Source organism: Pelmatolapia mariae, linkage group LG8, assembly GCF_036321145.2.
Source record: "Pelmatolapia mariae isolate MD_Pm_ZW linkage group LG8, Pm_UMD_F_2, whole genome shotgun sequence".
In the NCBI taxonomy this organism is placed as follows: domain Eukaryota; kingdom Metazoa; phylum Chordata; class Actinopteri; order Cichliformes; family Cichlidae; genus Pelmatolapia; species Pelmatolapia mariae.
The window spans coordinates 189002-322141 of record NC_086234.1 but is presented as its reverse complement, the minus strand read 5'-3'; the positions used below and the strand labels follow the sequence as shown (position 1 = coordinate 322141).

Below are 133140 nucleotides of genomic sequence, written 5' to 3'. Positions count from 1 at the left end.
AAAAAAAAGACAAATTGATCAATAAAACAATCTGATCATCTCTGTATTGTTTCCATGATCCAGCTGATACTCTGACATCACTTCCTGTTGCTGAGCACTCAGAGCTCTTTTCACGGCTTGTTTAACCCTGAAGATTGCCGAGGTCACGACCGCGACCTGCCTCCAACCATCAGCTGTTTCAAAGGCTCCACAGAAAGATTTGAACTTGAATTTAAAGAGCGTACAGCTGCAGCTGGTCTGAGACCAGCTGGGCGGTCGTTCCAGAGGTGCAGACACGGGGAAGGCACAGCGCCATTTCAGATGACCTTTAACTGCAGGATGGTCAGGAATGTGTGGACGCAGCAGACACGCTTCGTTCTGTAGTCACCGGGAGTCGGCGCATCGCAGCAGTCATGTGACCTCTCTTTTTTGGTACCAGTCTGCAGCTTTTTAGACTCATTGTAAGAGAGATGAGCGTGCGATGTGTTACAGGAGTCCAGCCTCGAGGCATCAGAAGCAAGTCTGATGGTTTTTATAATGTGCTGATTTATCTGTCAAATTTCAGATTATCCCAAAGTGTGAATCAAAGCAGCGATCCTTCAGCAGACATAAGAAACTGGTTCGATCATAAATAAACCTCTTCCTCCTCAGTGTGTCTGTGAAGCCCGAACCTCAGAAACTTCAGACTCTAGCTTTCTTTTTATTCACTGTGAACTGAATGATTGATTATAAATTGTTACTGAAATGTCTGCATGACACCAAATCATGTGTATCTTTCTTACATGGAGAGAATCAGATTCGATTAATTGTTTGATTGATTTTGTGATGATCAGTGAAGAGAAACAAAGAGCTCATCAGGAAGTGAAACACAAAGAGGAGGAACTCTGAAACGTATCAGACAGGAGGAAGAGGAGATGATGAGGCAGCAAGCTGCAGGTCTGCTAAAAGTTTTTGTTCTTTTTAAAGCTAAAACAATCAAACTTGCTCAGTGACGCTTTAATAGAAACAGCTGAGCCTGCCTCTGTGCTGTCGGTCAGTCCAGCCATGTTCTCTATCTGTGGGGGTACACACTGTGCAGGGGCCTGTCCTCCACGATGGTTCTCCTTGCTCCTCTTTCTCAGGTTTCTCCTGCCTGATGTATTCACTAATCACATAGTCAGTTGTATAGATACATCTCATACAATGTAAATCTCTAATAATCAGCTATGTACCACAGGCCTTCAAGCTGGCTGTAGTTAAACCTCTACTCAAAAAGCATCTCTAGACCCAGCTGTCTTAGCTAATTATAGGCCAATCTCCAACCTTCCTTTCATATCAAACATCCTTGAAAGAGTAGTTGTCAAACAGCTAACAGATCATCTGCAGAGGAATGGCTTATTTGAAGAGTTTCAGTCAGGTTTCAGAGCTCATCACAGCACAGAAACAGCTTTAGTGAAGGTTACAAATGATCTTCTTATGGCCTCTGACAGTGGACTCATCTCTGTGCTTGTCCTGCTAGACCTCAGTGCAGCGTTCCATACTGTCGATCATAATATCCTATTAGAGCGATTAGAACATGCTGTTTTATTGGATGTATTTGTTTGTTTGTTTGTCCCACATTAAAATGTTTCTCCATCACCTGTTCAGCTCTGATGATTCAGTAAGGACATCTCCTGGTTTCATCTTCATGTTTCCCTCTCACCACATATCCAAACCGACATCATGACCAGCAGCTTTACAGCTGTGGCTCCAGCAAACATCAGCTGATACTAGAAATTAATATTAAATAAATGCTAACAACAGCTGATCAAGCTTAAACGTGCTGCTGTTGTTTAGCGCGACATCCGCTGGTTTCCTCTTTCTGGCGCAAAGTGGGCGATAAACAAGCAAGAGAGAAAAGCCGATCAGCTGATCATTGATCAGTTTCATGACTGAAGTAGCAACAGGAGAGGGAGGGGGAGACAATGAGAGAAGAGCTGCTGCAGCGTAAAGACAGAATAACTCCAGCTTTGTGTTTTTGTTAAATTCTAGCTGAAGTTCGGGACAAATCGCTTCCTTTTCACCTCAGTGCCATTTTCTTCTATTTGTCTGTGATAAGATTGTTTTCAGAGGGAGGGCGCATCCGACCTCCTCGGCTGTAATTGGTCCAGCCCAGAGTCGATCATGACCAATTGGCCAATCCATCACTTTTCATTTTTAATACCATTACAAACAAACAAACAAAAACCCATCGGCCCATAAAAACAAAAAATCATCCAGCTGTGGACACAGATGCCCTGTCTGAAATAGACAGAAAGCTCAGTGTAGGAGCCATATGTGAATTTGTCCTTTTTTGGGTTAGAGGATATGGAACTCCAAAGTGTTCAAAATTAAATAAATAAATAGGACATGATGAAATAAATAACTATGTGAATAAATAAGACACAGATATGTAATGCGAGAATGATATTGTGAAATAATGGAACACATTTTGAAAAAAAAGCTCGTTATTGTGAAATATATTGCATTCTGCTATATAAATTTACTTATTATTGTGAAATATTATTTCATGGTCATTATTTTTCACAATAACAGAGATTATTCCTGAGGCATTTTATTTATTTCCAGCCGTTTTTAATCCAAAATGGCCTTTTTTCAAAGTCTGTCTTTATTTCAAAATCCCGTTTTTCCCAATGGCCTATTTATTTCATAATGCGACTTTTCAGCAGAATGACTTTGTCTGTCAATCAAGAAAGACAGGGCGGAGCCAGTTGTGTGATTGGTTGCTCCTTTACTCAGACATAAGTAATAGCACATGAAGTGTCGATTTAGGTTTAATGGTGCAATGCGTCTCCTACGCAGACGGCGGCAGTATGCAGCTCGAAATAAAGTTAAGGCACCGACAAATGTAAAACACTGGGCGCGAATAACGTTACAGGTGCTTGTGAAGGGCATGGCTGCAGGAGACAAGTCCGTTTCTGAGTTACTCAGAGAAGTTGCTAACCGCTTAGATTGTACGTCTTCACCTCAGTCTGAGAGAGTGTTGCAGCAGCGTACTGGAGATGAAGCGGTCCCTGGTCCAAGTTCTCATCAAAACAGCACAGTGTTAACGTTAGCAAATGCTAACGCTATCACAGCTAGCTCCACTCCACGAAACGCTGTTCAGGGTAAGTAACGATATGTAATTACTGCTTTGTTATTCTGTCTGTCTGCCAAAAATGAGCTTTTTAATCAGTTCAATCACATATTTTTTATACTGTTTTTATCATAGCAAAGAAATCAATAAATTAGGTAAGAGAAGATAATCGTCTTCTGGGTTAATGTCTGTATCACTATTTACATTGTTGTAGGTAATAGTTAATCATGACTGTTTTAAAGTGTCTTATCTTCTCTGCTAATACGGAAGTCAAGTAATCTATGTGAACGAAAAGAAAGCAATTCTAGTTCAATGTAGTGATTTTGTAAGCGGGTAAAATGCTTGCAAATTAAATAGCAATTAATCTAAGCTTTTAGAATTTTTTTTTTAATATTGTTTTTCCCTTTTTAAAGCTGAAGTCGCAAGACTGTTTGCCCCTTACAGAGCGAGGCCTTCCTCAGCACCACTTTCACCTCTGACCCCGCAATCTTCCAAGAAAGCATGCCGCTCCATTTACACACACACCTTCTTCTGTTTACATGATCATATGTCAGACACAGTGCCAGCTAAAGCAGTCAAATCTGACCTAGCAGCAGCTGGACTTGGAGAGAAACGGATTTCATTCCAAGGTGATGCTACATGTCATTTGTTAATATTTCAAGATTTAGTTTAACTACCTTTTTACTCTTATATGTACCATTTTTGTTGTAATGTACAGTAAGTAATGTGTTTTACAGGAAGGGATGATGACCCAGAAGTGGTCAAGGCAAAGATTGAGGATACCTTCCCTCAGCTAAAAGACACAGGAGGGTTTGAACTGCTGATAATCTCGGGTACAACACGAAGTCGTAATCTGTGCACAAGCCCAGACACTGGATATACAGTGCGATATCTCCGCAGTCCATTGAGTGGAATTGGACAAGCTTTGATCTATATAAGGCCACTGCAGAAAAGTATTGATTTCGAAGACGTGAGTAATGACTAGGGTCAGAATATGTTATTTGCATGTATTAATAAACTAGTTCAAATGGCTAGCTAAGCTCAACTATGTGTCAAATCACTTTAGCTGTCAGCTGGTTAGAAACATGACTGCATATGAGTAATAATGGTTCTGAATGTGTATGTAAGCAATTGTTAGAAAAGGTTTAGAAGGAGATGTGTCATTTTGTGTTTACAATTTGTTTCTGCTGCTCACATGTTGACAAATGCAATTGCAGAACTGTCAAAATATGTTTATCACAGCATGCACCAAATGTATATATATTTTTTTCCTCCATATTGTCTGTAGAGCCTGACAACCCTCCAGCAACAAGGACCCCGCACAAAATGCCTGAATTGTGACATTAACATTCCTTTAAATAAAATGAAAAACCACATCACTAAATGCACAAGGTAAGGAACATCTTTGATTTTCTGTATATTTTAGTATACAGTGTGGAAACTAAGTAAATCCACTTTATATATTGGTGATGGATGCTGAAATCTCTGCCAATCCCTCTCACAGTTCATTGAGTGGTGCTGAACCTCAGTCTGTTACTGAAAGTCAGGCTAGGCAGACTCGTAGTACAACAGCAAGGTCAGAGGTCCCATCCTGTAGCAACAGTGATGCCTGGAATCTGTCCTGCGGGGTAGAGGAACCAGATGGTATCATCTTGGACTCCACCATAAATTCAGCAAGAGCAGAGCAATCATCAGGTGATATGGTAGTGCAGGAAAATGCATCTCATCAAGATGAGGAAAAGTCACTTCTAGGGGAAAAACCAGGTAGTGACAGGAATTAAGTTAGGAACATACCAGACAAATGGCAAAAATTACATATATTTTATTTCTTTTGATTGATCCATACAAATGTGTACCTTTCAGAGTGGAAATGTGAACAAGATGCAACCAGAGCAGCCTGGCTCTACAAGTCCGAGTTACTTTCAAAGTATGAGACCAGAAAGGCAGTAGTCCTGCAAATGGACTTGCGGGAAAGTATTGTGGATCAACAGAGGTCACTTATCTCCCTCTACAAAGCCCCAAAGGTAGAGTGGGTGGGCCCTGTCAGCTGCAAACTGGAAGGTATTGTTTCTGTATTGGGAAAACATTAAAAATCCAGTGACTGACTAATCCGAAACTTCACAAGTTTTGTTTTTTGTTTTTTTTCTTCTTCCTTTAGGGGATGTTGCTGTTGGAGAAGGGGTGAAGAGATTCTTCTTCTCAAAGGCAGTTTCTCTAGTACAGTCTGGTTTGCATTTGAATTTTGGTATGTATGAAATAGACTGGCCACATGTATAGTGGATTAAATAAGAGAATATTTCATCATGTAAAGAAAATGTGTTTGTTATGTAAATGAGTTAATTGTGTTAAAATTACTGCCTGGATTTCTCATACGCGACATAACCTAGCTGTACTCTTTCAGGGAACACAGATCTTACAAGACTGTTTGACGGTGAGCCAGAACACTTGACTCCATCCACTTCTCAGACCTTGCTTGAGAGTGACATGTTTTTGGTGGCAGGTAAGAAAGTTATGCACAGAAATAAGAGGAGGAGTAATTTAAAATAATACATGTGCAGCACTTAAGGAAACAGCATTACTTGTGTTACATTATCCTAACTGTAACCATAAAGATGAAAAATAGATTGAATACAGTTACAAAACTGTTTGTTTTTACCCCCGTGCAATGTTAGGCTAAGTGAATTTATTATGTTTGATCTTAGGAAGAATAATGGGACATTCATTCATTCATGGTGGACCGTGTGTGTCTGGTATAAGTCCTGCAATCATCCATGTCCTTTTTGGTGGCTCACCTGAAACAGCTACAGATCAGATTGAGGATTGCCCTGATATTGATATCCGCAGCACTATTCAGCTGGTTTGCATTTTTGTACCATTATTTTAAAGAATTACTATTTCACTAAATATTGAATTTAGAGACATGATTGAATAGCCATCAGTACCTACTACTGACTACTAATTTTTTTCCTCTGTCCTAGCTTGATGGCACTGCTGAATTAACAGAACTGGAACGAAGAAATGTTCTCGAGCTAGCCCTGGCTTGGGACCTGCCAGGTGTCACACAAACCAATAGAAAGTGGCTGTATGAACGTCTGCTATTCCACGCTGTGAGTACGGACTTACTCTCCCCAATAAATTTACATTTTAAATAGAAAAGCACATCAAACCTTCGGATGTGAATAAGTACATTTTTCATATACAATTAAAAAAAATCTCTTTGGAGGCCATTTGAAATGCTTTTACCAGTACAGTGGATGTTCTTTAAGTATTTAACATTTAAAGTGTGTCTCAATTTACGGACTCCAACTTCAGTTTTGGTTTGGTCTCACCATTGTAGGTCATAACATGAACAAGCCATCAAGTCAAGCAGCTGAGGAAAGGGCTTAAGGAGACAATCGTATGGCCGCTTCTGACAGAAAGATCAGACATCATTCCTCTTTTCTTACCAAGGGAATCAGAGACTGCTCCCTGTTGTGAGGTAAAGTCAGGTCACATCTTTTAACATCTGAACAGTAAAGGTATTTGGTTAATTTATGAAGGATGCACATTAATTGTTGACACAAAACATCAATACACTATTTTGTATGCTTGGGCTAGTCGAACAGCTGGGTTACATTTAATAAAAATACACCTAATGTTGCTGACGCTCTTAAGACTACAAGATAAGTAAAGCTATAAAAATGACAAATTCAGCTAATTTTATCTAGTAGCATTTAAGAGAAACATTTATCCAAGGTGAGCTGTTTTATACAGTCTATTCTAGAAAGGATAGTGTGGCCTGCCACAGAAGATGAAGCTGAGGAGGAAGAGGAATGCTCTCTTGAGGATAAATGCAGAGTGGCAGGTTACCTTCGGTCCTTCATTGAAAATGGTAAGTCTGCTGCGTTAGGTATTTTGCTATTGGTTTTCTCTGATTATACTTTGGTAAATTACATACAGTCCAGTGATCTCAGTTTATTAACAAAGTACACTATAGTATAATTTTTTGTTATTTGCTCCATACTGCCTCCATGCAATACATTAAAAAACAGAGTGGTGGCATTTTCAGTTGCACTATAATTGTATGTAGACTTACTTTTAGCTTTGTTACCATAAAAATATCTATAACAGCTACAACAGCAATTTGAGTGGGGCAAAAATGTCTTGTGCTCTGTATGTAAGTGTTCATCTTTTATGGTATTTCTCCATAAAATATTCAAAATAATGAATATAGGATGTCATTATAGCTCAAAAGAATGTTCCATTGCAGCGTCTTGTGCACAACGAAAAGCCCTCATCAAGTTTTGGACAGGATGGGAAGTCTTGCTGAGAGAAATGACTGTGGAAGTGGTCAACAGCACTCTTCCAAAGTCTTCCACCTGTTTTGAAGTTCTACGTCTTCCTGCACACTACTGTACCTATGAGTCATTTCTGATGGGCATTGAGGTGTGTCTCAACTCTGACTCAGGTTTTGGTCTGGTTTAGGATTGATTCCATAACCACTTGGTAAGATAAGACAATTTTTTCTGTCTTGCATTAGATTACTGTACTCAGTGTTCAAAGAAAGTGACAATTTACTGAGTTCTAGTTCCTTTAATACACTTTAAAGTGGAAAAAAATAGTACAGGTGAGCATTTATGGCTTTTTTTTTTTTTTTAAATATAAACTGACAAAAAGTTCAGAAAACAAAATCAGTTGTTCACTGTACATTATAAATTACACAGTATGTTTAGTTTATACTCGCTACTGGTACAAAAAAATTTGTAGGAAAAATTATTTGCATTAAGATGTTACACTACTGTTCTGTGTGCATTTTATTAAATCTGCTCAGAGTTGATATGTACTGTACATCCAAGACATGAACATCATTAAAGTGACATCTGTGTAAAAAAAATAAAAAACTGTTTTATAGCCACTCACTGTTTTGTTTTGTTGAAAATGAAATTGGTCATGCTGTTTTGAGTCAGTATTAGCTACAAAGCCATAGATGTAGAAACATAAAAAAAAATCCTCCTGACATAGAAACTGATTAAATGTGATAGCGTCTTTCTACAAGTGATTTTGAAGTATGTTTATGCAAGAAAAAGGATGTGAACATATTGCACCTGCTTACTTTGAAGAGTTAAGGTGTGGTATCAAACATAAGTTTGAGTGACTGAACAGTTTCACAGTAGGCATCCAAAGCTTGACTGAGTGAAACGTTGTTGTTTGGTAGCACAGCAAGCTCTCGTTCATTCAGTGCACGTGGGTGCTGAATCTCAGGAATGGTGATCTCATTTGATGGGCGGTGATTATGTGGTCCTGTCCAGTCCACACCATAATCCTCATCAACCTGAAAGAGCATGCACATGTTTAAAATCTAAACTGAAGAGGTGTTTCCTGCAGCTGTTCCTAGATGGACTTATTGAGTCTGTCTATGTGAGTTTCTTAGGCATTGGCGACCAACTAATTATTCATTCACCCATTCTAGGTCAGGATTGGTTCTCTTCAGGTATAACAAATTTAACTTTCTTTAAAGTATTGCCATCTATACCTGACATGGGATAAAAGGAGAGAATGGCTTGGGAGACACTTCTAATTACAGGAGAAATATTTGGTACGCCAACTTGAACAGTAGAAATAAACTCATCTCCACTACAGATAGCAGAGTTTTACATACAAGAACAAATACGAATCAAATAGTCATGTACCTGTGACAAATCTTGTCCCTCTTTCCTGTGCAGCAGCCAGAGTTGCAGAGGTGAATGGTTGTTTGCTGTTCTGAGTCCGTGCTGATTCCATGCTTCCTGGAATGACATAAGATGATGTTGAATGTGATGCAAAAAGCATCTGTGCAGTGCAAACAAGTCAATTTCTTCACCAGGGTTGAGCAGTCCTTGAATCTCCAGCTGGGTGAAGATTGTGTAGAAAAGGTCAAGGACGTTTTCATATACATCCCTCCACAGGCGCTCAATGCTGTAAGACACAGTGAGGGAAACTGTTCATTTATGGTTTTTCAGGTATTTCAACGTCAACAGCCTTCTAAGTCAATTATTAGTGTAGTGTTAATGTGCTGTAAAACCAGTCAATTATGCTCGGAAACCATTTGTTTTATTACAATTGCATGTGTGAAAAAAATGTAAGACAGGCCATCAATTTACTTGTCCTTACCGCTGGTTGTGAACACTTCTGCCTGTAATGTGAGAGTTCCTGTTCTCCCCCATTGTCTGCACCATGAAATGTGCAACCTTCACATTTTCCCCCCCTTTGTCTGACCTGGAAAAAAAGTAGAGAAGTTTTGATCCGAGTCAGTGAGAGTAACAATCTGAATATAACTACTGTCCAATACAGAGTTTTTTGGCATACTGTATTTGTTAAACACCTCTTACCGGACTCGTGACGGTATGCCATACTGTCTGATTGCTGACAAGAAACCATCAAAAACTGTTGTAGCTTTGTTGTTGGTGGCAGCTTTAAGGTAGACAATTAACCTAGAAAAACCATCTATCCCACCATGGACAACAAATCTCCATCTGACAAGGCAGAATTAAAAAAAAACAAAAACATTGTTATGTCCCCAGTTACATTTTTACAGAAGAATACTACCTGTAAAGGAAAATGTAAGACCAATGTTTAAATATGTAAAGCCTCAGACATGACTATAGCTCATCCTGTAAATTACCTTGTATGACAGTACATTTAAGATTTACAAACTCAAGGCTTCATTTTACAATTTTATACATGCATCCTGTTACTTAAATGGAATAGGGAAAAGTGATGCAAGTACTGACCGAATTAGTTTATGATTTCCATCGATATGCCAAAGGTGATTTGGTGCTGGTACACTGTACTGACGACGCCTTGCAGTCTGAATAGATAACCGTCGCATCATGACCCCTTCTGGATTGACTCGCCTCATTGAATTCATCAGTCGAAATCCTGATTAACAAACAGATCATGTCTTAGTACTACCAACTACAAAAAGACTGTATTGTAAACACTGTAATGCATATGGGACAGATCTTCATTGCTTCAGGTAAGTATCCAGGTGCTGTACAGATTTACTGAGGAGAGAGAATCGTGTACAAACTGGTTCAAAAAGGAACATAACTGCATAACAGTGATGAGAACATGCCTATTCATTTTTGATGGAAACATTAAAATATCACATCATGGCCACACTGACACATGTTTTCCTGGTGTTTGGATATTCAAACAATATGAGCTTACTTTGAATGTGTATGCCTCTGGATCGTAGATGTCCCATCATCATTCTGCAGCCGGCATTTGGGTGATGACGCTGAATGTCCAGCACTTTTGCATCCAAGTCTTCATCTCCAATAGAAGAATACCTATCAGATTTTCTGCACATAAATTTTTTTTTTAGTTTAACAGCAAATCTCAACACAAAGTTTTCCAATTAATAATGAAAGAACTAAGGACGTAAATGTATTCTTGTTTTAGCTTTACTGAAGACACCAGCGAAATCATGATATTTATAACGCTGCTGAAATAGACAAAACCATTTCAATAAACTCGCTATTTAACATCAACTTTGTTATGTGTTATCAGAGAACAATCAGCTGCAAACAGCAATGAAACATTCAACTATGTACTATTTAAAGCACTAATGACCCTGCTTTCTACCAAGATGCGATAAGTAAGTAGCCTATGGAAAGGTGGTGGGTCTACTCTCTGTGTAAAAGGTTCCTACAGGCTCCACTGGCTAAACGTGTCTCAACGCCGAGATGGCGCCGATAGCTTTAGCCGTAGCTACCCCACTAGGTTTAGACAGTCACAATAAAAAAAAGCGATAATATTTCAATGTCAAACGTCATAATTAAGGTCAACATCTAAATAATGCTGTGTACAGACTCACACAGGTGTTAAATTACAGCGTAAACTTACCTTAGACCTTCCTCCGTCATTCTCCTCCTAATTGTGCTCGGAGACACAGAAAACATATCGGCAATTACCCCGATGGTTATCCCGGACAGCACTAAAGTCCTGAGTGCTGCAGCCGGGATTTCAAGACGTGGACGACCAACATTTGAAGACAGTTCTTCCTCGGCGTATTCCAAACGAACACGGTGCTGAATTGATCTTAAACTTTCCACAGTGTTGTCATCGATGCTAACATCTTGAAGAGCAATTATCATCCCAAGCATTTCAGAAACATCATCTAAACGACTCAAAACAGTATCTACAGGTAAATGATCCCTCTCTATCTGATCTGCTAAAATGAGCAGAATTGACTGAAGTTCACACCAGTCCGCCATCCTCCGTGACTTTTGACCTAGCACGTTTTTGCTAGCTGTGGCAGCCGTCCGCGGAGCAGGTATCCAGGAAAACTAGTCGATGGTAAACGATCAGCCAATAGGAGCAAAGGTCCAACCCACTCACACTGATTGACAGACAAAGTCATTCTGCTGAAAAGTCGCATTATGAAATAAATAGGCCATTGGGAAAAACGGGATTTTGAAATAAAGACAGACTTTGAAAAAAGGCCATTTTGGATTAAAAACGGCTGGAAATAAATAAAATGCCTCAGGAATAATCTCTGTTATTGTGAAAAATAATGACCATGAAATAATATTTCACAATAATAAGTAAATTTATATAGCAGAATGCAATATATTTCACAATAACGAGCTTTTTTTTCAAAATGTGTTCCATTATTTCACAATATCATTCTCACATTACATATCTGTGTCTTATTTATTCACATAGTTATTTATTTCATCATGTCCTATTTATTTATTTAATTTTGAACACTTTGGAGTTCCATAAGAGGGCTGGTTTAGTCCACACCAGGGGCGATTTTAGCCCATTTTGAATCAAAGCACCCCCAAAGATTTCTTACTTTTTTTGACAATATTTGCTGTCTGTGTGACACACTGCTAAAAATATAAAAACCATACAGTACTTGGTTGAGACATAACATTTTAACAACAAAAGTATAGATACCCCCCCCCCCTCTCCCAAAATGGTTTGTTCCGGCTCGCCTCTCCGCTGCTCTGGCTGTAGCTCCGTTGCTGCCAGAGAGATGGTGGCTGAGACGCAGCGGAGCCGAGGTGGAAGTGCCCGGCTTAAAACAGGACATATTAGCTGCAATTAACCTTCAGTTACTCTTATATCGTTAGGTAGGAGTCATAACATGTTTCTTTTTAGCTGAAAAACATTACACCAGGTAACCTGGTGTGTTGAAAACATGTTTTCCTACGATGTTTGCTACCCTACAATCCGTCCTGCTCTGTAGTAAAATCAGCGACATTTGACCGTCCTGTTGCTCCCATTGAAATGTATACAGCCTATTTAAAATCTAAAACTTAAAATTGTCCGTAGCCTGCTGCTGTTACCACTGTCCTGTTTGAAATGGATACTAACTAGCTAACTGACTGGATGCCCATTAACCTTATAACTCCTGTTGTGTGTGTGTGTGTGTGTGTGTGTGTGTGTGTGTGTGTGTTTGTATACAGAGAGTCAGGTTCATAAGGGATATAAGGACGTTTTTTCCAAAAAAAGGAGCCACATTCAGGTAAAAGTGTAAAATCAAATGATCCGTCAATCAAGAATAATGTTGGATCAGTGTTTCAATATTTATATCTTTTATTAGATGTTCATGTGGTTTGGTTATTTGCCTTTTGGTTGAAAGTAGACTGAGAGAGGACTTTTTGTTAGTGATCTTAATAGTATTTTTTCATATTAATGTAATTTTTCATCTAATTGAATACAATCTATTTTTGTATGATTGTCAGTCCAAAGAGGGAGAGAGGAAAGAGGGGAACGTGAGGAGAAAGTACAAGGTCAGGAAGAACCAGGTAAGAAAACAGACAGGGAACAGTGACAGGCAGAACAGAAACTATTAAACTGACAAAGAGAAAAAACCTGATTTTACTCATACAGTCTGGAAGTTGTGTCCTCCCTATATTAAAGCTGCTATACAGAATCTGCAAAACAAACTGGGTTGAAACATTTTTGACCCTCTTTAACAACATTCCAATATAACATTATAATTGATTGGGGAGATTAAAATTAATGATATATTTTTATGTGGTTCAGCCACAACTCTACTAAAACCTCAGCCAGTAATAGGTAGGCCAACTTTTGGACCGTCCAGTTGTCTGTATGACTGCCACAGTACAGTATCAGAAAGTGCCAAACAGCCCTGGTGGAGTGAGGAGCTGTAAAGAGAAGCAGATGCTCCGTTTATATTCTAAAAGTGTTTTAAGCTTGTTTCAAAGATTCTGTACAGCAGCTTTAAATGTTTTCCAAAAGCACACATACACTTATCAGTGTTTCTCAAACTTTTTACAGTGTGTGCCACCTGATAAAAATGTCAAGCTCTCCCAAGTACCAAGCATGAAACTCATAAATCTTACAACACAAAATTAGTATTATTAAATTAGTAAAATTAGTATCTGCAGTAAAGATTTTTATTTGTAATAATTTATTCTGTTTTGGGAGTGTTTTTTATGTATCTGTATTATATTATACACACACATTAAAAGTGAATCTCTGTCCAAATGCACTCAGTTTACTTCTTACTCACTATGAGCATCATTCATTATTCTCCCCCAGTAATTAAGATTAGGATATGTATTTTTTTTTTTTATTCCAATCCATTCTTCTTTAGCAGTATTTAAATAACCTTTATCAGATTTGATGGTTTTGTTACAGACTTTTCAAAAAAAGTGTTTTGCTTTTCTTTCTCAAATGTGGGGATTGTGTTAAAATGTACAAAGTCAAAGTCAAAGTCAGTTTTATTTGTCAATTTCTTCAGATGTACTTGCCATACAAAGGAATTGAAATTACGTTTCACACTGTCCCATGCGTAGACATAGACAACAATAAAGTGCAGATGCACAACATTTAGGTAACATACAGGATATAACAAGACAGGACCTACACATAACATATAACATATAATAAAGTGTTCCACAGTGCGCCCTGGAAAGTAGTGTACTAGTTCACTTGACGTAGTCCCAGGTTGTGATTGGTAAGTGTTTTTGTTTTAATGCAGCATAAGACTGTAGCAGCAGTAATAGTAATATAAATAATATAAATAGTGCTAAAGAAAATACTAAAGATACAAAAAATATAAGGCAGCAGGTGTGTGCAGTTGTAATGCAGAGGTAGTCGTGTGTGTGTGTGGGGGGGGGGGGGGGGGGGGGTAGGGTCCAGTCTGTCTTCCTATACTCCTGTCTGGTGTTTCTGCTGGCTGGGAGCCGGGAGGGGAGAGAGTTCAGCAGTCTCACAGCCTGGTGGATGAAGCTGTTGGTGAGCCTGGTAGTGCGGGAGCGGAGACTTCTGTATCTTTTTCCAGAGGGCAGGAGGCTGAACAGACAGTGAGCGGGGTGGGTTGCATCGTTGACAATTGTGATGGCTTTTCGGGTAAGGCGGGTGGTATGCGCTGTAGAGCTTTCCTGTTATAGTCAGTGCAGCTACCGCCCCACACAGTGATGCAGCTGGAAAGGATGCTTTCAATGGTTCCTCTGTAGAATGTGGTCAGGATGGGTGGTGGAGCACTTGCTCGCTTGAGTTTGCGCAGGAAGTAGAGGCGCTGTTGTGCTTTCTTGGCCAGTGATGTCATGTTTTGTGACGAGGACCCAGGCACAGAGAGACTTGATGAATTTAAGAATCTTATGATTTAATAAAGAAATTTGCAGACTTGCACAGAGAGGGTAAAATTATGATGACTGATAACGGAGACGAAGACAACAGACGATGAGGACAGGGAGGTACAGGGGTTTAAATGCACCAAGGAGACAGTCAGAGGGAACTTGGGACAACTGGAGACATTTAAGGATGCAGGGACTGACAGAGACGGGGAAGAAGTCTCATTGTGACGAGTAAAGTTTATCTTGCCTGGCTGGGCAGCTCTCTGGGTGCTCAGCACCCCCAAAGCTCTGATCCTAGAATCGCCCCTGGTCCACACGCTGTATTGGTGCACGTTGTGGGGCGTGACTCCTGGGTGTGTATTAGATGATAAATAATGGCACTCACCTGTTCGCGCACCTGCTGTTTGATGAGCAGAAAGGTAGGTGAGCATGGGGTGAAGCTTTCTGTTGACCCGCAGCTTAATAAGATAAGATAACCTTTATTAGTCCCACACGTGGGAAATTTGTTTTGTCACAGCAGGAAGTGGACAGTGCAAAAGTTATATAGCAAAAATTAGAATACAATAAGAATAATATACTGTACACAACTGTACAGAATAGAATAGAATGAAATAAAATACTATATACAGTAGAATAAAATAGAATAAAACGTACAATAGGATAAAAATAGAATGCAAATTCTATATACAACTGAGTAAAAATACAACTTTGTCAGAAGTTTGTACAGTTTGATACACTATTTGATGCCGTAGGCTGATTCTGCGAGTGAACATCGCAATGTGGCGTGATAACTGGTGTGACACTTTGTGAGTCGCAGGCATGTTTGTCTGCGCAGTCGGAGCACTAAAAGTGCGAAGGCCCTATTGTATCTGCTCCGTTTCTTCTTATTGTTATTCAGGTAAAACAAGGGCCTTTTTGAGGGCTTTAAAATGCTCAAAAACTCGTGAAATTTTGCACACGTGTCAGGTCTGGTGAAAAATTTCGTATTTTAATGGTTTTACATATGAGCACTGGGAAATGGCTCTAGAGCGCCACCTATGCGTTGTTAAATGCAGCCCTACGAACACATCGTTTGAGCTACATGTATGAAATTTGGCTCACACGTGTATCATGCTGAGACGAACAAAAAAGTCAGTGGGACCACTGATGCAAACCCAACAAGAAGTCCGCCATTTTGGATTGAAGGTGACATTTTGGCTCTGATTTTTCCGTTTCCAGGCCTCGTACTTTTGCGAACTCCTCCTTGGGATTTGATCGTATAAACTTCATATTTGGTCAGTGTCCACTACACACCTGGGCCATATTAAATTGCGGAGCTTTTGAGTTTTCAGGACACGGTGTGATCGTGGCGCCATGGCGAATTTTGATCATTCGCCATGAAAAACTTATTGCCTCTCATTCTGTCATACATTGTCCGACGTGGACCAAAGAGCACACATACGATAAGGCTCCACCCCTGAACAAATTTCAACTGCCACATTTGACCTCAGGGACAGCGCCACCTAGTGGGAACAGGAAATGTCATGTTTTACACTTCAGGGTACAGTATAGTGATGGGTGACATCTGCAGCCTCAAATTTCTCCAGGAAAGCCTTAAGGAGTTGTTCTTGGGTTACAGTGAAAACTGTGACTTTTCGCGAAAGGGTGTGACCCCAGCAGCATGGCGAACTTTGATGTCTCGCCATGAAGAAACAAATTAGTGTAACTCAATGAAATCCAGTCTGATCAGTACCAGACTTTACAGACATGATGTCAGACCCGCCCTGAACAGATTGATGTGCCCATTGTCAGGAATATGCAGAGTGCCACCTAGTGGGAACAGGAAATGTCATGTCTTTCACTTTGATATACTGATTTTCACAGGTTCATCATGGCCACCTCAAAAGTGGGAAATATTAACATCAATCCCCTCGTGATGCTTCAGTGAGAAAATTGTGAGTTTAAACTGAACGGCGCACCCTGGTGGCAACGCGGTTCACCATGAAAGATGAAGTGGCTTTTGAGGGGCTTGGAAAGTGCAGAAACTCTTGGAGTTTGCCCCACACCTCCAGTGTGATGAAGGCTTTCTTGTTATGTGATCATTTTCATGGAATATTGTGAAATGGCTCCACAGCGCCCCCTACAAAATTTCAAAACATCAGCCCTGCTCTGTGTTTCATCTAGGAGTCTGAAACCTGGTAAGCTTATGTAAGATATCAAGATGTACAAAAAAGTCTCTTGGAGCAATATCCCAAATCCAACAGGAAGTCAGCCATTTTAAAATTAATGTGTAATTTTGGCAACATTTTCCCCTCTTTTCAGGCCTCATACTTTGACAAACTCCTCGTGATTTCATCAAAATGACGTGATCTCCGGTGCATGGAGTCTATAGACCTTTGTGATAATAAATTGCGAAGCTTTTTATGTTTGGCAAAACGGGGTGGTCATGGCGCCACGTGGAGTTTCACTCACTCGCCAAAAAGCAGTAAGCTGCTGTCACTCAAAAGCACAATGTCCAATCTCTCCCAAACGTGGCAGGCATGAGTCGAGAGTCGAGCTGGTAAATGTTCGACACACACACACATGTGTATATTCATTTATTTTATTTTATTTTTATATATTTCGCCCTCCTTCACTGGGAGTCGAGGAGGATGTCCCGGCAGTCCCGGCAGAAGCGCAGGTCCTGAAGAATGGCCGTCATGTCCTTAAACATGACGGCCATTCTGTGGACATTAGAGGAGCCCACTCCCAAGGAGCTTCCTATAGAAGTGAGCAAACAGGACAGAGAAGAGGGAAAAAACACTGCATGAGTGGAAGTAAGCATCAGTGGCTTTCAAACAAACCCTATAAATACTAACCCCTTCCTCTTTCAAAAGAGTCCAAAATTACTGCGAGACATTCCCATTTATTTGGCCCAAATTCCCTGCCAAAAGCTCCTCTAATCCCACGGCCCATCTCTAACAATGCAAGAGATGAAACCAACCAGACATCCAGCAAAATGTGAAACTGTTCTGGAGTGCTGAGTAGGTAGCCAAGACGTCCTTACCATTCATTCTGCCCATCCTTGAAGACGTTAACACAGGTGGCAGCAGTGGACTGACCTCTATTTGAGACTGCTCCAGCAGCTATGTGATAGTCAGCAGATCGCTACAAATTGAAGATCATATGCAAGTTTTGCAAATTAAATTATGAATATTAACTTTCCTTTAAAACACAAAAATTTTAACTCACTCACTAATTGACACACCTGAGTCACTCACTTTCTTAAATCCACTCACTCTCACAAGCTCGACTCAATCACTGGCTGTTTGTTATATTAGCCACACTTATACACACTGTATATAACTACAAACTCTCTTCAGCCATGTTGATGTATTACCTATATTGGCTGGAAATGTTCATTTCCAGAGAACATACACAGGCAGACTCTGCTAACAGGACGTGATGTTACAACACTGGTGAAATATTCATGTGTAAAATATTTGTTCAAGACATTTCTTTGTTATGGGAAACATTTTGAAATCATCATGAGCAACAGGAGTGGTGATTTCTATAACTGCCACAAGTTAATCTGTAGTGGTTCTGGTATCAAAGTGATAGGAAGTAAATACGGGCCAGTATCGCCGATACCGATACTTTTCAATTAATAAGGTGGATGTGTCATTGAATTGCTAAATGTGAATTAATTTTCATGACCTTGAGTGTTTTTTGTGTGTTTCCTTTTTTATCATTAAATAGTTAAAACCCAGGAAATAATTAGGACAGAGTTTATAATTAGAAAATGCTTTATTGTGGCGGGGCATGGCCTGCGATGTCATGCAGGTGAGATGGACTCACCTGCACGACATCTACAATCCCGCCCCGCCGGCTTAAAACCTGTGCTCTGCTTGTGTTGTTGTTGTAGGTGGTGAGATTAATTATCCTGAGATTAATGAATACGACCCTTGCTACAGGCTGTGTCCCATCATGCTTTAAACAAGCTGTAGTTCAGCCTCTTCTTAAAAAACACAATCTGGACCCAACTGTTCTGTCCAATTACAGGCCAATCTCAAAGCTTCCTTTTCTGTCTAAAGTTTTGGAGAAAGTGGTCTATTTACAGTTACAGGCCCACCTTGATTTTAACAAAATCTCTGAAAAATTTCAATCTGGTTTTAAATCACTACATAGCACTGAGATGGCACTTAAAAGAATATCATTAAAAACCCTTAACTCGGGACTCTGGCAGCCCTGCTGCCCTTTTATTGTTGCACTTGTCAGCAACTTTTAACACGGTCGACCACAACATCCTGTTATCACGACTAGAATTTCACGGCTGCCCTAAAAGGATGTGCTCTTGTTTGCAATGCTGTGGTTTCGGCAAAGACGAAACAGCCGGGTCGCCGGACTCGCCGCTCCTGTGTCAGTGCAGGCACACTGTGCTCCCCCTCCCCCCCTCTTGTGTTTAGATGTTGCGTTGTCATGTGACGTGACTTAGACGCTTTGGGGGTTGTTCTTTACATATTATTTATATTTCCACCAGTTGTTTTTGTTGAGAGTTTTAATTCAAGTTTTTGTATTATAGTTTCTCAAACCTACTTGTTTGTTTTAATTTGTTTACTGGTTTGCGTGCACTTTCTAAAAAAAAATTCTTAAAAAAAAGAAAAAGAATTGATAACTATAAACCACCACGGCAGACCCGATGGCATTTTCATGCTTCGCAGCATCATTTATTATTACAATAATCACACGGTTGCTGTAACAGTACGTTCAATGGCTGCAGCTCTCCCGCTGCCAGCCGTACACACCAACGGCAACACAAGCAGAGCGCAGGTTTTAAGCAGCGAGGTGTGATTGTAGATGCCGTGCAGGTGACTCCATCTCACCTGCACGGCATCAGACCATGCCCCGCCACAGTAATAAAGGATTTTCTATTTAATTATAAACTTTGTCCAAATTATATCCTGGGTTTCAACTATTTAATAATAAAAAAGGAAAAGTCACAAAAAACACTCAAGGTCATGAAAATTAATATAGCAATTCAATAACACATTCAACTTATTTATTGAAAAGTATCAGTGTCGGTGATACTGGCATTTATTTACTTGGTGTCAGATCGATACCAAAATACTGTATGCAGTATCGCTCACCACTAATTACTGTTGGCCACATGTCGGCAAAGTTATGTGACATTAGTGATGTTTGTACTAACTTGGTTTTAAAGCCTTTCAAATATACGCCGTTCAATAGTCGACCTTAATCTTACAGAGAATGTGATGATTTTATGGATAATTAAAGTCAGTCATATATCCACAAACACAACAAGCTGAAAGTCAGTGATGCTGCTCGGTTTGCAGTCCTGAATATCACGGCACAAGCAGGATTCACTGCACTGTTAATGTTAGCTATGTTATATTGCTGCCTCTGTTCGGTGGTGTCGAGCCAAACGGACTTTAACGTGTGTTTGAACGAGCTGACGGTTCACTCGTTAAGCTGAAAGAAAGATGCTTTAATCACAGGAGTCACACATGTGTCCACTGGACCATCTGGGAACTCTTCTTGTTTAGCACTCGTAATAACACAAACACTAAATCCTCCTTCTCTTGTGCTGTTTTGTAGCAGTGTGTACACCTGAGACTGTCACCTGTCTGTCTGTCCTGCACTCTCTCTCTGTTTCTTTCTCTCTGATTGTGGAATAAAAGTATGAACATGTATTTATAAGTTACACTTGTGTTTGAATCCTGCAGCTTATCACACATTTGATTTCCATGTGTGACAACTGCAAGTGTCCAGAGTGAGGACAGACTGAGGGACCCACTGCTGCACATCATCTGTGAGGCTTTGCACCCCTGATGATCCACCAGGACAAAGTCAGCAGTGTGTGAGGAAGAGGAGGAGGAAGAGCCAGCAGCAGCTGACAGATGGAGAGAATAGACAGACTGTTCCCTGTTTGTGAAGGACTGCTAGGAAAGTTTAACATAACTAATTATCTGTCCTGAATCAGTCTTATTAGGTAATGTTCAAATAATGTTATCATTCCAGTGTTTTCAGTGTGGGAGAAAGTACTCAGGGCCTTCAAGTTACACACTATGAAAGGCAGCAACAAGTTTAATATTCAGAAACCTAAAGTATGTATCAGCAGCAGAATGGAGCTAAAAATAAATGTTTGTTTCAGTTCTATGAAGCTTTGAGTATTTTGGATTAGTAGCACTGCTGTGTTTGTTGCATCATATTGCTGTAATTGTTTATATGCTTTATATATTCTGAGCTAAGTTGATCTATAGTGTTACATCATATTCTATAAGGATGTTATGTGTTTGTTTACTTTCTGCCCAGTTTGACCCATTTAGCAGAAGTCAGCCTGTTTAAGGCTCTGATATCTATTCTGTATGACTTAAAGCAGTTATGACATGGTCTGATTTTCTCACCCAATAAAGGAATATTTCATATATCAGTCTACTCTTTATTCTATCAGAAACAGTTTTCACAGCTCGTACATTTTCTTTTTACACATATATGTAAGCATTGAGCCAAATTTAGTAATGCCAACATATTAAACGGACAATATTTGTCTCTTATATATAATACATCTATATATGCACTGTCAAAGATACTTGTCTTTGAGTGAAGATTTAAGGTGATAGGAAATATAAATAACTGCAACTTGAATCTTTACTGAAGCTCAGTATTTGACACAGAGTTCAAGTTCACTGCTGTAATAACTAATAATGATAAATATAATACTAACTTTAATATTGTCCATATTATATTTACATTACCAAAGTGAGATGACTTTAGTCTCATGAACAACATTAGCTAATTGTTATTTACTAGCTAATCTTAAATGACTGTTCAGTACAGAAATGAAGCCCAACAATCATGTTTTACAGTCCCGTGTTCTCAGCCTCAGAAGCTTATCAAATCACACAAAGCTCATATAAAACAAACAGATGAACAAAAAAGTATTTCTTTGTGCCCCCTTTACCTGTTCATGCCCTACCTGCCCCCCTGGCAAAACCTTGCTAGATCCGCCCCTGCACAGTTACCAGCCGTCAGCTACGTAGAAAAGGATCCTGGTGTAGAAAGTAATATTCAGTAAATTCTATCAACAGCTTATCAAGCGTAAACGTTCTGCTGTTTATCCGGTGGTTTCCTCTTCTTTGCGCAAAGTGGGCGATAAACAAACAAGAGAGACGAGACTCGCGACAGAAAAGCCGATCAGCTGATCATTGATCAGTTTCATGACTGAAGTAGCAACAGGAGATTCTCACAGATGCTGTCTTTACAAAAGATAAAAATAAAAACTAGGCCATTGTTTATTGGCAGAACAAGACTGTGATGATAAAAGGCTTGATTGTTGACAGTGTTTTTAATGATGACATTTCTGGCATGTGACGTTCTTGTTTATTTGCTGAACATATCTCCAAAAATGCACGTCATTGTGGAGAAACTGCACAGCGCAGCACAGTGGTGTTGTATGCGTGAGATCGGATCCACGATCCAAGACCGCGACAGAAAAGCCGATCAGCTGATCATTGATCAGTTTCATGACTGAAGTAGCAACAGGAGAGGGAGGGGGAGAGGAGAAGAGGCTCCATATATCAGTGGTTAAGCTTAACGTGGGAATGCTTTACAAACATTCAGAGATGAACTGTATCGGTATCGGTCCAATCCAGTAATTTAGGTCAGTATCGGACCGATACGTAATATTGGATCGGTCCATCTCTACGCTGAACTCAACCCAGAGCCAATGTCTTTGTATTGATCATCCTCCGGAAATTAAAAACACAGTTCTCCACGTCATCTGTGGAGGACGAGAATATGACTATAACGTCTCAAAGGTCAAAGGGTATTCTCCTTTAACAAGCGAAAACTCGGTAATGACCAACATATTAGGCACATTCTGCCCTCTTCTGCTTGTGTGACTGAGGATGCAGTTCAGACATTTCACCACTAGATGGAGGCATTGTCAAACGAATGTCAAAATGGAACTTGAGCCTCACTGGGCTGTGATTCACATTACAGGGCAAGACAAACATAGAAACACACACAAGATAGTAATTTTAAGAAGTGAAAAAAACAACAATGTCCTTCCTGCAATGCATTATGGGTCCTCATAATGGCACCCTTTTTCAGTCATAACTCAGCTTCTATACCTCCTACATCTAGCATATGCTATATTGCCCCATGGCATTAATTATCCATAAATCTCTGTAAGAATAAAATGAAGTTTTGAACAGTGTTCATATTTAAGTACAGGGTTTAAAAGTAAGTGGAACCTGAACCACATTAAGTGCTAACATCACTAATGTCACATAACTTTACTGACATGTGGCCAAAAGTCATGTTTTCATGTTCTTTCATATTGGAACATTTGCATCGTTACATATATGAGTGACATAAAACTCTTACTTACTGTTAAAGGTTTACTCTTTTTTTTATTATTATTATTATTATCCACCTTATAAACAGTACCTCACATGGTTGTTGATCAATGGTATTGACAATTTGCATATAATTGATGAAGGAACTGACCTCACAGTCCACTGTTCCCTCCGTGGTGCTACTTTCAGTCATTATGCAAATGTCCTGTTTATAAGGTTGAAACCTGCAGTCACCTGATGATGATGAAACGTTTCTCCCACTGAAAACGTCCAGATGAACAGAATCAACTGTTTGGGTTGACTGACCTGGATGATTGAGCATCCAGCAAGACAGAAAAGAAATAACCATTACTTTCTTCAAAGCCATGATCTCAAACTCATCTTCAAATAGAAGTTTTTCTCCCCATCTGCTTTTATACTTTTTAAAAATAGCTCACCAGTAGATTAATTCTAAGGTACATTGTGGTTTTTCTCCTTTCCTTCCTTTTTTAGAATAGAATAGAATAGAATAGAATAGAATAATCCTTTAATTGTCCCACAAGGGGAAATTTGGTTGTAACAGAAGCCAGAAAGACACATATAGAACAAACAGTACACAGGACACAGAACAGAAACATACACAATTTTCTTTTTACATTAAGGACAATGGTTACTATAAACAGAGTACTGTACAGTTATTAAATTAAATAAAATTAACTACAGATAGGAGGCAAACCAGGTTGTAGTGCTGGTTTTGTGTTGTGTATTTCTCCCATTGTTAGTTTTATTGTTTTAAGTTCGTTTTTTTAGTTTTACCTCGCCAAATGGACTTATAATAAATGGATAAATAATGATTAATCTTAGTTTGACCATATAATGATAATCCCTTCATTTGTGTCTATTCTTTGATAAATCATATAATAACTAATTGGCCTCTTAAATCCTCCCTGTTTTTTGTCTTCGTCCCCTTTCTGTTTAGGAAGGAGGGTTAGCTTCATAACGTGGACCCTCGTGGACCCTTGTGACATGGGGGTGGGGGACACCCCTGTTTGCTAATGCACTAGACCCACAAACAGTGGCAATATAAGACCTAGTTTCCCTACCTAACCCTTTATTATGAATAAAAAACAACCAAACTGGACAGTTGGGGCAATGAGCTACCGAAACCTTTTCTGTAATTTTACACATTTATTTTTTACAGTTTAAGTCCAAAGACTCATGCTGACAGATTTCTTTCTTTGTCACACCACTTTTTTCTTTATCATGTAGAAAAACAGTTAAATATGTAACTTCTTTACACTCACATAAAGGGGAGTTTCACTGGTCCAGCCCACTCAAGATTAAAGTAGTCTGTATGAAGCCTATCTTATAACTCTGCATAGTCACATTTTTGCAACAGGGGGTTCCACACGCTAACTCACTCACGCTCCGAAAGGCAGGTTAGGTAACAAGGCCGGGGAAACTGTTCACAGAAGAGGGAAGCTCACAATGAGGAAACAAACTCAAGAAGAAAATGCTTAAGCGATTTCACAAAAGCTAGAATCTTAGCACTAACGTGTCTAGCACAATCATCCAGCAACGAGAGAATCTGAGCCCCGGCCTTAAATGGCACAGGAACACAACGGCAGAGTAATCGGAGATGTTTAGCCAGCAATGTGGCTAAACATGTCATGCAGTGGGGGGCTACAGTACCTCAGATGCACTGGCCATAGAGGCCTGGCTAGCTACGACTTTTCAATGCCAGGGTCTCCAATTCAGCCATCCTGGTCTCCAGAGATGCAAACAGGCTACATTTATTACAAGTATAGTTAAATATAGTAATTAGTAGGCGATCTGGATAAAGCAGGTACAGATTACACTATGAAATAAGATGTTATCGCAAAGTTTTTATTATATAAGTTATATAAGCAAGTTTAAAGGCTTTTGGCTTGCTGGCACTGTAAATCTGATGCTTCTTCAGTCTGAGCTGTGAGGAAATAAAAATGTTAAAGACAAACAATAACAGGAACTTAGAGTCCAACTCTGAACTCTGGAGAGGAGAAAAGTTTGACAGTCAAAGATAAAATCTTATTGATTTCAGTTTCAAAGTTTGTCTGCAGCCATGCTTGTGTTGTACTGTCACACACAAACGCTAAGTTTGGATTTTCATTTGAAGCTGCTGCAAACATGTCTGCTTTAGCTTCTGTGTCTGTTTTCAGGTGATAAGGCTGCTCTGAAGTCATTTCCTCCTCTGGGACAAAACAGCACTGATTGGCTGCACAGTTCCAGATGAGACACACACAATGGGCAATCCTTCTGCGTTTGTTTTTCTACTGCTGGATGTGGGGTGTAACCATGGTGACAAGGAGTTGCCATGGGGATTCTACATCCCTCTCATGTTTTCAGTCAATGACATCATTGAGCTTAAGTCCCACCTCCAGCTACAATCATAAATCACAGCGGACACCTGTGTGTGTTACACTGTATGTTACTATGTTACCATGTATATGTCTATATGTTACTGTGTGTTGTGCTTGCTGTGTGAGATACACTGTGTATGTGTTACAGTGTGTGTTTTATAGTGTGTGTGTGTTTCCATATGTGTCTCTTATAGTTTGCATGTGTGTTTTACCATGTGTATATAACTGTGTGTGTCTGTGTTTATGTGCGTGTTATAACTATGTCTACGTCTGTGTTACAACTGGCTCACAGGTGGTAACATAGAATGGTGTCAATTGAATGGGAATTACCAAAAGTTTATTTAATTTAATAACAATCACACGAGACTCTATCAGTGCTGTAAAGCAGTGCATAAATGAGATGGCAAGCGTGTGAGAAATAGATAGGCAGAACTTTATTAATCCCTCGGGTAGGTTCCTCCAAGAAATTCGGACATCACGTCTGACCACAGTGTCAGACGTGATGTCCCTCAGCCTGACGTACTGTGGTCTGTCAGTGAGGTAGATTGAGATCCAGGCAACCAGGCAGGGGTCCACCCGCTTCCTGTTCAGTGTTTCCTGGAGCAGACGGGGCTGGATTGTGTTAAAGTCACTAGAGGTACAGAATAGCATCCTCCACACTGACATCTGCCTTGTAGGCAGTGTTGGGAAGGTTACACCATCATGTGGAACTGCACATGATTATTAGCAGCGATCAGGTTGTTAATGCAACCCATCACGTCTAAAAACAGCTTGTTAATACGTGGAGATCCTGAAGGCTGCTGCAAAAATGATCAGATTATATTTTAAATATTTGTTCAATTCAAATCAGTTCAAATTAAATTTTTTTGAAGAAATGTACTACATCATGTATATATATGTTTTATAATAATAATAATAATAATAATACATTTTATTTGAGGGCGCCTTTCTAAACCCAAGGTCACCTTACAAAGAACAACATTATTAAAAGAAGCAATAGTCATAAAATACAAAAAATAAGTTAAAATTGCAAAGCAGAGCTTGACAACAGGTAAAATCAGCACTAAAGCGAATAAGCCAGTTTAAACAGATGTGTTTTGAGCTGTGACTTAAATACGGAAAGAGAGTCAATATTTTAAAATTTATCCTGGCTTCTATGGGCGACCAGTGAAGCTGCTGAAGAACTGGGGTAATATGAGCTCTTGACGGAGTACGAGTTATGACCCGAGCTGCAGAGTTTTGAAGAAGTTGGAGTTTATGAAGGGACCTTTTAGGGAGACCAAATAGGAGGGAATTACAGTAATCAATACGGGACGTAATAAGACTATGGACAAGGATGGCAGCAGCATGGGGAGGAAGGAAGGGACGGAGTCGGTTAATATTACGTAAGTAGAAGTAAGCTGACCGGGTTATGTAATTAATGTGAGACTGGAATGAAAGAGTATTATCAAGTATGACACCCAAACTCTTAACCTGAGGGGAGGGAAGGGTGGGAGAATTTTCAATGTTAATGGAAAAGCTGTGGGATTTGGTTAGATAGAGGCTGTGCCAACAAGTAAAACCTTTGTTTTATTACTGTTAAGTTTGAGAAAATTGGAGGAGAACCAGGATCTAATCTCAATAAGAGAGTTTGAGAGGGAGGTAGGTGGGAGGGATGAATTGGGTTTAGAAGAAAGGTAGAGCTGGGAGTCATCGGCATAACAGGGAAAGTTTATATTATATTTTCAGAATATATGACCAAGAGGGAGCATGTAAATAATGAATAAAAGGAGGCCCTAATACTGAACCCTGGGGCACACCAGCAGAAACAGGACAGAGACTTGAAGAATGGGATTTAAATTGGATAAACTGAGTGCGGTCTGAGAGATAGGAGGTGAACCAGGCAAGGGGGGTGTGACTAATGCCAATGGATGCTAACTGGTTCAGGAGAATATTGTGAGAAATGGTATCAAACGCCGCACTAAGATCAAGAAGGATGAGGATGGATAGGAGACCAGAATCAGCTGCCATCAGAAGGTCATTGGTAATCCTTAACAGAGCAGTTTCTGTGCTGTGATTGGGGCGGAAACCAGACTGAAATTGTTCGTAGAGATTATGGTTATTGAGGTGCAAATGAAGCTGGGAGGCGACAACTTTTTATTGGGGTCTGCACCAGGCTTTTTGAGAGTTGGAATAACAGAAGCCTTTTTCAGAGATGAAGGAACGATTCCAGTGTTAATGAGGGAAGACAGGCTTTAACTAACACAGTGGGGAGAGGGTCAAGGTGACAGCTGGATGATTTGGATTTTTTAATAAGATTAGATACGTCAGTTATGGAGGGAAGAGTAAAGCTTGAAAATAAGTGACAGGAAGACAGTGGGGGAAACAGGAAGTCTACTTCAGAGTTGGAAGCTCCTGCAGAGTTAAGTTGATGGTGAATATCTGAGATTTTGCAAGTGAAAAAAGAGATAAGAGAATTGCAATATCAGCAGAATACATGTGGGAGGGGAATGTGTCTGTAGGTTTTGTAATTTTACTGAACAATGAATAGAGGGACCTGGAGCTACCTTCAATAGAACTGATTAAACCAGAGTAGTAAGCAGATTTGGCTGAGGCAATGCAGTCCTTATAAAACAAAACATGATCGTTGTACATTTCTTTATGTACAGTAAGTCCAGTTTTGTTGAATAGACGTTCGAGTTGGCGTCCTTTAGCTTTAAGGTGACGCAGGTTGGGGGTAAACCACGGAGCTGAACGGGAAAATGAGACAGTTCAATATTTAAGGGGAGCAAATATGTTAAGAAGGTTATGAAGGTTGACATTATAATGAGAAACGAGTTCATGAGGTGTTGAGGAGCTGTGGATAGATGGAAGGTCATGGACGGCAGATGAAAAAACAGATGGGTTGATATTACTAATTTTCCTAAAAGTCATATTACGAGAGATACAGGTTTTGGAAGCGGCTCTGTTTGCATCAAAAGAAATAAACATATGATCAGACTGGAGAAACAATGTGGCTTTATAATGGGTGGGGGTAATGCCAGAACAACAGACCAAATCCAGGATATGACCTTTAGAATGGGTAGGGGATTTTATGTACTGTAGAAGCCCAAAACCTTCCAGGCAGGAGGTAAAATCTCTGGAAAGAGGGATTTTGTCATTGTCCATATGAATATTGAAGTCACCAGCAATGATCAGATTTGGAGAAAGTACAGAGAAATGAGTGAGAAGAGCAGAAAATTCAGTTAAAAACTACTTATTTGGCTTAGGTGGTCGATAAACAGTACATATGATGGTGGGGGTAGATCCAGGGAGCTGTAGTGCGATGTATTCAAATGAATGGGAGGGAGGGGCAGAGACAGGGAGAACTTTCCAGTGCTTCCAGTGAATTATCGCGAGACCTCCGCCCCTCCCTGAGATGCGAGGTTGACAGGTGTAAACAAACTCAGATGGAGTGGAGTCACTGAGAGAAACAAAGTCTTTGGGCTGTTGCCACGTTTCAGTCAGGCAAAGAAAGTCCAACTTACAATCACAGAGGAGATCATGTACGAGATGTCCCTTACCAGTGAGAGAGCGGATGTTTAATAGACCAAACTTGATGCTGGAGTTAACATGCCTGACAGTAGGCTTAGTTGATCTAGCCAGGTGGGCCAGCACACTGTGGTCAACAGCCTGGTCAGTCTTGTGGGGAGGACGACGAGTTTTTGACCAGATGCACAATATTGAGTTAGTGTCACTGATGTTGAAATTCCGCCGAAGCCCTCGGTGGATGTACCTGCGGCGGGGATTGAAGGCGATGTCTGGGTAGAAGTATAGAGCCACAGGTGGAGACACAGCCAGGCAAGAACAGAGCCGCAAAAGATCCGTAGCAGAGTACTGGAGAAGAGCTGTCGTCGGGTGATAAACGATGGATAAAAAAACCCAGGTGAGCACGAGCCACACCAACACCCTGTGGATCCACATCCTAATCAGGGACGAGCACTGAACACAAACGAGGGACCGAACAACCAGCTGACAGCTGCAGCGCAAGCAATAAAAGCCCGCAAATATTGCGAAAACAAGTCAAAACAGGGTTGCGCCTCAAGATACTCGATTCAAATTGTCGTCAGCAACTGAAAAAAATGATAATAAAAATAGTAATAATAACCGGTGAGCAGAGGCAGCCAGGTGCGGCAGCGTTCACTTAACCGGAAACACCATGTCATGTGTAATTTCTATTGCAAATATTAATCACAGTTACATTTAGAAGGGATGACAGTAAAAAATGTGATGTCATCACACGCTGCGTTCTCGACACCGGACTCCCGTGTGAACTTAGGAAGTCCGGACTAGCGAAAACGCGACTACGTACTTGAGTATTGAGAAACGGCCTAACAGTCTGCAGTCTATGAACTAACCTCAGCTAACGCCAGCTAACAATGTTAGCTCGGTGGCAAGTCGCCTTCATTAATAGTAATAAAAATCACACAGCAATAGTAGATCGAAGACACTGAAGTTTCACCCATCCCATTTCCAAGTCAGAACTGCATTCCTGCCCATGCACTGCCGGCTCTGCTGTCTGGCTGACACCACCAACAATAACAGGACGCTGACATTAGAGCCTTTTGTGTCTTTTGTTTGGGTTTCCAGCAATCAAAATCAGAGAACCTGTATTAATCCCAGATGGAAATTAAGTTAAAAAAAAAAAATAACAAAAGAACTGCGAGTCGTACTCGAACCGGCCGCACTCAGCCACGTGATTTATGGCTACATGCTCATCCAACTGAGTTAAATCTGCGCCCGACTGCGTTTAATCACCAAAACTGAAGAAGGCATAGAGAGCGCATAGCCTCACATATGAAACCGGAAATGACCGTCATGTATTCTGTTTATTTCAGCAAAGTAACTGTATTCTGATTACCACCTATTTAAACGGTAACTTTAACTGAATACAGTTACTCATATTTTGTATTTTAAATTTACTGCCCCTGCAACAAAAATAATGGCAGATCAGAATGAATGTTGGTGGCAATCTTTGGCCCATCTAAAGGCCTAATTAGAATAACAATGAAATATTACATCAAATGTATTTTATGGAAAATATTTAAGTTTTTTGTTTTTTTCGGCTAAAAAAACAGTGCGCTCATGTAAAGTAACTGGGATTTAAAGGGTTAAAACAACAAAAATATAATTAAAACTTGATATGAATATTTTAGAAGTAGAAGGCAGAAGTAGTTTTAAAAGACTGACTCATTTAAATTGGAAAAAAAATATTAATATATAACATTTTTATAGCACTTTTTGGGGCGTGGACATTTTTTGCCCTTAGGATCAAAGGTGGATGTCTTTTTAAGGACCCTCCAACGCTACATACACAACGCTGATACATGTACTCCATTACTCCCCAACACTGCTTGTAGTTGAACTGTAGTGGGTGCATGTGAAAATCAAATGAAGATTGATAAGGTATGTGCAGCGGATTGGAGTGGAACAGCAGCAGGAACTGGGAAGGCCTCGAGAGGCAGGGTTTTACGTACTGTGTGTATGCTGTTGTGTTACCCTACATGTGTGCGTTTGTGTTGCCTGAGCCCTCCCTGGGACAGTTTCTCTAATTATAACAAAGCCTTGGGTTACCTTATATCATCACAGCGCCGTTCAGAGTAATAGGAAGTTTCAAAATAAAATATAGATTTATGGCTGACCTAATGTTGAATGAGTGATTTTTGTTCAAGTGTTTGATTGTCGTTACTCTGTCACTGTTTAAATTTGACTAATTCCCTGAGATGATGATGATGATGATGATGATGACGATGAACTGACTGTAGTTCATATAACTAAACTGCTTCTTGATGACTTCCTGTGTCATGCTCTCGACGATGTTTCTGCTTGACGTCTTTCAAACGTATTTTTCGTTGATTTCTTAATCCCAAAGCTCCCCATGGTCGATCAGCACCGTCTTTGTGCTTCTGCAGCAGATCTTTGACAGCACATCTGGAAACAGCTGCATGCTATAAAATGTCTGCTGACCCCGCTGAGGCACTGTGTGTCTCTTTGCTGTATTCACTGAAAGCTTTTCAGACCCTCAGTCTTCTCCTTTTAGACTCACTCTGATTGTTATTCACCTGCACAGCTGCAGCTTTTCCACTTCATGACTTCAGTTTAAGAGAAAATGTTGTTGGTGAACAGTGATTTGCTATAGTTTGTTCACACATCACATTTATTTTCTGTGGTTCTTTAATCTGGAACGTTTTTGAAAATGAATGTTTTTAACCTCTTTACCAGCACACGCTCATGGGGAAAATGAACCTTATATCTTATGATATAACATCTCCTGCTCACACATTGTTCACTGCAAAATAAATACAAAAAAGCCCAACGTCAAACATAATGAGCGTATTTTTCTGATGAAAGAGTTTCACACACACCTCAACCCTTCAGTTCTATTCTGAAGCTGCTCTGGGGACCATTATTTCACCTCGCTGCCCGATTTCTTTCTGGTTTGATGGAAAATTATTCTTCAGGGCTGAATTACTCATTAAGATCTTTTTTTGTTTCAAAGCAACAGATATTTTATTGAAATGTAATTTCAGATGGAGGCTCTCTGCTTGTCGTTGATTGGTTAATGAGGGTCTGAAAGCTTAACGAAGCATCATACTCATTAACGACTGTGATTCTGAGCCAAAAAAATCATCGTTACTCCTCTTTGTATGACTGGATCTGCTTATTCTTTTTTCATAAGCTCAGCCACGTCCCTGAAGATCAAAATCTCTTCTTCGAGAGAAGACTGCTCTAAAAGTACATTACAAAATTGATGAATTGAAATATAATAAACTGAGATGCAGAGAAAAGTAAAGGACATCAAAATTACATTTCTAAAGACGCAAAATAGGAATTTCAGCTTAAGAATATCACTGGTACTTTTCACCCATGCATTTCTTTGTGAGCTTCAGAATGGTTTTACACTTCAAACTTACTTTATCATATAAACCTGTGTTTGAAAGTCTCTTTTATCCATCCATCTTCTTCCGCTTATCCGGGGCCGGGTCGCGGGGGCAGCAGTCCAAGCAGAGAAGCCCAGACCTCCCTCTTCCCAGCCTCCTCCTCCAGCTTATCCAGGGGAACACCAAGGCGTTCCCAGGCCAGCTGATCTCTCCAGCGTGTCCTGGGTCTGCCCCAGGGCCTCCTCCTGGTGGGACATGCCCGGAACACCTCACCCAGGAGGCGCCCAGGAGGCATCCTTGTCAGATGCCCGAACCACCTCAGCTGGCTCCTTTCGATGTGGAGGAGCAGCGGCTCTACTCTGAGCCCCTCCCGGATGGCTGAACTTCTCCCCTTATCTCTAAGGGAGAGGCCAGCTACCCTTCGGAGGAAGCTCATTTCTGCCGCCTGTATTTGCGATCTCGTTCTTTCGGTCACTACCCACAGCTCGTGGCCATAGGTGACAGTAGGGATGTAGATCGAACGGTAAATTGAGAGCTTCGCTTTTACACTCAGCTCTCTTTTCACCACGATGGACCAGTACACCAATCTGTCTGTCGATCTCCCGCTCCCTTCTCCTGTTACTCATGAACAAATCCCCGGGATACTTAAACTCCTCCACTTAGGTAAGAACTTGTCCCTGACCCAGAGTGGGCACTCCACCCTTTTCCGGACCATGGCCTCAGATTTGGAGGTGCTGATTCTCATTCCCACCGCTTCACAGTCAGCTGCGAACCGTTACAGTTCGAGCTTTTAATCAAATTCCATTATTTGCATGTTTACATTTGAAATATTCTTTACCATTAAACACTTGAGAGAGAAAATATAGCGATTATAACAGAGCCAACAGCCGATTGTCAATGAGTGTTACAACAAGCGAGATCATTAAAAAGTAGATATTTTAAAGCTCATAGAATGAAAACCAAAAATAGTTTACAAATGAGAACGGGTTACACTAAGAGACATCTTCAGCAGCGTTAGCTAATCCTCCTGTCTACATTTTCTTTTGCTCTTTACCTGATTTATATCCAGTGTAACTGTTAATGACTGTAAAGCTGATTCATAGAGTACAACATCAGTACAAGCACAGCTGTGTGACTGTGATGAGAAACATGATTAATGTGAGGGAAATCAAAAGGGCTGAAATGGGAGCTCGATGGGCCCCGGTGGTTATGGGACAACTTTGGTTTTTTATTATACTTTCACATATTTTGTCCATGTTTCATTTTGTTTCCTTATATTGAAACAGGTTTTAATCAGCTTGGTGCAGCTGTTCTTGTGTTAGGACATCTTAGTTCCACTGCAACAAATAAGTCCAACTTTAGCTATGAGCACCGGCTCACAGTCACAGTAGCCGTCCATTTGACCTAAATCCTTAACTCTCTACTTAATTACGTCTATTTTCCTACCACATTAATTTCACCTTCCTCTGTCTCTTCGTCACGTCTAACCCTAAAAAACAGCAGCCTCTTATTACTGTGAGCCCTGGCTAGCAGTTTGTTGCTCGTACTGTTGATAGTGCAGCAGCCAACAGCTAGCATGTTAGTTAATCTGACAAGTTTAGCTTTCTCTCTTAGATTTCAGCTCCACTTCTTCCACACTAAACTCTGTTCTGCAATGTGTATGAACACAGCGATGGTAGGGTAAGGGGCCGACTGCGTTAAGAGATTTGATTGGGCAATACAGTGACATTAATGTCATTGAACAATTGTGTTTCTGTCCACTGCGCGGCAGTCCTTTGATTGACACATCAGGCCCAAAGTGCATCAGCTGACTGGGAAAATGCCCGGTGTGCTAGATCAGCGGTCCCCAACCTTTTTTGCGCCACGGACCGGTTTGTGCCCAACAATATTTTCACAGACCGGCCTTTAAGGTGTCGCGGATAAATACAACAAAATAAAACTAGTACCCGTACCGAAAAAAAGAAGATTTATTCATAACACACGTGAAAAGACCCAAGAAAACCGAGTTAACGAAAAAAACGATAACAAAATAACGCTAAAACCCCTCAACTCTCGCGGCCCGGTACCAAATGACTCACGGACCGGTACTGGTGCTAGATTATCAGTTCAGGCCTGCTACCTACACTTCTGTAATTGAGGCATGGTTGGTTAGATGCTTGCTGGCTTCAATGGAAGAACCTTCCAGTGGGTTTCTGTTCAGGACAGTTCGAGTGGTTTTGTGTGGTTTGTCTGTCTGTGGTTGTTGGTTTTAAGCTCTGAGTTTGTGTTTAAATGACCAGGAAAACAGCAAGTGGCTTTTTGGCCTGAATAAATTCATCTGTACACAGATCTCCACGTGTAAACACCAATCCTGCTCATAAATTAGGATGATACATCACAATGGTGACAGCTGGTGAAACTACAACATGCTGTTTCCATGGAGACCATAAAGGAGAGGAAGAAAAGAGGATAATTGTGTTTTAGGAAACACTTTAACTAATCAGCTCTAGCTGACAGTCGGGGTAATGGGTGTGTTTTGTGTTGTCATGCCGACTGCAGCTATTTAAACAGCTTTCATCATCACAACATGACAACAGAGTGAGCGTGGGACAGATGGACAGACGAGAGATGGAGATAATAGAGGAAAATAGGAGGTTTGAAAATGCTTCAGTGTAATAGCTGAGCCTCTCTCATGCTCTCTCTCTCTATTATTCTTTAGTTTCAGTCTCCAGACTGAAACAACTCAATTTCACCCCTCACTAACACTGTGTGTATGTATCTGCTAGTGTGTGTTGCAGTGTGTATGACCAGCAGTCATTTAAAACAATGACAAACTGCCAAACTCAGAGAGGAGAAGGAACAAAGAAAAAGGATTTTTACACATTTCAGAGTTTCTGTTTCTGTGTGAAATATTATCACGAAACACTTTTGAAAGCTGCTCATGTTCATGGGCTGGAGGTCGGAGGACTCAGCCTGCTCTCAGTCAAAAGGTAAACAAAAGCATCATTAACTCTATGCTCATTATCCTCTGAAGCAGCTCCCAAACAGCTGCAGTGCAAAACACATCCAGACTGTCGTGTGCATGGCTCCTGTCTAACAGTGTCAAACACTATATATTTATAAATGTGTGTCACAGGTTTGGACACGCCCTCTCATTTAACGTTTTTTGACATGTTTTTAGGAAATCTGTAGAGGGAGCTGAAGGTTCGAGTTGCCAAACGTCAGCCACAAAACTTCAATGACTTGCAGAGGAGCTGCATCGAGGACTGGGACAAAATCCCCCCGACATGTGAAACTGACCTCTGTGATTGCAACAAAGGTTTTGCCACCAAGCACCAAAGCATCATATATTTGTTTCATTCATGAAAATGTGAATTAATTTGACTTTTTTCAAATGCCTTTTTCTGGATTTGTTGGTTATTGTTCTGTCTCCCACTGTTCAAATAAAGCTACCATAGAAATGATAGGCTGATCATTTCTTTGTGGGCAAACTTACAAAATCATTTTTCCCTGACTGTATATGCTGATGATGTCAAGTCTATTTCCCTTTAAAACATAGCGGTTCTGTTCACTGCCATCAGGGAGTGGATAGCACTGAATTTTATCTTAATAATTATCTTTAATCTTAATTTTAATGAAAAGTGACTGAGGTGATGCTTTTTAAATCCAGTGGCTCCAGCTGTCCCACATGAAAAAAACAGCATTTACTCATTTAGGTGTGAAAGTGGACCTGCTTCACCCTTACATGCCATCACGTACTCTTAGATCTGCTAACCAGGAGCTTTGACTGTCCCGAAGACATTTTTATAAATCCACAGGAGACACAGCCTTTGCACTTTTGGCTCCTAACATGTAAAAGGAGCTGCCTCTGGAGGTCAGGCAGGCTCCGTCTCTTGCTGTTTTTACCGTGCTTTTAAAAACACATCTTTTCTCTTTGGCCTTTAACCCAGTGTGAGTTGTCATGTGTGTTAAACTTTTGTATGTCCCTATACTGATTTATTCTTTTATTCTTCTTCTCTCATTAATACAAACTGGGCATCACAGCGAACACGTCCCCACAGATACAGCGGCCAGGGAAGCACAAGTCAAGACAATTCTAGTGGCAACCATGGTCAGTGTTACAGTACACAGCAAGACAACGCTCCTCCGACATTCCTACATATGGCAGACAATCAACACAGGGCTACATAATGTGAGAGACAAGTGTGCAAAAACTGCAAAAAGCCCTCCAGAATGACACAAACACAACAGTGCAATAGAAAAGTGCAACAGTGGCAGTGAGTTTTGCAAACAGTGGTTAGTTGATTTATGAAGGTGTGTTCATCCAGTCACTGAGTGTTCAGGAGTCTGACGGCCTGGGGGGAGAAACTGTTCCTCAGTCTGGCACTGAGGGCCCGGATGCTCCGGTACCTCTTTCCAGAAGCCAGCAGGGTGAAGGGTGTGTGAGGGGTGTGTGGGGTCCTCCACGATGCTGGTTGCTCTGCGGTCGGAGCGGGTGTGATAGGTGTCCGTGATGGAGGGGAGACAGGCTCCAATGATCTTCTCAGCTGTTCTTACTATCCGTTGTAGGGTGTTGCGCTCCGATAGAGTGCAGTTACAGAACCGCGGTCGTTGATCAATGCCCATGAGAATTTGCATATTTAATGATGGAGGACCTGACCTCCCAGCCCATGGTTCCTTCAGTGGGCTGGTGTCAGTCACTGTGTAAAGGTGCTGTTTATAAGAAACCTGCAGTCAGCTGAGACTGAAGAATGTGACGAAACGTTTCTCCCACTGAAAACATCCAGACGAACAGAATCAACTGTTTGGCATTTACCATCGCAGCGACAGGGCAACAATACGAGAGCAGGGGTCTGTCACACGAAGCGCTCCTGACATCAACCCCTCAGAGCTGATCAAGACAATAATCCAGAAATGCCGATGAGGTGGAGGGCCCAAAATGTCTGTTGACTGACGTTCATCAGCAGGAAATGTTGAATGAAGTTTGCTGTTGCTCGAGGAGCTGCTTGATTGTTTTTTCACCTGATTAAAAGACGTTACTCCAAGTGATCAATAAACACGTGAAGTGTTAGTATGGAGGACTTCTCTGCATTTCCCAGGACATGATTTTTGTTTATCCTCTTCTGCACTGATCTGTCCTAGTTCCTATAAATATTTGTTCTGTGACTTTGTTTCACTGCCTCATGTGAAGTTTATTTTAATACTCATGCCTTCAGCTGGAGTGAGGTTTTTTATGAATGCAAAGCCTCATTTACACCTCCACCAGGGATTAGCAGTTTTACATGAAACGGGTTAAATGTTCTCTGATATCCTCGGCTAATTTGAATTAATTAAATCAGTGGTGAAGCTCCACTCTGCTGCCAACCAGGGAAAATCATTTATTCATTTCTGAAGTCTGCCAGTCATTACGCTTCAGGCTGAGTTTCAGTCTGTGCAGATTTGTCTCAGAAAATCAGATCATGTACTGAAAACAGGTTTCTGTAAACTTCATTTTATCCACAGAGATCAGTTTGTCCCTTAAAATAGTGATGAGTTCAGATTTCAGTTTCTATCACAGAAAACGGGAACAAAATAGACACAATTTAGCACCTGATCCCCGAAGTTTTATGTCCTCAGTCATACTCCATTTGAGATTTAATCTGTGACATCACTATAAAATACTGCCGTACTCATTCATCAGACCTGTGTGTGCATGTGTGTCGATCACAAGCAAACACCCATTAGTGCGATAATGACGACAGTTTATTCTGTACGTGTGAGTTTTTTCTGAGCACACACACAATTTAATCCGACATATTCCGGTGACGAGTGTGTTTATTTTACCTGATATCAGTAATTGTTTCTGAGTCGAGCGGCTCTGCTGTAATCTCTGCAAACACACACTGATATTGACAGACGGATTAACTGTCGACCTTTCAGAGGAGATGCTCGCCGCTATGATCTACCGCATCATACGACATTTTTTTCGATGACTGACACATGGAAAAAAGACGCACACTGAACCAAGAATCTGTGAATGTTGGCAGATTATTTTAAAGAAACCAAAAAGTTTGGGTTAGATCGGGGGTCTCCAACTCCAGGCCTCGAGGGCCGGTGTCCTGCAGGGTTTAGACGTGTCCTTGATCCAACACAGCTGATTAAAATGGTTAAATGACCTCCTCAACATGTCTCGAAGTTCTCCAGAAGCCTGTTAATGACCTAATCATATGATTCAGGTGTGCTTACACAGGGTCAAATTTAAAACCCGCAGGACACCGGCCCTCGAGGCCTGCAGTTGCCCAGGACTGGGTTAGATTCTGTTTTCTGTCTTAAAGCTTCATTGATTGGGTCATTTTTTTATTATCTTTATACATGAAAAACAACAATGAATGAGTGGAGGATGTAAACATTCACAGATACCTGAAAAAATATCACATGTGGAGAATTTTTCCTTTTCTTTTAAAAGGTCAGTGGTAGTGGCTCTTCCTGTTCTCTGGTGGTAACCTGGTTCTTGTATATCGCTTTTCTACTCTGAGCACTCAAAACGTTTCACACGAGAACTTTTTTCTTTCTCTCTAACATTCACCCTGCGATGGGTGCATCAGAGAACAACATGGGGTTAGCATCTTGCCCAGGGATATTTGGCATGCAGACTGGAGCAAACAAGGGTCAAACCACCAACCTTCCAGTTGGTGGGTGACCTGCTCTACCAGCTGAGCTACAGCCACCCAATCCAAACTATGAGGCGAGGTCAGCATACCCAAAGCACAGCGCCGCTCTCTGAGTTCACCAGGGGTGGTTTTAGATCTCACGCTGGGTCAACACACCTGAATCACATGATTAGTTCCTTACCAGGCCTCTGGAGAACTTCATGTTGAGGAGGTCATTTAGACATGTGAAGCAGCTGTGATGGATCAGGGACACCGGCCCATGAGGCCTGAGTTCCCCCACCCCAGACTAACACCAACATCAGAAATCAGAATCAAAGGGGCAAGTCTGGCAGCATCCGACCAATCACAGTTTTAGATAACCACTGGCAGGAGATCCTGACCCTGCTCCTAGCCCCGCCCATTTCAGTGAACATGCAGGTTAAACTGTTGGCCAACTTAGGAAGTGCTGGGAAGGAGCCCAGGTGAAAGGCGATCAGTACCGGAGGGGGGAGGCAGGAAGCAAAACTTAAACAGTCTTTCAAAGTAAAACAGAGCACAGGAGAACGAAACACAACACTAACGACAAACAGACAATGGAAGCGGAAACAAGGTGAGCAAAACAAACAGGTGGGAGGAGACCGAAGACACGAGCACACAAACGAGACTCAAGAAAAGATGTGAGTAAAACTGATCAGGAGGACAAAGGGAACCACAAACTCACAATAACCGCGAATAACTCAAACCTCCTGATTTTTACGGATTATTGATTATTACACGCACACGCGCGTGAAGGGGAGCGGCTCTTTGATCTGAGAGAAGCTGAGCTCAAATCCGTTTGTACCGGACAGAGGGGGGAGGGGGCAGACTCCGTGACGACGCGGAGCTGCACGCGGGCTCCGGTGTTTTTCAACCATCAGGCATCGCAGTGACACGCGCGGCGTGTCCGTCGGGTCTGTCTGCGTCTGTCTGTCGGTATTTTCACGTCATGCCGCGCGCGTGCTTTCACCTTTACCGTATTGGAGGCTGATCTGCGGACCTCCGCGAGGGTCCGCGAGCTGCAGCCCGAAGAACGTGACCGGAGAGCAGAGGCTCGGTCCCGCCGGTGCGAGGAGCAGTTTACCGGATAGACGCCGGAGGAGCTCCGCGGGTCGGTAGGTGACTCTTACCGGATTTGCCGTGATGTTCCGGTCAGCTGCAGGTCTGCATGATCATCATCATCCTCCTCATCATCATCCTCAGCAGCAGCTGTTCACAGCTGGACTCTGAGACTCCAGCTGTTGAAAGACTTTAATAAACAGACACATACAAACTCTGTCATTAATATGTGTGTGTGTGTGTGTGTGTGTGTGTGTGTGTGTGTGTGTGAGGACACCATGTTCACCGTCATGTTAAATATAAAATAATATTAAGTGATTATTTTTCAGTTGAATGTTACTATTCAGAAAAGATTCGACAGCCACATTCATGCCTAACACAGCACCAACTTCACGGTTCCTAATTCTAATATGATATTTATAGTGATTACTGATCAATACCTGAGTCCAAACAATAATCTGTAATCCAAGTGTGAGAAACCTCAGGCTTACTTTAAGAACTTTACAATATACAATGTGAAAAACCATCCAAGAGTAAAAATCATTAGTGAAATAATAAATGATAACAGAACAGAGATGACTGAAATAAAAATGGATTCATTTAATCCAATATGACGGCTTGGAGCTCAGTGTGAGTCTTTGCTACTACAGAAAATTTCATTTTCTTTTTATAATAAAATTCATTTGTTAATAACAACAATCGTGTATTGATTTATAATCATAAAATGTGGCTGATGATCGATCAATTAAAATTATAATAAAAATGATCAGTGAAGGAAAATGTTTGAATCTGTAGTTGATCGTGTGACCTAAACTGCTGCTGCCGACAGTGTCCGTGGTGAAGATGTAGGAGGACAGAGAGGAACCTGTGAGGAACATCAGTGGGAAACACGTTGTGACTGTTTGTGGTTGGACGGATTCAGCAGAAAGAAACTTCAGCTGATCCTGATTGTAGAGGCTACGCTTGAAGCCTCTGAGGTGTTCGTTGGCGGGGTGACGCGATGCCACTGTTATGAATGAAACCTGTTACAGTCCAACAGCCGTACTTATCTTCTCCATTTAACATCTTTATCCCATTTCCATCAGTTGCATTTGTTGTTAACAGTTCTCTTCATCCAACACCATTTATCAGAACAGCACAGCGGTCACAAACTGTTTGCTCCTTCCCAACAACAACACACCCGCCGCTAATTACGTGCGCTACCTTAAATACGTTCACATAGACACACCATATCGTAAAACACAAAAGGTGACCCCTAGCGGCACACATAAGGTAACAACCCATAAAAATGGCTCCTGCTCCGATCAATAAATCGATAAAGGTTTATCAGTGTTTCAAAGAACAGGAAATGCTCGTGGTTCTCTTTCCTGCTGAGCTGAAATGGTTTTTATGGTTTATGTTTCAGAACAAACGTTTCCCCATCAAAATGAAATTACACTCACGACTCTGACAGATGTGATGATGATTTTGAGGTGATCCGTATGATTGGATTGATGATCAGTTGGATCAGTAATGGTTTCCATGAAGAGAGTATACTAAATGTAACAGTAGAAACAGTAGAATTATATTCTATTATTAAAGTGGAATTCAAACACCAGTCTGAGACTTCAGTTTAACATTTTGTTCTTTAATAACTTTTAAATATTTATTGGTGTGGCAGTGATACGTGATGTGTCTGGACTGATTTTAGATGAAGATGCAGTGTTTCTGTGGAAGTGTCACTGTGAGTCTGCACTGATGAAGCTGATGTCACGTGTTGATGAGTTACTCCTGTTGAAAGCATGTGCTCACATTTTCATTCTGAACTCGGGTTTGACTCGTTTATGTTTTCTTTTTGTGTATTTTTTATTTGCAGATTGCTAACCTCAGCATTAACTTTTGTTTTCATTTCTTTTAGCGTACAGTTTGACCCATGTGATCATACTGCTCAGCCCTAATTCGCCCGTTTGCCACTCAGATGGTGATGTCATCATGATGCTGCCAGTCACCAGGTTTAAAGGTCAGCCGGCTGGCATGGTAACCACCACCACACCCTGGCTGTCTGTAAGCACTGACCCCTCCCCCCAGTGGCTGTGGTTGTCCAGCTGGTCAGCTGCAACATACCAGGCCATGCCTCCTTTGGTGTTCTACCCCCCAGCTGTGTGGATACCTGAGCACGCACAACTGATGCAGGTAACGTGACACACCTGAACTGATCACCGGTGCTGTCAGATCTTTGTCAGCTGATTCATTGTGTGTAGGCGGGATTTATTTGAATTCTGCTGCTGATTGGGTAACGTGGTAAAATGTAGCAAAACATTACCAACGTGCAGGGAACACCGCAGCTACTTTGGTGTGAGTTATCTTTTAAAACAGTGACATCTCTGAGAGTTCGATATTATTTTTACTGCCGGCCTTGTTGCATACGTATTTATTGTGAGGGGAGAACAGTCACCTGATACTAGGACACATACAGGCAGTAAAGATATTTTTTTGCAGACATAATAAAACCCACAGAGATCATCGGAGCCTCGTTTTTAATCTGCAGCCACAGAGTTCTACAGTATCACATTATTCTGTCAGTCTCCAGCTATTGTACGTATCACATACTTATTCAATGTCAAAATGCAGATGCTGATTGAACTACAGCAGATCTGAAGTTAGATTGTTGTCTGAATCTTACAATAATGTCTTGCATTGAATTAAGTTGGGATTTAACAAAAGATGTCCTAATTGTGCCCACAGGTGACTGTGTGTCAGGTTCTTTCCTTTGACCTTAATAAATGCCTGCAACCTCACACAGGAGCAGAAACAAGAAGCACTTTCTAAAAATCAAAAGTTCTCCCATGTTGAAATTGTACTAACGTGTGGAGGATATGTCTGTAAATATTGTTTTGTGTCTGTCTGCACATCCTGCTGTTACACACCTTTCAGTTTCCTACCACAGGCTGCTAATAGAGTAGCTCTTTGTTGAACGAATCCTCCAAAGCTGTCCCAAGACTCTACACCACAGGTGTCGAACTCCAGGCCTCGAGGGCCGGTGTCCTGCAGGGTTTAGATGTGTCCTTGATCCAACACAGCTGCTTTAAATGGCTACATGACCTCCTCAACCTGTCTTGAAGTTCTCCAGAAGCCTGTTAAGGAACTAATCATGTGATTCAGGTGTGTTGACCCAGGGTGAGATCTAAACCGTGACACCGGCAGGACACCGGCCCTCGAGGCCTGGAATTGGACACCCCTGCCCTACACCATCCTCATCATGGACTAGTGGAAGATTTTCTTTTAATATCAAACAATGGCTGCCTTTCCATCTTCTCTGTTTGAACCTGTTCTGTGTAATCATTGTTAGTGTTGCCCGTTCACTCATATCTGGCACTGTTCTTGGTAGATCGGGTGATTGGTGCTGATGTGCTCAAAGTTCACTAGAAAATAATCGAATAAACAAACCTGACAGTTTCTTCTCTTGTTTATGGGAGATCGTCATAATCAAATAATAATAATTATCAAAGAAAGAAAAGTGAGAACTTCCCAGAATTCTCAGGTAGTCCCGCACATCCTCATACAGCAGAAGTGCAGAGCGCAGAAAGCCTCAGCAGGAAGTGACAGAAAGCTTTTCACAGCTGGAAACGTTTTACTCTACAGAGTCACGCTGGAGTCTCCTGTGAATTAACGACATTATTGATGAATTAACAGCGCTGAAGGCCCCCTGCCCTGCTGTAGAAGAGTCAGGTCACACGGAGCAATGCAGAAGGATTTGACTGGCTTAAAACAAGGAAACCAATCAAAAACGTTGTCTGGAATTTAGGTTGCTGAATGAACGAGGCGTGTCCAGACGTAGAGACGGCTTCATTGTGTTACATGCAAATCAGTCCAACACTTTTTCTTATACTTTATCTGATGCTATATATTCAGCATACACTATTTTAGTGATGCAAATGTGTTCGAGCGTATCCCCTCTCATGTCAGCATTTGGATGGAATTTAATTAGCTCAAAGTGATTACATTTCTGTTGTAATGTAATTACATTACAACAGTGAATGAGCTGAATCATGAGCAGCGCTGACTGATTACAAGACCTTCGTTTATTTTAATGTCTCATGTTTCATCTTGTCCCTGAAAGTGATTGATTTATATGTGAAGTGAAAGGGTTAAGGACATTATTTCCTCACATCACTTCTTCAGTTTGATCTAAAGTGTCTTTAAGTGAGTTCGGCCTCCTCTGCAGTCTGGAGATAAGATGAAACTTTAATGATCCCTGAGGGCAAAGTGAATAATTGTCTGTTAATTATCGGTGTCGTGTTAATTATCTCGTGCTGCTCTTCTTTAATTCTTTCTGCATAAACTCCAGTGACAGAATTTAACATCTTATCAGCAGACCTTCTGAAGTAATTTTTCTTTTCAAAGCATGTTTGTGTCGAACAAAGAAAACTGTCTGAAATCCTGCACAGTGGCATTAAATGGTGGCAAGAAAGGAAGGAGCTGCAGAGAGTTCTGAGGTTCTGCGCCTGGACTGAAAAGCCCGCTGACAGATCTGGACCTCTGTGCTCTGACTCGCCTCTTTTCACACGTGGACGATGGATGAAGGAGTTTTAGTTTTTATAGTGATAATGGATCTCTGAGAGCTCCTTCACCTTGATGAAAAATCCTTTTTCAATAAGAGGATGATGAGTTCAGGTCCTCATTTTATTCTGTCAGCAGCTTCATCTGAAAGTCCTCCAGTTATTTCTGCACACAGCACAAAGGTCAGGCAGGGCCAGGAGGACTCTAATTGGACAAATTCTCCGACAGAAGGTTGCACCAGCACCTGTCTACCTGTCTTTGTGTCTGTCTGTGTTGGTGGAACAGGAAGTTCATCCTAATTTTTTGTGGTTTCAGTGGGAGCGTCCAGCAGTTGAAGTTGTTCCTCTCGTCCAGCCGTTTTATCAGTCTTCACCTCTTCACCATCATTGTCCTCATCGTTTCCCAAAGGTACACACACACACACACACACACACACACACACACACACGTCTGGTGTTGCTATCCTCGTGGGGACGTAATGCTTTCCCTAGCCGCTTACCCTAACCATCAAAAATGAATTCCTAACCCTGACCCTAAACCTAACCATAACCCAATTGTAACCCTGACACTAAAACCACATTTTGAGTGTGAAAAATCCCTTCAACCTCGTGGGGACCTGGATTTTGGTCCCCACCAGTATAGGAAGAATCAGAACACACACACACACACACACACACAGGCAAATGCTAATGTTGCTAATGTAGTTGCAGATCACTGATACCTGGTTCTCACCAGAGGAAGTGGGAGTGTTTCCAAGGAGACAGAAGCGCCTCCTGTTAACCAATCGGATAATCCCGAGATCACGTAGACAAACCTCTACGGCCAACCTGCTGCTGTTCCCTCCTCAGCTCTCAGGTAAGACAACATCTGCTGCAGGTGTTGTGTTCGTGCTGGCCATCTTTTACAGTTTCATCTGGTGAGGATGCAGAAACGTGACAAGGCAGGTGTCATATGACATTTCTGTTCACTGAGTCATGTGACCTCTCAGTTCTTTACCTGCGATCAGTACAGTTGGAGTCAGGTGTGTTTCCTCCATGAATCCACCTGATTATTCTGATCTGTTTGTTTAAACCAGCCCAGAGAGTTTAAGATTACACGCAGTTCATCCAATCAGATCAGGGATCTTCACGTCGAGGCGGGGCTTCTCATCTGGTCCTGTGCATTTAATCTGAAAGGCTCTCTGTAAAGACTCATCTGGAATCGAACCAACAACCACTGGAGGTTGGACGTGTTTCAGGGATGCTGGATTCTCATTTGCCATGTTGCCATGACAACACGGCTCATTTCTGAGAGCTGAGTGGCTGTAGCTCGCTGCTCCGAGGTGAATGTGTTTTTACTCACTCTCTCACACAAACACACACACACACACACACACACACACACACGTACTGCTGTCAGTGTAATGGGAAGATGATTGGTCCATTTGAAATCACCCAGTGAAGCATGATGGGAAATGTGTGCTATTCAGCCCTGAGACCGCAGGCATGTGTATTGATGAGCAGAAAAACCGTGACCGAAATATGAACGAACGGGGTGGCGGTCTTATTTAAAGGTGGTGTTATTAGAGCAAATGATGGTAGGCCTATGTGAATGTGAATCGGTTCTGTTCTGACTCAGGTGTTGTCTGTGCTTTGGAATCAGCCTCACAGGGTGGGGTGGCTGTAAACAGTGAAATGTTTAAATGTCGGTTAAACATCAGCCTGCTGATCTTCTCCTTACATGAAGGAGGGTCAGAAGCTCTTATCAACTTCACACTGATATTCACACTGTTATTGCCCCTTGAAGTGGGATCAGCTATTCAGGAGACAAAAGTGAGTGTATACGCTCTTAAATTTCTCCGGCAGCATGGCCTCGCCCAGGCAGGTTTGCCCCTGAATTGCCTCCTACATTCCTGATTTTGTTGGTCTTCAATCCTCATGTCCTCAGTTGTCTATACTATTGTGGGAGGTTAAGAAAAAAATATTATTTTACTTGTACTTTTCACTCCACTGCACTGTTTGACAAATTTACTGTACTTTGCCCTAATACATGATTGAGGCTTTTTTTTCCTTTCCAATCCAAGATGGCAGCATGCTCTTTGTTCGTTACGTGTCTGTCTGTAATTAGTTGTTCTTAAAAGATTTTTTCGTATATTTTTTCTTGCATTTTTTAACGTATTTCTTAATTATTTTTTAACGTATCTCTTAACCTGACAGTTAATATTGCATGGATTGTTGGAAAATGTGTGGTTGGTAGATGCCTTGGAATTTGATGGATGCATCTTCCTGGAGCTAACAGGCCTAGCCTGGCCCTGTACCGTTCTCCTGGAGTTAACTGGCCGAGACCTGGCTCTACACCATCTTCCAGGAGCTAACTGGCTAAGGTCTGGCCCTGCACCATCCTCCTGGAGTTAACTGGCCTAGACCCGGCTCTACACCATCTTCCAGGAGTTAACTGGCTAAGGTCTGGCCCTGCACCATCCTCCAGGAGCTAAGTGGCTTAGGCCTGGCCCTGTGCCATCCTTGTGGAGCTAACAGGCTTAGGACTGGCCTCGCATTATCCTTGTGGAGCTAACTGGCTTAGGTCCGGCCTTGTACCATCTCCCATGAGTTATCTGGCTTAGGCCTGACCCTGCACCGTCCTTCAGGAGCTAATTGGCTTAGGCCCGGTCCAGCATCTTTCCACAGGAGCAAACTGGCCAAGATCTGGCCCTGCACTGTCCTCCAGGAGTTAACCGGCTCAGGCCTGGCCAAGCGCTATCCTTTTGGAGTTAACTTGCTTAGGTCTGGCCCTGTGCCATTTTCCTGGAGCTAACTGGTTTGCTTCACCCACAGGTCTGTACTGTTTACTTTTGTTAAGTACTAAAATTGTGGATGATGGCAGTATTTGCTATTCTTATATTCCTCTTGGCCTTTTTGGACCCTCGGTTAAGCAATTGCATATGGACACATAGCAGGGGAATCTCTGAAAATGATCTTTATCTGCAAGAGAATTCTGAAAAAGGCACATGCTCTATAATGTTGCAAAAAATAGAGCAGTTACCAGCTCAGTTGGATCATGACATTAGTTTCATGCCTGTTTTGCCCAGAGACTTCCCTAAACTTCAGTCTACTCTGGTCTTGCATACTTATTTCATTTGCCCATTTAATGGAGGCTTCAGCTCGGGTTCAACATATCAAAGTTTTGAACCCAAATCAAAGGTGAAACAGAGGTTGTTGATTGTCTTGCTTTTATTTTTGTCAGGAAATGTGCAACCAAATCCTGGCCCTGAACTGCAATATTCCCAGACTCCTTCTGATTTTAAAATAATGTCTGGTGTCAAATATATTCATCTTAATGTGCGCAGCCTACTACCGAAGATGGACATGGTCAAAATTTGGGTTAAATCTACAGATGCAGATGTTTTTATAATCTCTGAAACTTGGTTAACTAAATCTATTACTAATGAAGACATTAATATATATGGGTACAATATATATCGTACTGATAGGCCAAAAAAAGGAGGCGGTGTAGCTATTTATGTCAAATCAAGATTTAATGCCTCGATTGTTCTGTCCCAATCGATATGTAAACAAATGGAGTTTTTGGCTTTGAATGTAGATATTGCTAATACTCTTTCGATAACCATTGTTGGGTGTTACAGGCCCCCATCTGCTTCAAAAGAGGCATTATCTTCACTAAAGCATCTTTTGGCTAAATTAAATTACACTGAACTACTAATGGCTGGAGATTTGAATTGGGACTGGCTAAATGCAACTTCTGGTGAATTTAAAGAATTTTGCGATTCAATTAATCTCACCCAGCTAGTCTATCTTCCTACCAGGCCAAATCTTAAATGCCCTGAAAAGTCCACATTAATTGATTTGGTTTTAACAAATGTACCTCATAAATTCTCTTCGCTTGGTGTCTTCTGTAATGACCTAAGTGATCACTGTGTTGTTGCTGTTTGTAGAAATGCTAAAATCCCAAAATGTAAGCCGCGCATAGTGTGTAAAAGGAATCTTAAACAATTCAATGAACAGGCTTTTCATCATGATTTGTCAGTAGTTAATTGGGAAAAAATCGGATTATTACCAGATGTAGAGTTAGCCTGGACATATTTTAAGGAAAGCTTTATGGAAATTGTTAATAAACATGCCCCCTTACGGAAAGTTAGAATTAAAGGCCGAGAAAATCCCTGGTTTTCGCAGACACTCGCAGATAACATACACAAGCGTAATAGAGCATGGGACAAGGCGAGGCAAACAGATACTACCACTGATTGGTCTGCTTTCAAACAGCTTAGAAATAAATGCACTTCTCTTATTAAAAAGGCCAAATCCGAATACTTTTTGTCTGTCACCACTGAGAATCTCAACGATCCACAGAAATTTTGGAAAGTAATCAAGTCCCTTTCTGTCAATAAAATGACTCAAACCTTTCCTAAATTTGTTGTAAAAGATTCAGTCTCAATTAATGATAAAACTGAAATTTTGAATTGCTTGAATGAACACTTTTTATCAGTGGGTTCCTTGTTTGATTCTGCAGAAACTTTTTTAACAAATTCTTGCCCAGAATTCTCTATGTTTTCTGGAGACCGTTTTAACTTTGTACCTTTTAGTGTTTATGAAGTGCATAAAGCTTTAAAGGCTTTGGATCACAGAAAACCTCCTGGTCCAGACTTGATGGAACCTTATTTTTTGAAGCTGGCAGCGGATTATATTGCAGAACCACTTTCAATTCTATTTAATTTTTCAATTAAAACCAAAGAAATTCCATCGGTTTGGAAATCAGCTTTTGTCCTGCCTTTGTTGAAAGGAGGTGATCCATCGGTGTTGACTAATTATAGGCCAATATCAAATTTGTGTGTTTTATCCAAAATCATGGAATCGCTAGTTTGTGACCAGTTGAAGGAGTTTTTGTACTCTAATGATATTGTCTCTAAATTTCAGTCAGGCTTCAGGAAAAAACACAGTACTAACACTGCCACTATGAAAGTGATAAATGATATTATTATGGCACTTGATAAGAAATTGTACTGTGCGTCACTCTTTATTGACCTCTCAAAAGCTTTTGACACTGTTGATCATGCTGTCCTAAAAAACAGACTGCTCAGCCTTGGACTGTCAGAACATGCAATAGCGTGGTTCTCAAATTATCTGAATAATAGAACCCAGTGCATTAAACTTGAAGGTCTTTGTTCTGAATTTGTTGCTGTCCACAAGGGGGTGCCACAGGGCTCAGTTTTGGGTCCCCTTCTGTTTCTTTTATATATCAATGACTTGGGTCAAAATGTCTCAGACACAAATTTGCATTTTTATGCTGACGATACAGTTATTTACTGTTATGGATCATCTCTTACTCAGGCCATTGAAACCTTACAGAAAGCCTTTGTTGCTTTCCAGCATTCACTTATCCAGCTAAAATTAGTTCTCAATGCTGACAAGACTAAGCTAATGTTGTTTTCTAAGTCAAAGAAGGTCCCAGAGCCTATTCCAGTGGTGTCCACCCTTGAAGGAAATGTCATAGAGATAGTTCATGAATATAAATACCTTGGTGTCTGGATAGATGACTCCTTTACCTTTAAACCACATATAGAGAGACTTGTAAAGAAACTGAGGCTGAAACTTCGTTTTTTTTTTCCGTAATAAACAGTGTTTTTCTTTTGCAGTAAAAAAACGTCTTGTCACTGCAACCTTTTTATCTGTGTTAGATTATGGTGACATTCTGTATATGAACGCTTCTTCTTCATGCCTTCTAATGTTGGATACGATGTATCATGCTTCCTTGAGGTTTATCACCAATTGTAGATATTTGACCCATCATTGTGACTTGTACTTAAGAGTAAATTGGCCTTCTTTGGCCATTAGAAGACAGGGGCATTGGTACACTTTTATTTACAAAGCTATTCTTGGATTGTTGCCTCCTTATATTTGTACTTTGGTCACAAGGACAAATAGTGGTTCTTACTCCTTGCGTTCAAATGATCAGCTGCTGCTGTCTGTTCCCCTTGTCCGCACAGAGTTGGGTAAGAAAGCCTTTGTCCACTCTGCGCCTTTTTCATGGAACCTGTTACAGAAAGACTGGAAACTGACTGAATTGTTGTCTTTAAATGTTTTTAAAACTAAACTCAAAGGCCTACAGACTGCCTGAATAATGTGTAATTGTTTTGTGTAATTTTTAATCTTGTTTGTTTGTATGTATTTGTTTGGAAATGTGCTGCCTCTTGGCCAGGACTCCCTTGAAAAAGAGGTTTTTAATCTCAATGGGACATTCCTGGTTAAATAAAGGTTAAATAAAAAAAATAAAAAATGAGCATGGGCTGGGCCAGAAGTAACTGACCAGATGATCGTAAAGAACTGCTGGGAGTATAGAGACTGAGGAGGTTGGTGAGATGGTCAGGGGCGAGGTTGTTTAGGCATTTGAAAGTAGGCAGCAGAACTTTACAATCAATACGAAATTTAATAGGCAGCCAGTGTAAGTCAGAGAGCACTGGAGTAATACAGGCAAACTTTCTAGTTCCGGTTAAGAGACGAGCCGCAGCATTCTGAACGAGCTGTAATCATTGGAGGTGAGCGAGTTACAATAATCTAATCTGGAGGTCACAAAGGCATGTATCAGTTTTTCAAGATCTTTGTACGGTATTAAACGTTTGACCTTGGAAATTTGGCGCAATTGGAAGAAGCCAGATTTAACCACAGAGGAAACCTGTTTATCCAGCTTAAATGAACTATCCAGGCAAACACCTGGATTACTTACAGTATCTGTAAGACAGCAAGCAAAGGGACCAAATCGGGCAGCTAGCTGGTCTCGAGGAGTGTGACTATCAAACACCATAATCTCAGTTTTCTTCTCATTTAAAATGAGAGAATTGGCTGACAGCCACTCTGTGACCTCTTTCAAGCAGTCAGACAAACGATTGAATGAAGCTGGCAGGTCATCAGACAACTGGAAATAGACTTGAATGTCGTCAGTATAACAGTGGTAGGAGATCTGATATTTGTCAAAGATAGAACCCAGGGGTAGCATGTGCAAGGCAAACAGTAGAGGGCCCAGCACAGACCCCTGTGGTACTCCACAGCAAACAGGGCAGCGGCGGATGAGTAGCAACCCATCATGAAAGAAAAAGTCCTACACAAGAGGTAGGATCTAAACCAAAGTGCAGAATCCTTGATGCCTATAACATGTTCCAGTCTCTCTAGAAGAATTTTATGGTCTACCATATCAAAAGCAGCGGACAGATCCAATAAAATTAAAACAGCAGGGCGACCTGAGTCGGTAATTAAAAGAAGATCATTGAAAACTCTTAGCAGTGCCATTTAGTGCTGTGGTGAGGTTTAAAACCAGACTGAAATTTGTCACTAATGTTATTTGCATTTAAGTAGGCCTGTAGTTGCAAAAGGACAGTTCTCTCTAATATTTTAGATAATGCAGATGGGACATGGCCCGCAAGTAATGATAAATTAATCATTGATAAGAAATGAGGCCCAATTAAATGGTAAATGGCCTGTATTTGTATAGGGCTTTACTTAGTCCCTAAGGACCCCAAAGCGCTGTACACTACATTCAGTCATCCACCCATTCACACACACATTCACACACTGGTTCAATTACATCAAACCCATCCTTTAAAATCCGTGATTGGAGGAAATCATGAGCTGAGTTTGAACTTCTCAATTGATCAATTATGCCTTAAGAGTAGAAAGTGAGATTGGTTCAAATTTGTAGAGGTTGGACGGAGATCCTCCAGGAGGAAGAGGATTCGCCACAGGAAGATGAGGGAGAGAGGTTTTTAGAAGTGAGGTTTTCCTCGTAAAATAATTTAAAAATTGCTCACAGAGAACTGGGGAGGCAAAGTCTAGTTTATCAGGGCAAGGATCGATCGCAGAATTGAAAATTTTAAACAGGACCTGGGGGTTATGGGTATTAGTCACGATGATGTCGGACAAAAAAGCCGCTTTAGAAGTCTTAACAGGGTCCTGATATATAGTGTGGCTGCTACTTATAAGGGATACCTGAAGCTTATCTTTTTTCCACCTCCTCTCAGATTGACAACAGATACGGCGTAAAGTCTCGTATAGAGTCATTTAACTGGAGTTGAGGGGAGGATCTAGGACGCTTCATCTTCACGGGGCCACTAGGTCCAAGGTGGTGGAGCATGCGGATAACATAGCATTCATAACTTCATCAGCCGAGGGGGGAGTACAACACTTGGGGTCCATCATATCAGGATCAAGGCGGACAGAGTTTAGAAAGACAGCAGTGAAATTAGCCACAATCTCAGAGTTGATTACACATACAGGGCGACAGAGATCAGCAGTGCTCATATGTGTTACACCTAAGTCGGCATTAAGCGTAACCAGAAAATGATCAGAGATGCCAACATTATCAATGTCCTTAATGCTAATATCCATGCAAAATGAGAAGACCAGATCCAGCATATGGCCTTTTACATGGTCGGTGCACTCACCCATTGTGTAAGGTTAAAACCAGAAGAAAACCTCAGCAATCAAACTGCCGTCTAAAAACAGCACTTTGCAATGGTGAGAAAGAAAAACTCCCTCTTAACAGGAACAAACCACCAACAAAACCAAGCTCAGAGAGAGGCAGCCATCTGCCATGACCAGTTGGGGATGAGGCGAAAAGAAGAGATAAAATGGAGATAAGACAATACACGGACTGAGTGAAAAGACAAAAATGCAGATATGACCAAAATCTCATATCCCGATATAAGACATTTCTTATCCCAATAACGATATATATTACAAAATAGTGCGTTTTCTGTAAATCCTGTGAATCTCAGGCAACTTGACTTGGACCTGGAGTCGAGTGTTTTGACCGATGCATGAAACGATACATTTTTAGACATAAGTTGTAACGGCCAGTGTTGGTCAAGTTACTTGAAAAAAGTAATCAGTAACTAATTACTGATTACTTCCCCCATAAAGTAATCCCGTTACTTTACTGATTACTTATTTTCAAAAGTAATTAATTACTTAGTTACTTAGTTACTTAGTTACTTTTTAAAAATACGATTTACAACCTGAATAGGTGATAAAGTGATAGATTTTTCAGCCCAATTCTACTTTTTCTGCATAATCCATCATACAAAATGTAATCAAATGGAAACGTCTCTTTTTAAAACTTTAAACTTTAAATCTTTTAACTTTATGCATCAAGCAAAAATTAAATTATATTCAACATTCTCTGACTGGAAGAAATTTGTTTAACATTTAAACCTATTTTCTGCACATTCCAGCACAAATAGAATAAAAAAATAGTTTTTTGTGTTTACACTCACTCTTTCAAATAGATGAAAGTAAAACACAGCAGAAAATAAATAAAATCAAAGACTCAGCGGTCCTGTTGCTCTATTTTCACCTGTAAAGCAGGAGTGGGGCAGGCGGAGGTTTGCCCTGGTGCAGGTGAGCCGCAGCGGTCAGTTGAAGAATCCGCGAGCTTCTCTGTGAATTTCCCATTACGTCGTACTCGGTGCTTGCTTGGCAGTTTAGGGTTTTTTTCGCTGTAAAAAGAAGTTTTCTTCCCACGCACAACGGACACTAATGTTTTTGTCACTTTTTACAGAATCAAACTCAAAGTGAGGTCAGTACTTCCACGCTTTAAACGCTGCACGCTCATACTCTCTCCGCACTCGATATATTATCCATTGTTGATCTGCACACAGCTGTTGTCACGAACGTCGCACTCGCTTATGTCACTGTCATGAGACACTCTCGCAAAAAAATCACGGTTTTAGTAACGCAGTAACGCAGCGTTCCTACAGGAAAGTAACGGTAATCTAATTACCGTTTTTGCAATAGTAATCCCTTACTTTACTCGTTACTTGAAAAAAGTAATCGGATTACAGTAACGCGTTACTGCCCATCTCTGGTAATGGCCGCCATTTTCTTTGTATTTATTACACGGCGTGCTGCGGGGAAGAACCTGTTCTAATGTTTGAGTCTCAGGTGTATTTGGAGCACTGACGGCTCTTTCTTTGCTTCTCATCTGTAAACTCTCTCCACACTCTGTCACGTGATTCTTGCGTAGGTGGTTGACGAGGTTTGTCGTGTTCGAGTTTGCGGTGGGGTTTGCAACATAATTTGCATAGCACAGTTTTCTGGTCCGTGTCAGAGTTATTCATACCTGACTTCTGACATACCTCATCTTCACTAGCCATGCTGGTATTGTCAGGGTCCTGTGTTTTTGACTGAAGTGTTTTGAGTTTGCTGTGTTTTTTGTCACTTTGTATTGTGAATTATGTTCTCATTGTTGGTCTTTAGTTACTCCCTTACGTCTAGTTTCGTGTATTCCGTGCCTGGTATTTCCCTCTGTGTAATATTTATCATCTCTAGCCTTTTGGTTCTTTGAGTTCTCTGCCTTATGGTTTATGTCTGTGTTTCTTAGTTGCTCTGTCTCCACCGTGTCTAGTCTGTGTCTCAGTATTATACTTCCTGTTTTACTTTGAAGGTCTGTGTCTCATGTGAGTGTATCCTGCTTTGCTTCCTTGTCTCGTCAGTTCTGATTTCCCCCAGCTGTGCTCTCCTCCTGTGTCTCATTCTGCTCGTTATTTCCCAGTGTATTTAAGCCCTGTGTTTCTCTGAGTCAGTGTCACGTCGTCCCTCATTGCTGTGTGTTACTCTCCCTGTGTTTCTTCACAAATTTAGATTTCCCAGTGTGGTTCTGTATGCTTTTCCCCTGCTGGCAAATAAAGCTGAGTTTTTGGAGTTTAAACCTTGTGTCTGAGAGCCTGCATTTTGGGTCCAACTCCTGCCTGCCACACAGCGCTTCTTAACAGGTATTCTCTGTGCCTGCATCCACGTGGTGACTTTAAGCGCCTTTTATAGTTACTTCCTGTTTTTGAGGTCACTTGTTTGATGCATATTCTGAAATTTGATGTTTTAGAATAATGTATGTCATTTAAGTTTATTTTGAAAAGTCTTGATATTTATTGTGAAAGGTTTATGTGGAAAATAAACAAACAGACGACAGAGCCATACAATAGGTTTACTGTCGTTGTTGCTAGGGACAACGGATAAAAAGTCGCTTGTCCGTCCGTAGTGTGGTTATTTTAAATTTTAAGAGAAAGAACTTTAAGAAATTAATATAGCCACTACAGTGACCATCAAAACCATGAAAAAATAGTGCCATAAACAGTTTATTTTGCAACACCACAAAACAAACAATAGCATATGGTATGAAATGATAGATGTTTTCATATCGTCGTATTGAACAGCCCTAGACTTGCTGCAGATGTGAGAAATAAAGACGAAATTCTCAGTGCATCATGGGAAGTCCCCAGCAGCCTAGATCTATTGCAGCATAACTCAGGGGGGGTTTAAATCTGCTCTCTCTTTCTAGTCCCTATCAGGACTCTTGCTGCAGCATTTTGGATTAACTGAAGGCTTTTCAGGGAGTTTTTAGGACTTCCTGATAATAATGAATTACAGTAGTTAGTAGGTTGTAGCTAAGCAGCTTACAGCAAATGGTAAATGGCCTGTATTTGTATAGCGCTTTACTAGTCCCTAAGGACCCCAAAGCTGGTGATGGCAAGCTACATTGTAGCCACAGCCACCCTGGGGCGCACTGACAGAGGCAAGTCTGCTGAACACTGGCGCCACCGGGCCCTCTGACCACCACCAGTAGGCAACGGGTGAAGTGTCTTGCCCAAGGACACAAACATAATATTCTTAACAAAATTCAGTCTGGCTTTCGTAGAACCCATCCTATTGAAACACGCCCTTCTTAGGTTCTCCAGTGATATTTTTTTGTGGCAGTTTATCTATACAGGTCATCTTCCCTGTCCTATGGTGTGCCACAAGGCTCTGTGCTGGGGACTTTATTGTTTTTAATATATCAACTTCCCCTCCAGCGTATTTTGAGCCCCTTTGAGGACATTTGCAACCACTGCTATGGAGACGATATCCAGTTATACATTTCTTTTAAGCCCCAAGATGTTTCTAAGCTATAGATTTTGAATGAGTGATCTGTGGGCTCAGTAGCTTGTTTCAAAAAACAACCAAAACACATCTTTGCATTTTGTTAACTGTTGTCTGTTTTGTTTTATGCTTTGTTATCCTTGTGAAGCACTTTGTGATCTTTTATCTAGAAAGGTGCTATATAAATAAAGTTTGACTTACTTAATAGTCCAGCCTGGAAGTAATAAATGCATGAACTAGTTTTTCAGCATCACTCTGAGACAGGATATTTCTAACTTTAGAGATGTTGCACAAATGGAAGAAAGCAGTCTTACACATTTGTTTAATATGTGCGTTGAAGGACATGTCCTGGTCAAAAATGACTCCAAGGATCCTCACAGTGTTACTGGAGGCCAAGGTAATGCCATCCAGAGTAAGAATCTGGTTAGATACCATATTTCTAAGATTTTCAGGGCCGAGTACAATAACCTCAGTTTGATCTGAATTAAGAAGCAGAAAGTTAGCGGCCATCCAGGTCTTTATGTCTTTAAGACATTCCTGCAGTTTAACTCATTGGTGTGTGTTACCTGGCTTCATGGACAGATAGAGCTGGGTGTCATCAGCATAGCAGTGTAAATGTATGCTATGTCTTCTAATGATGCTGCCTAAGGGAAGCATGTATAATGTAAACAGAATTGGTCCTAGCACTGAACCCTGTGGAACTCCATAATTAACCTCAGTGTGTGAAGAGGACTCTCCATTTACATGAACAAACTGGAGTCTATTAGATAGATATGATACAAACCACTGCAGTGCAGTACCTGTAATACCTACAGCATGTTCAAATCGCTCTAATAGGATATTATGGTCGACAGTATGGAACGCTGCACTGAGGTCTAGCAGGACAAGCACAGAGATGAGTCCACTGTCAGAGGCCATAAGAAGATCATTTGTAACCTTCACTAAAGCTGTTTCTGTGCTGTGATGAGCTCTGAAACCTGACTGAAACTCTTCAAATAAGCCATTCCTCTGCAGATGATCTGTTAGCTGTTTGACAGCTACTCTTTCAAGGATGTTTGATATGAAAGGAAGGTTGGAGATTGGCCTATAATTAGCTAAGACAGCTGGGTCTAGAGATGCTTTTTAAGTAAAGGTTTAACTACAGCCAGCTTGAAGGCCTGTGGTACATAGCTGATTATTAGAGATAGGTTGATCATATTTAAGATTGAAGCATTAATTAATGGCAGGACTTCTTTGAGCAGTTTTGTAGGAATGGGGTCTAAAAGACTCGTTGATGGTTTGGAGGAAGTAATTATTGAAGTTAACTCAGAAAGATCAATTGGAGAAAAAGAGTCTAAATGAACACCAATGGTACTGAAAGTAGCTGTAGATAATATTACATCTGTGGGATGATTATTGGTAATTTTTTCTCTAATGATTAAAATGTTATTTGTGAAGAAGTTCATGAAGTCATTACTAGTTAACGTTAAAGGGATGGTTGGCTCGATGGAGCTCTGACTGTTTGTCAGCCTGGCTACAGTGCTGAAGAGAAACCTGGGGTTGTTCTTATTTTCTTCAATCAGTGATGAATAGTAAGATGTTCTGGCTTTGTGGAGGGCTTTCTTATAAAGCAACAAACTATTTCTCCAGGCTAAATGATGATCCTCTAAATGAGTAATGTCATGAACCATGGAAGTTTGTTTGGTCTTGTTGTATTCTTTTCCTTTTTCTCTGTTTTCTTTTTTGTTTTGTTTTTTTCCTTTTAGCAGTTTCTGGTTGGTTTATTTATGTTGATAGTCCAAGGTCTTCTTAGTATTGGTATAGCTTTTGGATTCTGCTCATGTTAAAGTTTATATTTAAGTACCTGAGTTTTTGATTTAGTGTACCTCAGCTCCCCTGTGTTATTTTTATCCAATTATCAAGTTTGTATGTTAGAATGTGCCGTTTTCTGTTTCTTTATTTCTTACTTTACTTTGGGTTAGTCTCTGTTGGTATTTATCTCACCTGTGTTTCCTCTCTGCCACAAGTTGGTGCAGTTGTTTTAGGTCACACTCGAGAGCGCATATTGTGTTTGCATCTGCACAAAAGAATCATATACAGGGTGAACCAGAGTACGATGAATGAATGAACCAGAAAGGAACCAGAGTGTTATGGACTGAACACCCTAAGATTGAGGCTTTGAAGTAAAACTGTGTCGGTCTTTGGCTAATTAATAAGCTGGAGTGAAAGATTCACTCAGCCTTCACTCAGCCTGTACTTTTTGTTAAATCATTTACTAACAGGACTTAGAAGAGAGAGGTCTAATGTCTGATAGTCTACATTTAACTGTCCTGGTACAGTTGAAAACGGCTTTGTTTTCTTGTTTAGGTGGTGTGGGACCAGACACAGTCTCTTGGTGGTTTGAGTTGGGTGTTTATTGCCACAATTCAGCCAGAATAAGTAAAGCCTCTATTAAAATGAGTCGCTGAATTTGCAGGTCCATGCCTATTGTAAGTGGGTTATGGTTTGAGAATGGCTTGGACACATACAGCTGGACCAGTCACCCAAAGGATTAGTGCTCCATTGTGATTGATCAGTCAATATAACCCTTGTTATATATAACCCAGAGTGCTATAAACCAGCAGTCCCCAACCCCCGGGCCACGGACCAGTACCAGTCCGTGAGTCGTTTGGTACCGGGGTGTGAGAGTTGAGGCTTGGGTGTGAAATTCATATTTTCAGGGTTTTTATCAGTTTTTAGCATTTTTTTTTTAATTTATCATTTTTATTGTTAACTCAGTTTCCATGAGTCTTTTCCTGTGTGTTATGAATACATCTTTTTTTTTTTTGGTACCAGTACTGCTTTTATTTCTTTGCAGTTATCCGCAACACCTTAAAGGCCGGTCCGTGAAAATATTGTCGGACATAAACCGGTCTGTGGCGCAAAAAAGGTTGGGGACCGCTGCTGTAAACCATAAGATATGTTTGCCATCAACATGCAGGAACCAACTTGGTTATGTTACCATACCATCCATATACCATCCCTCCAGTATAGCCCTCTGTGCTCCAGAAGCAAGTTAGTGTTATTTATAATAGCCACCTTGTAGTCTCTACAGACTGATGACAGCCAGGCTGTGCAGGTGGACGAAACCAACCCCCTCTGACTTTTGATATCAGATATCATTTGTCCCCAAATGGACTGGTTCAACTTGTGTTGGTTCTTTATAACCTCTGGGATTTTACCGGCTACTTCAGAAACCCCAGCACCAGGAAAACAGTGGTTATCATCGTTATTTAGCAAAAGTTTAGTAAAAAAGAAAGGCCAGGAAACTTTTTAAGCCTGACACAGCTCATTTCACCAAGAGAACAGAATTCATAAATATTCTGAATGAAGTAATATCAAAATTGTACAACTTCCACCTGTGGCACAGTTTTTTACGTTATTGCATTGCACTTTTCAAATTAATACTGAGTTGTTATTGTCCCCTCTTTTATTGTATAATGTGGCATTATGTTTCTACATCATCTCCTGCTGAAATATCTTCTTGCAACTTGTAGCATCATCATCTGCAGATGGTTTGTTGCATTGACATTTTAAGAGGTCTTTGTTGTGTGTCTTTATATTTTTATCTGCTGTTTGTGAGGAGTTCCCTGCGAGCAGCTGCTGCCTTAAAGAATAAACTCAGGGGTGCAGGAACAGGTTATTGACAGACTATATAATGACTGACTGCAGCCTGAGTCTCCATCACTGAAATAGACACAGATGTTTTTTCTCTCGTCTAAAGCCTCTGAGTTAATTTGTTTGAGACGATGTTCAGATGCAGTCAGAGGCTTTTGGAAGCCAACAAATGCAGATTAAATTTGCTTTTATTTAGTCAAACGTGGGTGTGTGTTCGTGTTGTCGATGTTTTCTGGCAGGAGCTCGGTTTCTCTTCAGTTTATAGTTTGTCAAGATTGATTTGTCTCAGATTGACACAACATGCTCACAGATGGAAACCTCCGCAGGAAATTCTGCTCTGCTGAATGTGGAGAGGAAATAAAAAACAGCTGAAAATTAAAACATGTAATGTCTGCAACAGTGAGCATGTGTTGTCAAAATAATTTCTAACCTTATCATTCATTGGACTGTAAATGGACTGGTTCTTATCTAGCGCTTTTCTACTCTGAGCACTCACCATTCACCCATTCACACCAGCACTTTTTTGTCTATGCTGTTTCTAAGTGCTTACTATCTAACATTCACACACATTCATACTCCGGTGGATGCAACATGGGGGTTAGTATCTTGCGAGCATCGTGCTGCATCAAATATCCTTACACAGATGTTTTATTGTCGCTGCAATGATGCTGCCGTCAACAGATTTAGGTCAGCGTTTTCCTGAAAGGAGCGCAAACTTGTGGAGGCGGGCTGATCTGCTGAAATACAACTATGCCACAAGCACACAGATCTTCATTAAAAGTGTACCTACATGAAACTTCAGTTAAGCCACAATGATATCAGCCACTTATAATGGCTGATTGTGGAGGTTTCCATCTGGAGCCTCAGTGATGACAGATTTCTCTCTAATTATTTCCATGATTGTTTACTTCATTGAAGCCTGTAGAAGTATTATTGTAGGGTCTACCTTATGATATAAAGGCGACTGTTGTTTTATTAGGCGCTGTATAAATTGAATAGGATTTTCCTATTTCAGCACAATGAAATGTTTGATTTGTAGTGATTACTAATTTTTAATTTGAATTTGTAATGGTGGTCCGTGCAGCTGGTCAACAGCCAGACACCAGTGTGTTTGGCTGTTGCTGTTGCTTATTCTAAATGTCGGACTTAGAAGTTCCATCCAGGTTTGGTAGAGACCAGCTGTTACAGAGTATTTGAGCATCAGTTTGTGAGGCTGGTCCTAAGGAGCCATCTTTACCACATCATTGCCCCGACCTGTGAAGATCAAAGAGTCTCATCTTATTTCTGTTTTTCATCTGATGATTGTTGAAGTTTGATTTTCACAGAAGTGTGTAATCTGACCCGGAGTGGGTTTCAGCTGGAAAAGGGTGGAGTGCCCACTCCGGGTCGGGGATGAGTTCCTGCCCCAAGTGGAGGAGTTCAAGTATCTCGGGGTCTTGTTCGCGAGTGATGGGAGAAGGGAGCCGGAGATCGACAGACGGATTGGTGCTGCGGCCGCAGTGATGCGGACGCTGCACCGGTCCGTGGTGAAGAGAGAGCTGAGTGTAAAAGCAAAGCTCTCAATTTACCGGTCAATCTACGTCCCTACCCTCACCTATGGCCACGAGCTGTGGGTAGTGACCGAAAGAATGAGACTGTGGATACAAGCAGCAGAAATGAGCTTCCTCCGAAGGGTGGCTGGCCTCTCCCTTAGAGATAGAGATAGGGTGAGGAGTTCAGCCATCCGGGAGGGGCTCAGAGTAGAGCCGCTGCTCCTCCACATCGAAAGTAGCCAGCTGAGGTGGTTCGGGCATCTGACAAGGATGCCTCCTGGGCGCCTCCTGGGTGAGGTGTTCTGGGCATGTCCCACCGGGAGGAGGCCCTGGGGCAGACCCAGGACACGCTGGAGAGATTATATCTCTCGGCTGGCCTGGTAACGCCTTGGTGTTCCCCCGATAAGCTGGAGGAGGTGGCTGGGGAGAGGGAGGTCTGGGCTTCTCTGCTTAGGCTGCTGCCCCCGCGACCCGGCCCCGGATAAAGCGGAAGAAGATGGATGGATGTTTAATCTGAAGTGACTGCTCACACCCTCACTGTCAACCCTCTTTTTTTATTCATTGGAAATCAGTTCAGTATTTGAACTCATACATACAGCTGTTCCTGTTGAGCTTGAATAAAATCTATTTTTACTAAGCAGAAAGAGCAGAAGACATGTGGACACTCAGTTTTTAAGCTTCGTGAAATATTCTTCAGTACACTGATGAAGATCAGAAGCATCCATTTCTTATTCTGTGTGCAGATCACATCAGGAGAGACAACACAAAGACAAGAGATGCTGAACCTGAAGACTCTTCTTCCTCCTCGCTCCCACTACACCTCCTGTCTTTGTCTCCTCTCCCTCTCCCCACAGCTCCTCCTCCATCGGGTGAGTCTGATTCGATCCTCATTGTGTATTTAGTGTGTTGGTGGAGTCACAATTGCTGCTTTCGCTAATTTCATAAGCTGTATGTGGATCACGTGGTAAAGCCACTTCCTGTTTACAATGCTGTGTGTTTCCTGTCTGCAGTCAGAATAAATTAAATAAGATAATCGTATAATCTATTGATAACAGGTTCTGGTTGTGATACCATAGCAAGTTCAGGTTCTGGTTCCATGCTGTGATTCTGATTGTGCAGTAGGGCTGTCATATCCCTATATAAGACATGTATCGTCCTGACAACGATATACATCACAAAAATGTTACATTTTCTGCTAATTCACTGAATCTTGGCCAGTTCGACTCATGTGAAGTGTTTTCAGCGTGGTGTCGTTTACCTGGAGTCGAGTGGGTTTTTTCTTTCATAGGTGGTGCAAGAGGTTTGTCATGTTTGAGTCTGAGGTTTGCACCATAGTTTGCATAGCTCAGTTTTCTGGTCCATGTCAGACTTTTCATAAAAAAACCATATCCATGCTACAGAGGCAGCCCCTCGTTTAGGAATAAGGTCCTCGATTTATTTTGACTGGTCCTTCTGTTTGTCATCATTTCAGTTTATTTTGAAAAATCTTAACAGAATCTTGAGCTTTATTGTGAAAGGTTTATGTGGAAAATAAACATGAGGACGGTGGAGCCACACAATGGTTTTACCGTCGTTGTTGCTAACGACAACGCATAAAAACAGTCGCTTGTCCATCCGTAGTGTGGTTATATTAAATATAAGAGAAAGAGAGAACTTTAATATAGCCACTACAGTGACCATCAAGACCATGAAAAAATAGCGTATAATTTTATAAAATATAAAATACGCGATAGCGTATAATATGAAATGATAGATGTTTTCATATCATCATCCGATATATATTGTCATATCGAACAGCCTTATTGTGCAGATCTGTGCAGGTGTGGTGATATTGAACAGCTTTATGAACAGCTTGTTATGTGTCTCTTCCTCTGGCTGCATTCATCTGTTTTTCAGCTGCTCATCACTGCTGGTGTGTATTTTTCATTTTGCTTATTAAAATCCAGCCGTACTCGATTTGACGCTGTGTATCTGTTCTGGTTTTTTGCAGCAGCGAAACAAATCTGCAGCTCAGCGTGTCATTACTGAAAATAAAGTGACTAACAGCCTCACAGACTCAAAACAGATAATAAACAGCAGTGGGGAGTCTATCGTCCACTGAGGAGTATGAAAACAAAATTTTTTCCACAGTTTCTGTCTGACATCAGGTAGCTGCAGTGTGTGACTGATTTTATTAGCATCTGCTGCTGATCACAGTCTTCTTGTTTTGACTGCATCAAGAAAAAAGAAAATCATATAATAATTCGAAAAAGTTTAGGAAAGTTAAATGTGCACCAGTGTTAGCAGTGTTAGTCAGTCTCAGATGTTTCACTGTGTTTCTGCTGCTGTGTGCAAAATAACAGATTCATCAGCTTTTATAAAATGTAAAGCAGCTCATTACAGTGCCGCGTCTTTCAGCTGTGTTTGATTAGCCTGAAACTCTGTGTGAGTGTGTGTGTGAGTGTGTGTGTGTCTGTGTGTGTGTGTGTGAGAGAGAGAGAGAGAGAGAGAGAGAGAGAGAGACTGAGAAGATTTCTCAAAGGCATTAGTTAATTTTCTTCCCACAATCCCTTGCTCCTCTGAGCCAGTCGTGTGTGCAGCTGTTACGTTTTTGCTACGATGCGTAGGGTTGGCTTCCAGGCCCCTCTTCTGTGGACAGCCTCTCTTCTTTTAAGATTAGGCTTCATTTTTGCTAAAGCATATAATTAGGGTTGGATCAGGTGACCCTGGCCCTCTCGTAGTTATGCTGCAATAGGCTCAGGCTGAAAGACTTTCCATTATGCACTGAGAGTTTCTTCTTCACTCTTCTTTTTTCTCTCCCCAGGTGATCCTTTATCTTCTCTCTGTGACAAAATCATTTTTTAAAGATTTCTTAAAGAAGTCATTCACATTTTTTTAGATGCCAGTCTGAGTTTGGACCACAGTGTTTTAGACCATCAGAGAGCAGAAGTGGATACTGAGCTCTCAATTTGTATATTCTTGGGCTATTGCAGTGGTTCCCAAACTTTTTTTGCTGGGCCCCCCTTTGTTTATAGGAAAAATGTTCGCGCCCCCCCCCCCCCTCCCCTCGCGCGCGCATGCGCACACGCACGCACGCGCACATCCATTTAGAAAGGCAGAGGCGTCACAGTGTGATTATTTTACATGTAGTTGTTTTTTTTCCTGTGTAATAATATTCAACATTGCTATCAATACATTTTTCAATCCCTCTGCAAAATGGGTTCAAAAACATAAACAACTGTTGGATGCTGTTTGTCCGTGATTTGAACCGGGGGAACGAATCGTGGCAGGATCAGCCTGATGTTATGTGTCCCACTGTAACTTTACTGTATAAAGAGCTAACATCTCCAAAATGTCAGGAGTAGTTAGTCATTACAACAAGTGTTTGTGAACTAAAAATCAAGAATGTGGGATACTGTTTGTCTGTGATTTGAACAGCCCAGCGCTGCTCCCGCCGAAGGGAAAACCAGTTGTCGCGCCCCCCCTGCAATGGCTTTGCGCCCACCCTAGGGGGCGGGCCCCACACTTTGGGAAGGGCTGGGCTATTGAATCACTGGTCACTGCATCCTGTTAAACAGACTGAGGCAGCTGATGTGGCTGTGCGTTAGTCCTATGGAGAGCATCTACATGTTGTAACTGTGTGCTATCACCCAGGGGAATTCTAAATGTAAGGAAGCATCAGTAATGTTCACTTCTGTTATTTGTGCTTCTTGCTTTTTCTTTGTAGTGGAGTGAAACCAATCAGACCAGGAGTGACATGTTTAGCCGCATGTTCTCCTTAAATTGCTGGCTGTCTGAGTGGTGTCCCAGAAACCTCGAAGCACAGGCCGAGGGGGCGGTGTGGCAGCAATCTTTCACACCAGCCTATTAATCAACCAAAGACCCAGACAGACTTTAATTCATTTGAAAGCCTGATGCTTAGCCTTGTCCACCCCAGCTGTAAAACTCAGAAACCAGTCTTACTTGTTATCATCTATCGTCCACCTGGGCCTTACACAGAGTTTCTCTCTGATTTCTCAGACTTTTTATCTGATTTAGTGCTCAGCTCAGATAAAATAATTATTGTGGGTGATTTTAACATCCATGTAGATGCTAAAAATGACAGCCTCAACATGGCATTTAATCTGTTATTAGACTCAATTGGGTCACGGGGGGTGCTGGAGCCTATCCCAGCTGTCATAGGGCGAGAGGCGGGGTACACCCTGGACAGGTCGCCATTCTGTCGCAGGGCTAACACACAGAGACAGACACCAGTTCACGCTCACATTCACTCCCGCATTCACACCTATGGGCAATTTGGATTAATCAATTAACCTAATCCCACTAACTGCATGTCTTTGGACGGTGAGAGGAAGCCGGAGTACCCGGGGGGAACCCACGCAAACACGGGGAGAACATGCAAACTCCACACAGAAAGAGCCCGGCCTGATGGTGGAATTGAACCGAGGACCTTCTTGCTGTGCAGCAACAGTGCTAACGACCGTGCTGCCTTGGTAATTGGTAAAGGATAAGCGGAAGCAAATGGATGGATAGACTCAATTGGCTTCTGTCAAAATGTAAAAGAACCCACCCACCACTTTAATCACACTCTAGACCTTTTGCTGTTAGGCAACAGTGCTAACCACCATGCCGCCCCCTTGAATGCACATATTAAACAAATATGTAAGACTGCTTTCTTCCATTTGTGCAACATCTCTAAAATTAGAAATATCCTGTCTCAGAGTGACGCTGAAAAACTAGTTCATGCATTTATTACTTCCAGGCTGGACGACTGTAATTCATTATTATCAGGAAGTCCTAAAAACTCCCTGAAAAGCCTTCAGTTAATCCAAAATGCTGCAGCAAGAGTCCTGACAGGGACTAGAAAGAGAGAGCAGATTTCTCCTGTATTGGCTTCCCTTCATTGGCTTCCTGTTAAATCCAGAATTCAAAATCCTGCTCCTCACATACAAGGTCTTAAATAATCAGGCCCCATCTTATCTTAATGACCTTGTAGTACCATATCACCCTATTAGAGCACTTGGCTCTCACACTGCAGGCTTACTTGTTGTTCCTAGAGTATTTAAAAGTAGAATGGGAGGCAGAGCCTTCAGTTTTCAGGCCCCTCTTCTGTGGAACCAGCTTCCAGTTTGGATTCAGGAGACAGACACTATCTCTACTTTTAAGATTAGGCTTCAAACTTTCCTTTTTGCTAAAGCATATAGTTAGGGCTGGACCAGGTGACCCTGAATCCTCCCTTAGTTATGCTGCAATAGACGTAGGCTGCTGGGGGATTTCCATGATGCATTGGGTGTTTCTTCTTCACTCACTATGTGTTAACAGACCTCTCTGCATTGAATCATTAGTTATTATTAATCTGTCTCTCTTCCACAGCATGTCTTTATGCTGTCTTCCTTCTCTCACACCAACCAATCACAGCAGATGGCCCCGCCCCTCCCTGAGCCTGGTTCTGCTGGAGGTTTCTTCCTGTTAAAAGGGAGTTTTTCCTTCCCACTGTCGCCAAAGTGCTTGCTCATAGGGGGTCATATGATTGTTGGGTTTTTCTCTGAATCTATTATTGTAGGGTCTACCTTACAATATAAAGTGTCTTGAGATGACTATTGGTGGCGCTGTATGAATAAAACTGAACTGAAACAAATGATTAAAATCAGCGATTGGAAAGGACGAGTGTGTTTTGTCTGTGTTGGCCTCGGTCACCTGTGCCCCTCTCTCCTGCCTCATGTCAGTTGGGAAGAGTGTTAGATAAACAGTTAAGAAATGGATAGAACTAGCTTAAATCTCGTCACTTTTTTAAGTACATCTATCTTCTGCTTATGTAGAAGATAGATGACACAGAGTGACTTCAGCGCTGTGATTCCAGCTTCATTAACAACTTCTCACACAAGACAGCAGATCCACATGCTTGAACCAAGCCCAGTTTAACTGGCATCGACTTTTTCAGTGTGGATCCACGGTGCTTGTTTTTCTCATTGTTGTTCAGTTAAATCATGAAAGTGTTGTGTGGATGTGTAAAATAGCCATGGCAGGTTTTACAGATTACAGACAATAAAACTAGATGGCATCAGTGGTGTTCTTAAATGGCTTCATTCGTCCACATCTGCAGATAGTTTTTTTTAAGGTTCTGGGCAGGTGGGTTTTCTAGTTTTATCAGCTGATGCAGAACATTACTATTAAGCATAAAAAACAACAGGTGAGATACCATCAAACAAAATCAGGTGAGATAAAAAGAAACAGAACTGCTCTTCATTTCTATTGATTTGCACTTATAAGTACTGAAAAATTCCTACATTTGTAAGCATTAAATATACAGTAATATGACATGTTGCAACAAGATCACATATAAATCATGCCTGGTGTTAGAAATGTATCAACATTCACGATATGGAAAGAGTACTTGGCCTTTACAGGAGTTGCTCAGACATGAATATTCCAGCACACAGTTTCTGTGTTGATGTTAATCTCTGTAGTGATTGAGTCAGCAGAGTGCTGGTGTTTTCTCACGATGAGTCTCAATACTCAGTGACCACACTCTGCAACTTTGCATGGCCTGACACGTTGAGGTTGGAAGTAGGACGGGGCGATATATCGAGTTTTTTAAAAATGTCGATATATTTTCATACGAAATATAAGATGTGACAATATCCTTTATATCGATATAGTCTATGTTACGTTATAATTATACTTGTGGAGCCGCAAGTTTGCCTCTCTTTCGTCCACTTTTGTCTCTACGCAACCTTACTCGACCTCGCCTCTCCTTCACTGAACACAACTCCCCCTCCTCCCCCATAGCTTCACCTGCAGGCAACGACAAGATGAACACGGCAAATCTCCGTTAACGAGTTACTGCGGATCGCCCCGTGCCTGGGGCTGGACAGCGTCAACGTGTTAACGAGCTAACCGCGCTAACGACCTAAAATCCTTTCATTTTCTCAAAAATCAACAGTGCGCCTTATGTATGAATTCTGGTTGTGCTTACTGACCGCGAACCGATTTTATGTGGTACACGGCGCTCAGCAATCTGTCAAACAATGTTTTAGTACGACTTTGCTAAGCTACGGAGCCGCACCGCTTGATGGATTGTGGGAGCATTACGGCTACCGTAGTCTGGAGCCTCGCGGAGTGATACGTACTGTGCTTCAACGTAATATTACCGTATTGTGTGTGTATAAGGACCATAAATGGCACCTGTTAAGAGAGACGGTTACAAAGAGGATTTCAAACTCAAGGCTGTCAGTCACGCAGTAGAAGTTGGGAACAGAGCAGCTGTGAAATCTGTCTCTTTGTTATTATGCTCAGCGTCTGTTAGTTTACATTTTGACTGCACAGTTGTGAGCTTTTTGTTATGCACAAAAACAACATTGTTTTCTTTTATTTATGGAGCATTATTATTTAATAAATGCTGATAATTTATTTTTGAGTAGTTTTTTTCATGTACATCTATGCTGTATGTTAATAAAAGTGCCTGTGTGACATCTGGGACACAGCTTTGACTAAGAACTCTTTTTGTTCTTACCTTATGGCTTAAAAAAAATATCGAGATATATATCATATATCGCCATCCAGCTAAAAAATATCGAGATATGAATTTTGGGTCATATCGCCCAGCCCTAGTTGGAAGCATGAAGAGACTTATTCATGCTGTTCTACATGGATATATTGAACACCTACTCTCAAATTATTTCTGATAAATCAGAGTTGTTACTATGATAGCACTGCTGTGACAGTTGGATGGCCACCTGCACATGTATGTTTTTGTTTTCATCCATGGACCTTCATGCCCTGCATGGTTGGAACGCCAGGACTGACATAATGAATTAATTAAATAAACGATTAAATAATTAAATGTGGCAATATGGCTCCCACCATGTCCACCAGCTCTGCTGCAGCTCTCATCTTTATGAACTCCACCCTCTCTTCCTTGATGTAGGCTGTCTTAAACCGTGGGTCAACAAGTGTTGCCATGTCTAGGAGGTTGTTGGTGGCATGGCCATCATACTTTTCATTGAGGTACTTGAAGAGGTGCAGAACTGGCTTCAGAAAAGATACGCTGACATAACTCTCCCCTGACAAAGCATCAGTAAACTCGAACAGTGGACCCAGTTCCTTGTTCAAGGACTCTAGCAATGCCACGTCTTGCCAGCTTAGCACCAGATGTCTTGTCTAAGTCAAATAGCAAAAAAGAAAGGGGGGGAAAAAAAGGTTACTTTCACGAGGTGGTGAATCTAGGCTGCAAACATAATCAAAATCCATAATGAAAAGACTCAATGTACAATGTCCAGTGGCTATGTCTCACCTTATCTGCAAGGAGAACCTGTGAAAGAGCTTCCTCCTGCTCCAGGAACCTCTCTATCATCATCTGCCACGAGCCCCATCTTGTAGGGCTTTCAGTGATGAGCTGATGTGATGAGGAGGCAAGTCCAGCACTGCTTGCGCCTTGGCCAATTCACGTTTTTTCTTCCCTGACTTGGAGAAGGCACGCACCACCATTCTACATACTCCAACTGCTTGTTCCACAGCCTGTTTTGTAGATACTGTTTTGTAGCCTGTTTTTGTATATGTGTATATGTATGTGTGTGTGTGTGTGTGTATATACGTATATACGTACTTTATGCACGTTAAATATGTAGCGATGGCAGACTCATACCTCGGGCTAACATGACTCCAGTGTGGTCTTCTGGAAAGTACGCAGTCTATAAACAGCGAGCGCAGAGTCTTTGTTAATGAAATGGATGGTTACGCTCATGTAGGGCTGCGTATCTCTGCTCGTCCAGAGGTCAGTCGTCAAGGCATAATGCACGACACTGCAAACATCCTTCTCTACTTTGGCCCGGCATGCGTCATATAAGCGAGGCAACTCGACTTTACTGAAGTGTTTACGACCGGGCATAACGTACCTCGGATCAAGGACTTTGACAAGGTCACGAAAGCTGTCCTTCTCAACTACTTAAACAAGGGCCATGCCTTTACTAATGTAACGCGAGACGGCTTCTGTGATTTGCTTATGGCGCTGGGACATTTTCTCATACGGCGTCCCTTGTGTGAAAGACTGCTGTATCTTCGGCTGGCTATAGTTTTTCTTTTCCCGTTGTTCCACAGCTTGGTTTAGCTCGGATTTTCTGGATTCTTGAGTATTCTTTTTCGTGGGCCTTCTGTAGGTGATAGAAGAGATTTGTTGTGTTGCCATCGGGTGCAGGAATAGTTTTATAGCATAGCTTGCAAATGGGCGTCTTCTGCTCTGTGTTGGTGCTGTTGAACCCAAAATGTAACCAAGTCACAGACGTACCCCCTTTTTTCTGTAAAAGTGCTTCTTCTTGGGCTGCCTGTGTAGCCGTCTCTGCCTGTTGCATGTCCGGGCATGAAACTGCAACCTGTCGCATGTCCATTGTTTTGAGTTTTGAGCATGTCGCAAATCCGGGTGCACGTAAAGCAGCACCATGTCGCAAAACCACAAGACGGAGTTTCTTTGCGGATATTTCTTCGCTGAAAAATATCATGTTTTTATACTTTATTTTCTCTTGCATAAAGTTAGAGTGTGAATAGTGACAAGACAACATTAATATATTTGCCACAGGCTATTTAATGATATTTTTTGCGTAATAATGTATAAAATTAGGTTAGAAACAATAGAAATGATAGAAGACAAATGGCACGATGGACACTTTTCTATCGTCCACACGATATATATCGTCATATCGCCCAGCACTATTAACCAGTGATAAGTAATTATAACAAATATTTATCACAACACTACTAAATGTAGTCTATTAAGTGTGATAACAGAAGACAGAGGGGCGACGTCAAACTAAAGTTACTCAGTCTTTATTCCTATTCTGTGCTAGTAAACGAATGGTCGCGGTGATAACTACATTTGCTATATTCAGAGCTAACGACAATATTGTCATTTTACACAACACTGCTAAGGTTAGGTGCTGACTCTGGCGTTGCTCATAGACAACAGAATGCCTGTCGGAGCCGCTAGCTCAACTACAACACTGGTTCTAGGAGCAATTTCTGAATACTCTAATGCATAAATAAAGTAAATAGATAAATACATGAATAAAGTAATACATAAAAATACTACCAAAAACACATTAACTCTAATGAAGTATGGCACTAAAGCCAAGAACTAATACTAAAATTAAGAGTAGGATATGTTAGCAAGACTGTTACGTTCGCTAGGTATAGTTAAGCAGTAATAAACAGTGTTGGGAAGGCTACTTTTAAAATGTATTCCATTACAAAATACTGAATACATGCCCCAAAATGTATTCTGTAACGTATTCCGTTACGTTACTCAATGAAAGTAACGTATTCTGAATACTTTGGATTACTTAATATATTATCATGTTGTTTACAACTACGTGAATGTCCTATTGCTGTGATTTATTACTGTTACTGAAGGTCCGCGGCTCCGAACCGTAGTAAAGGGACCTCTGGCTAATACGTCGGGTTCGTGCCGGGCTGGTAGCCGAAAAATAGCTTTACTTTGTTGTGTGGGTCAACTTTGCTTGCCAGAGACAGAGAGGCGTTGAAAGGCTGCTCCAACGGAACTTATTTTTTCCGGAGGAAAACACGAACACAGTGTACAGTCGAGTCTTAATAGCTTACTTACAACTGGGCTCATCAGGCACTCTTCTTGGCTGCAGTGGTTATTATTATATTTACATGCTTCCAGCTCCCGTTTCTGCTCCGTGACAGCTCGGACTTTTCCTTTCTCTCCCTCCCTCGCTCACAGACACATAACGTGTATGGTAGTCCATTCTCGCTGCAGCACGGACTACACTGCCCATGAGGCTACATTCTTTAGGGCCATGCCTGTAGCATTCTGCCTTTTAGCTTAGCACAACAACAACAAAAAAAGCGCTCTCTCACCCAGGAAACACGCAGCGAGAGAGCGCGTCACCCTGTAACCATGGCAACCGTAACGCTGCCGCCTGGAACAACAGAACAGCTGTCAAACAAACCCAAACAGTCCTGACCCGCGACAATATGAATCAGGAAAGTACCACCGTGTAATCCATTTATTTCACCAAAGTAACTGTATTCTGAATACCACCTTTTTAAACGGTAACTGTAACGGAATACAGTTACTCATATTTTGTATTCTAAATACGTAACGGCGGTACATGTATTCCGTTACTCCCCAACACTGGTAATAAACAGCGCTTAAACTCAAAACTCCTATATAACTCCTATATTTTATATAAATTCAAAGTTTCACATTCTTCCAGAAACCCGACATATTTTCAGTACATTAAGATAAACTGGTAAATTATACTTACTGTAAGGTCTCACAACATACTAGGCGACGTAACCTCCATCTTTGTCTCCTTTGTCTCAATGGCACGAAAAGATAGCGCCCCCTTCCCACCGCTGGGGGGAAGGGGGCGCTATCTTTCTGTCCAGCAACATGACATATGTTGCTGGACAGAATTTGTTTCAATTTTCAGCATGTGTATTCTTACTCATTTAATTTTCTACTTTTACTTCAATTGTATTGCCCAGTTTACATGTTACAGTCAAAATTAAGCCTGTTCTGTGTGGATACTTATGGTTATAGTATAGCCATAGCCAGTAATTGGTATGCCATACACATTGAGAAATAAAAAATTAATCTTCCTTCAGAATTTTAGTACACCATACACACCTTGGTCCACATTACATTATAAAATGTTTTATTTGTTGAACGTAATGAGGAAAGGATTATGGAAAACAAACAATAACTAAACATTTTATTTATTCAGTTATTATAGTTATAATACATTGTTAATGTACAATTTATTTCACTAAACACAGAGCTAACATCAAATTACTGAGCTGCTAATTTTAGGTCCTGTTGTTAGATTCTGAAAATAACACACAAAATGTGTTAAACTGTGCAACACATCAAGTGTGTTAAGCTTTTTACTAGAGCTGCTCAATTAATCGAAATTTAATCTAAATTACGATCTGGGCTTTCAACGATCATTAAAAATGACTGAGCCGATTATTAGCACCTCCCTCGTGCTTTACTCTCGCGCTGCGCCGTGTGGCAAATCGAGCGCACCTCTCTGCATTTCGAACACACGTCACAGCTCGGAAAGCTAAGCAGAAGTTATTTGGAGAGGAGAGGATAATGGCTGCTGAAGAAAGAATGCCGTTGGTTGAAAAGAGAGGTAAAACGACTTCAGTGGTGTGGAAACATTTTGGGTTCGCGGAGTCAGACGTGGATCAAGTAGACATAGTGTGTAAACTTTGCTACGGTGTCATAGCTGCACCACAGAGCAACACTACAAAGTTCACTAAACATAGATGTTTACATTTTTCATTCATTTTTTATATTGCAACATTTGCACTGTTATTAGTATTTGCACACTATTTTATATTATTTTTTGACAATCTTTAAAGCCATTATTCAATACATTGTTATTGTTAAATAAATATTGTCAAATAATCGCGATCTCAATTTCAGTGAAAATAATCGTGATTATCATTTTTGCCATAATCGAGCAGCCCTACTTTTTACACATTTTTTCAATGTTTACACATGTTATGTTAAAATTCACACAATGTGTTAATAGTGTAACAACACATTTTTTGTGTCATTTTTTTAACACATCCTTTCTAAGAGTGTAGAACCTCCCTATTTATATCATAGTTAATGATATAGCACGTGTATTTCAGTGTAGTGGTGAACAGTCACACAGCTCCGTGGGTGTTATCTGTGATACTCCTTAACTATAATTTATCCAAGTTAACTTCAGTTAACCATTCAGACAGTTCTTTTGCAATGACAAACATAAACACTCGTGTCGCCGGTAGGTTTCCGCAGTGCCAGCTGTTTACATTACAGCTGCTTATGCAGTAACCATGGTAACCACGGACTCTGAGCGGTTTTACATATATGATCTTAAAACAGGACACAGCCATTATCCGTGCTGGCCTCATATCAAATGTGTACGTAGACTGAGTCTATGTTTAACGTTTGTTTTCTATCTAATCTTCCTCTCAAACATTTAAACAGCAGTGAGTCTGCAGCTGAGGGAACACAAACTCAAACTGTCGGCACAGGTTTGATCGTTTCTGCGTGTATTCATTTGGTGATTTAATAAATGTACAAACGTAATTTTAATCTGCTGCTGAGTCTCTTACGCTGATGAAAACGCAGATAACACAGATCACGAACACCTGTTCAACCAATCACATTCATTCCACTTTGATCTGCGACAAACTGACGCGTTCATCTCTGTTACAGTGTTGCGTTAGACTGCTATATTTTTGTGTTCTTTATGCTGTAGATTTTCACGTCTCTGGAATAGTTGGCAGTAATAAGGATGGTTTTCTGTAAAATCATATTGATGTGACCCGTGAATTATTCGTAGTTGATCGTTAGATTAGTTTGATGGTAAAAAATGGTATTTGGTGACACACAAAGAGGGTTTTTCAAAGTTCAGTTCTGTTAGTTTCAACATGCCGGTTGTTGTGTGCTAAAAACAACGGCCACCAGGCCAAAGCAATGGTTTTGACTCGATCAGCGTTAACCCCGCCCCCTGGGTTTGATGGGTGAGGTTGACAGATAAAATAAGTTCATGGTGAGACCTGAAGGAGTCAACTGTGCCAAAATGAATTAATTCAGTACACCATTAAATAATTATTTAAATGTGGCAATAATTAATTAAAATGTGAAATAAAAAAAATAAATAATTAAATTTGTCAAAAATATTTATTTAATTAATTATTTCCAATTTTAATTAATTATTGCCACATTTAATTAAGTATTTAATGGTGTATTTAATTAATTCATTATGGCAGTGCTGGCGTTCCATAGGAGTACAAGTGAGACTGGCTTCGGTGCACTGAGTTGAACCAGCCTATTAGAGCAACGGTGATGATATTTATGATATCATAAATAAACAAAAAGCTCCAGGATACTGTGTTTAAAAGTGCTGGGCACACTTCCTTGTTTGGCTTTGCGCTGGGTGGAAAACCCGAGGTAGAGTTTTGCTGTTTTTGCACTTACCAGGAATAAATCAAGGAGCCGATTAAGAAACCCAGAGTGGACTTTTGTTTTTGAATGAACTCAGTTACACTTTTTGTAACTTTTTTTTGAATTTTTTGGTGGTTGGCTGTTTTGTATGGAGGACCACAAGAGCCACGCGCATCGAAATAAAAAATTCTGTGCTTAATTTTAATAAACTGATTTTTAAAATGCTTTTCAGTCTTCATTTCAAAAAACATTTTCGAATTCCACTTTAATAAACTGCATTTCAAAATCCTTTTTCGAATTCCACTTTAATAAAAACATTTTCGAATTGCACTTTAATAAACTGCATTTCAAAAAACATTTTCGAATTGCACTTTAATAAACTGCATTTCAAAAAACATTTTCGAATTGCACTTTAATAAACTGCATTTCAAAAACCTTTTTCGAATTGCACTTTAATAAACTGCATTTCAAAATCCATTTCCCTTTCCTGTTCGCTCAGGGATTAACATGTGGATTAGCAGTTGGATTAGCAGTTGGATTAACAACTTCATTTTAAAAATCCTGCTGCTATTCAAATTAGCCACACCGTGGGATGTAAGGAGCTCTCTGATTGGTTGGTCAGACACAGGCTGTCTGCCAGCCTGGATTTTTCTAGCTCATAGCTTCTCCCTGCTAAGAAGCGTGTGTGCTTGTACAAAGGCCGTTCAGCCTCGGGATTTACACTCGGCTCGACACGGATATGTGAAGAATGAAGGGACCCTGCAGCGAAACGGAGAGCCAACCTCTGACTGAGTGCCTGTTTTCACAGTCTGACCACCTGTTGAAGGTAACGTGCTAACGTGGCTAACGCTAGCATCACCGCACGTAGCCCCGTTATTTTAAGGTCATCTTAGCTAATGAAAGTTTTACGTCGCAGCTGTACGAGCTCGCTACGTGTTTTGTAAGCTGCTGTGCTCTTCACAAATAAAGCTGGAAGCAGCTCAGACTGTTAGAACCAGCACTGAGCCCTGTTACATTTATACAGTGTTAGAGCAATGGCTGCAACCTACAGCCTTTAAACTAGCGATTAAAATGCTGACAGTAAACTCGTCAGTCCAGATGTTACCACATTACTTTGTGATACTTAGAGTTAAAACAACTGAGACAGGCTGATTAAAATAACAGCTGTCAGTTCTCTCATTCCTTATATCAAGACTGGAGATCACACTACTGGTTTCAGTTCATTTAATATGTGAGTGCACAGATTCATTCTCAACTGGACATAAATGATGATCAAAGGTTGTATATATGATGAATTCATCAAATACCAGCCTCTAACACAGTGCGCTGAATCTTAGCTTTGAATGTCCAGTATATTCTAATCAGTGCAATGTAAGCATTCACTGACCCTACAGTATCTACACCTGTGTGGCAAATGTGTGGTAAACATACAGATAATGAAATTTAATTATTAATACAATATACATCATGAGAAACAAAAGCTGAAATTGAATCAGTTTAGTACTTTTCTCTGTATGCTCTGTGATTATAAAGGCCTTAAATTCTGTGATATATACTGTAAATGATTTTCACAGAGGTCTTAAAGTAGTTAAATCACTGCTGATAGTCTGGTTGTTTATATTTTCACATGTTTTTGTGTGTGTAGGGCTGTTTGATGACGATTTGGACTCCTCTGGGAGATGAGGACACACCCACATCTGTTCCATACTGCAGCCATGGATGGTGTTACGGCTCTGAGTCAGCTTTAGGCCATCAGATGCACACACTGGAAAACCAGCACCTGGACTTCATGCAGGAGAGACGGCCTCAGTGATGGACTCTGCATCCTCTACTTTACCTCCTAATCTCTTTCTCCTTTAACACACAATTAAAATCACTCCAAAAGAGTGTAAACTTACTGAGGAAGTCTCTAACTTGTACACATTTGTACTTTTACTTGTTTTCTGATATATTAAAGAAGAGTACAGTTATTCACATAAAGTTTTTAGTCTTCTGTATTTATTCTTTTGTATGATGTACCACAGTCATACTGAACTTTACAGACCTGGTGAATTGGAGAAAAAAAAAAGTCATACATATATATATATATATACACACATATGAATCATTTAGCTTCAGCAGTATTTCTATTCGTCCTATGAATTCCAGTCTAATGTCAATTCACTGTTTGAGTTTGGTCTTAAACCCCAGAGAATACCACCTGGTTCAACAATCTCTTTATCTGATTATTTGCAAAACGGTTTTCTTCTGAGAGATGCTGCTAGAGCTGAAATTGAGCCCCAAGAAACAACAACAAAGTTTAGTTCCTCTGGATTTTCCATGGAAAATTGTTTTATCACTCACTCAGGTGACTTCTCCAGTGTCACGGATGAGTGATGAATGTATCTCCCACTGGAAACCATTGTGTCCAGTTAAAGTCATTCGGTTTTTTTAAGGAGAGTTGTTAGATGCTGTGCTCGTGAGGACAATGAGTTTTAACTTGGAGCACAATACAAAGCTGCCATATTGGATCAACGAACAAAACACTTAATTGAGCAGAATTAAGTCAAAATGTAATATCCTCATATGATGACACATCACACATGACCCAGCATTGTTCTAAGAATGCAAACTTTCTTATTGGAAGTTTCCACAGCTGCCAGAAAGGGACAGATTTCTGTCTGGTCTTAATGAGTGGTCGTTGCTCTCTCGTTTTCTCTGGAATTGCTGCACAGAGGATGTAACACCCATGATGAGCGCTGAGGTGTGTGTCCTTGTCAGGAATCAGCCATCCTCAGCTTTCTGGGAAGGAAAAGTGGAACCAGAAGATATTCAAATGTATCTCCTCACAGCTGCTGATGAATTCTACAAAAAACAAAGTTTGTTAAAAACATTTGCAGGTGAATCACCACTGATTTATCAGTGCCATCCATTCACTCAAAAATTACTGACAAGCGACAACTAGAATATATAGTTTATAATTTCAAAAATGTCCTGTACAAAATGAACTATATATGACAAATGTGGTGCTTGTGGAATTTTTAACAAGGACCCTACAAAACTTTACAGTACTCATGCTGCCCAACTTTTGACAGCTAGGTGTGCAGTTCCTGCTTTAAATGCATCCACTTTTAAGCTTAAGGAATCTAAGTGATAAGAGGCCAGAAATGTTTGAACTAGCTTATGAACCTAAATCACTGAGGCCGTCTCTCCTGCATGAAGTCCAGGTGCTGGTTTTCCAGTGTGTGCGTCTGATGGCCCAAAGCTGACTCAGAGCTGTAACACCATCCATGGCTGCAGTATGGAACAGATGTGGGTGTGTCCTCATCTCCCAGAGGAGTCCAAATCGTCATCAAACAGCCCTACAGACACAAAAACGTGAAAATATAAACAACCAGACTATCAGCAGTGATTTAAATACTTTAAGACCTCTGTGAAAATCATTTATAGTATATATCACAGAATTTAAGGCCTTTATAATCACAGAGCATACAGAGAAAAGTACTAAACTGAATCAATTTCAGCTTTTGTTTCTCATGATGTATATTGTATTAATAATTAAATTTCATTATCTGTATCTTTACCACACATTTGCCACACAGGTGTAGATACTGTAGGTTCAGTGAATGCTTACATTGCACTGATTAGAATATACTGGACATTCAAAGCTAAGATTCAGCGCACTGTGTTAGAGGCTGGGATTTGATGAATTCATCATATATACAACCTTTGATCATCATTTATGTCCAGTTGAGAATGAATCTGTGCACTCACATATTAAATGAACTGAAATCAGTAGTGTGATCTCCAGTCTTGATATAAGGAATGAGAGAACTGACAGCTGTTATTTTAAACAGCCTGTCTCAGTTGTTTTAACTCTAAGTATCACAAAGTAATGTGGTAACATCTGGACTGACGAGTTTACTGTCAGCATTTTAATCGCTAGTTTAAAGGCTGTAGGTTGCAGCCATTGCTCTAACACTGTATAAATGTAACAGGTCTCAGTGCTGGTTCTAACAGTCTGAGCTGCTTCCAGCTTTATTTGTGAAGAGCACAGCAGCTTACAAAACACGTAGCTAGCTCGTACAGCTGCGACGTAAAAATTTCATTAGCTAAGATGACCTTAAAATAACGGGGCTACGTGTGGTGATGCTAGCGTTAGCCACGTTAGCACGTTACCTTCAACAGGTGGTCAGACTGCGAAAACAGGCACTCAGTCAGAGGTTGGCTCTCCGTTTCGCTGCAGGGTCCCTTCATTCTTCACATATCCGTGTCGAGCTGAGTGTAAATCCCGAGGCTGAACGGCCTTTGTACAAGCACACACGCTTCTTAGCAGGGAGAAGCTATGAGCTAGAAAAATCCAGGCTGGCAGACAGCCTGTGTCTGACCAACCAATCAGAGAGCTCCTTACATCCCACGGTGTGGCTAATTTGAATAGCAGCAGGATTTTTAAAATGAAGTTGTTAATCCAACTGCTAATCCAACTGCTAATCCACATGTTAATCCCTGAGCGAACAGGAAAGGGAAATGGATTTTGAAATGCAGTTTATTAAAGTGCAATTCAAAAATGTTTTTTGAAATGCAGTTTATTAAAGTGCAATTCAAAAATGTTTTTTGAAATGCAGTTTATTAAAGTGCAATTCGAAAAAGGTTTTTGAAATGCAGTTTATTAAAGTGCAATTCGAAAATGGTTTTTGAAATGCAGTTTATTAAAGTGCAATTCGAAAAAGTTTTTTGAAATGCAGTTTATTAAAGTGCAATTCGAAAATGTTTTTTGAAATGCAGTTTATTAAAGTGCAATTCGAAAATGTTTTTTGAAATGCAGTTTATTAAAGTGCAATTCGAAAAAGGTTTTTGAAATGCAGTTTATTAAAGTGCAATTCGAAAAAGGTTTTTGAAATGCAGTTTATTAAAGTGCAATTCGAAAATGTTTTTTGAAATGCAGTTTATTAAAGTGCAATTCGAAAATGTTTTTTGAAATGCAGTTTATTAAAGTGCAATTCGAAAAAGTTTTTTGAAATGCAGTTTATTAAAGTGCAATTCGAAAAATGTTTTTGAAATGCAGTTTATTAAAGTGCAATTCGAAAAATGTTTTTTGAAATGCAGTTTATTAAAGTGGAATTCGAAAAATGTTTTTTGAAATGCAGTTTATTAAAGTGCAATTCGAAAAAGGTTTTTGAAATGCAGTTTATTAAAGTGGAATTCGAAAATGTTTTTTGAAATGCAGTTTATTAAAGTGCAATTCGAAAATGTTTTTTGAAATGCAGTTTATTAAAGTGCAATTCGAAAAAGTTTTTTGAAATGCAGTTTATTAAAGTGCAATTCGAAAAATGTTTTTGAAATGCAGTTTATTAAAGTGCAATTCGAAAAATGTTTTTGAAATGCAGTTTATTAAAGTGCAATTCGAAAAATGTTTTTTGAAATGCAGTTTATTAAAGTGGAATTCGAAAAATGTTTTTTGAAATGCAGTTTATTAAAGTGGAATTCGAAAAATGTTTTTTGAAATGCAGTTTATTAAAGTGGAATTCGAAAAATGTTTTTTGAAATGCAGTTTATTAAAGTGCAATTCGAAAATGTTTTTATTAAAGTGGAATTCGAAAAAGGATTTTGAAATGCAGTTTATTAAAGTGGAATTCGAAAAAGGTTTTTGAAATGCAGTTTATTAAAGTGCAATTCGAAAATGTTTTTTGAAATGAAGACTGAAAAGCATTTTAAAAATCAGTTTATTAAAATTAAGCACAGAATTTTTTATTTCGATGCGCGTGGCTCTTGTGGTCCTCCATAGTTTTGAATATATTTCTGTGTGTATTATAAATTCTAAGGAGATAAATGGTAGAGAGTCCAAGGTATTAAATCCATGGTAGGATTTGCTCCTTAAGAGGCTCGTTGACACTTTATTGATCATGTGCCGCCACTAAAAGGCAGTTTAAGCAAAAACTTGCTCCTGGATCATAAATATATATCAATACAGAAAATATAATTAGGAGACATTTGAAGCTTTAAGTCTAACAAAGTACAGCAAAAAAGATTACACCTGACCAAGAATATTAATCTTCATCGGGAAAAGTCTGTTGGTAGAGAACTTGATGAGCAGCTTTGGCTCATCAGATGTACTGGTGATTATCAGTGTTTCAGAGGTAAAACTGTTTTTGCATGTGAAACCACCCCACCCACTCGCTGATCATTTACAATGGGAAAGAGAAGAACTGAAATCATCAGTAAACACACGCACACACAATGTTTGTCGGTAAACCTGCTGACCTCTGCTGTGTTCAGAAGCAGTTTGATAAAGTGACTCTATAAACTGAGAACAGAGCTTTACTGAACACACACACACACACACACACAGTTCTCCAGGATGTAATTGGGTATTTTCAGGACAGCTCATAGCTCATCTTTACAGGGTTCTGCTTTATATTACATACACACACATACACACACAGCGTGAGCTTGGTCTGTATTGATAACCAGCTGATTGATTGAAGAACCTGAAATTGAGGTAATTGGCCACAGGGGCCATTAATACTGTGTGTGTGTGTGTGTGTGTGTGTGTGTGTGTGTGTGTGTGTTAGGGCTATTTAAACATTTGTATCCAGAAATTAAACACTGAGTTTCTGTGAATAAACTAAAACACTTTTTATTTAAATCAAACTGATTTCAAATCACCATGAATGATTATTGATCATTTTGCACCGAGCTGTCTGGCTGAACTCAAGCACAGGACTCAGGAATTAAAGTTCAATGAGTTTATTTACAGTGTTGGTGCAGATAGTGCTATATACAAATTATTTTTGAAGTGCTCAGTTCAAAAGTTCAATATGTGCCAATCCAATCCTCTGAGTCTCCCGAACAGGATCTCATAACATCATCAGTCAACAAACACTCTCAGAACTCCATTGGGCCACAACACTCGGGTGAAGACTGACATTAAGGACCCAGCTTAAATAGCAGACAGCTGATTGCCAGAAGATCTGCTGGTGCTCGATTGATTCATGTGGGTCCAGTACTGGGTCAAGATTCCAGGAGGATCCAGTAGTAGTAGGTCAAAACACCCACACACAGAGAGAAAGAGAGGGAATACAAAGGAGAGGTCACCGAGCATGGTTTTGTCCAGGACTGCCGAACCTAGGAACGCTCTTCAGGGCCTTACACCTCCCTGTCCACCAGATATTGAAGAGCCCCTCCCACAGCACCAGTTGTTCATGATACAGAGGAGGCTGGATGACCATCGATGACTTAGGTGGGTGGGGGGTAGAGTTGGCTGTCTCGAGACCGGTCTTGGTCTCGAGACCACTTTTACGTGGTCTTGATCTTGTCTTGGTCTCGCTGTCTCGGTCTTGCTGTCTCAGATCGACATAGTGGTCGGGAGATTTGGAGTCAACAGTACCCCCCATGACACACAACATAACGTTCGATAATGTGTCATGTGCAAAAGCATCAGCTGTAAGAGCCGTGCTTAGAGAGTGCTTTGTAGTGAATCAGAAGAGTCGACTCCCATTGAGCGAGAGCCGGCTCCTCACTTGATTTCCTTTGGCTGCTCAGCTCTCACACAGTGGCTCAGCTATGCTCCAGTCCCTCCATACTGTGGCCAATCACATGCGAGGATATAGGATAATATCATTATGTGAAAAACAGAGAGGGTGAGAGACGCGACAGTCAAGTGGCGCGTGCGTCTGTCCTCTCAGTAAGTGAGTGAGACAGTAGACAGCGGTGAGGAGGGCTGTGCGAGTGCATCGCAGAAACACATAAATATGCCCGACACCCGTAAACGAAGCAGCATCTGGCTGCAGTTTAAAGACTTCTTTGTATCGGTCTTGGACTCGTCTCGACTTTGTCTTGGTCTTGACTCGGTCTGTCTTGGTCTTGTCTTGGTCTCGATACCCTCTGTTCTTGGTATTGCCTTGATTTTGGTTTAGGCGGTCTTGACTACAAGTCTAGTGGGGGGAGGTTGGCCAGCAGGCACAACGGGCTGCAGATAGAGGATTTTAACTGGGAGACATGATAGATGTTATGAATGTGCATATTGCACTGAAGTTTTAGGTGAACAGAAACTGAGTTGGAGTAAATGGAGTCCAATAAAGTTTGGAGAGAGTTTGTGAGACTCGGTACATAATGTTTTTTGTAGAAAGCCAAACCTTTTATCCTGGACGATAGTGAGGTTCTTCGCTGCGGTGTTGGTCTGTGAGGAACTTGTTTTGCTCTTTTTGACCCAGACCAGTTGAGTGCTCCAAGTGGATGAGTTGGATGATACTACACATCAGAACAGCAGAACTTAGTGGGAAGTTAATTTAGGACCCTGACCGGAAACAATATCCACCCGGATACCATAAAGCCAAAACACATGGTTAGAACCAGTTCCAGACCAGGGACTCAATCTCCCAGGTAAGTAAACATAGCTTCAAGCTAGGGATGAGTGTTAGGTACTTCAAAAATGCATAGTTTAATGTGTAAATGAGACTGGAAGCAGAACTTTGCAGAACTTTATAATTTTGCCCATCAGTATCCCTGCTATTACTGCCAGGCCCTGTCTCTTGGCGGATGAAGACGTGTGTCAAACAGATCTCCTTTTTTGCAGCAACAGAGGCACTCACTCGCTCAGTTGTGTCATGGGCAGGCACGGCAGAGCTGGATCGGTTGCTCTCCGTTGTCAGAGTCAAAGTTCGGGGTCCAAGGCTCTTTAGGGGAAGCTCCTTCAGAGCCGGAAGCAGTGCAGCGCAGGGACCACTAGATTTGTAGTTTTACTTTGGGTGGAATTCACTTATATGATCTGAATACACAAGGTGATTAAGGTATCAAGAGACACAGGAAATTATTTTGCAGATTTCATTTCATCAGATAATCTGTCCAAAAATGCTCCTCATGGCGCTTGCTCCTCCATTCCTGCTTCCACAGCAAAAATCCAAACATCCATGGAATTATCCACAACGCTCCACTCAGCTTGGCCTTGAGAGAATCATTTCTGGGCCGCTGCGTCTGGGTTGGTCGCCTTGTCGTAAACATTTCTGAACCTTTCTGAAGTCTGCGTAGGATAGATCGAGATGTGACTTTAGGACCGCCTGGGCCCACTGGAGACCTCGGTCCCAGTCAAGAGGCTCATGTCATGTTGCCGTGGTGAACATGGTGTGACCTTCACCTGCTCTTTGATTGGATCACAAGTCATGCCATCTGGACAGCATACACCATCGGGACAGGACCCGCAATCAGGACAGGCACACCTTTACAAGGCGACACAGCATCAGAATATTACATGCTTAGGGACAGCATACACCATCATGAGGCAGTGGGTGTCCTGTCCATGATGTACAGATGTGTTACAAACGTGTCACACAGACGGGCATGTAAAACAGACTGAGTGCTGTTGTTTGGTTGTTTCGCGTCTCTTCATCTCTTCAAGCTGATTAATAAATGAAAGACACGTGTAAATAAAACATGAAAGAAAAGGTGAAACTGCTGCACTTTTAAATTTTTTAACACAAATTCATCGACTTCCTGTTTAGTTCTAGTTGAAATAAACATAAAAAATTAAACTCAGGGTTCAATTTTGATGCTGTATTCAATCATGATTTTGGGTTACTGATCCATCATGTGTAGTCTGAGTATTCAGTCAGGTGACCGCTGTCATCATGTGACACTTTAACCTTCTTGCTCCTCAGAACTCCATGACTGCGCTTGAATGACACCATAAGGATGAACCACGAGCATCGCCCTGCCCTGCTCCTCTCCTCCTCTCCTCTCTGCTCCCCACCCTTCCTCTCTCCTGTCCTCCTCCTCATAGTTTTATTTTCCTCCCATACTTCACTTCAGGATGTCATAAATAATCCTGACCGACTTTCTGTTTTTCAGAATAAAATTAGCAATCACCATCTGCATTTATAGCTGTACCCCCCTCCCCAAACACAGACACACACACACACACACACACACACACACACAAAGGAACACACCCAATTTTGTGAATAATTTCACAGCAGGTTTGCTCATTACAACAAGACCAGAGTGGATATCACTGATTAGACATGCAGCACACGCACACACACATGCACAGAGTTCAGTGTGTTTGACTTTATTAATAATTAAGGAGGTGCAGTTTGGGGAGAAAAAAGCTGATTTGATGACAAACCTTTCACCTCTCACCCTCACAGTATTAAGAAGCTACTCTCCTCTTTATGCTCGTCATCCTCATTGGTCTCTCTCACTGTGGCCCCTCCTCCTCTTGTTCTGTTCTACTGCCATTGTTCATCAGCTGTTTCCTCTGTGTTGTCAGGGGAAATGTTTGTGTGTGTGTAATGGTTGTCATTAGTTAACAAAGCACTGTGATCACAGCTCCTGGCCTCTCCTCTTGCTTCGATTGTACCTTCCAGGTGGAGGTGGTATCATTCACACCTTGAAGATGTCCGTCTTCATGGGTGTCACGTGTCACAGCCTGTTGTCCCTTCAGTTTCTGTGTGAATGAAAACCCTGACCAAGGAGATGACTTGGAAACCTCCAAGTCACATACTGGACCACCTTAACTGGCTCTTTTCGATGTGGTGTAGCGACTTGCTGTGAGCTCCTCCTGAATGACTGGACTCCTTACTCGATCTCTAAGGCTTAGCCCAGACGCCATTATTCATTTCTGCCACGCATTCTTTTGGTCACTCCCTGAGCTCGTGGTCATAGTTGAGAATCAACTGTTAAATTTAGCAGCTTTGCCTTCATGCTCCCGTCTTTTCATCACAGTACAGCATCCACAGCACTGCTGGCACTTCACCAATCCACCTGTCAATCTTCCATCTCTGAGGGTGAAGAGCCCAATACATTTGAAGCACGCACTCAACTGTCATCATCTGATGCCAACAGGAGACCCCCACCACTTCACCTAGAAATTCTGCATATAAAATTTATGAACATAATCTGTGACAAAGTCCAACCCTGACAGAGTAATGCCAGTAATAACTGACCTACTGGCAATCCAAGCCAAGCTCTCACCATTGTGGGGAGATACCCCACACTCGCTGAGAACCCCCCGCAGGGCACTGTGAGCCACAGAGTCTGTATGTCAACAAGCAGGAACCGCCACTTGAGTCTGCCTGTGCAGATCCACCCTCCTCAACTTAAAGCATTTTGCAGAGTTGTATCAACCAGGACAGACCCACCAATCCAGAGCCTTGAGAAACTTTATCCTCCCCAACGGAGATTTTTTTAAACTACCTCAGCTACTATAGCCATGGTGCAGTTTCAGCAGAGAACCTCTTTCCCTGCTGAGTCACATGATTTGTTAGAATCAAGTCAACTACCGTATTTTTTGGACCATAAGTGCACTGTCGATGAACGTGTCTGTTTTCATACATAAGGCACATTAAGTGAAACAAAGCAGTCAGATAAGTCAAACTTTACTCAACTCGTTCTTCTTGCTTCCTCCACTTCTGTACCATTGATTCATTAACATTGAATTCTCTCACAGCTGCTCTATTCCCATGTTGTTGCAGTATATTAATGACTAACCTGGTATTGTGGATGGATTATCTCAGTTGTTCTCCTGACTGAAGTTTGGTCCGTTTACGGCATCCTGCCATGCGACTGCATTTGTCCCTAACCATCAGGAACCCTCACGTTAACTTTTATCGAGTGGAAAAAAGTTAGCGTTCATCCTCCAGCTTCACTGTGTTTATGCTAACATAGCTGTGTAGCTAGCGATCACGTAGCACATCATTATATACCAGCTAGCCCAACTTCAGTAACCCTACAAACGTCACTGCTGTTTAGTTTTCTGTCTTCATTTATGTTGGAGGTGATAGCAGAGCTGTACGTTTGAATTTTTCAGAACTCTCTGTCAGAACATGCTATATCATGTTTAGGTGGAAGCTAGCGAACTAACTTCCTGCTAACTTCTAACTCAGTTAAACTTCATAAATCCTGTTTTCATGGATGTTAAACTTAATTGTTACACCTGGTAAAGTATCAACGCTGAACATTTTATTAAAGATTAAAGAAGAGACAGTTTGTAACTCTGTGATGCCGCAGTGTTCGTTTGACTTTGGGACCTGAAGCAGACGGAGTTTGCTGGTTGCAGCCGGATGATTATGTTAGTTTAAATGAATCAACACCCCCGAGTCATTCTAACTACCAGAAATCTCGAAGCACAGGCCGAGGGGGCGGTGTGGCAGCAATTTTGTTACACCAGCTTATTAATTAACGAAAGACCCAGACAGACTTTTAATTCATTTGAAAGCCTGCAGGCTTTCAAATGAATTAAAAGTATCATTAGAAGACATAGCATACATTTTCACTGCTATGCTGATGAGACCCAGCTCTATCTATCCATGAAGCCAGATAACACACACCAATTAGTTAAACTTAATGACCTTGTAGTACCATATCACCCTATTAGAGCACTTCGCTCTCACACTGCAGGCTTACTTGTTGTTCCTATAGTATTTAAAAGTAGAATGGGAGGCAGAGCCTTCAGTTTTCAGGCCCCTCTTCTGTGGAACCAGCTTCCAGTTTGGATTCAGGAGACAGACACTATCTCTACTTTCAAGATTAGGCTTCAAACTTTCCTTTTTGCTAAAGCATATAGTTAGGGCTGGACCAGGTGACCCTGAATCCTCCCTTAGTTATGCTGCAATAGACGTAGGCTGCCGGGGATTCCCATGATGCACTGGGTGTTTCTTCTTCACTCACTATGTGTTAATAGACCTCTCTGCATTGAATCATATCTGTTATTAATCTCTGTCTCTCTTCCACAGCATGTCTTTATCCTGTCTTCCTTCTCTCACCCCAACCAATCACAGCAGATGGCCCCGCCCCTCCCTGAGCCTGGTTCTGCTGGAGGTTTCTTCCTGTTAAAAGGGAGTTTTTCCTTCCCACTGTGGCCAAAGTGCTTGCTCACACGGGGTCATATGATTGTTGGGTTTTTCTCTGTATCTACTGTACAATATAAAGTGCCCTGAGGCGACTTTTGTTGTGATTTGGCGCTATATAAATAAAATTGAATTGAATTGAAGTTTAGGACCCAGATTACTCCGAGGCTCCTGACCATCGTAGCCGTAATGCTCCGACAATCCATTAATCGGTGCGGCTTCGTAGCTTACTAAAGTTGTACTAAAACATGTTTTGACAGATTTTTGAGCGTCGTGTACCACATAAAATTGGTTCAAGGTCAGTAAGCACAACCAGAATTCATGCATAAGGCGCACTGTCGATTTTTGAGAAAATTAAAGGATTTTAAGTGCCCCTTATATTGCGGAAAATAACCCTGGACTTGTTCTGGTCTGCAGTTGGTCATTCTGAAACATTTATCCCAAATTTAACTTTAATTGAAAACTGGGAGAGCGTGGATGGAGGATAATAAAGGAGGTTGGAAAATAAAGAAATAAATGGGATTAGAAGAGGAGGAAGAGGAGGAGAAGAAAGAATGAAGAGAGGAAGTCAGAAAATTAGCCCTAGACACTTCAAACAGAACCAAGCTACCTACTGCTGAGTGTGTGAACATCAATGTGGTTTTAGACAAAGCTGCTTCACACACACACACACACACACACACACACACACACACACACACACACACACACACACACAGTTAATCTCCATTCAGATGCAGATGAATCGTCCTTTTATGCACTGACTGAGAACGGGCGAGCAAACCAGCAAAAAATGGGGAGATGATGAAAGATGTTTTTTTTTTTTCTTTTTCCCATGATGCACTTCAGTCAACTCAGGGAAAATTTTGCTGTTCACAGTAACAACATACCTGTCAGTCACCTGTTATCAGTGTGTGTGCGCTCATGCAAAGCTGTGGTTTCGCTGAAAGCCTGCTGTGTTTTTAATATGGCAGGTTTTTAAAGAACATCGCTCACTCTCCTGAACATCTGTGACTCTGTTTTAACCAATCTGAAATTTAACCGCCCTCAGAAATTAGTGGCTGTGGCAAAAACAACCCTACAAACATTCAGAGGCTGACTTGTCATGGCTGCGCAGCCGGTGTGTTTGAGGAAGGGACTCAAGACACAAGAGAAAACTAAGCTTGACTACAAGCGAGCCGTTTATTTGGCTGAAAAACATGAAGACAAAAAGCAAGGTGAACAGAACTAAAACTGAAACCTAAACTGGGAATAACTAGGAATGACTATGGTAATTAGAACATGACACTGAACGGGAACATGTGAAACGTGGACATGAAGAAAACTAAACCTGACATGAGCATGAACCTGAGGAGGAAGAGAAGAAAGAATAAAGAGAGGAAGTCATAAAATTGGTTGAGAAAAACCCCCCAAAAAAACCCAAGTTTCTGTGACCTGACTTGACATAAACAGACAACCCGAGGACTTAAATACACAAGAGGGGAAACACCCGGGGAGACACAGCTGACACAAATGAACATGACGCCACAGAGGAAGTAAAACAAAACACATTGAACATTGTTTTTTTTTTTTCTGTTGTTATTTCAATTATATTTGCATGTTTGAAATAAATTGTATCTATCTAACATGGAAAAACTAGACTCTTCAAAACAAAGCAGGAAGCATGGAGAGACGTGACAACACCAGCTTGACAATATGGAACACAGACATACGCACAACTAAAAATAAAACACTGAGGACAAGAAAAGACATTAATCAGGAGTTACAGAAGAAACAAAAACTAGAATGAAACACAACTAAATCCTAACTAATAATAGCAGCACACTATTTCCAATTTAACATAAGAAATCAAAACTGCTGGGTCACAGACCCGGCCCCTGACAACTGACCACTTTGGTTATTGTGTCACTTCAGGTAAGCTGAGTGTGTCTCAATATCAATTCAGTCAGTAAAATGGAGAACAGAAAATGTCGAGAGCCTGGAGATGTAGTTAGTTTGCCTCAACAGAAATGATTCGGTAAAGGACTGCAGCTAGCCTCTGAGCCACATAGGCTGTGTGCACAATGTAGCAGTAACAGCTTTAGTTGACAATCAGCCAGAAACACGCATGCAGCGGCCTTTCTTTTTCAGGACAGGGGTACTAAAGGGTTAAAGTGTTTCAGCCATAAATGCAGATGCTGCAGATCCACACACACACTCTGCCTGCACTGCGTGTTGCATTTAAATGTGACACTGATTTAATTTGTCAGCAGAGAAGAAGAGCAGCAGAAAGGAGGAGAAGATGATGTATCATTCATTGCTGAAGGGAGAAAGAACACAAAGATGTTCTGCTTTTCTTTCCTGTCCTCTCTGAAAGATGCCCTCTGCTGGTTAGAGCTCATAACAACACTGACCTGGTCAGCTGATCTTTAAGCCAACACCAACTGAACCCAGATGTTCTGTTGTTCAACATACAAACTAAACACCTCCTGACCAGTCAGCTCAGTGTGCAGATTGAGACTGTCTTGTTAGAGACCGCAGTGACAGTCAGATTTTGGGCCACCTCGGGGGGAGGAATGTCTCACAAGCTGTTTTCTAACTCAGTGATCAGATCAATGAAAGTTTCCAGCTGTTTAAACTATTTGTGATCTGAGGGTAGCCCTACTGCAAGCTAGAAAGAATAAAAGAAGCTGGAACATAGGCCTTTACCTGTTTGTTTGTTTTTATTTCACTTGATAAATAGAGTTGATATAAAGCATCAGAGTTGTTATATTTGGTAAAACCAGATTAATAAAACATTTCCTGAATATGGTGAACAGGTTTTTAGTCCACGCCTCTGAACTGCCAGTACACTGTCTATGGATCACCATGTTGCCTTTTGCTTGTTTTGCTTTCTAATGTTAAAAAATACATTAAAAATATTGTAAATGTACAAGCATTACAGAGAGCCTCATGGCTTCCCAGCATGCACTGGGGCAGGGAACCGATCACTTTCATTTTATCTGTGTGGCTGCAGTTGCTGCTGTTACTGGTCTAGCTTCCCCTGGTATTCACACTTTTGTAATAACATGCCTGATGTGACTGCAGGTGATGCATAAGCTTGTGATTACCTTCACAGTTTTGTTCCTTTGTTTTCTGTGGTGAGGGAGCTTAGCCTCAAATTGTAGCTCTTAATTTATCTGTCATCATTTTTATCTTTATCTGATTTCTGTTAATGACAAAAACAAGACAAATATATATATATATATATATACACAAGTAAATGGCCTGTATTTATATAGCGCTTTTACTAGTCCCTAAGGACCCCAAAGCGCTTTACATATACAGTCATCCACCCATTCACACACACATTCACACACTGGTGATGGCAAGCTACGTTGTAGCCACAGCCACCCTGGGGTGCACTGACAGAGGCGAGGCTGCCGGACACTGGCGCCACCGGTCCCTCTGACCACCACCAGTAGGCAAGTGTCTTGCCCAAGGACACAACAACCGAGACTGTCCAAGCTGGGGCTCGAACCGGCAACCTTCCGATTACAAGGCGAACTCCCAACTCTTGAGCCACGATTGCCCCACTAAATATAAAAACATCTAACAAGGTGACCAGCTCAGAGGAAAAACTACTCCAGTGCACTGAAAAAGTGGGTTTAGGTAGTTATATAAGCTTCCTGTCCTGTGAATGCCTCGGGAGAGATGACAGATAATGAAATGATGTAAAGATTTCAGTCACCTCATCTTCAGCTGAAACCTCAGTTAAACCAGCCTGGAGCCAGTTTAAACCACCTTCACAAGCATCGCTGTGAAAACAGCAGAACCGTCATCTCCATCCTTAACAAGAATATCAACCATCCATTCTCTTCAGTTTATCCTTTTCAGGGCGTGGGGGGGCTGGATCAATCCCAGCTGTCTTAGAGCGAGGGGCAGGGCACACCCTGGACAGGTCGCCAGTCTGTCGCAGGGCTAACACATAGACACAGACAACCATTTGCACCTATGGGCAATTTAGAGTTTCCAATTAACCTACCCTCCCACTCGACCCAGAGAGACCCTAACCTGATGATGGACTGACTCAGGACCTTCTTTCTGTGAGGCAACAGTGCTAACCACTGTGCCACGGTGTTGAATATCAAGGACTCACTGAAACGATCCGTGTTGTGTTGTAGATGTAATGTACTGTGAATGGACCGGCCTTCACAAGCAGAGACACAAGGAGGCGTGGCATCTCATTCTACCCAATCAGCATCGAAGAGTGGCATGGCTCCGGCCAATGATAAGCTGTGAAAGAAGACCAACACCACCCATGCAGGTGAGTATTTATCACATCAATGTTAAGAAGTGATCAACACAATGAACACTTTTTGATGCAGATGTGCTTGTAGCTAGATAGATAAACCCTGAACTGAATTATAAACTTAAATTACAACCCCCAAGTTACCTCTCAGCCTGATGGCTGGTGTTAGAGTAAGAGGAGCCAGATAAGAGCAAGATGTCCTGGTTAGAGATGTCTTGAATGTGTTGAACGGGAGTTAGGGTTACCTGATACGAGATGAGCAGCAGTCTCTCCTACCTGGAGTTTGGAGGAATTGCTGTTCCTGATGCTGAGCGGCTGATGTGAGACAGGTGAACAGGTGTTGCGGTCAGAACCCATCTCTCGCGGTCTTTCAGCAGTGTGTTTCTGGACCTGTTCGTCCCTCTCAGCTCTGCACTGAAAAGTGTCCTGTGTTACCTCTCCAGGTGAGTCTCCAGCTGATCTGTCCATCAGTTTGTCTTTCTGTCCATTCAAGCTGTGCTAATCACATCTCTTCTCTTTCAGGTGATCAAAGAAGTTCAACCTTTTTTTTCTTCACAATTTTCTTCCAGATTCACTTTGCTGACAAACTACAGACACAGTAAGACGGCGTGTCTCTCAGTCTGTCTCTGTTCATCTGTTGTTTGTGTAAATGTGTGTGAGCCATAAACAGAAGCACACTGTGTGTATGAAATGCCTTTGAGCCATGAGAGCAGATTGAAACATTGAAATCTTTGTTTACGCGGACAAAATCAACCATGTGGCAAATGAATATTTCACTGTTGATTATGATGTGCTGTATACAGTAAATGATGGCCATAAAGATCTCGCGTCCATCACAATAATTCACTCCTGTTTCTGTCGGTGTTTTTGGCACAGATAAATAGATATGTTGAAGGCCAGGTTGAGAGCTTCGGCCAGATGTTGAGGTTGATGATCCAAAGCTCTTAGACGGCACTAGCTGCCCTGTCTTAGATTTGAGTCCTGGGACTGACAGGACTATCTGCTGCCTGCTTCAGTGAGGGAGGGATGGTGCATGTTGTAATGGAAATAACTTAAAGAGAAGATGCCACAGATCCTCAGCGAGAAATGAATACTTTGTAAAGCTGCCATTCATACCACACTGATATGCAGTTCAGGTACCTCAGCTGGAAGGGTTATACACCATTACTCAGAAGGTGTACCCTGTCTCCTGCAAATTCTTCATCCAGACTAAACTTAACATTAAATGAAACATTATAATGAACATAAAAGCTAAAAGACAAAGATGAAGTAAATCTAAGCATGTCAAACAATAGCACGTCTTTGCTAAAACCAACCAAACCCCTTACAATACAAAAGAGTCTTTAGAAGGATTTAAAAGAAGACTCTGATGAGGCAAGCCAGAGCTCCTCAGGTGGGTCGTTCCTAACAGTGACTCATCTCTCGACTTTTGTTCCACCTGAGGTGGGAATAGGTGACAGGTTTCCCCTGTGGATTTAAGGATGCACACCAGTTGAGTAGAAGTCCTTTAAAAGTAATAAGTAAAATCCTTTCTGAACAATTCTGGGGGCAATGGGCAGAGCCATTAAAACTGGAGTAATTTGTTCTGTTTTCTTGGTTGTTGGTTGTTTTCTTCTGCTGAACAGCTTGAGTCTATTTAATGATTTCTGATTAAGAAGATGGATGCATTGATGCCATAGTGTGGAAGAGATGTTAGCAACGTATTTTGGACAAAGTGATGGAAATAACATCTAAAGTGAAACCACCACAGTCACAATCAAACTGTGCACTTTTCCTGCTGCTGTGCTGTGAGTGAACAGACATCCTTGTGTGTAACAACAGTAATAATGATATCCCGCCCTAAACAAAATATAACAAGAGAATGGCATTGAAGTTCACATTAAATCACATGCATACTGAGCCATAATTGCATACTATGATCCACAGATAATCTTGTAAATTCATGGTAATTAGCAGCAATTAAACAAATCACTTTCTACAAACTCACTTCTGCCTTATTTCAAATCCTTTTGCTGCTCACTAATAATTAGAGGTTCCACATTTGGCATCACCTTAACTGAACATGAGTGGTGAAACAGATGACGCACAATGAAACAACAATAGAACATAGAACAGTGCCCTCTTCTCTATGAGTGCTCTAACTTTTCCGTACTTTCACTGTTCAATTTGAGGCTCATTAAGTGTTAAATTTGAGGCCATGTAAAGACAACATTTGTTGGGCATCCTTATCTCAAGGGTAGCTGGTCAATCAATCAACAGCTCCACTGCATTCCAAGTCAGCTCATAGGCGAAGCTTCCAGTGTAGTCCATCTTATTCCATGGACATTAATGCAGAAGCTGCTTCCTGTGAGCAAACATTGTCCAATCCAATAACTCCAAGTGTCAGCACATTTAAGAGTGTTTAAGAGTCCAGATATCAGAAAGAGATTACAAATGGAGGTAGTTGTATCTGTTGTTGGCTTTGGTGCAATCCTACCACAGCCTCTTTAAAGTAATGTGATATTCTGTACCTGAAGGTCTGACCATGAAATGGTATTTGGAAACCCGATGGTTAGGGAGATAAATTGAGAGATTAAAAACACCATGCTCTACTGCAGATGAGTCCACGGAGGATAATATCAGTCACCTAAACTTAGGGTTGCCAACCATCCCTTGAAAAACGGAATCGTTCCGTAGTTAGAAACAAAAGTATTGAGCTGAAAAGGGACGCACTTTGTCAAATGGTTTAAAAAAATAATTTCACACACAAAAAAAAGAGCTAAGAAATTCCCCACACTGGGAAGGGTGAAGACAATCGGGTCGCCCAGCCCTGGCCATGAGGCGTCCCTTATTTATTTTTCAGGGAGTTGGCAACCCTACCTAAACTATTGGTACATTTCCATGCAGCCTTTCATGTTCTGACGATCCGACGGCTGTTAAAGTAACTTACACTACAACTACAACATTTTTGGGTTACTTGTGCATGTTCAGCGGTCACCAACCCCCGGGCCACGGACCTGTACCAGTCTGTGAGTCGTTTGGTACTGGGCTGCGAGAGTTGAGGCTCGGGTGTGAAATTGATGGTTTTCATGGTTTTTATTGTTCACTCGGTTTCCCTGGGTCTTTTCCCGTGTTGTAGTCGTGTGTCTTATTTCGAAAGAAATATTTATGTGTTACCATAGTGAGCAGAGAGCATTAAGGGGCAGAGAGGAGGATGTTACTCTCAGTGTTGTTGGCGTATTTCAGGAGGACACTGCTAATAAAGTTACACAGTGAATTTGCGTTTATTATTATATTTACAAAATATCACAGTTTTTGTCTCGGTTGTATCATTTTATCTTTTTGTATTCAATTCAATTTAATTTTATTTATACAGCGCCAAATCACAACAACAATCACCTCAAGGCGCTTTATATTGTACAGTAGATCCTACAATAATACATACAGAGAAAAACACAACAATGTGACCCCCTATGAGCAAGCAGTTTGGAGACAGTGGGAAGGAAAAACTCCCTTTTAACAGGAAGAAACCTCCAGCAGAACCAGGCTCAGGGAGGGGCGGGGCCATCTGCTGTGATTGGTTGGGGTGAGAGAAGGAAGACAGGATAAAGACATGCTGTGGAAGAGAGACAGAGATTAATAACAGATATGATTCAATGCAGAGAGGTCTGTTAACACATAGTGAGTGCAATATGCTTTAGCAAAAAGGAAAGTTTGAAGCCTAATCTTAAAAGTAGAGATAGTGTCTGTCTCCTGAATCCAAACTGGAAGCTGGTTCCACAGAAGAGGGGCCTGAAAACTGAAGGCTCTGCCTCCCATTCTACTTTTAAATACTCTAGGAACAACAAGTAAGCCTGCAGTGTGAGAGCCAAGTGCTCTAATAGGGTGATATGGTACAAAAAAAGGTTGGGGGACCCTGGGTTAAATTGTCCAGAGAGCAAATAGCCTAATGTACCTCTGAGGGTCCTGACTCTATTGCACAGCAAGTTCATGTTGGTAGCATCCCTTGTCTGCCCTACTTCTTTCCTGTCTAAGGCTCAAGGCAGATCCCCTTGGAGTACAGATGGAGCCGTGTAAAACGTAAAATGACCTTCATGATCATTAGGTTTTTGTTTATACAGCACCAATTCACAACAACAGCCATCTCGAGGCACTTAAAGCTGAAGAATGTTAAAAATAAATAAATAGCAAAGCAGGTAGAAAGAAGCCATCAAACATACTGATCATTTGCGTTGAAACTTCACCTGCTGTCTGACAGAGGGTAAAGGAGCATGAAGTCATGAATCTATAAGAATTCTTGAATTCTTTAAAAAGTGGAAATCAATGATTTCAGAGTAGAACTCATTCTTGAATCATTTCAGAAGTTAACCCTTTAGTTTACCGTGTTTCAACTCTTCAGCAGTAAAAGTTAGGGTGTGAGTAGGTTTGGTCAGGATTAGGTTAGTCTGCAGAGCGAAACAGATCTGACTTCATCATCCTGTCACTGATCGTTTCTGACATCACGCTCTCATGACCCATGTTTCTGTTGTCACAATGTTTCATCTTCTCACAGAGGATCAAACATTGAGCCTTAGGAATTCTGTTCATCTGTCACATATTTTTAGCTTTTTACATTTTTACTCTCACAGTCAAACTAGGAAGAGAGTCGTTACTGAGCAGATAAATTAGAGTTCAGGAGGTCAAAGGAGAGCCACTTGGCTTGTTTGACTGTTTTCCTTGCAGTTCTTCAATGAGTTCACCTGTTGGAGAAAGTCTGTGCTGCCCAGTTCAGATCCAGGTATCCTGTATGAGCAATAAGTTTTATTTGTTTTGTTTGTCAGGGAAACGAGGAACAGGTGGAGGAAAGCTTTCCTATCAAGGAGCGTTACTGCTGAGGACAAAGAAACCAGAAGACAAACAGGTGAGGATCCATTTAAATCAAAATAAAACTCAGATAATTCTAGCAAAATTACAACCTTTCTTTCTGTAAAGACTTAAAGCTGTTTAACACAAAATCACCTGAAATGGGTATCTTTCCATTATCTGGGTTCAACAACAATCAGGATACTGAGTCACACAAAGTTGGCCACAGTCACACAAGCCTGAAACCCAGTAGGCAACCCCCTGGCAACCGTAGGTCTCAAGGAAATATGTATATTCCTAGACTGGTTGGTGAGTGGTTTTTGAAAGTTGTTAGGTTAAATGGGTCTTAAAGAGAGAGCTGCACCAAAAACCTCCTTAGAATCGCTTTGGTCATTACTGGATTTTACTTTAGCCCATAGCTTGTCTAGAAAAGATGCACTTGTCTGCAAACATTCACCATTTACTTTAGGAGGAGCTCTAATGAAGCATGAGATAAGAGCGATGCAAAGTGGAAAACAGAGAACCTTCTCTATTTTCAGTTTGTGTTACACTTTCTGCAGTGTCATTACTACTTAGGGAATAGTTTCAGTGTTCACAGATAAAACAGCATCCTACAAACTACTAACAACCACATCAACATGCTAGCAACCAAAGCAACTCCAAGGAGTTTTTTTTGTGCAGCACCATATATCTCTTTGAGGTCAATTTCATTCTAGCATCTGCTAGTAACTTTACTCAATCACTCTGGAACTGGTCACAGAAGGGACATCAAATGAATGACTAATGTTCATTTGATGAGGGTTATAGATGTTTTTCTTTTTTTTTTGCAGTCTTGGTGATGTTTAACAGTCTGAAAGTAAATGTCTTGATGCATGCTCAATCATCCAGGTAAGGAAATCCCAAAAGTTGATTCTGTTCATCTGGACGTGGCGTTTTCAGTGGGAGAAATGTTTCGTCACTCATCCACGTGACTTCTTCCAACCTTATAAACAGTACCTTAAGTGTTTGTTGTTTTTGTTGTTGCTGATGATGATCAATGGTCATGGCAATTTGCGTATTAAGTATCAAGGAACTGACCTTCCAGCCTATTGTTCACCAGTGGGACAGTTTCAGTCATTGTGCAAATGTCCTGTTTATAAGGTCGGAAACTTGCAGTCAGCCGAGACTGGAGAAGTCACTTGGATGAGTGACGAAACATTTCTCCCACTGAAAACGTCCAGATGAACAGAATCAAACTTTTGGGAGTCTGAAAGTAAAGAATATGAAAACAGAATTCAAATGTAGCTCTAGATTACTGTGTAAAGCCAAAAACTACAAACAAAAGCCCAATTTTTGATCCATATATTGATGCTTGTAGAACAATAACATTGTTGTGTGTGTGTGTCTGCTGCAGTGTGTCAGTGTGTCTGTACACAAAGAAGAGGATGATGATGAAGAGGAGGAGGAGATAAGAGAAGGAAGAAGGAAAGACAAGCGCCCTGTCGCCTCAACTCCTGTGCCTGGGTCCCCATGGTAACCATTGTTCTGTAACATTATTGTTGTTATTGATGATTATTGATTTTTCAGACATGTTTTAGCCTAAATTCATAAAAAATTCATCAGTGGCTGATCTGGACGTTTCCGCTGTTTGTACTGTGACTCCTCTCTGGTGTTACCACGGCAACCATGAACCGATGCAGTCATCTGGTTGTTTTGTGTTTTAAAGGTAAGACTGCAAACAAAAAAAACAACGGCGCTGAGGATGCTGATTGTACAGACTGTCATCTGTGCGTCTGAGAAAAATCATGCCCCTCAGTCTGTAGCAACTATAACTTCACTTTTCTGTTTTTCAGGTCATGTTTGTGTTACTGTATGAATACAAAAGTTGAATCATTTAATCACAGAATATTTGTCTTGTTTTATTAGAGAATGACAGAGCAGTCATCCATCTTTACCATTATCTTCCACAGCCACTAAATTTCAGTCTGGCTTTAAACATAGCACTGAACAGCTCTGCTGAGAGTCCTTGATGATCTTCTCCTAATTGCCGATTCAGGTCATTCTGCGGTCTTAGTCTTACTGGACTTGTCCTCAGCCTTTGACGTGGTGGGCCATGATATTCTACTAACGAGGTTAGAACATACAGTTGGCATTAGAGGTGACGCCCTTAACTGGTTTAAATCCTATTTTTCAAACAGGTCCTCCTCTGTCACTCTGGGTACCTATTCTTCCTCTGCTGCATCCTTCTGCTCTGGCGTGCCTCAAGGCTCTGTGTTGGGCCCAATGTTATTCTCACTGTATATGCTACCTCTAGCCTTAATCTTTGAAAAATACAACATGTCATTTCATTCTATGCTGATGATATACAAATTTACTTCCAGCTAACTGACGATGTTGCTCTGTCACTGCACTGCTTCCTAGAGTGCATGAGAGAAGTCAAAGTATGGCTTTTGGGCAATTCTCTTATCTTAAATGAAAAGAAAATTGTGGTGTTTGAGAGTCATTTCCCCCGGGGCCAGCTAGTTGATACCTTTGGATCCCTCGCCACTTTTCTCTCTGACACTGTTAGTAATCTAGGTGTGCTGCTGGACAGCTCTTTCAAATTTGACAAACAAGTGTCCTGTGTAGTCAAATCTAGCTTCTACCAACTGCGTCTTATTTCAAAGGCTAAGCATTACGTACCACATAAGGATCTTGAAAAGCTTATTCATGCCTTTGTGACCTCTAGATTGGATTACTGTAATTCCCTTTACTTTGGTCTCCATGCTGCTCTTCTCCATACATTACAGCTTGTCCAAAATGCCGCGGCACGCCTTTTGACCGGTACCGGAAGGTTTACCTCTATCACCCCTGTCCTTGCTGATTTGCACTGGCTTCCCATCAAATACCGCATCGAATTTAAAATATTGCTGCTTACCTTCAAAATTATAAATAATACAGCACCTAGCTATCTGGTTGAACCATACACCCCTGGGAGAGCCCTCAGATGATGCGGCCAATTACTCTTGGTACAGCCTAGATCTCGGCTTAAGACCAGAGGTGACCGTGCGTTTGCCCTGGTTGCACCTAACCTGTGGAATAACCTTCTCATTGCTGTTCACGTGTCTGACTCCATCCAATCATTTAAATCATGATTACAAACTCAGTTATTTAATCTTGCTTTCCTGGTTAGTTAACGCCTGTATTTTATACTTAATTCCAATTTTATCTTTCTATAGATCTTCGTCTACTTAAAACCTGTGTGTTTTAGCAAGTTTACTTTGTTAATGTTCTTAAATTTTAATGTTGTAACCTGCTGTTTTATTGTGAAGCACTTTGGTATACCGTTGGTTTTTAAATGTGCTATATAAATAAAGTTGCATTGTATTGTCCTTTTGTGGTAGTGAGTTGAGGGCTCTGACTGCTTGGGGGAAGAAGCTCTTGCAGTGTCTGGTCGTTACGGTTTTAATGCTGTGAAACCATCTGCCAGGAGGGAGAACAGTGCATGTGAGGGGTGGAGAGTGTCCTTCACTATGCTGTTAACACGTCAGATGATGTGCCTGTTGTAGAGTTGGGAGATGGGTGGGAGAGGGCCTCCAATGATCCTCTCTGCTGTTCTCACTATCTGCTGCAGAGACTTTTTCAGCGAGGGTCCAGTTCCCGTACCAGATAGTGATGTCGCAGCAGAGGACGCTCTCAGTGGTTAACTGGTAAAATGATGTGAGGATGGGAGGAGGGAGACTGGCCTTCTTCAGTTTCTTAAGAAAGTGAAGACGTTGTTGGGCTTTCTTCATGATGGTGGTGGTGTTCAGGTTCCAGGAGAGGTCATCTGATATGTGCACACCCAGGAACTTCACACTGTTGACCATCTCAACAGCAGACCCGTTGATGTGCAGTGGGGTGTTGGTCGTTGAGCTCTTCCTGAAGTTAACTCTTCTCTTTAGTCTTCTGAACATTTAGAGACAGGCTGTTGTACTGACACCAGTCCACCAGGTGTTGTACCTCCTCTCTGTATTCAGACTCATCGTTGTTGGTGATGAGACCCACCACTGTTGTGTCATCTGCAAACTTGATGATGTGATTTGAGCTGTAGTGTGCAGTATAGTCATGTGTTAGCAGGGTGAACAGGAGTGGACTAAGCACACAGCCCTGCAGCGATCCTGTACGCAGTCTGAGGACTTTGGAGGATTTATCTCCTATGGAGACAGACTGGGGCCTGTCAGTTAGGAACTCCAAGATCCAATTGCAGAGGGAGGTGTTTATTCTTAGTAAATCCAACTTCTTTACCAGCTCCTGGGGAATGACTGTGTTGAATGCTGAGCTGAAGTCAATAAACAGCATTCTGACATAAGTGTCCTTTTTGTCGAGATGGGAGAGAGAAAGGTGAAGAGCAGATGAGATGGCATCATCTGTGGAGCGGTTTGGGCGGTAAGCAAACTGTAGCGGGTCCAGATTCAGTGGAAGCTTTAATGTGCCTCAATAACAGCCTCTCAAAGCACTTAGTGATGGTTGGCGTAAGCGCCACTGGCCGGTAGTCATTGAGGCAGGACACAGTGGACTTCTTTGGCACTGGGATGATTTACGTGGTTTTGAGGCAGGCAGGTACCACAGCTGAGCTCAGTGATGTGTTAAGGATGTTCGTGAGGATGCCTGCGAGCTGGTCAGCACACTCCCGAAGCACCTGGCCAGGTATTTTGTCAGGTCCTGCAGCCTTTTGCGGGTTTACTCTGCGAAGTGTCATCCTGACATCTGCTGTGGACAGACAGAGTACTTGGTCATTGGGAGAGGGGGGCATCTTCCTTGCTGGCTCTTTGTTCTCTGCCTCAAAACATGTAAAGAAGTCCTGCAGGGAGGGATCACTGCTGCATGCTGGAGGTGTTGGCTTGTAGCCCGTGATTGATTGGATGCCCTGCCACATGCGCCGAGTGTCCTTTGTACTTGTGAAATGTGTGTTGATCTTATCTGCATACTGCCGCTTTGCCTCTTTGATGGCTGGTGATAGGTCTGCTCTGGCTGTAGTGTAAGCTTCTCTATTTTTGGACTTAAAGGCAGAGTCTCGGATTTTCATCAGGTTGTGTAGCTTTGCAGAGAACCAGGGTTTATGGTTTGCATAGGTGATGACGGTCTTGGAGACAGTGACATCCTCAATTTATTTGCTGATGTAGCTGGTTACACACTGAGTTGTGTACTCCTCCAGGTCCACGGTGTCTGTGTATGTAGCAGTTTCTCTAAACATATCCCAGTCTGTGCATTCAAAGCAGTCTTGGAGAACAGGTATGGCCCCCGCCTGGCCATGTTCTCACCTCTCTCAGGACCTTCTTGCTGTGAGGCAACAGTGCTAACCACCGTGCTGCATATATATGCTGCCCAGTTTGGTACTTGATGTACTTATTATATATAAGCAGCTCATATTTCATGCTTGAAAAGGAGGAAGAAGTGTAAATTAATCTAATCCCATCCTCTTTATTCAGTAACTCCTATATTCATCGTCCTTTAAGTTAACCTTCCCATGTCTCATGTACACGTGGTGTAGGAGCCATTTTCCTTATGTGTGCCGCTAGGGGTCACCTTTTGTGTTTTACCATATGGTGTGTCTATGTGAACGTATTTAAGGTAGCGCACGTAATTAGCGGCAGGTGTGTTGTTGTTGGGAAGGAGCAAACAGTTTGTGACCGCTGTGCTGTTCTGATAAATGGTGTTGGATGAAGAGAACTGTTAACAACAAATGCAACTGATGGAAATGGGATAAAGATGTTAAATGGAGAAGATAAGTACGGCTGTTGGACTGTAACAGGTTTCATTCATAACAGTGGCATCGCGTCACCCCCGCCAACGAACACCTCAGAGGCTTCAAGCGTAGCCTCTACACATACATTTACATTCATATACATGTACACAGAGTACTTCCATACAGTACATACCCCATAATCGTTATACCATATTTAATAAGCAAACCTATTTATAATATAGGAAGTATATGTGTGTATCTACCCATCTATCAGTGTTGTGGTTACTTTCATATATATCGATGTGCATGTACATGCCGAGGCATTATTGTAAATGTGTGAAAGGAGCTGTTAAGTGCACAAAATATGTGTTATACAGACATTCTTTTATTTTTTCATTCTTTTGTTTGTATTCTTCCCTGCGAGACTGAAGCTCCACATAATTAGCTTGTCAGTAAGGATCAATAATCAGAGATGTTTCAGCCCGGTTTGACCTCCACCCTGTCAAAAGTCTTCATGGGAGGAGACTCAAGATGGAGCTCAGGGTAGATGATTCACTTCTGATGATTGGCCCTTATCTAGAGGGCAGTGAGGCTCATAGTATGACCCTCGTTTCGTGATTCACCCATGTGTGTCTTCAGGTGTGTGGTCTGGACTGGAGATGATAGAGTGTTCTTCTTCAATCCCACAATCCATCTCTCTGTGTGGGAGAGACCGGGAGAGCTGATTGATCGAGACATCAGCCGCATCATCGAGGACCCGCCCCACAAGAGAAAGAAGACCTCACCTTCAGGTCTGACCCTCACCTCTCTATCCTTCACCTGTGTCTCAGCTGTCTCACTTCACTCTTTAACTGTGGATTTTACATCTTCATGACAGAAATCAGCTCTAGCTGTCAATCAACTGGTCTCCATAGGAATGATGAAGATGAAGATGATGACCTTAAACACAGCACCAAGAGGAACAGGTGAGTCTAAAAGATGCAGGAGGTGAAAGTGTTTTTGTTTATTTTGTTAGTAAAAGTAAAGATGTTGCTTTGCTGATGTCATCACCAACCTGTGCCTCAAGAGATGGCAGTTTGTCTCGTAATCGGAAGGTTGCCAGTTCGAGCCCTGGGTCGGACAGTCTCGGTCGTTGTGTCCTTGGGCAAGATACTTCACCCGTTGCCTACTGGTGGTGGTCAGAGGGCCCCTGTCAGTGCACCCCAGGGCAGCTGTGGCTACAATGTAGCTTGCCATCACCTGTGTGTGAATGGGTGGATGACTGAACGTAGTGTAAAGTGCTTTGGGTTTCTTAGGGACTAAGTAAAGCGCTATAGAAATACAAGCCATTTACCATTTTTACCATCATTGGTTCTTTATTTTTAGAACAGAGGAGTCGATGTCTCTCGTTCCCCATCCAGGAGGGGTTCAGCTCCTCCCACTGGAACTCCGGATCGCTCACTTCAAGGAAATGATGCTGGAGAGAGGGGTAACATTAAACTCAACACACATGCTGTACACAAGCTGTTAGAGTGAATTGTTAAATGTTTGTCATTTTTATGCTTACCATCCCTACGAAAGGAATTTCACTGTCCCCCTCCCCAGATTCTCGAGGTTCTGGGTGGGGGGCTGTAGTCTTTTATTACAGGCAACATCCTTGTGAAGGTCTTTTTTGATGTAAGCTTCCTGCCCAGCAGGAGGTCTCACACACACACACACACACACACACACACACACACACACACACACACACACACACACACACACACATTCTTACCTACATACAGAAGTTCACACATATACATATAATGCCTTAGAACCATGTGGGCGTTGCTTTGCTGTGTTTTGTGTGAACTGTCTCTCAATAAAAGGCAGCGAGAGGAGGCCGGATTTGGGGTCATTTTCGTGCTGGACACAGATGAGGCCTCCCTTGCGCAAGTAATCGATCGAACGCTGTTGCCTTGTTTTCTTTCATGATGAATAAGTCTCTAGAACTAGCGGGGTTTGTGGGAACAGACCCAACACAAGCACTCATTGAGGTACAATTACACCTGAAGTACAAATGTTTCACTCAAAACTGGAAATACTGTGAAACTCTCGGGATACGGCAACATTTTACAGGTAAAAGAAGTGTATCTACCTGCATGAAAGCTGGTGCATCAACGGGACAATTATAAGCAGTCACTGCTCCCTGAACCTCTACAGAGAGAGCTAACAGTAGTGATCATCACAGCTGTGTACATTCCACCTGATGCCAATGTAAACACAGCGCTATCTATCCTGCTGAACACCATTAACGAACAGCAGCGGGCCCACCCTGACGGTGTTCACATAATTGCAGGTGACTTTAATAAGGCTAAGGTTAATAAGGCTCCCAAAGATTTATCAGCATGTCAAATGTCCCACTAGGGGAGAGAAAACTCTAGACCATGTTTACTCCAACATCAAGCATGCGTATAGAGCCATGCCCCTCCCCCACCTCAGCCAGTCGACCACCTCTCCCTCCTGCTCTCCCCAGCCTACACCCCCCTCAGACGCAGTGCCAGGCCCACCACAAAGACTGTTACAACATGGCCTGAAAATGCTCTCTCCAAACTACAGGACTGCTTCACACAGACAGACTGAGACAGATTTGAACACCAGGACCAGAAACTTCCACAGGATCAGTGCTGGACTATATCAAGTGCTGTATTGGAAATATGACTTTGGACAAAAGCATTCAGGTTTTCCCAAACCAAAAACCCTGGATGACCCACGAGGTCTGCACACTCCTCACGCACGCTTCTTCGCCTGCTTTGAAACACAACAACAGCAGCGCTCATCTGCTTCAGCCCTGCTCCCATCCTCATCCTCACCTGGTTCCTGCACCGCTCCATTCACTGTAACGGAGCACGATGTCAAACGTGTGCTCCTAGCAGTGAATCCCAGGAAGGCGGCCGGTCCAGACGGAGTACCTGGCAAGGTGCTAAGAACATGTGCCCACCACCTCACCCTCATCTTCACCAGACTCTTCAACCTCTCACTGGATCAGGCAGCCATCCCATCCTGTCTAAAATCAGCCACAATCATCCCAGTGCCAAAGAAGTCTCCCATCACCAGCCTGAATGATTACCGCCCTGTGGGCCTCATGCCGGTGATCATGAAATGCTTTGAGAGACTAGTCCTTCAGCACGTCAAGGATTACCTCCCCCCAAAATTCGACCCCCACCAGTTTGCATACCGCGCAAACAGATCCACAGAAGACGCCATCACCCTCCACTCTGTGCTGAGTCACCTAGAACAGCAGCAGAGCTACGTCCAAATGCTCTTTGTGGACTACAGCTCAGCCTTCAATCATCCCGAACATCCTCATCACCAAACTGGTCACTCTTGGCCTACCCCCTCTCACATGTGTCTGGATAAAGGACTTTCTCACAAACTGGCCCCAGACTGTGAGGCTCCACCCTCATCTCTCCTCCACTCGCACACTGAGCACCAGCTCCCCACAGGGCTGTGTGCTGAGCCCCCTCCTGTATTCTCTCTACACCCACGACTGCAGTTAGACCCACAACAACAACCTCATCATCAAGTTTGCTGATGACACCACGGTAGTCGGACTCATCTCAAAGGGAGACAAGGCAGCCTGCAGAGAGGAAGTCCTGAAGTTGGCAGAGAACAACCTGGCACTGAACACCAAGAAAACCAAAGAGGTCAGTGTGGACTTAAGGAGGGACAGCACTGACTTAGCCCCCCTTTACATCAACGGGGAGTGTGTGGAGAGGGTCCACACGCTCCGGTTCCTTGGTGTCCTCATCTCTGCTGACATCTCCTGGACAGACAACATCTCAGTGGTCGTCAAGAAGGCCCAACAGTGGCTGCACTAAGGCAGACAGCGAGACTTCAGAGTGTAGTCAAGGCAGGACAGAAGATCATCAGCTGCCCTCTAATTCAATTCAATTTTATTTACACAGCGCCAAATCACAACAACAGTCGCCTCAAGGCGCTTTATATTGTAAGGTAGACCCTACAATAATACATACAGAGAATGTATTATTGTATTGTATCTCCCCTCCCTGATGGACATTCATTCCTCCCGCTGCCTCAACAGAACAACAAACACCATCAAGGACAGTCCCACCCTGGCTTTGACCTGTTCAGCCTGCTTCTCTCAGGGAAGCGCTACAGGTGCATCAGCACAAAGACCCACAGACTCAAGAACAGTTTCTTCCCAAAGGCCATAACCATCAGTCCCACCCTCTGATTTTTCCCATGTCCATCTGTAAACCACCACTGTGCAATACTAAATTCTATGTGCAATGACCCGAACTGTATTTATTTACATATGTACTTTTTTCTTTTTTACACCGGATTGTATATTTGTAGATTTTATACATTTTTGTTCCTGTTGATACTGTTCATATGTATATAGTGCTGCAGAACTGTGCACCGCCCCACACACATGTTTGTACTGGGTTGAAGATGCTCTGTATCTCAACGTACAACTGTATGGTGACAATAAAGGCATTCTATTCAATTCTATTCAATTTTCAATTCATTGCATAGTAATGCAGATGATCATGGCAAAGAGTGAAGGCGAGGAGTGCTGCTCTGCCGGTAACGAGGCGGTAACGAGCTGCAGGTGCGAGGGGTGGATTCAGGCTTGAAAGTTGCCACCTTAGGGTGGGAAGAGTAGTCGAACCTCGAGACAGAAGCCATGACACCAGTCGTATGTCAGTCAACAGTATCCTTTGTTCCCACTGCTTAAAATGCTCGCTGGGAAGTTGAGAAAAGGTTTACCTTTGGTCCCTTCCACTTTGCTTTGCCAGCAGTTATTTCACCTGCACTCGCTGAAGTCACTCAATGCCCTTCACTTTTAATCACCTCCAGTCGCCTTGTTGCTGTGAATCACCTGCAGTGTCCACACAGCTCGTCTATCCCGCACGTAGTAGTGAAACTTGAAAAAGAGTTTATATTATTATTGAGCTTTGATTTTGATATTATTTATCTTTTCTAGTCTTTTGGTTTCTTTGTTAGAGTTCTGGTTTCTGTCTGTGTTCCTTAGTTACTCTGTCTCCCCTGTCTGCTGTATCATCTTGTCAAGTCTGCATCTCTGTGTTGTTTCCTGTTTTACTTTGAAGTCCGTGTCTCAGGTTATTGTATCCAGTGATGGGAATAACAGCGTTACTTTTTCAGTAACGCGTAATCTAACTAATTACTATTTCTATTGTTACAACGCCGTTACCGTTACTAACAAGAAAATGCGGTTGCGTTACTATTTTTCAACAAACAGACGTTTGAAGCTGTGTTCAGCTTACCACACCATATATCAGATGCACGGAAGTAGCTGTAAGTAATCTGGGCGCTACTGCTTTAAGCAGCTGCGCGCTCCCACGGGTGGCAATCACTTTCTGCCCGACGATCACTTTTTGGCACAACACCTGGAGCTAAGGGGGCAAAACAATCGCATGAGTGCTGCTGTTTGACTGAGGAAGAATAAAGTAGTCGTGGTAAGCCAATCACATGACCACTTAAAGACAAAGCAACAAGGTGATATATACCAGTTTTTAAATTGTGTTGATAGGCCACGTAAAACCAGAGTCATGATAAACAATATATACGCGTTTTTCCTCAATAGTTTCGTCACATTTACTGTCTAAACACGGCGCTAGCAAGCACTCTCTGCTTATGAGCAAGAAAAAAACAACAAACAGCCCGTTCGTTTTGGTGGAAAAATGCACCATGTCGACCAATCAAAAAATGATCTGGCAACATGACATTTGGTTGTTTAGGAAGAGGGGGAATTTTTAGGAGTGGCGGAGAGAGAGAGAGAGAGAGAGGGAGAGAGAGAGAGAGAGAGAGAGAGAGAGAGAGAGAGCAGAAAAAGAGAGCGAGTTTTGAGATGTGAGAGATTTGTGATGTTTGTAGTGTGCAGTTAATGTGTTGTCTTGTGTAGTTAGTGTGTAGTGTCAGTGTAGAGTTAGTGTAGAGTTGTGGATAGTTTTGTGTTGTGTGATAGAACAATGAGGCGACTGCTGTCTCCAGGTAGAAACAGGAGTGATACACCTGCTGCTGTCAGACCTGCAGGTATCAGGCTGTGATGTTCTCCTTTATAGTGGACAGAAATTATTCTTTTGGAGTGGCACAAATAATTTGTGTGACATCTTATTGAATGCAGAACAGCTGATTGTTCTGTAAATAGTTTGAAGTGGAGATATCATCTGAATCTGAATTTCAGGAGCGGGACCACTCCTCCTTCACGCCCCCTCTGGCCTCAGGCTATAAAAGCCCACCTTCTCCAATACCTGCTGTTCTCATTTTCATGCGAACACCCATCGTCGTCAGACGCCTCGCAAAATTCTAAGAGCTTGATTCCTACTCACTCTTTGGCTCGTCATGATGGATTCCCTGTCACTCAGCCCATCGGACCAAGACCTCACTCTTTCTCCACCTGATTTTCCCCAGGCAGTCCAGGATCTGCAACCTAAACTTCCTAGTGGAGCCGTCGCAGAGAGCCCAATTACAGCCGGCCCGTCTGGCGCGCCTTCCAGCAGCCGTCCTCGCCGTGCAGCTGTCAGGTCCGCCTTTTGCATCCCCCAGAACTCTTCTCTCCGCTCTATCCAACAATACAGCGGCTCCGGTCGCTCCCCTTCCCCGCGAAACTACAACCTTCGAACTGCTACTAGAGGACGATCCACTCCCAGTAAAAGTTCACGGCAGAGCTCCACACCAGATCACCCCGGGGGCGTGTCTCCAACCCCGCAAAGCCTCCCGGAAATACAATCCATCTCATCGTTCAACTCCGAGGTCGCGCCGCCGTTCCCACGCTCCAGTGAGGTCTCCCAAAGATTCTCTGCCGACGAAGATCTCCGACTGGACGGTCGCCCGTCTCCAACAAGTTTTGAAAGAGAGAGGCATCTGCTTTTGCCGATCCGATAACAAGGCTACATTATTCGGTTTCTTCTTAACATCTCAGCGCTCATTCACTGAACAGAGTCAATCCTCCTCCGGGCATAAATGAAGCTAGCCCCTCCATTAACGACGCTTCCTCGCTCCTTTCAGCCTCACCCAGCCAGCACCAGCCGCAGCTCGCGTGACACTCAGCTAGGGTTGCCAGTTCTGCGGTCTCCAATCCCCCCTTTGCAACTCGCCCCAACAAACCCTCTCGGCACCGAGTTGCCAGGCCCTCAGCCACTCTTTCCTCCTCTGCTTAGCTCTGCGGCTAACCTCGGCACTGGGATGCCAGGTTCTCAGCCACTTTTTCCTCCTCTGCTACGCTCTTCTGCTAACCTCGGCACTGGGTTGCCAGGTTCTCAGCCACTCATTCCTCCTCTGTTAAACACTGCAGATAACCTCGGCACTGCGTTGCCAGGTCCTCTCACCTTCGCTCCTTCCCATCATATTTCAGCTAACATCCCTACAACCAGCCATCCGACCATTCATCCCTCCAACCCAGCAGCCTTTCCTCCTCCCGTCGGTGAAGCTCAGCAATTCCTCCTCCCAACCCACCGGCCCCAAAAACTTCTCCCGTATCCGTTAACCTTCGCCAACAAATCATTGCCGGTAAATACTAGGGATGGGTATCGTTTAGGTTTTATCCGATACCGGTGCCAAACCGGTACTTTTGAAAAGGTGCCGGTGCTTAAAGAATGGAGAACACACAATTTGTCCTAAAACCTCTCATGTTTAGCTGTTTTTTTTGTAAAAAGATAACAATGTTAGCCTTTTCTGCAGCTATATGGCATATATGGTATCACTCTTGGCTGGAAGCAGTGCTTAAACAATGGAAAAAACACAAACTTTGTCCAAAAACCTCTCATGTTTAGCTGTTTCCCTCTTTTTCTTTGGTCATTTTAGCCTTTTTGGCCAGGGTGAAGGGAGTATCTGCCATCAAACAAGAAGACAGCCACATGTAACTACGACGGTGTTTGCTAGTTCACCTTACATGCATTAATTTAATAACGTGGTTAGCCTACTCAACATAAATTACACACAAACAACATTAAGCTACTCACGCAGAGAAGAACGGCTGCTGCTGCTGCCATCATCATTCGTCATCATTTCTGCTACACTGGCAGGGCTAGGGGCCAGGACTCTCCTCTTTGGGTTCTTGGGGGATGTTGCTAACTCCGGGTCCGATAACAGGCACCACACCCACAGTAGATGTGCTCGGTGTGAGGTCTCGCAGCAAGCTATCAAATACGGTGCATTTCTCGGCTTTAAAAAAAAAAACGCTATGCGTCGCCAGGTGTTTCATCAGATTCGAGGTGTTACCTCCTTTGCACAGTATCACAGTATCACCTTAAAGCACTTGTTGCAGGCTGCTGAGTTTGCATCTTTTGCTGTGAAGTACAGCCAGACTTTTGACCGCTTCGCCTTGGGTATTTTTAATCTGTAGCTCTGCTCTAAAAGAACTTACGTACCTGGGCCCGCCTACTGTCCTCAGAAAGGTAAAATGATTGGCTAGAATCCAAAGTGTATTACATCTCAAGGGGAAAAAAGCACCGAAATAAAGCACCGAAATGTGCGCTGCTTTTCGGCCATAATGGCACCGAATACCGGTACCCATCCCTAGTAAATACGTAGATTTGGCTGTGCTCATTCTCCCTCCTCTCACGCAGCCTGCTCTTCCCAGGGTGATCGACGGCCACGACGGTTCCATCATCTTACGTGTTGCGGCCCCTTCTTGGGCAAAAGAGCTCACTCCGCTCGAGTTTGCTTTTGCTTTCTCACTATACAGAGACTTCCTCTACACTGCCTTTCCCTCCCGAAGACAAGAGTTCGACTCATACCTGACTATTATTCTCGATCTCTGGTTACGATTCAGTGGCACCGGCTTCTATCAGTACCACATACAGCTTGCTTCTCAGGCAGCCGCTCACCTCCAGCAGTTTAACCAAGACACCTTCTGGGGCAGTCTCGATCAGGAACTCTACTGCCGCGTCTTCGCCGCCCGTTCTTCCTGCTCCTGCAAATCGTGTGGCGCCCCGTCACATCCTGCTTCCGCCTGCATCGTCCTACGGCCGATCTACAGCCCTCGCGCCATCCATCCATTCTTACCCGCTTGACCCCAGCTCCCGCACCAGAACTTCCTAAACACAATCTCCATCCCCACCATGCCTTTGCCTCAAGGTTCAGACAGGCGGGGCAGGCCCATCATGCACCTTGGAGGCCGCACCATTTTCAATAACTTCAACGACTCCGGCTGTCATGTCTCAATGCTGCTATCTTCACTGTTGTTCCTTTTGCGGTGGCGGCCATTCCCGCCCCGCATGCCCCCATAACCCCACCAAGCCATGACTAGCTTTGTCGGCTTCCACACCCATCCACATTCCGGCACTAAAAGACACCTTAAAAAAATCACCCTAACCCAGACTTTGTCAACTTCCTAGTAAAAGGTTTTTCAGAAGGCTTCCACCCAGGGATCGTTGCCCAGCCAATGGTTTCTTGCACTTGCAAAAACTTGCAGTCAGCACCCAAAGACCCAGAAACACTCGACAGCCTGCTCGCCAAGGAAGTCAGGAAGGGTTTCATGATCGGTCCCTTCCCCGAACCTCCCTTCCCCCTCTTTCACATCAACCCTCTGGGCATCACCACCAGAAAAATACTCAGGCAAAAAGCGCATCATTGTTGATCTTTCTGCTCCCCACAGCAGTCTGATTCCAAGCATAAATAGTCTCATTCCCAGCGACGACTACTCTCTCAAATACTCAACAGTGAACCACGCCATTTCTCTCATTAAACTCGCCAGCAGAGGCGCATGGCTTTCTAAAGCCGACATCACAAGTGCCTTTAAGGTCTTGCCGATTCACCCCGACTCCTGGCATTTGTTCGGAGTCAAGTGGAGGGATGCCTATTATTTCGCAGTCAGGCTGACCTTCAGTTGCAAAAGCAGCCCCAAGCTCTTCGACTCACTCACCGAAGCTCTATGTTGGATCCTCTCCAACAACCATAAGCTGCCATTTTTGGTCTACCCTCTCGACGACTTCCTAGTCATTGCCCCTCCTGGTCAAAAAGATCCATCCTCATTCGGTCTGACAACCTCGCCGTAGTCGACATACTCAGGTCAAAGGCCGAAGCAATTCCCCTTCCATCATGCCCTTCATGCGGCGGCTCATGTGGCTATCAGTCACCCACCAGTTCCTAATCAGAGCAGAACACATTACCGGCCATTTCAATTCCATTGCTGGCTCCCTGTCTCGTTTCTCCCTCCAGACATTCAGAGTCTCGGGCCCCACGCAGAGGCAGCTCCGACCCCAGTGCCTCCATTTTCAGCCACGACATTCGAGATCTAAACGCTAGCATCGCAGAACTCATCAGCATCTCCCAAGAAGCGATCATAAATAGTCTTGCAGCAAGCACATTGTCCTCCTATTGGACCGCTTGGAACACGTTCCGTTCATTCCATAATAACTTCAACCTGCCCTTCCCCTCATTCAACATCGCAACAGTTTCCAGCTTCATATCTCATGCCTTCTGGTTTCTGAGCATCAAAATTCCCACCATAAAGACATACCTCAGCGGCATCAATTTCTTTGCCAAACTGCTCACAGGTTCGCCATGCCTAACCATTACGTCGTCCCAGATATCATTACTCATCAAAGGTCTCCAGCGTCAGTCACCTGCCACAACCCTACACCGCTTACCCCTAACTTCAGATCTTCTACATCGCTGCATCTCTACCCTCCGGCTGAAGTATAGCGACTACTTCCTGGCACGCACACTCCAAGCCATGTTCCTGCTTGCCTTCTTCGGCTTCTTACGCTGTTCCGAATTCACCTCCTCATCTTCAAAATCCCATCCGACTCTTCACCCGTGCTTGAGCGACATCCAGCCAGTCTTCGAAGACTGCCTCATTTTCTCCCTCAAACAAAGCAAAACCAATCAATCCGGCAGCCCCACGCCTATATACCACTTCAAAATAAACTCACCTTTAAGTCCCTTCGAATCAGTAACCCATTACCTCCACCTCAGAAAATCTCAGCACGCCTTACCTACAGATCCACTGTTCATCACCGAATCTGGCCACGCCCCGACCAGGTCATGGTTCCTCTCACACTTTCGCCAAGTGCTCTCGTCTTCTGGGATTCCTCCAAATCTCTTCTCTGGCCATTCCTTTCACATCGGCGCCGCAACTTAGGCGCCGAATCCCTGACCACCTAATCAAGCTCCTGGGTCGATGGTCATCACAAGCCTACCAGTTATACATTCGCAACAATCTCCAAGACCTCCGTAACACCCAGTCTTCACTCCTGTAGGGGATCCTTCTTCGGGGTCCTGCCCAGCCCGATAGCCGTCGCGAGTCCCCTTCAAGGCCTTCCCCAAACCGCAGCACCATTCACACTTCCTCATCCCTCATTGCCCATCGTTACCGAGGATGTGGTCCCAGCTAGTGAAGTGGAGCTATCATCTGAATTTCAGGAGCGGGACCACTCCTCCTTCACGCCCCCTTCGGCCTCAGGCTATAAAAGCCCCCCTTCTCCAATACCTGCTGTTCTCATTTTCATGTCCCATACTTCCCCCCCATTTTCCCTCTCTTCTCCTCTTGCCTCTCTGCCTTTCCCTTCATTCATTTCTCGTTAGTACATGGGGTTCTGCCCGGCCCGAGAGCCATCGCCAGTCCCCTTCGAGGCCTTCCCCAAGCCGCAGCACCAGTTTTCACTTCCTCATCCCTCATCGCCCATCGTTACCGAGGATGTGGTCCCAGCTAGTGAAATGGTTATTAAAAAAGGGTAAAAGGTAAATGGATGCAAATAACTTTGTTGTTTGCAAAACTTGTGCATATGATTTTAAAATTGACAATTTATATTTGCATTTCAAGTTATGAAATATGATTCAATAAACATGTTTGTGGTTGTTACAGTAAAAATTATAACTTTTTCTACTCGGATTTTATGTTTGTCTGATTTTAGATCAATTGTGTTAATACAGTATGTCAAAATGAAAACATAACTGTAAATTCAGACACGTGAGGTTGTGCTGAAAAGGATGATACCAACAAAGGCAAAGTAAATAGTTTTTAAAGTTGAAATGTAGAGGAAACATCAAAAGTAGTTAAAAATGGCCAATTATACCCTGGACCCCAGAGGGTTAAACATTTTTTTTTAAAAGTAACGCAATAGTTACTTTTCAAGTAATTAATTACTTTTAGGGTCTTGTAACTCAGTTACTAAGTCAGTTACTTTTCTGAAGAATTAACTAGTAACTATAATTAATTACTTCTTCAAAGTAACTTGCCCAACACTGATTGTATCAGGTTTTGCTTCCCGTCTCGTTTGCCCTGATTTGCCCAGCTGTGTTTGCCTTCTGTCTCTCATTCACTGATTGTTCCCTCTGTGTCGTCTCCCTGAGTTTCTCCCTCCGTATCAACAGGTTTTAGGTCTGTTTTGTTAGTTCTCCCAGTATAGGTAATCCTTAGGTTCTGTTTGTACACTCTACTTTTCTGTTTGTACCATCATCCCACGCTTTGTGTTCCGTCCATCTGCCTGCCAGTTTAGTTTCTGTATTCCCAGTTTAGCCAGTTTTCTGTTTTTGTCATGTAGAAATAAATCTTTGTTTTGAGTCTGCACTTTTGGGTCCATCATTCCTCCTATCCTGCTGGATTTGGTGGATCAGACCCCCACTATCTGAAGAACAATGATCGATCTTCGTTCACTGAAAGACAGAATTGAGCTTCATCACAGACACAATTCTCCGACTTAAAATTATGTTTTACGTGTATCTGTATTTGTGTCTTTTTTGTATTTGTGTTTAAAATTGTTTCTTTTTCACCTCATGTTGGTTTGAAGATTAAAAAAAACTGTATAGATAGCATTATTGATCTTAGTCAATATGTGTAATGCACCTCCATATAAATTTGATTTATTAAGAGTCACCCTGTCAGGATAAATACAGATTGAACCATTAAATTTAAATATTGAACTGTGGCTCTCCTCAGGTGTCTGCATTCTCCACCTGGGAAAAGGAGCTTCATAAGATGGTATTTGACCCTCGATACCTGCTGCTGACTTCAGATCAGAGGAAACAGGTTTGGCAAATGAAAGATTACTTTGATTTCTAACATTTTCATGCAATGTCATGATGTCACGATGACATCAGTGTTACCTGTATGCGTCCAGGTGTTTGATCAGTTTGTGAAGAGCAGGATGAAGGATGAGTACAAAGAGAAGAGGAGTAAATTGCAGAAAGCCAGAGAAGAGTTCAAACAGCTGCTGGAGGAAGCAAAGATCACCAGCAGGTAGTCCTCATTCATCATTCAGAGAAGCACTCTTAATTATTCAGCTATGTTCCTGTAAAATATGACCTCACCTCGACTGGCAGCTGTTTATCGACCAGTCGCTGGGACAAACTGAAGATGTAGATGAGGTATTTCTACCAGAATAAAATTCATCAGAGAATGATTCATAGCACCAAGAATTAGAGGACTAGGCTAATTCAGCTCCGGAAGCAGAACTGTTTTTTTGTTTTTATAATTCAAGTATTTATCAGATTTTGCATTTTATAACAACAAATACAAGAACCAAAAGCAAGAAGCAAACAAACCAACAACAACAACAACAAAAAATAAAAATCATCTGCAAAAGTTGTCACCTTTTCCAAATTTTTCCGTTAACAGAAAGCTCCACTCCATATCAAAAGCCTTCTGTGCATCTAAAGATATAGCCAATACAGGATTTGTGTTATTTCTATTCAGCTACAGCAGGTGTAGTAATCTCATATTATCGGAAGCAGATCTATTCTTGATAAACCCTACTTGATGTTTATGGATAATTTGTGGTAGTACAACCCTCATTACTAAATCCTTGTCACCTTTTGGGATTAGTGATATTACTGCCTGATTAAAACTTGCAGGGAGCCGTCCATATTCAAAAGCTTCGTGTAATACTTCAGTTAAAAGTGGACATAGGAAGTCTATAAATCTGTGATAAAACTCTGCTGGGAAGCCATCTATTCCCGGTGACTTTCCAGCTTTCACTGCATGGATACCTTCCTTACATCTACCTCAGTTAGGGGAGTTTCCAATTTGTCCCTACCCTCTTGTGAAATTTTTGGTATTATCCTTTTATCAAAGAATGCATTTAGCCGATCCGTACTTGATCAAATATTTTAAAAATCACGTTGACCTCCGAAGAGGATGTAACTAATTTAGCATCGTTTTCATTGCCATAATAACATTCTGATTGTCCATTTGCTTAAGTTGTCTTGCTAATAGCCTGCCTGTCTTCTCACCATTCTCATAAAAATTAGTTTTAAGATGAAAGTGGGCATATTCCGCTTTTTTGTTATAGATTTCATGAAGGATATACTTAAACTGACAAATCTCCGAGATCCAGTTCCGGGTCGCTGCTCTTTTTCTAACTTTAATGCTCTTTTTGTTGTTGTATTTCGCCGTCTACTCGGTATATTTGTATTCTTTTCCTTTTCCTCATTTTTGTGATTTTTCGGACTTGTTTCCAACACTTCGACATGACCCCAAGGCTCACCTACACCAGGGACTCCCTCATCCAGCTGCGGATGCAGCTGCAGCCCAGCCTCCGACTTTTCCGCTCCGCAGAGAAGATCATAAAACAGCACATCGTAAGAGCAACTGACCCCCTGATGGACCCACTCCACTTTGCTTACCGTCCATGCAGAGGTGTAGATGACGCAAAAATCTTCATCTTGGACTCCATCCACAAACATCTGGAGCTCCCTGACTCCTCCGCTTCTGTTTGTTGATTTTTCATCAGCGTTCAACACTCTGCAGCCTCATATCCTGGCCACTAAACTTTCCACCTGATTTCACCTGGATGATCAGCTAATCCTGTGGATATTGGACTTTTTGACTAACAGGACTCAGAGAGTTCGGGGCAACAACTCTCTTTCCGGTCTCCGTTCCACCCCCACTGGCTCCCCCAGGACTGTGTGCTCTCCCCCCTGCTCTTCATCCTCTACACTGATGACTGCAGATCCACACAGCCCAACTGTCACCTGGTTAAATGTGCTGACGACACAATTCTCCTGTCACTGCTGTCAGGCCCCTCACAACACCACGGGCCCACTCTGCAGGAGTTTGTAGAGTGGTGTGACAGCTCCAAACTTGAACTGAACGTGAGCAAAACCAAAGAGATGGTGGTGACCTTCTCCAGTAGGCAGAGGGATCTGGCTGCTTCAGTCACCACCACCATCCACGGGAAGCCAGTGGAGGTAGTTGAGGAGTACAAATACCTGGGAACCATCTTTGACAACCTCCTGAAATTCTCTGCCAACACAGAGGAGATTCTCAGGAGGTGCCACCAACGGCTATACCTCCTTAGTCTCCAAAAAGTTGATTCTGTTCATCTGGACGTAGCGTTTTGTGGGAGAAACGTTTCGTCATCATCCAGGTGACTTCTTCAGTCTCAGCTGACTGCAGGTTTCAATCTTATAAACAGTACATTTGCATAATGACTGAAACCAGCCCACTGAAGGAACAGTGGGCTGGGAGGTCAGTTCCTTAATCATAATTATGCAAATTCTCATGACCATTGATCAACAACCACTGACCAAAACCCACTGATCAACAACCACTGATCAATGTCCATGAGTACCATTCACAGAGAGTTGGGTGGACCAGTTTTTAGGTTTGACTCTCATCATCCACTGGAGCACAAACTGGGTGTTATCAGGACGCTACAACACAGAGCGAACACCATCCCCACTGACACAGCGGCCAGGGAGGCAGAAGAACAGCACATCAAGAAGGCCCTGAGTAAATGTGGTTATCCCAGCTGGACTTTTGTCAAAGCTGGGAAGGCACCTAAAGAAAGCTCCAGCCGATCCAGGAGAGAAGGTCAACCACTGACTAAGCGAAAACCTGTAGTGATCCCGTATGTGTCAGGAGTATCGGAGCAGTTGAGACGCATTTTTTCTAAACACCGGGTCTCTGTGGCTTTTAAACCCCAAAACACGCTGCGCCAAAAACTGGTCCACCCCAAGGATCGGGTCCCCCGACACAAACAGAGTAACATAGTGTACGCTGTTAAGTGCAGGAGGATTGCCAGGATTTATACATCGGGGAAACCAAACAACCTCTGGCGAAGCGGATGGCACAACACAGAAGAGCTACCTCGTCAGGCCAGGACTCTGCAGTCTGTTTACACCTACAGGCCAGTGGACACTCTTTCAATGATGAGGATGTACACATCCTGGACAGGGAGGAACGCTGGTTTGAGGGCGGAGTCAAGGAGGCCATTTACGTGAAAAGGGAAAGACCATCTCTGAATCGAGGAGGGGGCCTAAGGGTTCATCTGTCACCATCTTACAATGCTGTGATTGCAGCCATTCCCCAACTCTCTGTGAATGCTACTCATGGTTATTGATCAGTGGTTGTTGATCAGTGGGTTTTGGTCAGTGGTTGTTGATCAATGGTCATGAGAATTTGCATAATTATGATTAAGGAACTGACCTCCCAGCCCATTGTTCCTTCAGTGGGCTGGTTTCAGTCATTATGCAAATGTACTGTTTATAAGATTGGAAACCTGCAGTCAGCTGAGACTGAAGAAGTCACCTGGATGAGTGACGAAACGTTTCTCCCACAAAACGCTACGTCCAGATGAACAGAATCAACTTTTTGGAGATTTACTTTCCTGGATGATTGAGAATGCATCAAGATATACCTCCTTAGGAAACTCAACTCCTTTGGAGTCAGCACACCCATCATGATGACTTTCTACTACGCCTTCCTGGAAAGCATCATGACCTTCTCCATCACCTGCTGGTTCCACTCCCTCAGCCTTCATACAGGAACAGACTGCAGCACACTGCATCAGTGTGCTCTAAAATCATTGGCCTGTCAGAACTCTGGCACAGGTTTTCAGCCAACAGGCCCTTAGACAGGCAGCCAAAATCATTCTTCTCTCATCTCACATTCTTCACCCTGCATTTCAATGGCTCCCCTCTGGGCGACGCCTCCGCTGCATTTCCTGCAGGACTGAGAGGAGGAGAGCCACCTTTGTCCCCAAACCAGCTCTGCTTTTTAACACCAGCAGATAAGACCATTTCCCACACCAGAAACAGAAACTACCCCACACTCTTTTTATACTACCGACACTTTATTCACTTTTAGTCACTTACAGTTATTTATTCACCTTTCAGTCACTTTAATTTTAAAACTGTATATACTGTATATTCTGTGTATTTATTATTTCACTCTTATTGCCTGTTCTTATTGTCCTTATCTTCAACGTTATGCTGCTCTGTTGTATGTTAATTACCCCTTGGGGATAAATAAAGTCTTTCTGATTCTGATCTCTTTCAATTTATTATAATGAAATTTTTCTGCTACTTTTTTTCCCCCAATTTACCTGTATTTTCCTCCAAAATTTGTATCTTTTCCTTATTAGGGCCCGAGCACTGAGAGTGCGAAGGCCCTATTGTATCTGCTCCGTTTCTTCTTCTTATTATTATTATTCAGGCAAAACAAGGGCCTTTTTGAGGGCTTTAACATGCTCAAAAACTCATGAAATTTTGCACACATGCCAGGTCTGATGAAAAATTTTGTATTTTAATGGTTTTACGTATGAACACTAGGAAATGGCTCTGTAGCGCCACCTATGTGTTGTTAAATGCAGCCCTACGAACACATCGTTTGAGCTACATGTATGAAATTTGGCACACATGTGTATCATGCCAAGACAAACAAAAAAGTCAGTGGGCCCATTGACGCAAACCCAACAGGAAGTCAGCAATTTAGAGGTGAAGGTGACATTTTGGCTCTAATTTTGTCATTTCCATGCCATGTTAAATTGTGGAGCTTTTGAGTTTTCGCGATACGGTGAGGCCGTGGCGCCACGGTGAATTTCGATGACTCGCCATGAAAATCTTATTGTCTCTCATTCCCTCATACATGGTCCGACCTCGACCAAAGAGCACACATATGATAAGGCTCCACCCCTGAACATATTTCAACTGCCATATTTGACACCAGGGACAGCGCCACCTAGTGGCAACAGGAAATGTCATGTTTTACACTTTGGTGTACAGTATTGTTATGGGTGACATTTGCAGCCTAAAATTTCTACAGGAAAGCCTTAAGCAGTTGTTCTTGGGTTACAGTGAAAACTGTGACTTTTCGCGAAAGGGTGTGGCCCCAGCAGCATGGCGAACTTTGATGTCTCGCCATGAAGAAACAAATTAGTATAACTCAATGAAATCCAGTCTGATCAGTACCAGACTTTAAAGGGATGATGTCAGACCCGCCCTGAACAGATTGATGTGCCCATTTTCAGTAATATGCAGAGCGCCACCTAGTGGCAACAGGAAATGTCATGTCTTTCATTTTGTTGTACTGATTTTCACGGGTTCATCGTGGCCACCTCAAAAGCGGTGAATATCACCATCCGTCCTTCATGATGCTTCAGTGAGAAAATTGTGACTTTAAACTGAACGGCGCACCCTGGTGGCAACGCGGTTTACCATGAAAGATGAAGTGGCTTTTGAGGGGCTTGGAAAGTTTAAAAAGTCTTGAAATTTGGCGCACACCTCCAATGTGATGACAGCTATCTTGTTATGTGATCATTTTCATTGAATAGCGCAAAATGGCTCCACTGCGCCCCCTACAAATTTCCGAAACAACAGACCCTGCTCTGTGTTTTATGTATGAGTCTTAAACCTGGTGAGCTCATAGGAGATATCAAGATGTACAAAAAAAGTCTCTTGGAGCAATATCCCAAATCCAACAGGAAGTCAGCCATTTTAAAATTAATGTGTAATTTTGGCGACATTTTCCCTTCTTTTCAGGCCTCATACTTTGACGAACTCCTCTAAGGAATTTCATCATATTGATGCGATCTCCAGTGCGTGTAATCTAAAGACCTTTGTGATGTTAAATTGCGAAGCTTTTTACGTTCAGGGAAACAGGGTGGTCATGGCGGCACGTGGAGTTTCAATCACTCGCCAAAAAGCAGCAATCTGCTGTCACTCAAAAACACAATGTCCAATCTCTCCCAAAGTTCGCAGGCGTGATGAGACTCGAGCTCGGAAATGTTTGTTATTCCATTTGTCATTAATGGTTAGAGTGCCACCTAGTGGGACGACTATAATCACGATTGAATGAGATGAAATTTGAGCTGGTGGTTAAATGCATGAATTCCATCAATCTGACATCAGATCGGATGTGCTGGTTGTAGGAGTTGGGCGTGGCTCGACGCGCCGGGGGTGCGAGGGCCCTCATAACGCTGCTTGCAGCTTTAATTTTCTTTGTTTTTCTTAGAACACTAACCTATACACTTTCTATGAATAAATGCCTTCAAAGCATCCCATGCAGTGGCCAGCCTGTCCGTAGATCCAAGTTTCACCTCTAAAAGATATCTTATATCCTCTTTTAGGGTTGATACAAATTTTTCGTCCTGCAATATGCTTGAGTTTAGTCTCCACCTACCCATTCTGTTATTTTCAACATTTAGACTTATGTGCAGTTCTACCAGCGTGTGGTCTGTTAAAGCGATCACACCTAAGTTATAGTTTATTACTAAATGAACACATGATTTAGAAATTAAAAAATAATTTACTCGGGAATATGTTTTATGTGAATAAGAATAAAAGGTGCATTTTCTTTCCATAGTGTGAACAACCCTCCAAATATCTACCACACTGAGGTCTTCTTTTAAAGCATCTAACGCTGTCTCTGTTCTAGTTCTTGGGGTTGCATTAATGGCACTTCTCTCAATGTATTCGTCCATCACATTATTAAACCTAACAAGATCTGGACCTTCATGTTCCGCCACATCTTGTTAACCTCATGTATAAAATTAGGGTCATCCCTGTTTGGGGCGTAAATATTGCACAGAACAACCTGAACTCCATTAATGAGAGCCTGCAGAGCTAACACTCGCCCATCCTTATCCCGGCTTTCCTGCAGTAACACAAAGTTTAGTCTTTTATGAATAACTATCATGACACCGCGACTCTTGCTTGATACTGAGTTATGAAATACTTTCCCAACCCAATCCCTTTTTAATTTCAATGCTTCACTTGAGGTAGCTAAGCACTTTTTTTCTTTTGACTGGTGTGCCATAGCCATTTATATTCCATGACACAATATTAGCATCCATATTCCCCATGACTATACCATGGTGGAGTATCTATAAGCCTTAAATCTTCAGCCCATAACCATTAAACGTTTGATGACAACCCTGCTTGAACCAGGACACAAATTTAAACAAGAACAGTACTTCACCTATACAATCTCTACCAAAATAAATAATAAAAAATAACAAACATAACAAATGAAATAGTGCTGTCCAAAAAAGGAACATGACGAAAACCCTGTGGGCAAAACCATCTCTGGTTCATGATGGTCCCCTGGACAGTGATCTCCTCTCCTCCTGCTGTCATGGCGATGCCTCAGGGAGCCCGCCCCGTCTTAGAAAATTATTAATGATGCGCTCCCATCCACGTAGTTTAGCTTGCTGGCCCCTTACTCCACCACATCTCGGAAGTTCTCACACACGAATTTCTCTGCCTTTGTCGAAGCTCTGCTGACCTTTCCATGTTAATCGAAGCTTTGCTGGATGTACCAGGGTGTGCTTTATCTGATGCTGCCATAACTTCTTCATCACTGGGGAGAAAAGCTTCCTCTGTGCCGCTCGCTCCACGGTCATATCTTCATAAAATGAAAAGCGGCAGTTCTCCCACATTATGCCTTCCTTCTGCTTAGTGGTCACGAGAACTTTTTGTCGTGCGGTGTAATGGAGAAATCTCACCAGCACGGTTCGAGGTGGTTGACCAGGTCCCAATCGCAATCTCGTACTTCAGTGGCATCTTTCCAGCTCATATTCTTCCCCTGTAGACCCAGGCCATCAGTGAGTATCTTCATCACATAATCATTTATGCTGCCACCACTTTCCAGACCCTCTTCCAGACCGATAAGCCGAATGTCCTTTCTGCGGTTTCTGTTTTCCCGGTCGTGTACTCGGGCCCATAGTTGTTCAAGCTTTTTAAGATTTTTGCCATCATCTTCTGTTATGCTCCTCATCTTGCCTTCCACATCTGAGATGCGGCCCTCAGCTTCGGTCATCCATATTTGGATTGCACTTATAGCGTTTTTAAATTCCATCATGTCTGACTCGATGTGAGATACATCGGCTGCAACACCAGTTAGGATAGCTCCAAGCTTAGTCATTTCGGTGAACAAACTACTTATATCCATCTTGGTTCCTTCTTCTTGGCTAGCAGGGCTAACATTAGCACTGCTAACATTAGTTTCCCCCACTGCAACCGTGGAGTTTACACGATCCTGTAGCTATATCTCTCAATACATTCAAGCACGCTGACCTAGCAAGTCACAACAGTCCAGAAATGTATTATTTAAGAGCATCTAAATTTTTTGAAACTAATGTAAAGTTGACGGGGGTCAGAGACTCTCTATGGCACAGCCATTCCCAAACACTCTATCACGTGACTCCCCAGAAACAGAACATTAACCAAACATGAAAACCAACTACATGAGAAACTAATAAAAAAAAAACTACACTGGGAAAACTAAATGTATGAAAACCAGAAACACTAGGAAAAGCATAAACACTTGATACTTGGGAAGGTTGACAGACGATCTGACAGTGAACAGAGGGAGACAGAGGACTTAAATACACTGAAGGCTAACGAGGGAAGTGGAAACACAGCTGACACAAATGAACATGATGCCACAGGGGAAGAAAAACTAAATACACTGAACATTGACCATGAGACCGTCAAAATAAAACAGGAAATAAGCAGACTAAGACACTCAGACTTAAGAAGGGAACAGGGAAGTGGAAATGGGAGACATGGACATAACTATGGAACATATACATAGGATATGACGGGGGTTGGGGAAAACACACATGACAGATATAATCAGACACAAGGGGGAACATGTACAAACAGGACAGACGGGAGAGGCAGGGAATGAAGGCGAGGAGGGGAACATGGGAACAGATTGGGAAGACAAGACACAAAGACACACACGCGCAGAAACACAGGCACACAGAGAGGGACACAGAGGACAAAGACACAAGGGGAACCTAATAAACTAATCACAAGTAAATTCAAACATGTAATTAGAATGAACTCAGAACTAACCAGTAAACCAAATAATACATAAGACGTTAAGAGTAAAACTATGAAACATGAAACTTGAAGGATTCTGGGGGAAAGTGACTCTTAGTGCTGTATGCCGCTTGTTCTATGGCGACTACGTCTCACAGGGTTTATGACCATTATGTCCTTCATGTGCCCAGAGAGTATTTATACATTTCAGTATAGCTGTGTTAAAACGTTCAACTGATGTGACGTGTGTGGCTTGTAGATAGTTGTGTCAGAACCACAGTCCAGGATGAGACAACAGACATAAACACAAGAAAACTCAAAACGCTGGGTCAAATGACCCAGAACCATGAAACCATCTTCCATTGTGACCTTGGGACTTCCAGGCCATACTCGGCACAGATGTTCCTGTACACTATGCTGGACACTTGGTTATGGCGTTCCATGTATGTCCTGCCTGCTAGCATCTTGCACCCTGCTGTTATGTGCTGGATTGTCTCATCTTTACACAGCCTGCACCTGGGGTCTTGCCTGGTGTGATAGACCCCAGCCTCTATGGATCTTGTGCTCAGAGCTTGTTCCTGTGCTGACATGATTAGTGCCTCTGTGCTGTCTTTCAGTCCAGCTTTGTCCAGCCACTGGTAGGATTTCTGTCATGGCTGTGACGGCAGTCGTGTGAAAATGAGAGAAGGACCCAAAAGCAGGCAATGGCTAGATGCAAGTGAGCGTTTATTTACGAGTGATAACAAACAGGGACAGCTAGCAAAACAAACCTGAACACATAGCAGAGAGAAACATAGGATGACACACAGTGTGAACACAGGGTATGATGACCAGGAAATGCAGGGCATGAGAAGCAGAGAAACACCAACAACGAGCACAGGCAAACACATATGGCGTTATTTTTGTGCCACTATTCTGAGCACACGTAAAATAAATTTGAGCGCACGTAAAAAAATTTTTTTTTTTAAAAATTCCTTTTCACTTCAATACTGATGTATTGTAATTGGTCCAGCCCAGAGTTGATCATGACCAGTTTGCTAATCCACCACCTTTCATTGTTTATACCGTTACAAAAACAAACAAACAAACATAAAAATGAAAAATCACCATTGGCCCACCGGGCAAATGCCTGGTATGCCCAACGGCCAGTCCAGCTATGCGGTCAGCTGGTGCAAATGCATGCAAATCATACAAATATACCAACAAGACAGTGTGCATCACTGTCACAACAGCGTTTGTTTTAGTTCAAAGGTTTTATGGTTTTCCTGTAATACCTGGTGGTGTAGTCGGTGATTTTTTGTCAGTTCAGCCTTATATATTATGTTTAACCCGAGTGACCACCCGGTCAGCTGGTGGGTAACAGGCATCTCCGAAAACATTAGAGCACTTATGCAAATATGTGATGTCTTGATAAATCGAGCAGATATTAGAAGTTTACACAGCACCATCCTCGCATGAAAATATCTTAAAAGTTTATTTTGTGATCCAGAAAGAGTAATATTTCAAACTCCGCACTCTGTGCTCCTCCGCCACTGCCTCGTTTGAGTTTTGGACGAAATGTATTCTGGGATATTGCATTTCGTCATTTCGAGCTGATTGGAGACCAGAACAGCCAATCAGATTTTTTTGCATCCAAGTCTGTGATTGGCTGGTTTTGTGGCACAAATATAACGGTGTACACAGAGAGTTGAGCGTGCACGGGCAGAAATGTTGAGAGCGCGAGCAACACATTGCGAGCAAGCGCAAATGCAAAAACTGAGCGAGAGGGGCTGCTACTGTGTGTGTGTGTGTGTGTGTGTGTGTGTGTGTGTGTGTGTGTGTGTGTGTGTGTGGATAATAGCAAACACTGAAATACATTTTTTGCACGCAGGAATGAATTTTGTTCACTCAAATTTAGCTTTTCTTCGCTCAAAATAAATTTCTCCTCAAAATGCAACACTTGCACCTGCAATTTTTTTTTACGTGCGCTCAGAATAGTGGCACAAAAATAACGCCATAAACACACAGTATATATACACGGAAGGAGATGAGGAGTGGCAAAACAGGAGGAGGAGCAGCTGATGCTAATTAACATGACGAGACAAGAGACACAGGGCTTCAATGTAAAACAGGAAATATACACTGACAGAACTCAGAGACATGATACTGACCGAGAACGGAAACTAAAACCAAATAGAACGTCTTAACCTGAATACGTAATCAGAATAAACTAGAACATAAGATCATAATAATAAAGAAAATGCTGGACCATAACAGTTTCTGGGTGTGAGCCACTTCTTCTGTCGGACGGTGGTACATGTCATGCAGGGGCCTGTACTTTAGTGATGTTCTTGTTCTTGCTCCTCTTCTTTCTCAGGTTTCTCCTGCCTGAGGTAATCACTAAGTACACTGTGGTTCTGACACAACTATCTACAAGCCACACACGTCACATCAGTTGAATGTTTTAACACAGCTATACTGAAATGTATAAATAATCTCTGGGCACATGAAGGACATAATGGTCATAAACCCTGTGAGACGTAGTCGCCATAGAACGGGCGGCATACAGCACTAAGAGTCACTTTCCCCCAGAATCCTTCAAGTTTCATGTTTCATAGTTTTACTCTCGCCATAACGTAAATGATTTAAAGTATCTAAAATTTATTAAGCAGTTTATACATTCAGCTCAGTTTAATGCTTTTGGTTCCTCATTCCTTATTGAGGTTCTCTTATTATCAGTTAAAATAAAATCATTTTTCATGTAATTATGTTTAATGAGCCAAAAAAGGCTGCCATCAGAATTACTGTTTCCACCTCTCATATCAAAATATGAATGTTCCTGTTTTGTTTTTCTTCTCCAGAACAACCTTTAAGGAGTTTTGTGTTCGTTATCGGGATGACCAGCGATTCAGCACTCTCACCAGGAAGAAGGAACAGGAAGTACTCTTTAGCCATTACATCACAGCCTTAAAGAAACGAGAGAAAGAGAACAGAACCAGACTGAGGAAGATGAGATGAGAACATGTCTGAGAAAGAACCTCACAGAACCATCTACAACATTTATAGAACCCTTTTAGCTCCTTCCAAATCTTCAGAAAACCTTCCGGGAACTCCTGTCTCACTGCACTCATGCCTCCTGATTCCTGGATTTAGACTCATGTCTTGTTTAACAAAGTGAACCGGGACTATCAAACTGTCTGTGGTTTTGTTGGACAAACCTGAATGGGACCAGAACCATCATTCTCAGTAGATTCGCATGGTTCTAGACTTTGTAAATTGTCAGGTCAGTATGAACCTGAACCAACATTAGACCATTTTCTAGGGTGAACTGCACTTCATCATCTGGATCTGCTGGACTGGATCTAATTCATAGTCTCATTCATCCTAACTGACAGAAACGAAAACCAGAGCACAAAAACAAATGTTCATCTGTCTGACTGTTTCTTTGTCCTGTAAAGACTATTCATTCAAACTTCATCAGCACTGCAGCTTCCTAGACTTAAAATGGACCATAATAACAGATTAAAAACAATAACAAGTAGATAAAAGACCATAAACAAAGAGATTAGTGAATAAACACATTTTAAACCAGAAGGGCACTCTGAGGGCAGATAACTGTGTAAAGACAAATACTGAACTAATCTACAGACAAACTCAGAAAACCCAAACTTCATTTGTGTAATCTGAGAAACAAACAAAAAACCCCAAAAAGGAGTGAATACATGAGCTCTTTAGAGGCTCTACCTCCTCTGTAAAGGTAAGCATGAATGTAAAAACAATGAGAATAGTGAGCCACAATCCTCTGACCTTTCATATGTAAAGGGAAAAAGGTGGATGATATGATAACATCAAGCTTGCAAATATCAGCGAGTTTAGTCAGGTCCTGATAAAGCTGGGCATACACTGTGCGATTTTTTTTTGGCTCGTTTTGAGCTGATTTTTCAGTCATGCGACCGTTTTGGTGATCGGCCCGAGTTTCGCCTTCATCGTGTGTCGTGTAGTATATGTGGAGTAACGAGAAGCGATTAACACCTCACGACCAGCTCCCAATCATCAATCGTTTGGTCGTAAGAAAATCAAACCTGTTTGAAATCCTGTCGGCCGTCGTGAGGGCGTCACCGCAGCCTCTCACACTGCGCACGTGCAAACACAGAAATGAAAGTGAAAAGACGGAGCAGCACGGCTGTGCAGCGTGTGATCTGGACACGAGCGATGGAGGCACAACTTGTAAAACTTTGGCTCATCCGAGCCTTTTTGATGTGGCCTCACAAAATTATCACGACCACAACAACCGTGAAAATAGTTGGATTTACATTGCTGCTCAATCACAGCTGCCTGATCAATGTTTTTCATTAGCAATTTAGCAAAGTTGATGGTGGTGGTGCGTGTCTGTGTGAGTGAAAGACAGAGAGGGAGAGCGAGCGACAGATTTTCTGTTATAACCTTCATTTTATGGAGGCACAGTGTGAGCACTCAGGTCGCATCAGAGCATCGGGCGGTATAGTGTGAGACCCTGCATCGTGACCTACCAACTTATAACCCCTGCGAGTCAATTGTGCAGTTTGAGCAGAAGCTGAATAACGCGACTGAAACAATCGCACAGTGTATGCCCAGCTTAAGTGGATTGCTTCCAGGAACCAGACTCAGCAACCCTGAAGACTTGGTGTCAGGTACCACAAGGAACCTTCGAGGTCTGTCACATCCAGGCCTATGGAGTCCTGCTGTGCAGTGTGCTGGTCTTTGGATTCTTGGTCTGTAGAGTCCACAATTTGTGGAGTCCAGGGCTGCGAAGCCCATGTCTATGGAATTAATGTTTATGGAGTCTACGTCTATGAAGGTCTGACCTTGGTGGCTCTCAGCTTTTGCAGGTGTTTTTAATAGTGTGTTTTCTCTTCAGTGTGTGTTTACAGTGTGATCCTTTAACTTCAGTTTGTGTTTGATTCCTGGAAACAAACCTATAGACCCCATTAAGAAATCTGACTTTTACAAGTTTTCCAGAAATTCTCATCTGCTGTAGAAAATGGCAAACTAGGAGACTTGGCAGTTTGATTGGCCATTTGATGTACTCTGGGAGTTGTAGGGGATGTTGGTGTAGCTCCTTCAGTTTCTCAAAATACCGCCTGATTACTAACCGAGATTGAAATTATCAAGGGCTCAAAATGTCATAAACAGGAAGTGACAACCCTTCTCAACTGATCACATGATGTTAAACTGCTTTGGGACTTTTTGCCACTGACTTGAAGTCTTCCAGACTCTACTCACACAGTAGATGAAACACAATAATGATCAATGGGTTTTTTTAAGGCGGTATGATTAATAAAATTGTTATTAATAAATTTACACTGTAAGATTAAAAAAAAACCATTCTGCATTCCTCTAACATCTTTATTTCTGGCAAGGTCAGTTCTTTCTTACAAATCTTTGTATACATTTTTACATTTTTTCAGGGTTCTTGTCGTTACTTGATACTTATTGTCACAGCACTATAAACTGTATGTAATTTTCTGTCTGTAAAAATTGCTGAATTACAAAAATGTCCGTGTGAATCCCTCATGGTGATCTGATGTCACCGTCTTAGCAACAACAAACTTCGACATCTGAGAGCAGAGACCCCAGAAACAGGAAGCACCTGCTCACGCTGTTGGCATTGAGGACTTGGCCAGCAGAGAGACAGTCCCTCAACCATCACATGTGCACCTGTTGGTGAGCAGCTCAGCTGACTCACCTGTCCTTTCTGAACAGTTTCACCTGACCCAGCTTCATTTATAAAGTGTGCTACTGTTTGTGGTCAACAAACAAACAAACAAAACCTATTTGGTGTAATCCCTGCCCTCACCAATGGGCACGGTGAGCTGTTGTTGGGCAGGCTTTGTGTCACGATGTCCTGATTGGGTGTTTTGTTTTTTTTGTCTTCTCATTGGATGATGTCTGTGTTGAAATGATCTGTGTGTTCTGATGTTTCATTGGCTGTTGGTCCTGCTGTGTTTTAAATTAAACTGTCAAAATTAAACTGCTGTGTTCTTTATGATGATATTGCATTTCTATTTCAGGTAAAATCTCGGCCCAGACCCGTACTAAAGTGTGGGGTTAAAGTCTTCAGTTTAACTTGAGCTGAAGGTCGGAGAACGTGAGCTAAATTTGACAAATATTCACTTCCTGTTTCTAGGGTATGCCAGCTGTTCCTTCCTCCATAATCTGACATGACATCATTTGGACGATGTATATCAATGAAACCCCCCCAAAAAATCTGAACATATGGAATTTTTTTAAGCCATAAACAGCAGCACAAAGAAAACGTAAGAAGAAAACACATAAATTTGATTGTTTTATTAAAAAATATATATTTTTCTTTATTTTTTAAGTAGTTTTCACAAACACATTTTTCTTACTTTGTGTGTGCATGTGTTCCTGCCTGAATGTGCACATTTGGGAAGAAATGTCCATGATCTTCATAATATCCATATCCCCAATAGGCCAGCAAAGTGCACCATGATCAGACCCGGAAACCAAACGTTCTAGAAAGGATGAATACACCAGTGTAACAATGGAAAATGTCCTTCATCAGAGACAAAATCGAGATTTGGTAGTTGTATGTAATGAGTTAATGAGTCAAGACCATGTTTTCATGAAGCATGTCATATTTTTTTTAGAAGGTAGATATGCTTTCCATTGATATGTGCTCGATTAGGAGATTCAACCAATGATTAATGCTAAACCATTGTTTGTTTTCTCAGTTGATAAGTATCAATTCAATTCAATTGGTTGGGGTGAGAGAAGGAAGACAGGATAAAGACATGCTGTGGAAGAGAGACAGAGATTAATAACATATGATTCAATGCAGAGAGGTCTATAGTGAGTGAGAAAGGTGACTGGAAAGGAAAAACTCAATGCATCATGGGAATCCCCCGGCACCCTACGTCTATTGCAGCATAACTAAGGGAGGATTCAGGGTCACCTGGTCCAGCCCTAACTATATGCTTTAGCAAAAAGGAAAGTTTGAAGCCTAATCTTAAAAGTAGAGATAGTGTCTGTCTCCTGAATCCAAACTGGAAGCTGGTTCCACAGAAGAGGGGCCTGAAAACTGAAGGCTCTGCCTCCCATTCTACTTTTAAATACTCTAGGAACAACAAGTAAGCCTGCAGTGTGAGAGCCAAGTGCTCTAATAGGGTGATATGGTACTACAAGGTCATTAAGATAAAATGGGGCCTGATTATTTAAGACCTTGTATGTGAGGAGCAGGATTTTGAATTCTGGATTTAACAGGAAGCCAATGAAGGGAAGCCAATACAGGAGAAATCTGCTCTCTCTTTCTAGTCCCTGTCAGGACTCTTGCTGCAGCATTTTGGATTAACTGAAGGCTTTTCAGGGAGTTTTTAGGACTTCCTGATAATAATGAGTTACACTAGTCCAGCCTGGAAGTAATAAATGCATGAACTAGTTTTTCAGTGTCACTCTGAGACAGGATATTTCTAATTTTAGAGATGTTGCACAAATGGAAGAAAGCAGTCTTACATATTTGTTTAATATGTGCATTGAAGGACATGTCCTGGTCAAAATGACTCCAAGGTTCCTCACAGTGTTACTGGAGGCCAAGGTAATGCCATCCAGAGTAAGAATCTGGTTAGATACCATATTTCTAAGATTTTCAGGGCCGAGTACAATAACCTCAGTTTGATCTGAATTAAGAAGCAGAAAGTTAGCGGCCATCCAGGTCTTTATGTCTTTAAGACATTCCTGCAGTTTAACTAATTGGTGTGTGTTACCTGGCTTCATGGATAGATAGAGCTGGGTGTCATCAGCATAGCAGTGTAAATGTATGCTATGTCTTCTAATGATGCTGCCTAAGGGAAGCATGTATAATGTAAACAGAATTGGTCCTAGCACTGAACCCTGTGGAACTCCATAATTAACCTCAGTGTGTGAAGAGGACTCTCCATTTACATGAACAAATATGAGTCTATTAGATAGATATGATACAAACCACTGCAGTGCAGTACCTGTAATACCTACAGCGTGCTCTAATCGCTCTAATAGGATATTA

General features: G+C 41.9%; 3 protein-coding genes across 6 annotated transcripts; 2 read left to right on the top strand and 1 right to left on the bottom strand.

Annotated features, from left to right (window-relative positions):
• The first annotated feature begins 4737 nt into the window (after positions 1–4737).
• LOC134633269 (uncharacterized) lies at positions 4738–7678 on the top strand. Its single transcript, XM_063482148.1, has 9 exons — positions 4738–4837; positions 4937–5134; positions 5232–5318; positions 5475–5573; positions 5776–5930; positions 6052–6180; positions 6411–6551; positions 6827–6944; positions 7323–7678. Exons 1-7 carry the CDS (start codon positions 4774–4776, stop codon positions 6420–6422), a joined length of 744 nt encoding a protein of 247 aa, XP_063338218.1. The 5' UTR covers positions 4738–4773; the 3' UTR covers positions 6423–6551; positions 6827–6944; positions 7323–7678.
• Positions 7678–11320, bottom strand: LOC134633268 (uncharacterized). The gene is made up of 8 exons (XM_063482147.1): positions 10940–11320; positions 10262–10395; positions 9823–9970; positions 9421–9564; positions 9203–9307; positions 8913–9007; positions 8743–8838; positions 7678–8384 (listed from the first exon to the last, which is right to left on the bottom strand). The coding sequence occupies exons 1-8, from the start codon at positions 11308–11310 to the stop codon at positions 8380–8382; spliced, it is 1098 nt and encodes a 365-aa protein (XP_063338217.1). The 5' UTR covers positions 11311–11320; the 3' UTR covers positions 7678–8379.
• Positions 11321–39784: 28464 nt separating this feature from the next.
• On the top strand, positions 39785–131109 carry tcerg1l (transcription elongation regulator 1 like). Of its 4 annotated transcripts, none has more exons than XM_063482366.1 (16): positions 39785–40027; positions 41929–42143; positions 44826–44918; positions 45215–45365; positions 62319–62444; positions 92484–92626; positions 92986–93054; positions 93134–93209; positions 97411–97490; positions 98826–98944; positions 103758–103909; positions 103996–104083; positions 104484–104586; positions 116011–116100; positions 116192–116310; positions 127961–131109. In XM_063482366.1, the coding sequence occupies exons 2-16, from the start codon at positions 41943–41945 to the stop codon at positions 128115–128117; spliced, it is 1767 nt and encodes a 588-aa protein (XP_063338436.1). In that variant the 5' UTR covers positions 39785–40027; positions 41929–41942; the 3' UTR covers positions 128118–131109. The 4 variants fall into 4 exon arrangements, with proteins under 4 accessions (XP_063338436.1, XP_063338437.1, XP_063338435.1 ...); XM_063482367.1 differs by having other exon boundaries at positions 41869–42143; positions 92989–93054; XM_063482365.1 differs by having other exon boundaries at positions 41869–42143.
• Positions 131110–133140: the final 2031 nt, after the last annotated feature.

Bases quoted from the DNA above. Each gene is read 5' to 3' on its own strand.
- LOC134633268 (XM_063482147.1), bottom strand. From the start codon at position 11,310: ATGGCGGACTGGTGTGAACTTCAGTCAATTCTGCTCATTTTAGCAGAT. The intron at 10,396-10,939 runs GTAAGTTTACGC...ATTTATGTGCAG, and splicing joins ATGACGGAGGAAGGTCTAAG to AAAATCTGATAGGTATTCTT. The intron at 9,308-9,420 runs GTAAGAGGTGTT...CTTTTTTTCCAG, and splicing joins GGCATACCGTCACGAGTCCG to GTCAGACAAAGGGGGGGAAA.
- LOC134633269 (XM_063482148.1), top strand. From the start codon at position 4,774: ATGGTAGTGCAGGAAAATGCATCTCATCAAGATGAGGAAAAGTCACTT. The intron at 4,838-4,936 runs GTAGTGACAGGA...TGTACCTTTCAG, and splicing joins ACTTCTAGGGGAAAAACCAG to AGTGGAAATGTGAACAAGAT. The intron at 5,135-5,231 runs GTATTGTTTCTG...TTCTTCCTTTAG, and splicing joins TGTCAGCTGCAAACTGGAAG to GGGATGTTGCTGTTGGAGAA.
- tcerg1l (XM_063482366.1), top strand. From the start codon at position 41,943: ATGATGCTGCCAGTCACCAGGTTTAAAGGTCAGCCGGCTGGCATGGTA. The intron at 42,144-44,825 runs GTAACGTGACAC...TTGTGGTTTCAG, and splicing joins AGCACGCACAACTGATGCAG to TGGGAGCGTCCAGCAGTTGA. The intron at 116,101-116,191 runs GTTTGGCAAATG...GTATGCGTCCAG, and splicing joins CTTCAGATCAGAGGAAACAG to GTGTTTGATCAGTTTGTGAA.